The sequence below is a fragment of the Crassostrea angulata genome, chromosome 6 (genome assembly GCF_025612915.1).
Source record: "Crassostrea angulata isolate pt1a10 chromosome 6, ASM2561291v2, whole genome shotgun sequence".
Lineage (NCBI taxonomy): Eukaryota > Metazoa > Mollusca > Bivalvia > Ostreida > Ostreidae > Magallana > Magallana angulata.
In genome coordinates this window covers 44,564,081-44,708,259 of record NC_069116.1, presented here as the reverse complement: position 1 = coordinate 44,708,259, position 144,179 = coordinate 44,564,081, and the positions used below count along the sequence as shown (strand labels likewise).

Here is a 144,179-nt window from a genome sequence, read left to right as displayed (position 1 = left end):
TCTTTATAATTATTAAGACTTTGGCTCAAGGACAATTCTTCGGCCTCACAGGAAGGTTCAGGATTTGATGTAGCTTTATATCCCATGTATAAACAATTGTTAAGGATCTTTTTGAGAACTGCAATACTCAACATGTGATATGACTATAAAATCATTCTGTTAGAAAAGGGACTAATGATTATAAACATATAAGAATATCCAGGGGGAAAAATGGATTTTATTTATACAGGATCTACATGCGTTATTGTACATTATTCTATTGTTTCTCAGGTGAGCGATGTGGCCCATGGGCCTCTTGTTAAGTTCACCTGAGCTGAAAGCACAAGTGAGCTATTCTGATCACATTTTGTCTGTTGTCCGTCTGTCAGTACTTGTCCCATCAGGACAGTTCTAGTTCATATTTGGCTCTGCCCATGGTTCCCCCGCGGTGGTAGAGCCATGAATTTCACTACTTAGATTGTAGTTTTCAAAAAGTTAAAAATGTAAAATTGTTAATGCATGATGAAGACCAATTGCATTACGTTACCTGAGTGACTCAGGTGACCTGAAAAAGTCATGAAAAAACCAAGGCTCTAATTTGTGATAAATTGTTTCAACATTGTTCAAAATTGATCAGATGGTTAGCCCTAGGATAAAATTATAAGACCACTTTTTAAAGAGGGAATTGGTGGTTTGGATTTTATTTGATAAAATAAACTAGTTAGCTACCTGTGTCAAATTGGAAATATTATGTGGCCCATGGGCCTTTAAGAAATAAATGAAGAAAAAATATTAGTCAATTATATGGGCAAGTGCAATCTGTACAAAAAATCATTATTTTTTTTTTCAGTGAAAAGATGGACTAATACGTATGATTTTATGCCATGGGCCATTTTATTGGGATTTTTCCATCTATTTCCATATCGTCAAGATATAGCAAGACGCAGGCTGACTCAAATTAAGCTTAGCAATCCCCATCATTATGAATTCGATATTTTTGGAAACTATATCAAACCTTTGACTGGCATCAATTATAACTTTGATGATGATGTTTAAAGGAAATATTGGGGATCTTGACTGCTTTGTGGACAATAATTTGGCCAAAAAAAAGGCCAGTAAAGAAAATACCGTTCTTTTGTTTGAAAAAAAAAATATCTTGATTAAATAATCATAAAACAATATATGTATTGCTCTTTGTTTTTTTTTACAATAATACACAGCAGGTATATGATATACAAATTACATTGTATATAATCTAAGGCAAATATGGAACCTTTCGTCACTTTTTGTCTGTCGTCCGTCTGTCTGTTTATAAACCTTTCACATTTTTGACATCTTCACCAGAACCACTGGGCCAATTTCAACCAAACTTGGCACAAAGCACTCTTAGGCAAAGGGGATTCAAAGTTGTAAAAATTAAGGATCAAGTCCTTTAACAAAGGGAGATAATTAGAAATTATTGGAAATTTATGTGAAATCTTCAGTGATTGAGAAAAGCAATGAGCTAAATGTGACACATTTGTATGGATAAACTCACAAACGATATCACAAGTACGTGTAAATCTTCATTGAAAATTTGTCTTATATTCTGTTCATCAAAGGGATACGGGAGATAACTCTATTTCAGTGCATTTGATATGAAATATCCCGAGAGTTCCGAATGTCAAAATGGTGTGTAATTCGAAGCGAGTAAAAAATTTTGGTGAAATAGTGTTGAATTCATCATTAAAATGAATTAAATTTTTAGATGGAAATTTGACTGTTATTATCAATACAGCCTCATTAATTTTCTCCAAGATAGTTTCGAAGCGATTCTGCATTTTTTTTGCTACTTTACGGGCATATGGGAGGTATTTTAACTGTGGCGAAGGCCTGTTCCGAGACACAGTAAGATTATTCTAACTAAGCAGAGTGTAGTGAAATTTAAAGCATTATTGTCTTAAAGCTTGGTTATGTAAATGTCAACAATACGATGTTTTGATGTTCCTATTTCGTAAATGTCCGATGTCATATGCAATGTCAACCCGTGCACGCACGGGTCAAAGTCTAGTACATTTAATTAATATATTATAGAAATATTTGGTAATGTTTAATGTTACACAAATGACAATAATGAATCATTATCAATTCATATATGACAATAGATTTAACCATACCAGTCTCTTATATTTTGAATGAGCTTGTTTAAGAACACATTCTTCAGTGCAGAATAATTGGTGTTATCCACTGTGAACCTATGTCCATGATATTCAAAATGATCTCAAACCTTTTCCAATGTGTTTAATTCTTATGCACGATGAGAACTGAAAACCATATCACCAGATTTGTAGGATTCCAAGTCAGAAAGGCAAAGGTCAATAGAAATCTGCATTAGAAATATGAAAGTACGACATTCAAGGATCAACAAATTGATAAATTGTAGTGTGACTGTCGGCGTCTTTGAAAATAAATATACCAAAAACCCTCAGCATCAGCGAGCAGAGTATATGCAAATGTTGAAACAATTTACTAGATACGATCTCGCTACGAGTAACGAGTATGTCTTCCGTTCAATTTTTAAATGATACGATTAAAATATCAATGAAATTTCTGAATTCCTCTCAACCACTCCCTTTCAGATAATGTATACGATTGTCTATATCCTTTAAAATGCTCAACAAAGTGTTTTGCTTTTTCACATATAGCACTTTAAAGATTTAAGATTTTAGTCCCCTAAAATCCCTAATTACGCCATCAATGTGTGTGGCAATGAGTTTTACAAACTGATATTGTTACGATCAACAATTTTGTTTCTATATGTATAATCATTACAAAATCTTGATCGTTTTTAAGTTATCTGAAATAGAGTTTACAAATGTCTTTGCCCCTAATTTAAGGGGCAATCCCCTTTTACTTGAGTTCATTTGAAAGGTCTCACGAATACTAACATTTTCTGTTCTCACACCTATCATAAATTGTTGTTCATTTTTGAGATACAAATGATTGAATATATTTTAGGGGCCAACCCTCTAGATCCTTAATGGGGACAGACACTGGTGTTTTGACTAATGGGCTCGATTAAAATCATTAATGTAAACCTTTTCTTTTCTACAATGTTTCACAAAATATATCTCCTTCTCTAGATATACTGCGTCAAAGTTTAAGCACTTTGGCCCCTAAAAATCCCTAATTACGTAATAAATGGGCGTGGCAATGATTTTACCTGATAGATATTGTTACGATCAACCACTTTGTTTTTATACTGCATTACAAAATCTTTATCGTTTTTAAGTTATTTGTAATAGACTTTACGAGTCTATTGACCCTTTAAATAAAGGGGCCAGTCCCTTTTCCTTGATTTTGTTAGAAAAAAACTTTTCATATTCTACGTTTATTGTTATGTATGTTTTAACAAAATATCTAAAGCTAAAAAGATACCGACTGAAACGTTCAATTTTTTTTATTCAAAATTCATACCCAATTTTCGTGCCAAGCTGAGTTCCAAGAAATGGCGCCAATGGCGTTAAACAAAATAATAGTGCACAACTTCAAACTATGGTCTACCTATCCTGAAAATTTCAAAGTCATATCTCTGATAGTTTCTGAGATCAGCTCTGCATAAAATAGGTCGTAAAAATTACAAAATCGGCCGTAAATCAGGACCGGATGTGACGACAACAAAAATTTCAAAAACAGATAAAATTCAGATTGTGTCCCATCATCTGTGAAAAAATTGTTGAGATTGGTGGAATAGTTTTTGAGAAATCGCGTGCACAAAATTTGGGGGGAAGTAATAACTAGATTTCGTTACAGGTAACGAGTAGATCTTTCGTCCGATTTGTTTTTATATGATACGATGAAATTTCGATACTCTCTTCCAAATCTGAGATCCTGTTGAAACAAGGTTATTTTGTTTCGCGACCGGGAACGGACGAACGGAAGTGATTAATGACAATAAAAAGTGGTATTTCATGAACATTTGCCTAGTGTACATTATCGTTTTTTGGGTATGTAACACACCCAAGGAGTCTGTTAAACTTACCCTTCCGGTGAGTACCGGAAGTGACGGTTGACAAAATAAAACACGTTAAACACAACTTTAATCCAATGTCTATCATTCATAAAAGTTTCATGTATCAATCACTTACAGTGACGAAAATCTCGCGGGCACAAATTTGTAAAAAGGATAGCTATTTAAGATATTTGATATAACTCACCGGAAGTAGAATATGTTTGAAAAATTGAGAGAGAGAGAGAGAGAGAGAGAGAGAGAGAGAGAGAGAGAGAGAGAGTTTTATAGTGTTCATGAAATCAGTATATAAGCAACATATGTCAATAAACGCATGTATAAATTCATATGCATCTCTACTGCAGTCGTCCTGCAGGGGAACTTCAGGGGCACGTCTTTGATCTGTCGATGCGACAAGCGTTTGAATTTAGCGAACTGCTGACAGAAACGAGATATCTATTTGTACTAAAAGAAAGCTGCTACTATTTTCATTTATAATAAGAATAAAACGGAAAACATCAAAATACATCATTTTAAAGATAAGATCGTTAAACTAAACACAATTAAGGAAAAAACAATATTCAGTACTCGGGGACTGAACCCCGGTTGCCTGGGCACAAGTCCAACACTCTAACGACTGAGCTACTCAGACTCTCGCTTCAGGACTTTGAAGCCCAAAATCTCAAGAATGCGTGGATCGATTTTAAGACAAATTTCATATTCTGAAGTTATTTGAGCGTCTCTATCGAAAAGGAACATAAAATATTTAAAAAACAAAAAAATTGAAAAATTAAGGTTAAAGAGAGAGAGAGAGAGAGAGAGAGAGATATTTTAAAGCCATGAAGAATACTTAAAACATGTGTGCATTGCTAAATGTTGTGTGCATACAGTCATTGAGATGGCGGCATTTATTTGATGCCGGCAAAGCGACCCAGTGAACTCTACTGCGGCCGTATTGCAGGGGCACATCGGCGGACTATCTTTGATGCCGGCTATACGACAAGCGTCTGAATTAGAGATTTTATGAGGGCATATTTCCCCGAAATGACATATAGATAATATAAAGAAATCCAAAAGATATAACATTGCAAATGCCTTTCTAATTTTATCTCAAAATCAGCTGTTTAAAGTGGACACCCATATAAAAATCATTTAGACTCGTCCATACAGGTGAATAACACACTTGAGTGACCACCCATCAATGCTTTCAATTTTTGCCCTTATTTAAAAGGAGAACACTTACATGTATACACAAAATTCACTTTATAAGACATTATTTAATCAGGATAATATACATAAAACAGGATCCCGCAGAGACCAACTGGCATCATCCATCAGATTCTTCTACAAAAAAAAGAATATGCATCAATTACATGATTTGTATTTAAAATCAAATTTTTAATAACATCCCATAAAACTCCATTATATGGGAGGGATGTGGTGGGATTGCAATGTTATATCTTATGAGTTTTCTTTATATAATCTATATTTCATTTCGGGCAAATATGCCCTCATAAAATCTCTAAACATCATAAGATATAACATTGCAGGTTCAAAGCTACAAAAATTATTACATGTATACTAACCTAATTCCAACACTGCTCTAGAAAACTTATTTGTTCCATCTTTTAACATGCAATAAAATTGGAAAAATGTTCAAGCATTAGTCCAATCTGCCATTTTAATAACATCATCAACAGAAACACCACTTCTAAAGGCTTTACTTGTACTGGCCCCTCTTGCTAAATGCGCTTTAAATTTAGTGGTATCTATACCAGCGAGGGTCATCATATCTTTAATCCAATTTGAGACTGTATTGCTAGTTAAACCTTTGTGAGGTCTAATAATTGTTCTTAATAATGGATCAATCGAATGATCAGGATTTTTGAAAGCTTTAGTTCTCTCAAAATATTCCGTCAAACAATCAATAACACGATTTTTTATTTTCTTCATGCTTTGCATAAAAAACTTCACAAGACTTGCAGTCTTTTTGTGTTTTTGAAAGACCAGGTAAGTAGAATGTTATACCTTGTTGGGTCACCCTCATAAATTTCTACTCTAATTTAGCTATTTCTGAAACTCTTTTAGGAGTTGTAATGGCTAAAAGTGTAGCTAGCTTTTTAGAGAGTAGCTTTCGTGAAAGGTCTTTGTTATCTGGAAGAGAGATCAAGAACCTCAAAAGAATATGTCTCATGTGTCCTTGTATTTGGGTAAAGGGGGTTTCCCTCTAAGAATCCCTTTCATTAGCATCTTAACTAAATGGTGTTGACCTATAGGTTGATTATTGAAGTAGGAGAGAACAGAAGAGATAGCCGATCTATGTACATTAATTGTTCTATACTGAACACCTTCATAGAACAAGTAAGTCAAAAATTCTAAACCCGAGTTACAGGTGCTGAAAATGGATCAATTTCCCTTCTATCACACCAGCTACCCCACTTTTCCCAGGCTGAATTGTAAGAAGCTTTTGTGCCCTTCCCCCATGAGTTATAGATAAGGTCTTCAGCTTCTTCTGATAATTGCATTGTTTGTATGGATCTCCTGAGACAACCCAACCTACTAGTTGATGAGAATTGTTCATTGCTAGAGGGTGGGGATCCCCCTTGTCCGATAACAGAAGATGAGGACATGTTGGGAGGAGAATTGGATTCTGAATGCAGAGTTTCAGTATTGTTTCATACCAAGGCTGGGCTGGTCATGCTGGCGTTACAAGAAGGATAGTTGATTTCTCTTTCTGTACTTTTGCTAGACACTGGGATATTAAGCAAAATGGGGGAAATGCATAACCCTTTATTCCCTTCCATGGATGTAACAGGGCATTGTGAGCTATAGCTTCTGGGTCTGGGAGCCAACTGATGAATTGCTCCAGTTTTGTGTTTAACCTGTTTGCTAAAAGATCTACATTGCAATCTTTTGTTCTGTTCATTAAAATCTGAAATATGTATGGATCTAACCCCCAACTTGAGTCCTGGTAATGTCTGGACTCCCAATCCGCTAAAACATTTTCCCTTCCCGGAATAAATTCTGCCTTCACTAAAATCTCCTTTTTTATGCACAATTCCCATAGGTCTAACGCTAATTTACTGCAAAGACTGGACACTGTGCCCCCCCCCCCCCCATTTTGTTCACATAGGTCATTGCTGTTTTGTTGTCTGTTTGAATTAGCACAACTTGATTTGATATTTGTTTTAAAAATGAGTTCACTGCATGTGTTCTAGAATATTTATATGATACTGACTCACGTTCTCTGACCAAGTTCCTCCTATTCTTAGATCTTGACAAACTGCCCCCACCCTAATTTGCTGGCATAGGTTTGAATGATTATTGACTTCTGATCTATTAACTGAATTATATTCTTGCCATTGGACTCTTTCAGGTGGTTGGTCCACCATTTTAAATCTTCTTTCATTGCCCGAGATAGAAAGACTAGTGCATCGTAATTTTGGCCATTTGTAAATGGCGATAATGTAATGGGGCTTGGTGAACAGCTTGTAAACTTGCTATGACCTCTGACAGTTTTCTTACAGATACTCTGTCTGTCTTTAAGACCCCTTGACACATTTTTATGATCTTTTACATCTTTTCCTGTGGTAGATAGATTTTCATTGTCATAGAATCTATTTTGAATCCTAGAAATTCTATTACTTGAACAGGTGTGAATATTGATTTCTTGAAATTTATCATGAACCCCAAACTTTCCAGAATCTCTCTCACTTTTATGCCATTTAACACTGCATCTTCCCTTGTCTTATTCAATACTAGTATGTCGTCTAAGTAAATCACCATTCTTAACCCTAATCGGCGAAGATAGCTTATTGGGACCTTCATCAATTTTGTGAAAACCCAGGGAGCTACAGTTATTCCAAAGGGCAGACAGAGGAATTGGTAAATCTTTCACTCCCAGGGAAATCTCAGGTATTTTTGATCTGCTTTGTAAATTGGAATCGTAAAATAAGCATCTTTCAGATCTATTTTTATTAACCAGTCCCCCTGTTGGATTATGTCTTTTACCTGATTGATGCCCTCCATCTTGAAATGTCTGTAAACCATGAAACCGTTTAGATCCCTGAGATTTATGATAGGTCTGTGCCCCCTCCCTTTTTCTCTACCAAAAAAAAATGGGGCTTATGAAGCCGATTTCTGACTTTAGTTGGTTTACTTCGCAAATGGCTTTTTTCTCTAACATAGATTCTATCTCTTCTCTCACTATTTTGGATTATGTGGCAATTTTAAAATTTTGTTTGGACTGAGGGAATCTGAATGAATTCTAATTTAAGACCTTTTACTGTTTCTAATACCCACTGATCCTTTGATAACTTTTCCCAATTGTAAAGGAAATGTTTCATTCTTCCCCTACAGGAATATTCTCCTCTCTTGGTTTGTAAGACATTGAACTCAAAAAGTTTACCTGATTTACTGTTTCTCTGTTTTTCTTGTAATTGTTGCAGATCTGGGGGCTCCTCTGTAGCCCCTCCCTCTCTGGCTGAACTGCCCTCTGTAATTTTGGCCCCCAAACTGGAATCTGTTTTTCGAGGGCCCTGTCCGAAAAAAACTGCTGAGATTTGTCACCAGATCTGAAAAAGTCTTTCTTATCAGATGCATATTTGTCAGATGTAAAACGTTTTCTTGTTGGAAGAAGTTCGGACAATTCTCTGTTATCCTTGCTGTCCTTAGCGAGTAATTTTCTAAATTTATTTCCAAAGAGTTTGTCCTTTGATTTACGTAAGGCTTTTACCAGTACTGTCATCTATCAAATCAACTGATTCTGGGAGCAATTTGCTTAGTAAAGTCTTGCGACGATCTGACATATACATGTAATGGGCATTCCCTATTAACACTAATGCTCTTTGAACAATGTTTATAACATCATTTGGGTCAATGTCTTTATTCGCGGACTTGAGTTTTTCAGCTTCTTGCCAGAGAATAGCCAATGGACCAGTAGCATCTAGGATTCGATTCTGTGTGTTTATGATAACTTTCTCTTTCTTGTTTGACATTGGGGTATTAAACTTCTTTCTAAAGAGTTTTTTAAAGAATCGATCTGTTTTTTTTTATTTCAGTCATTTTGAGTTTGTTTTTGTAATTTCTTGTTTTGTTGTTTTAGAGATTCCACCGTTAGCAAATTTCTCTATGTACTTTGAAATTCTGCGATTAATTTTCTCACCTCCTTTGTTCTGTAAAACTTGAGAAGGATTAAACAATTCTGAGTCGGAGAGCTTCACCACTGTCTGAATCTGAACTAGAATCTGAATCTGAACTCTCGGTTTGTTTACGTTTCTTTTTACTTAAATTCTTTTTTTTTTTATAATTTTTTTTTTTTTGTTTTCCAATTTCACAATCATATATGATTTCATAAAGAAGGTAATATATATATAAGAATATTTTGGCATTCTCACTTTCACACTATTTCTCTCCCTTACATACTACATTCTCTTCAGAGCAAACATAAAGGATATATATATATATACACATGCATATACACACACATATATCAATAGAACAGTTGTTTTCCATGTTTAAAATTATATCTCAAATATGTTTTTCCAATTAACCCAGAGTTTATTAAATTATGTAATCATAATTTGATAGCTATATATATTTTTCAACTTTATATTTGAATGATAGATGATGTAACATTCCAACAATGTCAGGATTTTTTTCTTGTTTTTAACAATTAAAAATGTATTGCTTGGAGTACAGAATTATAAAATTAACTACTTTGTTGTTACCACTGAATAGTAGTTCACCAAATAGTACATTTTTAACATTAAAGCCAACTCTATTTAAAGTTTTTCTATAAATATACATACTAAGATTATTCCATATACATGTAGGTAGTATTTCTGAACATGTCATAGATACGTGCTGAATTGTTTCCACATTTTCCTTACAAAAAGCACATACATCATATGAAATAATATTAATCTTTTTTAAATAATAGTTTGTTGGAAAAATTCTGTGAAGAATTCTGTATTGTAGCCATTGTATTGAAGTATCAGTAGTTGTCTTAAAACAAATTAAAAAAAAATCTTTCACAGAATCATTTATATCTAAGTGAAGTGATAGTTCAGTGTTCCATTTTTGAAACGCCTTGGGAACAATATCTTTACTATTAATGAGTTGATACAAAACTTTGGAACATTTTTCATTCAACAGTATATATTCAAAGTAAAAAGGAATAAATGGTGAAAAATCTTAACTCACATCAAATCTATTAACTGACATGGTCTTGAACAACTTTGATATTGCACTGATAACACTATTAAATTGCATGGTACAAATATTTGTCAAGTTAAATTGCTTTTCATTGTGATAAAAAAAGTTCCATCATTATTCAATAAGTCACTAACTATTTTTACACCATGTTCATACCACAATTTGACATAAATTGTTTTATTACCAACACATATATTTGTATTGTACCAAACTGGCATAGAAAATAATTTTTGCTTAAATCTTATGTTATCCGAAATATTGTTAAGTATGACTGAAATACATCTTTCCAGAAAACATTACTATGTTTCATAATATTATGCATATATTTTTGTAACCTCATTGCCATGGATGTTTTAAAAAAGATGTCCATCCATGGTTTCTTATCTTTAAAAAGTCTCCTAATCCAGGAGCATTTTAATGACTTTTAAAAATTGTTAATTTCTAGCATTTTAAATCCCCCTTTTAATAATCTTGAGTGATAATTTGTCTCTTCATTTTGTCAATCTTTGAATTCCATACAAATTCATAGAAAAGATTACTAAAAAAAGATAAAGTTTCTTTATCCGGGTTTGGGAGAGAAATAAAAAGATGGTTAAGCTTTGGATAAAGTAATGTTTTGGCTACAGTGACTCGACCAATGGAAGTGAGTATTCTCCTGTTCCACTGTTGTATCATAGCTTTAATTATACCCCCGCTCCGAAGGAGAGGGGGTGTACTGTTTTACCCTTGTGTGTCTGCCTGTCCGTCTGTCCGTCCGTAACAAAATTTTCTGTCGCATTTATCTCAGCAACTATTTATCGCAGATGCTTGAAATTTTTACACAATATTTGTGTAGGCATGCCATATCTTAGGATATATTTTTGTACCAGTTAGACGTCAACTTCCTGTTAAATGACGACTTTGTTTATTTTTAGCAAAAATTTTCAAACAAATTTTTGTCAAAGAATTCTCAGCAACTGTTTATCGCAGATGCTTGAAATTTTTACACAGTATTTGTATAGGCATGCCATATCGTGGGATATATTTTTGTACCAATCGGACGTCAACTTCCTGTTAAATGACGACTTTGTTTATTTTTCGCCAAAATTTTCAAACAAATTTTTGTCAAAAAATTCTCAGCAACTGTTTACCACAGATGCTTGAAATTTTTACACAGTATTTGTATAGGCATGCTTTATCGTGGGATATATTTTTGTATCAATCGGACGTCAACGTTCTGTTAAATAATGACTTTGTTTATTTTTAGCCAAAATTTTGAAACAAATTGTCGTCAAAGATTTCTCAGCAGCTATTTATCGCAGATCCTTGAAATTTTTACACAGTGTTTATTAAGGCATGTCATATCGTGGGATATATTTTTGTACCAATCGGACGTCAACTTCCTGTTAAATGAGTACTTTGTTTTTTTTCAGCCAAAATTTTCAAACAAATTTTCCTCAAAGATTTCTTAGGAGCTATTAATCGCAGATGCTTAAAATTTTAACACACTATTTGCTTAGGTATGCCATATTGTGGGATATATTTCTGTACCAATCGGATACTAGCTTTCTGTTAAATGTCGACTTTGCTTATTTTGCATATTCACATCAGAGTGGGGGTATCACTAGTGAGCATTGGCTCACAGATATTTTGTTTTTGGTATTTGGATATCATAATTTAGGTTAACTATTTTTTTCCAAATCTACAGCAAATTCTATTCCCAATAAACTAAATGTTGTACATCCCCACACTAGTTTCCATCTAGTATGGTGATATACTTGCTTAGAATTTTTTTTAGCACCAATCCAAACAATTTTTGTTTTCGAGCTGTTGATCTTTAGTCCTGAGAAAGTAGAAACAATCTACAGTGTCTAGTGCAGCAAAAAGTGATTTTGGTGAATCATCAAGTACTAAAGTTGTGTCATCTGCATATTGGGTAATCTTTTGTTCCTTACTATTAACCACAACACCTTTGATAATTGTATTTTGTTTTATTAGAATTGCTAAAATTTCTGCACATAGAATAAATAAATATGGAGCAATAGGATCCCCCGTCTACATCCTCTATATATATATATATATATATATATATATATATATATATATATATATATATATATATATATATATATATATATATATCAGACTGTTCTGATAGGAAACCACACTGCAAGATTGATGCTTTGATCCGTGTATTTTTATCCATGTAATCATATTTTCCCTAAAACCCAAATATTCTAAACTCGAAACTCGTTCGTTGAGCCATTCTCTTTCCTCACCTTCCGAAGAAGACTCATTTTGACCCTGTACGCATGATACGCTTGGTCGTTTGTCTTTGCCCTCTCTTGGCATATCTTTTTTGCCCTGTAATGGCGTATTATTAGTGCCCTGAATTGGCGAGTGTGACTCTTCTTCCGAAGATAAGTCGGATATCCGTTCATTTTCTGACAAATTTACCTGAACATTCAGTCTATCTGAAGTAAGCGTATGTCTCCTGGTAGCTTCGGGAGTAAAAAGCTGACTTTGTGCCATAACTTACTCAGGAAAAGGACAGAGAACATGGAACACGTCCACGCACTCTGAGAGCTAAAATTGAAAAGCATTGATGGGTGGTCACTCAGGTGTGTTATTCACCTGTATGGACGGGTCTAAATTATTTTATAGGGGTTTCCACTTTAACAGCTGATTTTGAGCTAAAATTAGAAAGGCATTTGCAATGTTAATTATATCTTATGATGTTTTCTGAAATATAATTTAGCGAACTGCTGACAGAAACGAGCTATATATTTGTACAAGCTCACAATTGATACCCCCCGCTAAGATAAAAATCATAATGCGTGTATTTTTCCAATTATAGAAAATATTGGATGAATCTATTTCACCGTCCATTTTCTTTAAATAACAACTGCTCTATTTTTTTTAAACTGTTGATCATAAGCAATTTTTTTGTGAAGTAAGAACATTCAATGCTTCTCCATAAGAAAGATAATGACCGGACACCAGACACGAATTTTGCACTTTTTCTGTCAGTGACCTTGACCTTGCCCAAATGACCTTGGGTCATGGTCATGACACACGCTTTGGTCCTAAGCAATATTTGTGTGAAGTTAGAACATTCATTGCTTCTCCATAAGAAAGATAATGACCAGACAAAAATTTTGAACTATTTTTCCCAACGACCTTGACCTTGTCCAAATGTCCTTGGATCAAGGACATGACAAACCCTTAGGTCATAAGCAATCTTTGTGTGAATTAAGAACTTCCAATGTTTCTCCATTAGAAAAATATGGACCGGACACAAATTTTGCACTTTTTCTGCCAGTGACCTTGACCTTGCCCAAATGACCTTGGGTCAAGGTCATGCCACACCCTTAGGTCATAAGCAATCTTTGTGTGAAGTAAGAACTTCCAATAATTCTCCATAAGAAAGATATGGACCAGGCACGAATTTTGTATTTTTTCTGTCAGTGACATTGACCTTGCCCAAATGACATTGGGTCAAGGTCATGACACACCCTTAGGTCATAACCAATCTTTGTGTGAAGTAAGAACTTCCAATGTTTCTCCATAAGAAAGATATGGACCGGACACAATTGCACAGACAGACGGACGGACAGACGGACAAGGTGATTCCTATATACCCCCCAAACTTCGTTTGCGGGGGGTATAAAAAACGGAAACATTATTTTATTTTATATTATTTTAAAGATAAAATCGCTAAACAAAGCAGTTATATATTAAGGAAGAACATAATAATCGCCACTCAGGGACTGAACCCGGGTCGCCTTGGCACGAGTAACGAATAGATCTTCCGTCCGATTTGTTTTATATGAAACGATGAAATATCAATACTCTCTGCGAAATCTTAGATCTTGTTGAAACTAGTTTTTTTGTCTCGGTACTGGAAACTGATGAACGGAAGTGAATAATGAAAATAAAAGCTGGTAATTTTTGTACGTTTGCTTCGTGTACATCACTGTTTATCAGGATAGATAAAACGCCCAAGAAAGTCTGTTAAATCTGTTTAAATCATGAATTAATTGAAACCTTCCAATGAAAAGGTATGTGTAAGAGACTTACACCCCTAATTTAAGGAGCCAATCCCTTTTTTCTTGAGTTTATTTGAAAGGTTTTACATATATACTAACATTTTTTTGTTCTTACACCCATCTAAAATTGTTGTTCATGTTTTAAATACAAATGATTGAATATTTTAGGGGCCAGCCCTCTAAATCCTTAATGGGGACAGACATTGGTGTTTTGATTGGTGGAATCGATTAGTATGATCAATTACATTTCTCTTCTACAATGCTTAACAAAATATGTCTCCTTTTCTAGATATATTGCCTCAAAGTTTAAGTACTTTGGCCCCTAAAAATCCCTAATTACGTAATAAATGGGCGTGGCAATGATTTTTTGTAATAGATATTGTTACGATCAACAACTTTGCTTCTTTAATACATTACAAAATCTTTATCGTTTTTAAGTTATCTGAAATAGAGTTTACGAGTGTCTTGGCCCCAAATTAAAGGGACCAGCGTCTTTTTCTTGATTTCTTTAAAAATGTCTTAAGAATACTAACATTTTTTGTTCTTACACCCATCTAAAATTGTTGTTCATATTTTGGGATACAAATGATTGAATATTTTAGGGGCCAGCCCTCTAGATCCTTAATGGGGACAGATATTGGTCTTTTGATTAGTGGAATCGATTAGAATCATCAATGCAAACATTTTCTCTTCTACATTGCCTAACAAAATACGTCTCCTTCTCTAGATACATTGCGTCAAAGTTTAAGTACTTTGGCCCGTGGCAATAATTTTTTTCTGATAGATGTTGTTAGGATCAACAACTTTGCTTCTAAAATACATTACAAAATCTTTATTAAAAAAATCGGACAGTAAATGGAAAAGAAGTTTTCAATGTGCAATACAATATGTCATAAGATAGATGCATATTTTCCATTCACACACCAAATATGAAAGTTTAAGGAAAACACACAATTGAATTCTTGTTTTATGATTAAATTCAAGAAAAACTTCAGAAAATTTTAACTTTGAAAACAAACTAAATGCATGAACAATTAGATTTAATGAAATTTATGAATATTTCATAAAAAATATGAAAATAAACATAAATACAGTCGAATGTCTAGGAATTTACATAGGGCAAAATAAAATAGAGTGTAGTGAAAAAAATGGCTATGTAAGCTGAGAGAGTTCGAAAAAATATTGGACTCTTGGCGAACAAGATGCTAACTCTTTTCGCAAAATGCCAGATAATTAATTCTTTAATTGTTTCTAAGCTTCTTTATGTCGCAACAATACTTGAAAACCCCGATCAAACTATATTCAAACAAGTAAACAAAATTATTTTCTCGTTTCTATGGGGGAAAAGAGAAAGAATAAAGCGTTAAACTCTAATAAGACATATATCAGATGGAGGGATTGGTATTACTGATTTTGAAACTAATGTCAAAGATTTAAAGCATCGTGGGTTTCAAAAGTTATTCATTCTAACAATGATTTAAATCAACTCAGGAACGCTTGTAAAGAAAGATATAATTTAGATATCTCTTATCTACTAAACACTAATAATATAAACGCACAAAACCTAAATATCAAATACCTTCCAATTTTTATAAAGAAGAAATATGCGCTTTAAATAAGTGTAAAAACATTGATCGATTGTTTTTTTCCAAATTGGATTAAAAGCGGGTTTAAGTACGTGAGTGATTTATTCAATTCAAATGGATTCAAACCAATAAACGAAATCAAAGAGAGTCTGATATCTACAAACAATTACCTATTTGAATATATAAATCTAAAAAGTGCCCTTAGAAAATATGCCGCTAAAATAAACTTACAGATTATAACACATAAAAGAATTACAAAGTTGCTTTTCAATTTTCATGGCTATTTCGAACATGTCGAAGGAAAAAAATATAAATTATTTTACCATATCTTACTACAAAAAAACTCGAAAGAGCCTAGAATGGAAAATGTTTGGTCCAAACTTTTTTGTATTGATGATCGTCAATTATGGGGTATAATATCTACCAAGAAAAAGTGAAAAGGATGTTTGATAAAAATGTATCAGAATTTAATTACAAATTAATACACAATAATTTATCTTGTAATAAATGTGTAACAAAATGGAAAGAAAATTTAGACAAAAATTGTCTGAACTGTAATGTAGAAGAAGACATTAAACATCTAATTTTTTAATTTTGTATATCTAACCCCATTTGGAAGAAAGTATCTGATATCTTAAATATAAATGCGACATGGAAAGTTTTCCAGCATATTTCCCCATCACATATCTACCAGGGAAATATATTGCTGTTACATGTATTAGCTATATATATATTATGATGTTTTTTCTCTATTTTTACATCACCAGAAACAGCTTATAGTTGAAAATTTACTTGTAAATGAATGCCATTTTGTCTATAATATTTTATAACGGATAAATATAATTCTAAATGTGACCAGACCTTCAGATTATAAAACTGGTAGGGGATTCTCTGGACACTTATACTGTTATCCCCCCTACGCATCTAACAGAGAAATATACTGTTACATAAACCTGCTAAAAACTTATGTACAAATCAAAATATATGTATGATACCTATATATTGTAACAACCTGTTTATTTTATTTTCCTTCTATCTTTGCTGTATTAATGACATACTTAGCATTAACCATTGCATATGCTGAAATTTACTTGTAAATGAATATTTTTCTAATTTTTTTTTCCGTGCTAAACTGTAGTACAAAAAAGTTCCAAAATGTATGTTGCACTAAGCATATGTGCAGGCCCACTACCTTCTGTTTAGTTACATATATATGATTGAATAAATGTTTGAAAAATGAATTTTTCTTATGCGTTACACCAAAGACTGTTTTCTTTTCATGTGGTTGTAAATACCATATTTTTATAGATTTTCATTTATTGTACTGTTGGAAACTTTAACAATCAAGCAACTTGATATGCCCAACACAAAATATGATAAATCCATTCTGGTTGTAACTTGTAAGTACTTTATTTTTGATCAAGTGCTACTTGAGAAAATCCACCTTTTTTAGAATGTCCCTACTACTCGATTGAGAGGGAGTTTAAATCATACAGACGGCGTTTTATTTTTAAATCATTTGCGTTAATTGAAGTTTTTTGCTTTTTTTTTTTATTATTATGAAAAAATATATCTAATACCATTTTTATAATGACAACAATTACTAGTACATAATGTTCATTTTCTGTACACGCAATGTCGGATAAAGATAGCGCTTGCACAGATATGAGATCATGGTGTAATGTGTCGAGTGCATGGATTAGTGTATATTATTAATTTAACAGAAAATGATGTTCTATATAATACATGTACATGTACTGATGCACATTTTCATATGTAAAGATTTTTTATATGTTCATATACCATTTCAAAATCCTTGGTACGGGGAGATTTACCAGGCCTTGTACGCTCGTCCTTTAAAATCAAAATTATGAGGAGTAGGGTGGGGCCACATTGGGGATCCAGTTGTACAAAGGAAAACATTTTAATTACTCACAAAAATGGAAATGTTATCACATATGGTTTTACTTATGTGCAAGCATTTTGACATATTGCTCATCCCTTAAAATTGTTTAGATTCTGGCCCCTGGACGATTCTTGGGCCTCACGAGGGGCTCAGAGTACGATGTAGGTTTATATCCCATATATAAACAATTGTTTAGGATATTTTTTTTTAGAACTGCAATGCTCAACATGTGATATGACTAAAGTCATCATGTTAGAAAAGGGACTTATAAATAGGGTTTATAAATATAGGAATATTCGGGGGGAAATTAATTTTTATTTAATATACAGGATCGACATGTATCATACCGCATTGTCCAGATATTTATATTATGACTCCATGATTTTATCATGCTTATTGTTGCTCAGGTGAGCGATGTGGTCCATGGGCATCTTGTTTCTCTTTGCATTGCAAAAGGGTTTCCCTTTCATTCAAAGGTATCTCATCATCAATTACAGATTGCACTGTGTGACCAATGCTTCAACTTGATAAGCTCTGTAATCTTTGATATCCTGGTACAGCAAAACTCGATTATAACGAGTTTCAAGGGACCATTGACAAGTCTTCGTTATAGTCGTAATTTGCTGTGCGTTTATAACGAATTCGTAAGAAGTGTTAAAGCGAATTCGTTATTAAAAAATCAGCTGACGGTTTTCCAAACTATCGTTTGTTATAAAATCAGTATTACCATCATTTACAAAAAATATAAATATTATTATTATTTCACTTTATTTAAAAAAAAAAATCCAATGCTTTTTTAATTTGAGTATTTTATATATGCATCTTAAAATTGCATGTATTTTCAATAAAATTTGAAATGGAAAATATTTGTAATAAAAATGAGAAAATATGTTATAAGTTTGCCAGCGGGGTCTTGAAATTACTTCGTTATAGCCGTAAATTTGTTAGAGGCGTGTTCGTTATATACAGCAATTTTCTATAGGTTTATTTAAGATACATGTGTATTTGCCAGGACATAAATAAGAATTCTTTATCGCCGTAAATTCGCTATACACGTGTTCGTTTTATTCGAGTTTTGCTGTACCTGGTTAGTAATACAGAGCTCAGCTTATTTCATAGAATTCAATGAACTTTAAAGATCAATACCAAAAAATCACACAAACTTTTTTCAAGTTATTTCTTTATTCTGAAATACTTATTTTTAGCACTATTCACATACAATATTTCGTACATACAAAATGAATAAAAAATTTATGAGGACATTGTATATAGAAAAATGAGGAAAATGTTGAGATAAGGTTGGATCTAGAACTTTTTACTGTTCTGTTGAAGTTATTTTGGTAATCCATCCTTTGTTAATAGACCATTATCGCTTTCCTGGACACTTGGGCCTGGTCCAGGTTTTGTGTGGATGATGAATTTTAGAGCTCTAGGAATCACTTTTATGTCACTAAATGCAGTGTAATCCACCTGTCAATGAACAGATTTAGTACAAAGTTTTATATATTGGTACATGTATGTGTATTATCAGTGGATTTGGTCACAGGCTTTGACCTAAAAAAATATTACTTTTTATTGATAGATAGTTTCATGTACAGTAACTATAATAATAACAAGCTTCATCATAATCTCCATGAGATGGCGTTAATCACAAATTTTAAAGATTTATTGATAGGAGAAGCAATTGACATTATGATAATAATTCAGAGCATGTTTTTAATGAAAGAAACAGTTATATCGTAAATTCAAATGAATGACATAAACATAAACACACGTATCTGCATAAAAGTAGTAAGTAGTTACGATAGTAATGATAGTAAATGTAGGAAGTAGCGATTGGAGGGTAATTAACTATTAATTCCGCAAGAATTACGAACAGAAATTTTGGCAAATGAGTCAGTCTAAAAAATTCAAAAACCAAGACAAACCTTGTTAATATTATAGTAGCATTAAACTATCAAGACAACTTATAAAAAGATATTTTTAATGTCAACTGCCTGTGAATTGGGTTGGGTGGAGCATACATTCTTATGTAAGAAAAAAAGGCTTTTTGATATATTTTCATCAACTAGACTTTGACCCGTGCGTGCACGGATTGACATTGCATATTGTACATTTACGAAATTAATACATCGACATACCGCATTGTTGACATTTACATAACAAAGCTAAAGGCCTACACTTTCCTTTGTTAGGATAATCTATCTATGTCTCGGGAAAGGCTCTCACCATCGTTAAAGTGCCTCCCCCCTTTACCCGTAATGTAGCAGAAAATTGCAGAATCGCTCCGAAACGATTTTGGAGAAAAATTAATGAAGTTGCATTGAAAATAACAGTCAAATTAATCATAATAAACTTTTTTGAGACTGTAAATACCTTTCATCTAAAAATTTAATCCATATAATGGAAAAATTCAACACTTTTTCACCAATGTACACATATTTTCTTCACTCTTAAGAAATATAATGTGAATTTTTTGCATGGTTTTGCCATCACCAAGGCAAAAGTAAGTATTAAGTTGATATGTATATTTGTTATTTTAAAAGTTCTGTCATAAGATATGATAAATATATTATATGAACAGAGTATATAGATCAAATTTTCAATGAAATTTTACACGTATTTGTATTATCGTTTCTGAGTTTACTCATGAAAATATGATATTGTGGAAACATAAAGATCCCGTAAGCGAAAATGTATTGCGCACGCGAACGATTGTAAAAAAAAATCTAGATGATTTCCGTAATTTTTTCTTTAGGAGTTTTCGTTGATTATTAATTAGCGACGCTTGATTGAGAAAAAATAAAAACAAATTGGTAATCTTCAAGTACCAATGATGTTTTAAAAATATATAGAAAATAAAAGACAGTACTCTTCTGATTTATCGGTATTGAAAGCCAAAAATTCGAGTCTATTACTTTAATATAGTAGTATAGATATGGATATTTAAAATGTTGACCTGCTTTTTTTCTAAAGGTGTGGGAAATGGAAATAAACATGTTTAACATTTGAAATACCATTTTCCTGTTGTATGAAAGACACAGGATGGGGCTCGAAATGAGAGCAATAGTTTGAGCTAGACCTTGCCCAGTATATATCATAAAACAGCAATTTTAACGATCTCCGATTCTCAGCAATGTTCGATAACTCTAAATTATCCAGAATTTTTTAATTCGTACCATAAATCTGCCTCTTTTATAGACAAATTTAATAAGTCTTAGAATTGTTAATATGATGCTAAGCCATTCAACTGACAGTTGGCTTAGTAGCTCCAGAGACTTACTATGAGGAGGTAAAGGAGTTCACGCCACCGGTGCAACTTTTTTTTTCTAATTTGATCTCAACTTGTATACGTTATTTATTTTAATATATTCATCGTGGTCAAATATGCAATATTTTTGTATAATGCACAGATACCATCAAAACATTTCTTTTTATTTCATTTCATTTTTAAAGTTTGAAGGATAAATAACATTTTTAAAATGAAAAAAATACTTTGAGGCTGAGGTTCAGAGAACCTTAATAAAATGTAATACCAGCCGGTATACCAAAGAGCTAAGCATGTACATGTATGACCAACAAAGATGGGCTCATTGAAATTTAAACATTAGTAGGCAAATTTGGTTATGGATACAATATTTTAGAAATAAATTTGATTATTTCAAACATTTGAATATCTATTTCATTTTATCATCATGGTTTTTAAATATTCATATTAAATTTTACACTTGGAGCCAATATGCAACCCCCCCCCCCCCCCACCAAAAAAAAGAAAGATATTAAATATTTAAATATTAAAACAGCAGAAATATCAATGAGAGTTTGATGTAAGTGATTAGTAGGAAAGAAAAATTATAGATAGTAGCTACTGAGAACCTGATGAATTAATTTTTCAATGTTTAAAGCATGTCCAAATATTGTTCATCAGCCTAAACTGCAATTGTATAGATATTGAGGCAAAGTGTGATTTTTACAGAAATTCATCTTCAGGGTATACATGGGTTAGAGTTTAAAGTAACTTATCAAAACCTTTTTTTTTTAAATCCTTTTGCTTAAATGTCATACAAAAGAATGAAAATAGTTGAACATGACCTACATTGAACTATGAGGCATGTTTTTTGTGTTGTATATAACTCTAATATGTACGTCTGCCTCCCAAAACATGTATTTACTAAGATTTGAGAAAAAAAAAATTGATACATTATCTTTAAATCAAATGCTTAAAACTTACTTTGTGGATTAAAAAATTATCCTTATTCACAGAAAAACGAAACTCTTGCAAATATTCATATTGTCACCGATTGGCTATGGGGTGCATGTTGCTGAGAGCTGATCATGGTAATAAAAAAAATATCACAGATACTTTTTCTTTTTTTATGTCTGTCAAGTTCTAAGATATACATACATCATGAACAAGAGGCCCAGTGGCCACATTGCTCACCTGAGCAACAATAGCTCAAGTGAAGGACTACCTATATCACACTCTCCTAGCTGCAGAACTGTAGCTCCACAGGAAATTAAGGTTAAAGGACTATGGAAAACTTTTACTATAGATTTACCACTTTACTTCCTTTAAATGTTTTCCTAAACACCCTAACCAACCTTTAAAAGTAAATTTTTAAAATTTCAAATAGGGATCAAGAGTCACAAATTTTAACCAGAAGATTGCGTAATGGAAGTGTCAACAGTCAACCTGTCCCCTGAAAGTGTCAATTAACTGTCAACCATCGACCTGTCCCTGGTCAACATCAGAACATAAATGTGAAAATATCATCGATTATCAACCATATATCTGTATGTGATGAAGGAATACCTCAATACAATATTTATAAAAGAACTACTTTTTCCTTAGATTGGAGTTGAGCCTTATAACTAAACAAACCACACTTTCATTTCACAGGGCTTGTGAGGGTGTTTAAAAGATAATCAGAGGCAAGTAAAGTAATGACATCTGGCTCTGGGGCCATAAAACTTAGACGAACTTACTTTTGATCTAAGTCTCACTTTTACAAAAGGAACATAAAGTGGAAAAGTGAGACTGAGGTCAAAAGTAAGCTAAGTTTTATGGCCCCGGGGCCAGAAGTAAAATGTATCAAGAATTTTTTGGTATTAAAATTAGTTAAACTAGAAAACTGACCAGTCAGGAAGGGCCCCGCTATGACAATTAATACAGAGAAGTGAAAAAAATCTTTGAATTCCATCATCCTCTTTATATTAACAATGATGAAAAATAAATGCCCGGCAGAAGATGTAAAGAACTGGAATATATAGGATCTCGTGATTTGTAGTTGGATATGATTAAGTTCATCCAACAATTAAAGTGTTTTTTTTCTTGAGCATTAGTGAGGGGATAAAACACACAAGTTGGATAAAAATCATATTATACTACAAATCATATGAGATTCTATTTATCCCATGTTTTAAACACCACAATCAATGTTTACACTGTTTATAAAACTCCACATTATTTTACTTCATTATGCCTATGCAAATCCCATTGTAAAGTCACAACTGTGGGATATCAAAGAAATATCCAATGAGTCATATCCACGGGATAAAGGGGGTTAACATGGGATGAAATAAAATTTGTTATTAAAAAAACAAAGAATTGATACCAATGCAATGATACCTAGGCTTTGTCTCAACTTCAAACAAACATCACTTGCAGACACATGTGTACGGTAATACATATAACAGATAAAAGACAGACCTTAGATTTTCTGAAACAGACAAGATAATTAATCTCAGGGGATTAATTATCCTGCTCTCATCCATTTATTGAATTTAATCAGGGCTTACAGAAGGAACATTTTCAGGTACTATTCTTAAGTTTCCTTTAATATAAACATAGCAACCTAAAACAACAACACCACCAAAAGATCCATTAAAAAAGAAAAAAAAAATCAAAAAACTGATATCTAATAATTTTTTTCTAAATTTATTGTAATTCATAATTTTTTTTTTATTTTACAGAATATAAGTATTTGGACTAGAATGAAATATATTCTTTATCAAATACCATCCTTTAAACTGAGGGGTAAAAATATTAGGGTGCAGCTCATGGAATGAGAGTAAACAAACATCAGTGCAGACAAAGGTGTTCATTAATCTCTATATGACAGATAGAGATAAGCCTCTAAATTTTCTGCAGCAGGCAAGATAATTAATCCCAGGGGATTAATTGTTCTGCTCTCTCATCCTTTTTTCCTAAATTTACAATAAGATTTTTTTTCAGAAATGACAGAATGGGGTTATTATCTGATTACCTGTTAAAATTAACAGCATTAAGGCAGAAAAAAAATAAAATAAATAATTAAAAAATAAAATAGTGAAAAAGGATATCTTAATATATATCTTGATTTTAGAATTCAATAAAATTATCATAAATCATTGTGTACGGTATTTTAACCCAAATAAAATATGATTATTATTTTTTAAATCCATATTTCAAAGAATGTACACAATACTACACATCATTTAAAATTGACCCTAACTTCAAAACAAAGTTCATTTGCAGACACAGGCAGTGCAGTAATAAATCTCAATGTGACAAATAAAGATAAAGCTTAGGATTTTCTTCCTGTGGAAGGTTAATTAATCCCAAAGGACAAATATTGCACAGCCTTCCATGTATACAATGGTAACATTCTCAGCAGTTATCTCTCTTTGCCCATTCATTCTCAGCAGTTATCTCTCTTTGCCCATTCATTCTTATGCATAGTTAGGAATCTAACCCACCACCCCAGCTGCAAACCAGAAGACATAGAGAACCAAACTTAGCATCAAAATATGTATTTCTGCCTACTGAACTACCATACCAAATTTGAACTTGATTGGGCCACCATAAAAAAAGTTATTAGAAAAAATCAGGAAATTTGTGGACGGAAGAGTGACAGACGGATGGACAGAAGGACGGATGGACAGTGATTACTATAGGGCACCCGCAAATCCTTGCGGGGCCCTAATAATTCCAAAACCATGCACAACACTTTGTGTGCAATACTGTGGAATAATTTTTATTTGTGGGGGGTTAATGTTCATGGGCAGCAAAAATTTCCCCTAATAAGCTAAGAACATTTATCCCCCACCAACAATGATGATTCCACAGTAAATATACAGTTTTTTGTAGGAATGGAACCGTAGCTCCACGATTTGTCCATCTTGCTGAGCTATCGTTATGGGGGTAGCCCTGTCCTACTTACATGAGTGTCATGCTTCCCTGGCACATGAATCCCTCTGATGAAATGTGGGTCCGAGTTGGGATAGAAATAATGCAGAATATCAAGAACTGTGGGTACATCTTTTTCTTGCATAAACACAAAGGCGTTTGGTCCTGCATCAAAGCTGTAGGCAACCTATCAATGAAAAATGTCACAAAGAACTTTGTAAGCAAGTCTGTATTAAATTGAACAAAATTCTATGTACAACTAGAAATATTGATCGACGCATGTGTAAATCAGAAATTGTGTGTACACAATAGTTATTGTACCAATGTGTGATCTTGCTTCATATGGACAAAACCATAATAAAAATGTTAGCCACATCACTCAACTGGGCAACTGTGTCTTTTGATAGCTAGCAATATACATGTTTTGTAGTATTTTTATATAAGCAGGGTACAGTTTTTCCAACTCAAATTCAGTACTATTGAGGCTCTTGTTCAGTTTTGAAGTCTTCAACTTACCACATGTTTGTTTGACCTAAGTACATGTATACTAGTATATAATATCCATCCAATAAACGTACACGTAAATCTATGTGTCTTTATAATTCTTGCTTACAGAAAATAACTATCATATTCTGCAAAGATATTTTTCTACACAATTTACAGAAATTTTGGTCACAGTATCCTCCTCAGAAAATAACCTATACTACTATATTAAAATAATAGACTCGAATTTTTGGGCTTAAATACAGATAAATCGGACGAGCACTCATGTGACTGTCTTTTGTTTTCTATATTTTAAATACCATTGGTACTTGAAGATTACCAATTTTTAAAAAAATTTTCTCAATCAAGCGTCGCTAATTAATAATCAACAAAAATTCCTTTAAATAATCTGGAAATCATCTTGATTTTTTGGATTTTACAATCTTGCGCATGCACATTACATAGATGTTAAATCACGGGAGGCTCTTTAGTTTATGTTTCCACAATACATGTATTACATTTGCATGGATACACTCAGAAACAATAATACAAATACGTGTAAATTTTCATTGAAAATTTGCTATATATTCTGTTCATCAAAGAAAATACAGGAGATAACTGTACCTCAGTGCATTTAATATGAAAAATCCTGAGGTCAACATGGTGTGTAAATTTGAAGAGGGTAAAAAAAATTGGTGAAAAAGTGTTGAGTTCTTCATTAAAATGAGTTAAATTTTTAGATGAAAGGTATTTACAGCCTCAAGATGGTTTGTTATGAATAATTTGACTGTTATCTTCAATGCAGTTTCATTTATTTTCTCCAAAATTGTTTCGGAGCGATTCTGCAGATTTTTTTTGCTACATTACGGGTATATGAGAGGCATTTTAACTGTTGTGAAGGCCTGTTCGAGACACAGTAAGATTATTCTAATCTAAGCAGAGTGTAGTGAAATTAATAGCATTATTGTAAGCTTAAAGCTTGATTATGTAAATGTCAACACTACGGTGTGTCGATGTATCTATTTAGTGATCGGATATCATATGTAATATGTCAACCCGTGTACGCACGGGTCAAAGTCTAGTTCTTATAACGAAAACAAACTTGATTCTATACTATCCATGAAATTCCCTTTGTGTCCCCCAAAAATTCTGATCCTCAGTGCTCATAGTATATATATTCTATAACTTTAAATTTCTTTCTTAGCTTACCACCATATCAATTTTGGCAAATTACAGCCTCTCTTTGCTTCAACATTTTTTAATGAATATTTCTATATAATTCAATAGGAAGTACGTCATAATATATTTATTTATTCATTCAAAAATTCAACCTTGAGCAATACAGCCCATCAGTTTACAATATTTAATATACAGTTAGAAGCCATAATTGTGACCCTCTCTGCCCACAGATATTTTGATTCAGTTATAACAAAAAATCTTCATAATGGCTTAATGTTTCTACATTAGTTCTGTAAATTATAGCTTCCCTTCTCTGTACTAAATTTTTGTGTATTCAATAAACTGATTTCTTAACACAATTTCTACTATTGATAAACCCCTCCACAGTAAAAACTCTAAACCAAGTTATGATTACTTGCATTGAACATCTGCCTTTAACCCTTTAACCTTAATTAAGGGGGATGTGCGGCCATCTTTTACATTTAAAATGAAAAATGTAAACATTTCTTGAACTGGCTTGTTTCTGTCCAAAACTTACTAAAACTGTTGTCAAAAGATACAAAAGCAATAAATATGACATTAAACATGTTGTTTTGTAAACATATTATGCACGTAAGGACAGAACAATGCATTTCAAAAACACTTAGAACTGCTGAGCTACAGACTTAAATCAAAAGATTTAAAAATCTGAAAAATATAAAAGGAGGTCATTAGTGTCCACTCTTCAACGATTTGTTGAGAAACAGAGATGGGGTAATGGTAATTTGTAATGGTAATTGAGTGTAATTAATTACAAATTTTGATGTAATTGAAAGTAATGTGTAATTGACCTATTTTTCAATTACATGTCATGGTAATTTAATTAATTACTTTAAAAAAGGGCATGTAATTCAAATTACTTTTCAATTACTTTCAATTACACACTGATAATTGTATAAACAAATAAGAAAGCTGTCCACTATCCATTGAACCCCCTCCCCCACTTCTAATAGTACAAAATTATAAAACAATACAAGTACAAGATCAAGTTAGAAAAAGACTTAAAGCGCATTTAACTTTTACCAAATATATACATGCAGTTTTTTAAGTATATAAACATTTTCACTTATTCACTAATCATGAAGTTCCTAAATTTATGTTAAATATGAATACCAATGTTTCTAATATTTATCAGGGACCTAATAGTTTTGATGGCATGCTCAATCTCTTTTACCTAAAAATTAATTATTTCATTGATTGATGTATTAACTGAGTTTGAATACTTTTATTTTATTTTACAAATAAAATCAATGTTATAAATTTGAACTGTATAAACTATTAGGTCATGTTTTTAAATTTCCAGTTTGCCTAGAGCTATGGCTTCAGTAGAGTTTTTAAGTTTTTCTTGCCAAATCTTGGTGGGTTCCCTATAGTCTGTTTGTATTGTAATGTATTGTATGGATTGTTGTAAACTGATGGGCTGTATTGCCTAAGGTTAAATTTATGAATAAATAATAATATATAAATGATCAATAGACCATTAGGTGTGAATTTTGTTTTGATAACAATTATAAAGTCTCTACCCCAGATTTACCTAACCTGTATTTTTACAATTTATAAAGAACAATTCAGTAGTGATAAATGTTTATTTTCAGTATTCTAGAAAAGACAGGTAGACATGATAGATGTAGGTTAGGGAACATGGAAACTAAACAATTAATAATCATTAAAGGAAACTGTAAAAATTTGTATGTGCTGTTTCAATCATTAGTAAATTTTCATGTTAATTTGTACATGTCTTACTTGCTTTGATTCAATAATAAAATGTATAATTTGTAAATGTAATGTATAATTTAATTAATTACATTTGCAAAGTAATTGTACTTTAATTAATTACATTTTAAAATCTTTGTAATGGGAATGGTAATTTCATTGAAGGTTTTAAGCAAGTAATTGTAATTTAATTAATTACTTTTGAATGTAATTGACCCCATCTCTGTTGAGATGCTTATTTAAGTTGCAACTTTGTCTCAAGAGAGGGTACCCTATTCTTAAAATGAGTCTCAAAAACCATCAATTTGCACGAGATATTTTTGTCTGTGTCTATTGAGGTACATTGAAGTCATTTTTTTTTTCATTGAAAAATATTTGTATGTGTGTGGAAAATCATGACTACATCATCTATGAATGCATAAATGATCAGAAGGATTGGAATAATTTACCATGTTGGAGCTATTGTCTTGGTTGATGGCATGGACAAGCTGCATGATGTGATGGGAGGTGTCGGTGAGGTAGGAGATTGGAGGGTATGTGTCCAGACACACAGCATGGAGTTGATTACTGTCCTAAATGTGAAAAGAAAAATCACTTTGAGACAACTACCTGGTACATGTACTGTGGAATCATTTAAAGTCATGAGGGCCAATTACTGTTATCCTGTATTGAAATTTGTTCTTACATTTTCGTGGGGACATAATTTGTTGGATTCATTTTTTTTAATAGTAGATCAAGTAGATATACAATACTGTAAATTCCTTATATAACGCGAGTACTTAATTCTGCAATACCGCTGTTTTGAATCAAATCACGAGAATATAAAATCGCAAATGCGGAACTTTTATCCTCATTGCTAATAGTATTCAGCTCTCAGAAAATAATGGCGAAATTTTAAAATCCCTAAAAGGTGCTTCCTGCAATTTTACGCAAATATTAATTCCTTTCGTTTAATTAGGAATTTACAGTATCGATAACATTTCATAACTTGTTCAGGATGTATAATTGTGGCCTGGGTGATGTATACCCATGAAAATCAAGCCGCCATTAATGTATTGATTTTCAATTCATAAGTATCTTGTTTAATAGATAGACATTTTCAATGATCTAACATACCTTGACTTATGACAATACTAAAACTTCATAAAAGTCCCCAGCAAATGTTCGCTGCAATAGCAGGAAATGAAATGAAAGTTAAGTTATTCTTCCATGTTTGAACAGCATATACCGGTAGTACCTTCATAGTTATTTCAGCAAATGAATGAAAATCCTTTCTGAGAATGGCTTTCTTTATTCTCTCTATTCTTTTTGGCACCCCTTGTAGTCTCTGGTGAAGTAGATCAGAAGTTTCTACACTCGTCTGCATCCCTACTGTACTTGCTGTGTGTTTTGTCTGGTCTGAGACCTGAAAGAATCCAAATGATTTTAATATTTCATCATTAGGTCAGAAGGAGGGATAATTAATCTTTGCTTCTGTTTGTCATGATTTCAAGGCAATAAAAACTAACAACAAAATGAGTTAAAAGTTCAAACGTGTTCAAAGTTTCACAATCCCTGCATCAATTCTACTCTGTTATTCTGAACACACATATTGGACCCGGGTTTAATATTTCGCATTACCAAAATATTATATGACACCAGTACATCATAATATATACCGGTACAATATATGTGTGTTATATTATATGAATTATATGAATGTGCTTGATTCTTACCACAAGTATTAGAACACGGAGCTCTGGCCAGTGTGTTTCTGGAGCTATCTGTTCAGTCGATGAATCCTCCCCATCCTCTGCATCTCCTTTGTTCCAGATGACAAAACCCCCATGGATGCTTCGACAAGCACTGCCAGAGCCCAGTCTGAAAGCAGAGTATTACAAAATAAACAGTATTAGAAGTTTCTGGAAATCTTGATACAAGTGCTTACATAATCTATCACTGTAAAAGTGGTTATTTACGCATGAGGGAAATTTACACTAGTTACGTGGTACGCTGAAAACCGTGTAAAATACCCCTCAAGTAAGGTAAAAAAAATTTTTTAACTTTACAGTAGTAAATCACACATCTGCATATTTAACACCCATGCGTATTGTTTGTCTATAGAAAACACGTACGTAACCACCAGCGTAAATAACCACTTTTACAGTATAGATATTACTGCCAGCTAGTGCACATGATAACTGCAAATCATTTTGAAAATCTTACTGTCTAAGAGCTATACACTCGAAAATGCTGTTTGTTTTCTTATGATCCAATATATTGTTCAGCATAGTATTGTTTAGTATTGTATAGTACATGTACTTGTATTAGCATTGTTTGACTACCATGAATCCAACATGTCTCATCTTTATTAAGATACACAATACCCTATAACTCATAACCTGGCTATTTTGGAAATATCTCCTTCCACTCCATACAACTTTGACAGAGCATACACTGAAAAAGAAAAAAAAAACAATTTAAATTGCCATAATTCCTGGTTATCCCAATATATGTGTATCTGATAAAAAGCAATGTCATGGGAAGACAACTTTTACTGAACAAAGTTATTTGACCTTGACTTTAATAAAAGAATTCTTGTGTACTCTCAGGTAGTATCTATGCATGCAATCTTTGAACAAAGTCAATGAGCTTCATGTCCATTGCTGTTTTGAAGAGACAAAGGTACCTGATAGTTGACTGGTTTGTTGGTACTAAGACTGCTCATGACCTAAGTGAGTCCCATGACCTTGGCCTTAGCAATTTGATTCAATTTAAGCCACACACCCACATCCCACAATCTAGATACATGTATATAAGCAATCTTTATTTATTTACCAAGACAAGCATATCCAGCAGCAGAGGATGCCAGCCCAGCAGCTGTGGGAAAATTGTTTTCTGAGCAGATATGCAGTTTCCATTGAAGTTTCTCATTAGGTTGATCACCATCAATCTTGCGTTTCCTGCACAATCTTTTAACTAAATATATAATATAAAGTTGCACACTCAGAATGTTATTTCATTCCAAGCTACCTAAAACAAAGGATTATATAACATTTTTGATTAAGTTTTCTTGTTATTTCACAAATGGGATAATCTTATTACTTTGCCCTGAAAATTGCTGAATCGCACTGGAAATAGTTGTATTGCCCTCCCCAAAAAAGTATTTTACAGGAAATGGTAATATTGCCCTCCCGAAACTGTTATATCACCCATGTGTGCAATAACTCTGCATATTGATTACGTCGGGTTTGAAATTTAGCTAAGCAAACGTAAATAGTTCCTCACCGGTTCTTCGAAAGTAAAAAAATGTCAGGACAGTGTCTGCTATTCAGAGAAACTTATATTGTTTAATTTGAAAATTCATCTTCTTTTTGAAAGCACCGATCGACATTTTACCCAAAAATTGATTTGTAAGATATGAAGATGCATTAATAATTAAGATACACCTGTTTATGAGGTAAAAGTATTCTTAAACACATTTTTATTTTTAAAAATGTTATATAACATATATTACATGTCTTCTCGGGCAACAATACCAGAATATTTGTGCCTTCAGCATCGGGCGACATAACACTCCAGGGCTTTCCTATATATGTATAATGTTTTACAACTTTCTTGTATTATGATTTACAGTGTGGCATTGTATGGGAGTCATTAAGATTTATGTACTAAAGCCTTTACGAATTTACGAAATACAATTCATTGAAAGTGTTGGGTATATTATCTTGATGAAATTCCAGACCATCAACGTTTTCTTGACATTGTGGCAGTTCTATTGTTGACTGTTGGTCTGTATTTGCCATGTTTGTAAACAATGATCAAATGTTAAAAAAAAAATAAAATGTTTTTCCTACCCTCTGCCACATTTTAAAGATGGAATAGGAAACACACAGAATGTATTTAATATATTCATTTTACTAACACTCATTGGGAAAAGCAGAGATGTGTTTTGCACCAATTATGAACCAATTAAGTTGCGACTTATGTCAGTCGGGTCAAATCCAACACTTTTGTTTTGGGGTTCAATATATCATTTGCATTACCATGAACCAGTAAGAACAAGAAAGAGGATTCTACATTATGCAGAGGATTATACTCTGCCTGATGAAGTTCTGTGGTGTCATATATAATTGTGAACATCAATTTTCATAGATTATTGACAAGTAAATATCCCAGTTTCATTTCTGGCCTATGATCCTATCAATACATGATAAGATATAATTGCAAATTGTGGATCAAACTCAACGACAAATTCCATGAAAATTGGTAGTCAATGAATATGAATTAAACAACTGTACACTTACTTTGGGAGATCACGGATTGTAACCTTGCATTTTTCATTGACTGTTCCCTGTTAAAACAATTTCAGGAAAAACAATTTAGGTACATACTGCAGTATATGTTTGTATAAACAATAATGTCATTTTATATTAGATACATGCATCATGACATTGCATGAAATTATATCATTGAATCTCATTAACTTGAAGCTATAAAGGGCCATATCTTTGAAGAGTACCCCGGCACAATGTATATTCTTCCAATTTTTGAAAAGCTGATATTATTTGATATATTTGATAAATTTTAGATTTTTTATGCCTAATTGAGGCCAGACAAAATTATTCAAGAAAAGTAAAATTCTCTCCTTAGCTTGTACACCTGATGATCAATATTTTAGAAACAATTTGTGAAATTAACATTAAAAAAGACTATTTATTGTCCTCTATCAAGTCTTTATAACAATTTTTAATTGCACAAAACTTTAAAATCTTATCATAATTTGATTTTAAATTTTAAAGTCTCGCTTTTAATTTTCGGACATATGTAAATAACATGAAACTTTGATAAAAATTTGGTGTCTTCCCACTTAGCCAACATTTTGAAAAAATACAGGTAAAATACAGGTAGATCTGTGTTGGCTAAGTGGGAATGGGGTGTAGGTTGAGAACAAATGAATTTAATTACAGGTAAGCTATAGTTTGTTTTCACATAAAAAGGGAATCGGAGGAAAAAATAGGCTCGCCTTCAGAAGAATAAATATGATTTGAGCATCTGCCCCAGTATATTTTTTTATTTAATTTATTCCAATGAAAATGTTATTTTAAAATTATGATTTTTTAGTAATTAACTGTTACATATTTTCACTCACTGTATGCTTTAAATTGAGCTATATAATTATATAAATCTTGGATTGTCTATTAATTGTCATCATATTTTGAGTAAATTTTTTTAGTCGAGTTAAACTTAGCCTTAAAAATAATGTAATTATAAAAATACCGTTGGAAATTATAGCTATAAATCATATGGGTTTATAAAATTTCAATTTTTTTCTTCAATATTCTATGGCTTATAAAGTTATATTGAGTATTTCCAATCTACATGATAATAAAGGAATAAGGAATCATTCTTTGAGTATTATAAGGTGATAATTTTGGTCGGGACGTGATCACATCCAATAAAGCCCGAAGAAATTTGATCACTTCACATTTAATTGGATCGATTGTGTGATGATGAATACATAACTAGTTAAGAAGATAAAATTCTCCTCTGTCGTTCTGTAGAAAGTTGACTTGAACCTGAAGACAGGCCATTTTGATTTGATTTGATTTTTTAATATCTTTCAACTAACAGTCCATAAAACAGTTAAGATCTTATAATTCTGAGGCTTTTGATTCTGTAAACTAATTATCATAATTATGCTTACTTATTTAGTCTACATTCTTTAAAAACTGCTGATCGATCTCATTTATGTAATTATACATCCCAATTTAAACAGTTTATAATTATTTACTTAAATGTTTTAATCATACATGTATGTGTATTGGTTAATTCATACAACAGGTTTTATGTAATCATCTTGCAGAAGATTGCTTATCTATATTTTTTTTTTTTAAATATTCTATTGTTAATTTTATTTATTTTTTCTGATATAGGCAAAATAAATGTTTGTTTTTTTTAAATAAATAACATAACAGATTTAAAGAAGATTTATGTGTCATTTAATTGGTATTAAAAGTATATTATATATATTATATTTATTATTACCAGTATTTCTCTAAATAATTTATGCATCATATTATATTATTTTTAAAAATGTTATCGTTTATTTGTTTTCATCAAACTATTATTATGAAATTGATGACAAATACATTTGCATGTGAAAACAGACTATAGCCTCCTGATCACTCAGGTGTGAAAATCAAAATGTTGGCCAAGTGGGAATTGAGAATTTCAGAATGTTGGCCTTTCGGTATTTTATGTTCTCGCAATTTGATGGAAAACAGCTAAAATGCGGAATTAAGTACTCAAGTCAAATAAGGAATCTACAGTAGTTGAATACAAACTTTTGTTGTTGAGTTAATCAACTAAATTAAATACTCATTGATGTGCAATATCTTATAACTAATTGTATTCAAACTGATTAATTAATAATCCATTGAACTGTCAACAAAATTACATGTCCTTTGAATTGTAAATTTTCATTCAATCTACGAAAATTAATGCCCATCATGAGTGTTGATAGAACCATGCAGTATTATAGGCGAGTTTAGATGGTTGATTCGAGTTTTTTTTGGATTCTGACAAATTAAGGCATCTATTTTGCATTGAAAGACAATAAAAGATACAAAGGTTTTAAGTGGTTTAAGATTTTCACATTTTCTTTGTACATGAAATTGAAGACATCATGATTTTTTCTGTTGAAAATAAGTTTATATTTCATGTAGGCTTACTTTTCAACCATTTAAACTTAAACTGCTGAATTACTTTACCTGTTAATAACATGTTTATAAACAATTAAATGCTTTGTAAAATATTTCTTTTATGCATTTAATCGGTTTAAATGTGGTTGCAACAATGTTAAGTGTATGGAGAACTCAAAAGCTGATTCAGATATACAAAGTTTTGCTATTAGAATTACAAAGCTACAAACCTCCCATTCAACCACATTTTGTCTTCCTTAAAATTTCTACTGACAGCTACTGTAGCTCTGGCCCTTAACTGTCAATACAAGCAAAAAAGTTATCTTATGGGGTTTTTGTTTAACCAAATCACACTTATTATTGACTTTGCCCCATTATGAATTTGCCTATATGTACATGTAGGTGTGTGTTTAATTTATCATAATTGTACTGAAATTTGTTACTCTATTCATTTACCTTAAGTTTGATTAAAATATTTGAAATAAAAACTGGCATCCTTGGCCTTTGATTATTGAAATATATATGACTTAAACTATAAAACAGTGTGTTAATTTACAATAAATAACTTTATATAACTCTAAGATATCATGTTAATTTACCACACCTCCTCTTGGTTAAGTGTAACACTGACTGAAGAATTCAATGGCAAGATCAGCTTCTCATCTCTCTTTCCCCCTGTAAATGAATCATAAAATCTTTGAATAAAAAAAAAATTCTAAAGGTATTCGATATTCCACCCCATGAGACACTGTTGTGACCCAAAACATACCATGGGGAACAATTGTTTCACACTATTTATATGTTGTTTGATGGACACCCTAGACTTTTTATGCACAATGTTTCCTATTCATTATCTATGCTCTTGATTGTCTTAATTCAATTCCATTATATTTATAAGGTCCTTGTTCCTAATCTGAAAGGTACAATGTACCATTTTTCAGAAATATTTGAAAAAGAGAGTGCTAATTTTTATACTTCATTACTTGTCCTTATCCCTCAAATATTATGAAAAACATTTTATAAATTTTATATATAGGTGGATTGATCTATTTGATGTATGCATGATTCATAAACAATGCAATCTCATGTTTCTCCATCTTAGCATAAGAAACCAGAAATACAGTTTTAATTGATAAAAAAACACCATAAAACCAAAACACTGTTAAGATACCCAAAATTTAAAGTATTCATGATTTTCCCAATCAATATCAATCCCCTAACTCAGTAACTGCAAAATCAGCAACCTTCCTAAATTCAGTAACAGAAAAATCAGCCACTTTCCTAAATTTCAAAAGGCCTCTGTACTATAATGAATTTTATGAGTCATTATTTTAAATAAAATAGTTATGGTACACTAGTAGCAGCTGGCTTTTCCCACATTTCATCAAAATATTTCAGTGCAATAGTTAAAATATCACACAATTCTTCAAATATCATTATGTTTACCGACACTGTATGCTATAATAAAATTTTGGAAGGAAAAAACCCAAAACAAATATTTCAGAAACCGAAAGCCTTCCTAATGATATCAAAGCATGTGCATGTGCCATACACATTGTATATTTCGAGGAAATTCGAAAATTCTATTTTTTCTAAACTAAGAAGAAAATCAAACTATAATTATTGGCGTTTTGAGCCAAATACATACAATACTTAATGAGAGCAATATTCACAGGCGAATCACATGTCACCCACTCAACATCATCAGGAGCAAGCTCCATTTCGAATCAATCCTCAATCCGGAAATAATATTATTTCGGTTTTCGATGCTACAATTGTAAGTGTTAATGCGTTCGTATATCATTTCGTATGAAGAAAAAAAGCAAGCGATGCTTTTTTTTCCTTTTATATACATCGCACTGCACAGAAGTGCTGCATTACTTGCCTCCTTAGATATTAATTTCACAATAAACTACACTTTAAAATAGTGTTTTTCGGGTCATTTCCGGATATTTCGAATCAGTTTTGCTACCGAAAAGGTAGATTCTATGAATGCTGGAGAAAACGTACCCAGGAGAAAACGTACCCAATTTATAGGGTACGTTTTCTCCATGTTTTCTCCAAGAGAAAACGTACCCTATGGAGAAAATGTACCCTATGAAAATAATAAATAATGGTTTTCACAGATATTCTTAAATGAAACAAAATAAAATTCACCATGAACATTTGTATCATTTGTTGCTGTTAATTGTTCTTAAATGCATACAATAATTTGTAACATACACTTACACGAACATGGCCTGAGCATTTTAATTAGTCGACAATTAATCCACCATAAACGGAACCGTTAAATAATTAGTTTTTATTGCAATCTCATTTGGAGAACTAAATGATGAGTATCTGAAGAAGTCGATATCGCGTTTTTTAAAACATTTTTTTTTTTAAATTATCTATAAAACAAAGTTGCTTTAATAAAAACCAAGTCCAAGTCTTTTAAATATTTGTTTGATTCATATATATGGAAAGTACTACGAGATGTAACATTGAACAGTCAATTTGCTTCCGACGCCCGACTGACATGTATAATGTGTGGAGAGTGAATATTTTTACCTCATATATATGCACGGGGAGGCAATACATAATATTACATAATAATAACTGCTCAGGTATTTAATTGATTATCACTATAATTAAAATCAGGGGATCTTCAATTCTTTATTCGCTCAAGACCAGTTCACTGGTATTTGAGGTTCAAAATCAGTATATACAAATGTACACGAACACAGTCAAGGATCACATGTACAGTAGGAATAATAATGACAAAAAAAGTTTAAAATCACAATACAATAGGTCGTTAAAGTTGGTTTCTGGAAGAACAGACTTTGAAAATTTTCTTAATAAATATTGACAAGTATTTTAGTTTTTCTACATTAAAAGTATTCATGAGCTCGTTAAATTTTATAATATTTGGGTTTTCATAATATCTCTTGGGTAAAAACATTTTTCTGTCGTTTACAAAATGTGTACATTCTAAAATATAATGAAATTCATTCCCAATACTATTAGAATCACACATTGTACATCTCGCATAGAGACACTCAAATCGGTAAGGCTACCGATAAATGGATAATTAGAAGAAGTAGACTGATAATACTTTATGACAGGTCATTCGTACTAAAATAAAAGTTGCTACAATTATTATAAAGATATCATTCATAAAATGAATATATTTCTATACATATATGCATTGAAATATGCATAAAAGTAGCATTTGAAAATTATTTAAAAATATCAAAAACTATTAATTAGTATAATTATGATTTTCTTAGGGTACGTATTCTCTTGGAGAAAACGCACCCGGGTACGTTTTCTCCTGGAGAAAAAGCAGAAACTAGTATCCACATTGCGACCGATTTATTTGCTAAATAAGTTTCACATTTAACAAATAAAGGACCAGACTATTAATTTTCAAAATATTATCACTAGAAAACAATAAAAGATTAAGTTCTTCTCAAGGGTTAAAATGCCTGTAATAAAAAAACCTGATATCTATCTATCTATCTATCTATCTATCTATCTATCTATCTATCTATCTATCTATCTATCTATCTATCTATCTATCTATCTATCTATTAGTCGATTGATTACTTTAGAGCGATCGGCGACAGTAGCAACACCTTCTTTAAGAATGTGAACAAATGTTTATAATGTAGCTGTTCTTTTTTTATAGTTTCTTAAGTAGTTTAGTAGTAGCTTTAGATTTTGTTTTCTTTCTTTTGTACTCATGTAATTTATTTTTTGGTCCTGAAGAAGGGACTGGTTGTCCCGAAAATTTGACAATTTCTATTGTTCGTGTCGTTAGCCATTTTTAGTGCTTTTTATATTCAGTTTACTGGCTTAGTATCTATATATTAGATCCGACACTTTAAAGATGCCTAGTGTTGTTGATTCTATTCAGTGCTTTTTATATACACATACATGTATATACATGAATAGTTAATTTTTATACATGTATGTACTTATTTTTTTGAGAAATGCTGGCATATGACATTTGGACAAACACGCCATTTTATTTATTTGGGCTTCTTATTACCTATAAAACTTTTATCATCACACTTGCCCATGAAGAAGATTTAGATTGATAGCGTTAAATGTAAATAATAATTGTATACCCTCATATCAAATGTCTTTGCTAGCCAATTGTTTAAGATCCACACTGCTTCTGAGCATTGGACCGTAAACCCTTGGCTAGTGAGGATGTTTCTTTTAGTCCTTTTAATTTCATATGTGGAAAAATAAACCACCTATAGCTCTGAAACAAAGTGAAAGACGTGCTTGAAACATATTTACTACATGTGCATTTATAACTACATGTATAGTAACTTGCATATATTGTTCTCTATCATTGCAAGTCCAACGCTCCCTGTATTTTCTCACCCGTCTCTAACACCTCTGCATAATATTTTAATTCCGTCAAGCCAAAGGTAAATATACTTTTAATAATTCGGGGTTTTTCATTATCCTTCGGAAGAGAAAGTACATAGTTTTTCAAAAGTTTACAATTCTCATCCACAACTACCGGGTTTACATTCTCAGTGTAGTAAATTCTCTCCGAAACACTCATCTGAGTGTTTGTTATAGGTTCTGCGGTTCGTGAAATTTCCACACCAGAGGCGGATACTCTTGTTCCTTTAGCTATGAGAACTCGGAAGGCCCTCTTGCATCTGGACTCTCCATTATCATCGGAATATTTTCTTTCCTTTGGGTGCACCCCGTGTATGAATATGGAATCTGACGCAACCCCGTAGGAATACTTCATAATTCGAGAAGTTATTGAGAGAGGACTATGTCCATAAAGCACGGCGCCTTTCAGGACAGATAATCCGCACTCGTTTGGAATAACAAATGTTTTTCCCTTAATATTTTCCTTAAGTTTTTCTTGCAGTAGACGGGATTCGCTAAATCCACCGACCAGGATGATACTTTTTATTGCTTCGTGTTTGCGTAGTAAGTTTTGAATTTGCTCAAGTATACCACAGATTGGATGATTAAATAAACTTTTGATCAAACATGGAGAGAATTTGATTTTGTTGTCATGGAAGGAAATTGAGCCCTCCAAACCGCACCCATTCAGAACTTTGTTAATTTTCTTTGATTTCTTTTTCAACGTTTTAGAAAGCATCGTCGGCAGATTCACACTGACATTCTCCGAGAACTCTTCACAAACCAGTCTTTTCTTTGATTCAAAACTTCTTAAAATGGCCAAGTATTCCATCATGTCATTCTCTCTTAACTTTTCCATGGTTTTTTCTCCAAACACCGTTTGAAAGAGCTTAAGATACGCCTCGTCAACGCTTGTTCCTGCGTAAGGACCCCCAGTTGCCATGTGAACTTCACTTAGAGAACCATCTTCATTCAGCTCGTGAACACTAAAATCCGCTGTTCCACCTAAAAATGTTTTTTTAGTTGAATTTGCAAATGAACACTAGGATTAGGTATCAATAATCTTTCAAGTCAATATTGTTTTTGCAATGATAGGTCAAATCAAGTATACTGTTCTCGTAAGGCAATGCACATGTATATTATACGTACCTCCTATATCAGCTACTAGATATTGCACCCCTGGAGATCTTTTCAAATGGCTTGTTCCAAACGACAGATGGTCGTCAGGAACCTTCTGACAATAAAGCGAGGCTGCTTCCGGTTCAAGAGCTAATATCAGTTGCTCTGTGTGTATCCCAGCCTAGAAAAATATTCGTTAGACTACACAACGCAACACACAACACAAAATTTTACACAACGCATATGCAAATTTATTCATTGAAATACAAAACGCATTCAAATGAACAATCTATTATTTTTGTTCTTAATTACAACTTTTTTTTTAGATATATAATGATTTCAATGGTCAATGTAGTTTTTTCTCCGAAGAAAACTCAGCAGTTGTACTGGAATTTACGTGCTTTACTTATTCCATATTTTTTGTTCATCATCCAGTATAGATCCCTTCATGGTAACTTTGGTATTACTATTTTGCAGGACAAAATGACAAACTAGTAGTTTGGTGAAATATGACGTAACACTCAATGCTTCATTTAAGTCATTTAATAACCAGCTTACTAAAACTTCGGCAAAACATCATTTTGCCCCACAAAGAAAGCAGTACCGCAGTTATTGTACAGGGGTCTATTACTTCAAATATTACGAAAGATTAGAAATTTACCTTTACAGCTGCTTTCCGCATGAATAGTTTAGCAGACTCTGTCCATATAGCGGGCACAGTCAATACAAACATAATCTGACTGAGGTCTGCTAATGTTCCTCTTTCGTTCAGAGTCTGCACGAGGTGGTCCCTTAAGTACTGGATAGACATCGCAAACACGTCTATTGCTGGAAGACTTTTCCCAGAGATATCTTTTAACTCAGAATCATGTTGCATGTCCTATAATAAATACAGTAAAAAAAAGTGAAATATGAAGCAATTATGATATAATTTGGGGATATCCAACAAAAAGTGAGACAGAGTAAAAAAAAGCAACGACACTATTTGTTCATTCTGCATTACCTGGATGAAACTAGTTGCATGACAAAACATTTCATGGTGCACCATTAAAATTTTTAAAAATTTGAAAGGTATTTTTATTTATAAAACAGCATCACGTTTGGTTAAATAAGCACAGGTTATTATATAATTATGTGCCTCTGCCCTATCTCAAATGCAAGATATGTAATGTAATATCAGGAGCTCATGTATTTTATCTGTATAAATTTACTTCAAACCTCTCGTAAACACGACAAAAAGAAAGTGTGGCGAATCCTTTCAGCATGTTCAGACGAATGATATCTGAACGATGAAAATATATAGAGTACTAATCCACCTCGACAAAATATGAATAAAAGAAGGTAACGAACAACATTTTTATGTCACCAGTAGTTAATAACACTTTTAGAATATGTTTTAAAACATGAAATTTGCGAGTCATACTCCATTAATATTTTTCAAAGGTATTCGTTTTGGGAACTACAGATATCGATTTCGATATAAAACTAAAAAAAAACCAAACATATTCATTATACCTTCCAATGAAGATCCATTTTAAACCTTGAGAAAAAGAAGTAGTCCTGGTGTTTCCCCTCTGAAGCCAGATAAACATACTTATTTTCTGCTGTGTATCCGAACGAGTGAAACGATCGGTCCGGATTCAAAAGCAAACATGTCGGCGTCTTAAGCGAAGCGAGGTTGCCTTCACCAGCAAACCAAGTTTGAGGACAAAAGATTTTCAATGGATCCTGGTAAAAAGAATAGGCGTATCCACTGTAAGTTGTTCCAAAATCAAGCGCAGCAACTACTCGGAAATCAAATATTTCGTCATAAACGTCGGTGGACTCATCGGCCATTTTTTATTTTGAAGTTTTAGTGCCTTTTTCACGGTGAATCCTTTCAAGGACAAGTTATGTTACATTCACCATTGGCTATATAGCATTTCACTTCCTGAATATTTCTTAAGGAAAAAAGTATTTGTTAAAATGTACTCGAGTGGAAAAAATACCTAATTAACGAAGTTGTAAGCCGACTTTTTAAATTTACATTAAAAACCCTTTCTTATGAAAACCAAATTTGCAAATAAAGGTAACTGCATTCTAAACTGAAGTTTATTACAAAAAAAAGTCATGTATTTTACTTATTTACCCAGGTCAGCATCTCGAGTTTATCCATTACCTTTTAAGATTTTGATGATTGGCCCATCTTTCAATTGAGATTTTAGATACACCAGCTGTACACTGTTCAACATTTAATTAGGAAATATAAGGAATCATTCTTTGAGTATTATGAGGTGATCAAATACGATCGGGATAATCAAACCAAATAAAGCCCAAGGGGATATATTTGGTTATGCCCGACCGTATTTGATCACCCCGTAATTTTCAAAGAATGATTACTTATATCTATATCGTTTTCAGCAGTTTATAAACTTGTAAGGTTAAATACTGATATTAAAATAATCATTGATGAAATGTACTATATACCATACATTACAAAATCGATTCGTAGTGATATCACTGACAAAGACACTGTAAAATGTAAATATTGTACAATAATTTAAATTTTAATTCATTTTATCACGTTCACACAATAAAGCTCAAAGAATTACACTTAGGATAATGATGACGGGCTTATTTTGGACGGATTTTCTTTAATTCTAAAGATGGTTCATAATCCAACAAAAATAAACAATATATACAAGTATTACGAAACGTAAAATATATTGACTAAGACTTTCAATCGAAAAAATAGATTAATATGTACATTAATTGATTTTCTTCTGATATGCACTTTGACAAGATGGGTCACCTTGTTTACATAAGCAACATATAGCTGGTCAATGTTTATTCCAGCAACTTTCACCCACAGAACCTATCCGAGTATATTCGTGATGATATAATTTTTGACTTTTTTTGGCGATAACTTACTCATCGAAAAAGTACAGTTTGCAAAAATTGCATCAGGTTTTGCTGGCTATTAGAAACTTTTTAAATAGCAAAACAAAAAACAAAAAAACAATAGTAATAAAAAAAAACGCTTATAAATTTTGTTTGGCCATTTGCCATTCTAATTTTTAAGAAAAAAATCTAACTTTAGACCACAATTTCATTAAGAAAAGTTTGCCACGAACAATTGTATCTGACATAACATATTTCGATCCCTTAAGTTTCCCTGGACTACAAGTAGTCGAGATTTCTAAGCTCGACGTCTTAAGTCCCGTTAGAGTAAAAATTTATAATTTACATACAGAAGAACAAAGATATGGCACAATCACTATATTTTCACAGTATAGACGTAGACTAAGAGTAAGCGTTGTGGAATAAAGTTCAATTCCTTTAGAAGTTAACATCCTCATCTTTTGGTCTAAATCAATAACTTTATCTTTGACGTAGGAAATAAACCAAATCTGATGGAAAATGCTCAAAGCAACACAATATTAAAGGATATCATTGAAACAAACGGCAAAACCTGTTATAAAACCTATGACTGTTAATGCCCATCAGGTTTATTTTGTAAATCCTCTTAATATTTTTTTGATACCATTATGGGGTGCAAATATAAAAAAAAAATGCCACCACACTTTATTTGTGCTTCTTTTCAAACTTTACATAGCTGATAAGATAGATGATAAATAAAAGGTGTTTCCTGTAAGCCAAAAACACATCTTATGTGTGCGAGTCTTACGAATTTCAAAAACACTAAGTCATCTTTGAAAAAAATAAGGTTTACCGTCAAGATGAGACAAAAATCTCTGATAGATTTTAACAAGAAGAAAGTACGTTTAATATATACCTGTAATGTACATGTCTTTATAAATTTTGTTTGAGAGACAATGATAATTAATATATGGACAACCATGTTGAGTGAATAAGAATGTTTGCCGTTAATGGCTCACAACACTCTAGCCTTATTTATAATGTATACTTTAAAAAAGCAAAAAAAAAAAAAAATAAATAAAAACACCAACCCCCCCCCAAACATCAATCTTTTGAGAGGAAATATACTGTGGAACCATCATTGTTTGTGGGGGACCAATGTTCGTGGCTTTCTTAAGTAACCCTTGCCCACGAATTTACATACCCACGAACCTAATTAATATCTATGAAAATTATCCTGATTACTCTACCAACGAAATAACCTCCACAAGAACCCAGAAAATTTGGGCTACCTATGAACATTGACCCCCATGAACAAAAATGATTCCACAGTAATTGGTATTCATAAAAGAACAATTTTAATCCCGCACACTATTGTCTTTTACTGATTCACAATTCTAATTTTTCAATGAGTGTTGATTAATAAAAGACACTATTTATAGATTCTTAAAAACGATTGCATATGATTTGTTCACGTTTTGTTGTTTTTATTCTAGTGTCTCCACAACTGGTTTGAATATCGGTTTTATAAAACAAAGTTTATTTTTTTTTTACCTTTTTATGAAATGGTCAAATCTGATAAAAAATCAAAGGTCTGAGAGTACTGAAAGTCGGGGTCTTGAAAGTTTGAAGTTGTAATTGTCCTTGATTTTCTCGAATATGCTTCCAAAAATTATGAATTTTAATTGTTGTTTCAATCTACGTTAAATTGGCTTTTTGCAATTGTCTGATACTTTGTTTAAATTTTACTAAATCCCAACCTTCATAGTTGTAGAAATTTGACACAACGGTTTTTAATGTAAAATAAGACCCCATGGAATTTTTTTTTTAAAAATTACTACTAACCAGGAAAATCAAATCAACAAACAAACAAATCAGGGTAGATAATTTAAATCATTAGATTTATTCAATTTTTCGATCCAAGAGAAAATCCACAAGTCGGACGGTATCCGTTATACAAGGTTTATGAAAACTGAAAACTCTCAAACTGCTGAATTAATAAACAAAGTTAATATTTGTATACCGATAACAAAAATAAGCACCTGACGTTAGAAATATTTCTTTTTACAATAAGATTCCAAGTACTCTAACAGTAAAAAGGTTTGTCACGGTCGCCATTTTGATTTTTTTAGACCCACTTATCTGACAAGATTTTCTTATAGCGATTCATGCAAAATTAATAGGTAAAAATAAATCCGTTCGCCACTTAATACTTTTTTGTGTAAACTCGTGCATCAACTTCACGAATTACGATACAACCGTTCCGTTCATTAAAAATCATACTTCGAAAATCAGAGACATAAATAACAGAGATTGGCAACTCCGCCATTAGCTTGTAAATGTTACAGGACCAACCTTACTTTGAGAACTACAATTGCAACAGCAATCTTGTATAAGTCATTAAATTTGAACCTGATACTGAACACGAACCTGTAAATATGTTTAAGCATGTTTTATTTATAAAACATATGCAAAAAGTTTAACTCTTTATTTAGCTTTTAAATTACTTTTTTAAAACTTATTGACTTTTCATAAAGTAATGGTTATGCATTACTTTACTCATTTAATGGTAATGTAATGCATTACCTCAAGAAAATTAAGTAATGGTAATGGTAATTTAATGCCCTAATTCATGAACAAATGGTAATGTAATGCATTACTTTACAAATGTAATTCACTCCAAGTTTGATTACAACTAAGCCAGACAACATGAACATTAACATTTAACTTGGTTCTTCAATCGATAAGATTGTATATGTTATTTGATCTATTGGTCACACAAAATGTATAATCTTTATAGATTTTGCTTACAATGCATTGTTCAAAATTTTAATTCAGTTTATTTGATTAAAGAGCCAATGAACGAGAATGCAAATTCAGACTTGTTTTTATTTTCTATGTAGAAAATTCCTTTAGAGACGAACAGATGTCATACCACAGGTAGACTGGAAGCCAATGAAACATCTATTTAATATGTAAGACGTCTGTGTATAATCCGTCCTAATTTTAACTTCAGCTTGCGTATGAAGTTCGGTAGTATTCAGGTGAAAGATTGTCAAAATAAAACAAAAAAAGTCACAACTTTTCAAAAATGGTACATTGCGTTTGGGAACATTACATTCGATTCAACCTTCAACTTTTTCTATTGATTAATGAGCTCGAACACCAACTAAATCGTCAACGGCGCTGTGCATTCATGCAGTTACGTAACTCATTCCACATTTGATCCCGAGCAAGAATACTTGATCAATAAAACAATTTGTTTATTTTCTAAATAGAATTTAGTTTATATACAGAGGACTTAAAACGATTTAATGCGTAATATATATTGACTGATATGCTTGAAAACTTTCTGCACTATTTTCTTATGCGTAGACTCAATTCATGTGTTCTAAGCGTGCCTTCCGGTTTGAGACTTCGGCTGACAGTAAACTAATAGACGGGGTCACGTGACCCCGTTTAAAAATATAGATTTATTAGTAAATTTAATTGTTTTAAGAGAGACACCAGTCTATGAGCAACAAAGTAAGTGTAAAGAAAACAGCTAGTACGAAAAATTTCTGGTTCATCTAAACTATCACCAAAGAAGGGAACATACAAGAAACCTCTATAACGAAAACAGTTTGTCTTCGTCTAATAAACGTAAAAAAAGATATGTAAACTGAAATTAAATGTCCCTTTGGTGTATATAAATAATGAATCAATAACAAATTTTGATGATCACAAAACGGAATTCGTTTTTACAACCCTGAACAGTATTGGGGGCTATAGTCACTTATATCTTTGTACGGGTAAATTATGTTACTTCATTTTTATTCCTCTTTGGTTTTTTTTTTATTATTTCATGATCAAAAATCTGTCCTCTTTAATTGCTTCAAATTCAGATTTCTATGTGACTTCTGCATTGTTTAACTCCTTTTTTCATTTCTAATCAATGTCAATAAAATATTAAAGCTTTTTTTATCTTAACATCTTGTGCTATCAAATTTTTGACTGAAAGAATAAAACATTAGTTTGATTACATTTTCTGTCATTTAAAGATAGTTTAAAATTTTGTTAATTTTCATCATTATTTAGATTTTTATTTTTTTATTCATTTTTGGGAGATGATTATGATCAACTCTCCTATTACTTTGACAAAACGGAAGTGAAACAGTGTTTGGACCTAGGCACAAATCATCACCGCTGACAAGATTTAGTACTTGAAATATAATCGATAAATACGATGTTGTGTATTCAGATGTTTTTCAAGACAACTTATACCTTGAAAATTTTCAGGTTTTATTTAGTAGGAACAAGTTAGATATTCTTTACAGCACTATGCATAGCTAAGCGCCTTATTGTCTTCTACTTCTACTTCCGGTGCATCAAATAACCGCCCCCTATGAACAGAAATATACATCATTTAAACTAGTTAGGGAACCAGTTTCAGGGGTTTACGCACATAGTTGCACGAGCGATTGTGAATACAAGCTTATCTTTTAAAAAGATTGGTGGGCTAGCGTTATAACCATCATAAAACACAGAAGCAAATTTCTAAAACATTAGTTTATATTTCTGAATCGATTAATTAAATAGAAAGGCACAGTGGTGTACTGGAATTGTGCTGGAGCGGGGTCTCAGTTTAGAACTGTGAAATTAGAGGCATGGCATAGCTCATTGTCTGCGCCTTAATCATTATGTATCTACTGTAATTTCAATTTCGAGGTGAAAATTTTCAAGAACCATTGGTACTGTTTTGTAGCAATCATGCCTTCAGGGGCCTTTCCGGCTAGCTCGGAAAACATATCCGTAGTTGTTTTCCGAGCTTGAAGAAATTTAAGATCAAGCTAGCTGTTTATTATAATATTGAAAATAATAAGACCTACTTTGTTATTTTTGACATTTACAATAAAACACAAAACTTCATGTAAAATTGATAAAACGAAATTCAAATTGTACAGTTTATCTACAGTAGTACAGTATTCCAAGAATCCCCTACTATGGAGTCGAGCATGTGTATTCCAGTGAAAAAGACTAATGTAGTTGCTAGGGCTCGAGAGCGCTAGCAAAAAGTACCCGTGGCTATTGTGAATCTAAGGTGCGGGACTTACGTACATCATTGCTGGGGCTGCCACACGGTGATGAGAAAATATAGTGCCTAAACAGAAGCTAAAAATCAAATCTTTTTTTTTCTAACTAAGCTTACACAAAGTAACTTTCCTTTAGAACCAAGCTAGTCTAGCGCTTTTCAGTACTATCAGTACTTTGATTTTTTATATTTATAAAGCGCCATTACTACAGTAATAACGTTTGGAATAAAGACTATCCAATATTAAGATGGAATCAGTCCTGGCGTAGGCTAGACTGTAAATAAATTAAATTGCTTGGAGACAATTTTTCAGAAATATTTCGATTACTGATGCATAATGCATTGAAGAGTTTGATGGCCCCACTACTATTTTTAAATATTCTAGAACACGATCCATTTAAGTTTTTTCTGTCTATAGCTCGGAATTCTTGTAGGAAAAGATAAAAATAAAAATAAAAAAAGAAGAAAAAACTAGAGCAAAGCTCGTTGCAAAGCAACGAGTGGGTCTTCCGTTAATATCGGAAGTAAAGCTGGAAGTTCCTGTATGAAGCAGAGCCCTTAAACCAATAACAAGAGTAACTAAAATAAAAAGATGAAAAAAATCGAATTATTCCTGGTACGACTTAACAAAATACGAATAATTTTACGTACGACTTAACAAAAACCTTTCTGATTTCAAGAACGACTTAACAAAAAAATCCGAATGTGTTCAAGTACGACTTAGCGATTATTTTTGGTACGAGTTAATTTTACTTTGAACATTACGCTATTTTTTAAACCAAGGACGCGGAATCAAAATTTCCGGAAAAATCAATTTTTAACCCCCGATATCTCTGTAATGCATCGTCCGATTTTCAAACGGATTTCAGATTCGTGATCAACATAACAAACTCTACAAACCTCGTAAACATTTTAAATTAAAACGAAAAATTCGAAAATTCGAAAATTTTAAAACACTTCCGGTTTAGACCGGAAGTGACGGAAACTAATTTCCAGTCTTATGTCCAAATAAAAACGATCATTGCTTCAACACAGAAAATTCCAAGTCTTTATCTTGAACCGTTTTTGAAAAACGCCCTGGACAAAATTACTTTTTTAAAATTAAAAAATTGACGTAACGTAAAAACGGAAGTGACGTTGTAGTTGAAAATTTTAAAACTTTGAGGCACAATAATGCTTCATAATCCCTGAAAGTTTCATGTAAATCTGTTGAAAACTTTTTGAGATATTAAGCTTTGAAAAAGTCAGAAAAATAAAGAAAAAGAAAAATAATAATAATGAAAAAGAAACAATAGAATAACAAGAGGGTCTTCCGTTGAAAACGGAAGACCCTAATAAGCAATATTACTCATATACAGCTAAGAAATTACTTGCTATATATGGGAAATTACATAACATTAAAAGTAAGTGATAATCAATAAAATCAAAATTAAATCAACTCTCATTCAATCGTCAAGTACTTTGATAATTTAGTTAATCTTTTAAAGAAGTCATTTTTACTAGAACAACATTTACATAAATCTGCAGAAACATGATAAAATTGCATTTAACCTTAATATATTCTATTTAGAGACATAAGTTCCCCGATATGAACTGTTTCCTTGAATTGATATTCCTTAGACCTACAGAATTCGCAAACATTGTAATATCTTGACGGGTAATAATACTACTTAACTTGTATTTCACTATATATCTTTGTTTTCCCTTAGACTGAAATGTTACATTTTCATTGGTTTAAACATAGCACGTGATTGCCTCATATATCTCTATATTTGTTCTGTGAGAATAAATATTAGGCAATATGGCCGTCATTAGTCGACGCTTCGCTTACTCATTTCGATATTTCATAGTATTTTAAAAAAAGGTGAGATTGAAAATTTTGAAGAATTTAAATGGGATAAATTGGACGATATGTTAGACATCTTGTACATGGATTTACGTAGATCATCGCTATTTGTGAATAAATATGTCGCTTGATAAGCCCCGGGAAAACAAAACACTTATTAAAGTCTGTCCCAAGTTATTGCTTCCATCAAAATAAATTATCCCTTTTCACTCATAAAATTTCACAGGAACGAATTTTCTTACGGAGATTCGTAATGGGAAATGTTTACATCTTTTCTCCATTCGGAATACACTCGGAATACATCGCACAAATTTTTAACATGATCATCCGGGCTTTTTAATGGCTGATCCAATGCAAAATCTCCGTAGACTTTCAATTTTTGGATGTGTATTGAAACCTGAAGCGGTAGAGGGGGCGTTTCAAAACAGATAATCTGGACATTTTTCATATTAGTGGATGAACGTAGTTTGAGCACAAAGGTATTTACTATTATTGAAATATCAAGCAAAAAGTGGTGGAAGCAAAAACTCGGGACAGAGTATAGGTTAGTTACTGACTCACTACGGAAATATATTGGGTTGATCAATCTCACAGATGGCGAAGCCTCGCCATCTGTGAGATTGATCAACCCAATATATTTCCGTAGTGAGTCAGTAACTAACCTAATAAGTAATAATGTATTATCGCACAAAATATCATTAAATTGTAACAGTAATAGTGGCTGATCACCAGAAGCGGACTATGTATGGGTGACATACTTTTAGTACTAATTAGTACGAAGTTTAGACAAAACATAATATGGACCCAACCATAATCATCTATGGTCTAAATTTTTAACTTGAGTACAGTTACTTTTGACGAGGAAATAGTCCAAACATAATGCCTTTAGAGAAACAAACCAACGCATTTTTATAAAGTTATTCTTGAAATCATCGCCTATATCTGTTATAAAGCCTGAATTTAATTCCCTTCAGGATATTTTGTTAACCCTCTTAATATTTAATTCGATACACTGATAGGGTTAAAAAATAGGGATAAAAAAGGCTCACACTTCGGTGTGAAAAGGGTTTGGGATTAATCGTACTTACTTACAAATTTTACATAGATGATAAATAAAATAAAAGGTGTTTCCTTTATGTGTGCATTTTAATAGTCATGCAAATTTGAAATACAACGAGTCTTGTCTGGAAAAAACAAGGTTTACCTTTAAAGTGAGACGAAAAAGTTTAAGAGGTTTAAACGTTTTGAGAGATTTAAACGTTTTAACAAAAATTATTATACTTGTAATGTTCATGTGTTTATAAATCTTGTCAGAATGACAAGCAAAATGATTAAACTGATGCTAACCGTACTACCAGATCTGTCATGCAGTCGTCAGCCTTTTCACATCATTTTATCATTGTTTATACCGTTAAAACCTTTTGAAAGTAATAAACATTTTGAAAAAAAAAACCCCGTGATTTAGATCTAATCACACCTCTAACTGAATCAGAAGAACCAATCAACCTTATTCGTAAACATATTTAAGACATGCAAGTCATGAAGATCTCAAACTCTATGTCCATGGAAAAGATCTAAAAAACGAAGAGACAACTGAAGAAGTCCTAGAAAAGAAACTTTTAATCAACAACAAGTAAGTTATACTTTTAAATTTTTGTTTCTATTAATTATGTTAAATTATGTAATAAGATTAATTTGCTACCGATTTCATAATATGAATAATGTTATACATGTATAATAAACTTTGATGTACGAAATAAAACAGTTTTAAATAGTGAGTATGTAATAAAATAACAGTAATAAAAAATTTACATGTTATTGCATTGAAATTCGAATCATTCGTTGTATTTATTGGTTTAAATCATAAATTGACAAATTGAACCACATTCGTTTAATAATTTCTTGTCATGCAGTTTCGAATAAAGATTTTTGTAAAGTAAATTCTACAACATAAAAGTTTTGAGCCTTGATGAATTATCATAATTATATGCATTACAATTAACATAGTTAATGGCTAATATATAATCGATAATATTTGTTGGATTCCTATAGCAAAAGCATATTTATATATATATATATATATATATATATAATATGTAGATCTTGACTTAATCAATATGCACCCACTGATTAAACTCTTATACTTGTGCAAACATATTTCCAACATTTTAAATGGAAGTTGCATGTAATAAAAATAATATACATTTCAAAATTAAATTATACAAAGGATTCTTAAAGAACGGTTCAATGCTAACTAATCTAATCTACTAAGGCATTTTCTTAAGATTCTTTTCTCATGTCATAAGACAAATGGACATAACAATGGTGTGTGTGTGTGTGTATATATATATATATATATATATATATATATATATATATATATATATATATATATATATATATATATATATATATATATATATATATATATATATTTGTCCAATACCATCAACAAAGATCGACCCCTTATTACTGTACACATGGAAATATTTGCCCTATCGCCATCGTTGACGGAGGGAGAATTTAAGACTGGGCATATAACCGTGTCTCCATTTTATTTCTTCTAAAACATAAAGTGTTTTGGGTTGATTTGAGACGGATCAAAACCGTGTGCAATTGAAGAAGGGCGAAAATTAAACGGGATGAAAATAACACTTTATACCGTTAAAGTTTGCCAAATTTAACTTGAAAATGCCTAAAGATTACAGACGATATTTACTAGCAACAAGAGGCCCATAGGTCGGAATATTTTCCCTTTTTTATTTACAAATGGTACAGTATGATGCGTGTAAAACAATATCGCTTTTTAAACCTACAGTGAAGTGACAATTGGTATGAAAATGTTTGGCATAAGCAACTTGTAGGTTTCAAAGGCGTGTTAGTGTGCCCATCTATTCAAACAAACTTATCAGGAGTGAGTTTTAATGCACTTTTACTTGCATTGTGTGAAACTGCTAAGAAAATTATTGATCTGAACAGTATAATGCTTTCTCTACTGATTCATGCGAAAATAAGAGAATGAATTATAATTTTGACTTGAAGGCAAGTTGTAAACTTTAAATCGTAAATAAGAGCGCTATTATATAAATGCCCGAATCTGTGATATTTTACTGATCTTCAATTGCCATTTAAGAGGACAACATGGCTACATTGTGTAAAACAGGAAGCCCATGAGCCATATCGCTTACCTGAGCAACAGTTCCTTGTAACATTTTATTTTTGAATATGTACTATTTCTTTTTTAAACTTTGAACCCTTTCTAGGACCCCTAGTATTGGCTTTACCAATTTAGAATCTATACTATTTGCATGGGGCCCAAGTGTTAGTCTGGATGTCTCAGCTTTATTAATCTAGAATCTGCATTACTCAAAGATGTTTGCATTGTATTGCATTGCATTGTAATTCTCGAGGAGATTTTAAAACATTTTTTTTCTATATTTACGAGTTAAACATTGAACTCCTTCTGGATCACCAGTATTTGATTGAGGATCACGGCTTGAATAATTTGAAATCCTAATGTTGTAATCTGGCAAATTGAAGCATTATAGATCTCGAGAAGATTTATAAACACTTTCTATATGTATTTCTGTGTTAAACTTTTAACCCGGCCTGGGGCTCAACTTTGGGTCCGGGGGTCACGGCTTTTACAATTTGGAATCTTCACTACATATTCAAGCTTTTATGTAAATATTGGCATTTCTGGTGCAGTGGTTCTTGAAAAGAACATTTTTAAACATTTTGTAATCTATTTCTATTAAACTTTAAAAATCCGCCCGGGCCCCAGTTTTTGGTCCGGGGTCACAATTTTTACAATTTACAATGTTCGATATATATACAAGCGTTTGTGTAAATTGGCATTTCTGGTTCAGTGCTTCTTGAAAAGAAAATTTTTAAACATTTTTCTTACGTATTTCTTTGTTAAATTTTAAACCCCACATGGGGCCCTAGTTTTAATTCGGGGGTCACGGTTTTTACAATTTAGAATCTTCTTTATATATGCAAGCTTTTGTATAAGTATTGGTATTTTTGGTGCATTGGTTCTTTAGAAGAGGATTTTGAAAGTTTTCATATGTATTTCAATGTTCAACTTTGAACCACGCGTGGGGCCTCAGTTTTGGTCTAGGGTAGCGATTTTTACAATTTAGAATCTTCACTATACTATACAAGCGTTTATGTATATATTGGTATTTCTGGTGCAGTGGTTCTTGATAAGATTCAACCATTTTCCTGTGGATTTCAATGTTAAACTTTGAACCCTGTCCGAGGCTCCAGTTTTGCTCTGGGGGTCATGATTTTTACAATATAGAATCTTCATTGTAAATACCAGCTTTATTGTAAAAATTGGCACTTCTTGTGCAGTGGTTCTAAAGAAAAAGATTTTCAAACATTTTCCCTACTTATTTCTGTGTTAAACTGAACCCCGTCTGGGGCTAAAGTTTTGGTCGGGGTCACAATTTTAAAATACAATTTAGAATCTTCACTTAATATACTAGCTTTTGTATAAATATTGGCATTTCTGGTGCAATGGTTACGCTATTCTCACTGTTTCTTAATTATCTCCCTTTTAAAAAGGGTTTAGTCCTTTATTATAACAATTTAAAATCCCCTTTCAAAAAGTCAAAAGTCGAAAATGTGAAAATTTTTAGACGATCAGACGGACGAACGGACGGACGACGGACAATTGGTGATCAGGAAGGCTCACTTGAACCTTCGGTTCATTAGAGCTAAGCGATAACTCTTGAATATGTAGATAATATTTTTCCCACTTAAGTTAGAATTTTGTCAAAATCATCATTCGTCAATAGTCTCTACGTAAAAAACCGTCAATTTTTCACCAACATTTTTACAAGATTTACGTTTTGCATTGCGGTTTGATAATACCTATGAATCCGGTTTCCCTTTTTTTTTTAGAACAAAATGGTAACCTTCAATTAGGATCAACATGATGTTACCACCTCGACTGTTTATCATACTTATAAGCCTTTCAAATTGTATTATTGGACTCAACATTTCTCGGTTGATGAGTCTTTACATCGGCGCCTGTGGAGAAAAGCACATGTGTTATGACTGGCCTGATCTAACCTACTACACACCACACCCGACTCTTTCACGGTGCCCTCCATGTTTCTGCGACGAGTCTTGTTTTCGAAATCTCAACTGTTGTCCTGATAAGTTTTTTCAAAGACCGCTGGCTGTATTAGATTCTCCGCTCATTTTCATAGCTGACTATGAGAAAAACAATAACAAGATCTTCTTGATGAATTATGAAATTATTTCAACATGCCTTGATGCATCAGAGAAAGAAGATATAGAAAAGTGCGAAGAGCCCAAAGATAGTTTCCATTTTGACCGACCAGTTACCTCTCTAGCTACAAATTTCACTTACCGTAATATTTTTTGTGCAGTATGCCATGGAGAGAAAAATGAAGAAGATCTTATTTTTTGGGACATAGCTTTGAAAGAAACAGATATTAATTTCATAAATTTCATTGAATCAGAGAAACAACTCCAATTTTTTTCAAAAATATTCCAAATCACTCTTATATTTACTCCACCATTCATATTAAACGGAATTGTCAAACCACATCAGGTGCTAACCGACAAAGATTTCACTGATCCATGCACTGATGACAGAGATTTACAAATAGCATGCTCATCTTCATACCACAATAGGTTTCGACTCTATCAAAACATATTTTGTTATATGTGCATGATGAATAGCATCGACAAAAGCAATTCTATCATAGATACTTGTTCGAATCCTAGTAACAAAATCACGCAAAAATGTCTACTGCGGCCTAAATCAAGCATGACTTATCCCTATAAGAATTTCTATTGTTACCAATGCAACGTCCCTCTGCAAAACGAGATTACTAATGGCAATGATAACTGCAACACAGAAGAATGTAGGTATGATTATCATTTTACAGAGCTGTCCTTCAATATAACGGAACGTTTCAAGGGCCAAGATGTTAACCGATTTTATCTTAAAGTTGAGAACATGCATTTTAACACTGGATATCTCCTACGCTTCATTCGAGAAACAGTTACTGATTCGACAACATTTAGAAATGTAGAAAAGGTTGATGAGAGAAATTGGGAAGCTGTGTTGAAATCTTTTTCGACCGTATATCCAAATCGTATCTGTAGGCAAGACCTACTGCCTGAAGGTCTACAAAGAGAAAGACAATGTGATTGTTCATCCTCTTGTTTATTTGTCGGAAAGTGCACATGCTGTGTTGACACAGCAATATTGCATAAAGTTGAATGCATCGATGTAACTTTGCAATCTTATGGTACGGAACAAAATGGGGAGAAGTTTAAACTAGCTGTTATTTCAAACTGTTTCAAAAGAATGAGTTTTTCCAACGAATATGAAAAAATCAAGCATTTGTGTGAAACAAACCCTTCTCATTATGAGATTCCGATTTTTTCTGATAAAGTGACATATAAAAACATTTTCTGTTTTCTTTGTAATACTAACTTTACCACAGAAAATGATATTTTGAAACATAATTATTTTGAAGCACTGGATTTCACTGTTGTTTGTAATAATCAACTACGATTTGTTTATGCTTTAAATCTGGGTCAATTCCTGGAATTGGCAAAAGCACAAGGATGCCGTATAGTTTATGATACAAGCAATTCTATCCTTTGCGACTCAGAAGACACAACAACTGTCGAATCCCAGTGTCCAAATTTGTCGGCTAGTAATCCTTTCAAATGGCTTTGTGAGAACACAACTTCGAACTCATTTGTTTCTACTGACAAATATAAAAACGAGTTTTGTCAGATCTGTAATTTAAATGATGCAAAAGAACAACTTTCAATATCGAATCAATCCACTCACCTCACTTTCCCTTGTATTAATTGTGTTCACGACGAAAGGACACAATTATACAGGGACTTGACAGTTCACGATTGTGAGCCTTATACTGGAAACAAGTTTTATTTCCCGAGTTCTCTGATGCGTGATCTGTTCTCTCCCTCCAGGATAATCCAAGATTCGTTTCCAACGGAAAGAACTGTTCAGGTAATCTTTTACTTTTTATCGATTGGCCTAGAATTAATGATTTGGAAAGAATTCCTTAATTCACAAGTACATGTACTTGCTGTGTGCTATTATTCATGTTAAAATTTGCTGCATTCAATTGAATAACGATGCCATTCAGAGTGAAATTAACACAAAATAAAAACCAACAAAACAAGGTATCTTAAAGTGTCGAATCTAATACATAGATATATACTAAGCCAGCAAACAAATACATATAAAACACAGAAAAATGGCAAACGACACGTTCATAAAATTGTTATTGACCCGTTCAGACTTGTTGGAGTTGACTGTCGATTGATTACTACAATACGATCGGCCTCTTGGCCAACACCTTTCGAAACCTTGTGATTAAATCTGAACATGATTTATTAGCTGACATTTTTTCTATTCCATTTAAGGAGACCGATTTGGGTTTTTTTGCGGAAAAACTACAATAGCAATACTCTTTATTTTTTTTAACCATATGTCATTTAAACCAATTCTAGTTGATTTACAAAGTTTCAAGAAGATCGACCGTTTAGGTTCTTTTAGGGACCGTCTCAAAACAGAGGTACATTTATTCTAGGAATAAATAGGAAACTGTCATTTTGCGCACTTCGAAGCAGATTAAAAAAAATCTACGATAGTTTTTTTTCTCAAATTGTTAAATATGATTAGTCATATCATTTCCTACCTTTTATGTAAAAAATACTAGGTTCTACCGTCTGGTTTTTAATGGGGACTTTTTCAAAATATTAAAAGGCACCAAATTTTGCTATATATTTGGAGCAATAGGGATGAAGATAGGTAGAATGGATTCATTCAAAACATTAGGAAAATGCCCCCGAGGATAGCATAATTCTCTGTATAAAATTATAATGAAAAAAAAAAACAGGTATCGAATTTTCTGTAAATATGAAAATACGCTGACTTGTGGGATCGAGATACATGTATATTAAAATTTTTTTAAAAAACCCACCTAAAATCACTGACGTATTATAAGATATAACACGAGAACACAAATTTGCATAACATGGTCGTTACTATACATGTATTAATAACGGCTATGTTATGCAAATAAAAAATTACATATGCATTTTATGTCGTTATATCGCTAACTTAATTATAAATATGATAGCTTTTAGTTCGTTTCTTTATGTAACTATTACAAACATGATTATTTTTGTTCTTATCAATATGCAAATATATTGTAGAGCACGGGAGACTTTTGCTATCCTGGAAAAGTTCTAAGAAAAGGAAGATGTGTACCAGTAATTGCCAACACAAACAAAATTGAATATGCCTTGTTTATTTTTGTTCAGTTATCGATAACATCAAATTCAAATGATACGTCGCAATTGCTTCTGCTTGTGAAAGACTCTGTTCATCAGGAGTTAAAAGAAATATTTAATTATCGTCGAGTAGAATTGAAAAACTTTTATTTTTTACCCAAAAGACCCTCTATAGAAAAGTTCAAAAACGACATGTTTCACTTTTCTGTAAACGTTGATCTATATTTCCATGTCTCATACACTACTTATTTCAACAGAGAAGAAATAGAAAGAAAACTTTTGCAACTACCATTCACTATGTCCTTAAGAGGTTTCATAGATAATGATACCAATAATTTATATGAATCAAAAGGAATTAGGTTCTCTAATCTGAGTCAAATGCTACTATCAGAGGATTGTATTTTTAGAGAAGAAATGACTAAGTTTCGTATGTTTAAAAATAATGTTCTTGAACATAGTCCTCCATTACTGGTTTATGTGAGTCCTCTACTATTGTGTAGACAGAAAAAGATGCTGCAATCAGAGGTCATAATAGACTTGATCAATTATCGTATAATATCAAAGAAAACGAACGAAATGTTTCACATTGGTGACTTTGTTTTTGACTTAGAACTAGCATTTCGAGTTTGTTCATATGAAAGTCAGTTTGTGATTGATTCAGTAGACATGACAAATGTACTGGAAACCATAACAACCATTTTGAATATCATCAGCATCATTTCAATGGTAGCGCTTTTGATTCTTTACATGGTAGTTCCGGGGTTACGAACACTACCAGGTCTTAATATCATGAGCACAACATTTTCTCTTCTTTGCATGCAAATAACATATACCATTGCCAACGTTATGGAAAAGTCAACTCTCTTTTGTACGATAACAGGAATATTGTTGCATTATTTCTGGTTGGCCTTGTGTTGTTGTCTATTTACTTGTTCACTACACATGTGTCGGAGTTTTTCAGGTCAAAGAGGAAATATGCACAGGCATACAAAAATTTATACCATTTTCGGTCGCTATGTTATCATTTGTTACACCGCACCGATTTTTTTAATTACCACTAATATTATTCTCACTTATTACATACAGAACAAAATCGGGTACGGTACTACCTTGTGCTTTGTTGAGGATTTCGTTCAAAATATCGCCACTTTTATCGCACCTTTACTTATTACATGTGTTCTTAACATTGTCATGTTTACTATAACCGCCACAAACATCAAATATGTCAAACACATACAAAAGTCAAAAGAAGATAAATCCGAGATTGTTATTTTTCTCAAACTATTTAGCTTAACAGGAATTGTTTGGGTATTTCAAATTCTAGATGGCATATTAAACGTATCTGTCTTCTCGTTTGTCGTCATAATACTGACCTCTTCACAAGGTACCCTTATTTTTCTGAGCTTTGCATGTTCTTCAAGGATTCTTAACTATTTTAGATCAAAAAATGAAAATAAAACTAAAGGGGTTTTTATTGAAGGAAAGCAGATCAGAGATAATGTAAGCGATACATCCCAACAACACCACACAAAAAGTTCTACGTTCCACGATTCAAGTATCACAATATGATTCTGTTCTTTTCTACAATATTGAAGCTAATATCTAAAACTACGAAATCTCAATAGCGTATTTTAGCGTTTCATTTTAACACGGAAGCATTTATAAAATGTTTACGAATCCTTTTATACTCAAAGCTAACTATCATAAGTAAGAAAGAAAATCTAAAACATTGATTTGCATCTATTAAAAAATGATAATCGAATTTCCCTTGGGAATTTGTCATATGGTTGCCGTAATAAAAATCTAGAAAATATTGTATTGCTTTCGTTGTTTGGTCTTCTTGATACTTATTTTTTAAATGATTTACTGTCAATTCATGAACTATTAGTTTTGTATATTTATACTTAATGGATATTGCTTACAGTTGTTTTTAAAAAATCAAGTTTTTATAAAATATATATTCAGCTTTGCAGCATTTTGAATATATCTGCAGTGGTATAGCTCGTATTTTTCCGAGATATTTTTGGACCGGACCTCAACTAAAAAATAAGATTATTTATTAATATATAATCATTTTTGGCGCCGGTAAAGGAACCCATTTATTTCAAATACTAGTTATTAAGATAAATGATTCAACATAAAAAAATATATTATAAAGATTTTTAAGAATAATACAAGTCTACAGCTTTCATTGCCTAACAATTTACTATCAATTTCATAATTGCATAGAGAAGAACAGGGTCGTTTATCCTGTACCTTATACAGATGTATCTAAAAAAAACTGTTTTGAAGAGGCTTAATAGTCAGGGTTATTTTAGACTGAATTGATCTTTTTAGAAGAAGAGCTCTATATTAAAATATAGGAAAATACCCAATTTAAAAGGTAAATAAAACATGGATTTTTTCTTTACTCAAAATTAATTGATAGCTAAACAAATTATACCTTAAAATTTTCGGCAGATCTGATGGTTAAATTAAGCCATTAAGCCTCTTTAGGCTTTATGATCAAAATTTGTCTGTTGGCTGAAGTTAAATCAAAATTCAATTAAATCTTTATCAAACCATAACCATTCTGGGGTCATAGAGGAACAAAATAAAGGAGTTATCCATATTGAATATGTAATAGAAAACGGATCTCATAGGATCCTGCTCTTTAATGAAACAATTTAAAGGATTTAGCTCTGTTCTTAGCCTGTAACTCTAAAATTTTGTTCAAGATCATCATAAAATTTTTATACATCAATCCCTTTTTGGGGTGGTCTAACTGAGATAGGGTGAAATTGGAAAAATGAAGATTAAAAAAAAATTAACAGAAGTTTGCTAGGACCTGGCCTAAACTTGATTCATTTATTATTGCAAATCCTTACCTACCAGTAGTTTCAGGTACATGTAACAATTGAGGGGTCCAAGTACACAAAGAAAAGAAAAACAAAGAAAATAGATGTTTGATGATATGTTAGACGAACTTTACCGCATGACATATCTTGTAATTGATTTTAGAGGGGGTTATCATCCCAAAAGTATTGATACTGCACGTTGTAAGTCCTCTACCGGATAAACCAGGGGGGATTTCAGTCCTTATCACCGTCAATCATTCTGTTCCAACTTCGTTTTCCAGATAGTTTTGGTTTGGTGAATAGATTTGAAACTTGCTGTGTAGCTTCATAATGAAAATTAAGTCAAAATTGATCTACAGACGATGAACAAATTTACTCTCAACGACTAGTTTTTATTTATTGAGTTCGTCCTTCAGAAACATTTCACCAAATTTTCACGAAACCTATTTAACATATTTTAAGACAATGGTGGTGGTGAGCACATGTATTACTTGTTCAATACTCTATACTCTCAGAGTGATTAAGTGTCTCCTGCCAGTTTCACCGGAGGGGACTTAAGCTTTCTTCTGCGTCAGTCAGTCATCCGTCAGTACGTCTGTCTGTCCGTCCGTTCAACTTCAGCTTTTCACTCTTTTTTCTTTAAGCGTCTGGGAAATAATATGAACTTGCTGAACAGCTTCAAAACGTCAAACAACAGATCAAGTTTACCCTATCGTAGCGTCTTGTCGTTATATTTTTGAGAACATTTATTATTTACATTCCATTAACTTTTTTTTCATTTCTAACAAACAAATAAGTTCTGTAAAATAGTGTCAAGTTTTGTGTTGTACGTTTTAAGACTTTAAATTTCCCCTGTTCTTTTTTCTCTTATTGAAGTATAACATGTCAAATATTGTCATTAAACTGAACAGTGGAAAATCCCATAGAAAATATGTTACATGAAATTATCTAAATAGGTTTTTATGATTGTTTGCTGGTTGTTATAATTATTTTTTTTTATAATTTCATACTAAATGGATTCAAGAAGAAATTTCTTGAAATTTCTACATTTGTGGTGAGATAGATGTTTCATATACAGGGTCTTAAAATATTGGCATTCCCAATCAAAGGGGTTACCGGTAGGGGACGTGTCATGCTCTTAGAATGCTTGTTTTATCTAAATATACGAAATTTATTTACTGAATACGAAGTCGTGACAAAAGTGATAAAAAGAGTCCTTTGAAACACAATATACGAACGACAATGGAAGATGTTTTTCTCTATAACTGTAGGAAGTTTTTCATCAGAACCACAAGGAGGTATCATTATGTTATATCATACTTTCGATATTGTCAATTGATAGTAACAAATGCAACTGTATGTAAATTTAATCATTTTTTCCTTGAATATAAAGTTAACAATTAAAAAAATGTTTTGAAGATATATTAAATATCTTTTGTATTAATCGTTTTTCGTGTAATAATTAAGACAGACGGAAAAATATAATTAGTAAATATAATAAGTTACAAATAAAAAAAGATTGATCATAATTTGACTTAAATATGTATTATATGTATTAAATTAAATGTTTTCTTGGATTGATACTTATATTGTGCATGTCTGTAGCTGTAATAAATAAGTAATGAAAAGAATTGTTTTGTTACTCAATGACATTTCTTATATATATATATATATATATATATATATATATATATATATATATATATATATAGATATATATATATAGATATATATATATAGATATATATATATATAGATATATATATATATATATATATATATATATATATATATATATATATATATATATATATATATATATATATATATATATATATAACTGGCATGTTTCTGCCCGAAACTGGCCAAAACTATTGCCAAAAGATGTAAAAGCAGTAAGCAATTTTTTTATTTCTCTGACCCAGCACCGACAGGTTTTTCACTGGACTGATAAATTATATATTTCTTTGTTAACGTAAATAATCAAATGTTATCTGCATAGCATACTTTAGCTAATTTCTATCATATTTCCGTTACGATATATCGGTCATGCTTTATATATCAGTCTTACAAAATTGCAATCCTTGTGTTCTGCTTTTAACTTAATTCCATTTACCTTTTGATTTTTTTACCTTTATAGTGTACTTGACACCATTTTTTGTGGAAATCTCTTTCTACCAGCCCATATCTAACACCGAACCAAATATAATTTTTAAAAACATCTAGTTTACAAATTTAAAATAGAAATTAGCATCAAATAACCTTATCTTTATATACTCACAAGTATATTATTGACATAAAATTGTTTCAAAATTCAGTTCAAAATGCGTAATTTGTAGGACTGAAAGTAAAAAGCAGTAAAATAATTCAAAGACACTGATGTGAGAAAATCTTGAGATCCAACTCATGAGACGAACGCAAAGTGAGTATTTGTTATAGATATTCATTTTTTCGTAAGCATATTGTATTGCATGTGGCTTTACGTTACAATTTTAGGTGATTAGCACTTTATACTATTCTGTTTCAATAATTTTCATGATGTATCTTTTGAGAATATATCTTGTATTGAAGGACCGAACTGTAAAGTGTCATGGTCACGATTTTGGTAAAATTTTATTTTCCTAATTTTATTATTCACAATGCTTTAGTAATGTATTTTCAATGACCAACCAATATTTGAATCTCAGTCGTACTTATAAGCAAGATATAGAACTCACAATTCTTTACAGGAAAAAGTTTCTGCTATTTTATTTTGCTTATTTGTTTTGAACATAGATAAACAGTTCTAAGGTTTGGCACATTCATAAAGGCCTAAACATAATGAATAAATAATGTAAGCAAAAAGCATGAACTGGGCTTTGTTTGCATAACAAATAATTGTGAAGTCTGTGTTTAGCATCTAACTCGTCGACTGACTCTCAAGTTTTGGTTATAAGGAATGTCCAGCCATCTGCTACAGGTGTAGACCAACATGTAAGCATTTCTTAAACTGGTTTGCGTATGCCAAAATCTGACCAAAACCGCGTTTAGGTGTTGTTTTGTACGCAACTGCTTACACAAGTACAGAACAATGCCTTTGTTAAACACTTTAAACGTCGGGTGCTGTCCCTTGTTGCTTCTGTTTTATGGTACATATGTATTTAGGCTACGCTGACAATCAGCTACACACACTAGTTCCCCCTAAAATCAACAAATTCAAGATGCTGCAAGTACAATTGAGTATATCTTTCTAAACAAGGGACCGTATTCATGACTCCAAACTTTAAAGTGGTATGCTGTTTATCGTTTTCTTCAAAAACGCTGACATCTGAAAACCGAATCATGTATTTTTACAACAGCATTGCAATAACGTTATGTGCAGATGGTTCTATTCTATGTTTTAAACATAAAGGGATTTTATTCAAACGAAGAGAAACCAAAAACCAACCAAAAAGGGATATTCCAAATTGTAAACTGCTGCCCTTTCTTGAGGAGTTTGTAGAAAACTAGAAGCAGAATGTAGAGATATTTTAAATAATAGATGAGATCATATGCCTTTCTCGTGGAATCGGTAGTAAGCTAAGGTGTTTTGTAATCAATCGGACAGGGGCGATGAGCACCAAAAAAATTACAGCTTAGTTAAAAGCAAAAATCCAGACCGAATTGACAGTGTTCAATAAAACCCATATGGCCGCGATGGGTACTTTGTGTGTTTCTAAGTAAGGGTTATTATTTTTTTTGAGAAAATATATACCGTCAGAAGCATGTGAACAGAACAGGGGCCTTACCAATGACAACAAGCGATGCAATTTTTTTTAATGAAAAACTGATAATATTCTATAATCTGATCCTGTTTTCAAGCTGTAGGACCACATTTCAGTATCGACACAACTGCATCTCTTGCACCATTTTTCGAAATTAAATGTATCATCTCCAAAGAAATGAGTTGTAAAAGGACGTATATAGCACCTTCTTTACTGCAATGTTTACTTCCAAAAGTTTCATGCAATTGCAAGTTTTGAAAAAAATGTAAATTTTTGCGTTATCCTTTAACTTTAGGACCGCATAGAGTAAAACATCCGCACCAACGAGAGATATCAATATAAAAACATTGGTCGTCAATCGTTCAGAAATAAATAAGTTTTAAAATCTTGTAAAAACATTTCTTCTGATTAAAGCAAATGAATGTATTCTTCTTGTTGAGACGAATCTGTTTCATAAATTTTGTAAGGTCATGTTTAAAACTGAAGGAGATATAAGGAAAATAATTTCCCGATTTTAAAATCATTGCGGACACGGCATATACATGTATGAAAGTTTAATCATCATAATTATGATCCTTTAGAGGAATGAAGTAAAATGACACATTCCTTATTTATTTAAAGGATATTATGTAAATGTTTCCAATAGAATAAAAGAAAACTGCTACATAAAACGACATTTGAAATCGCGCCACACGAGACTTTTGATAGTTGCTAATATGTCATTGGTTGTAAATAAACGCATGAATGGTATTAAAGAATGTAAACTAAAAATGAAATTCAAACATAAAAAGTTAAAAAAAATAAAACGTTCATAAATCATACTAGTACTGCTCGAAGAACGACTTTCTATTTGAATTTTTATTTCAATCACAATGCAATTAAAGAACTAGCTCCTGAATTTTCTGTGTATAACCTTAAATCAAGAAGTGGAACTGATATCGATATGCTTTTTGCAAACACAGAAACCAATACCGATCAAATAGGTAAAAACTTTTGTTATATATAAGTGATCCTTTTGACCAAACTTTTAAATCATTTAATATAAATAGTCGATATTTTTGAAAGACAAAGTAGAAAAAATCCTTTAGTTTTACATAGAAAATTGTATATTGCTTGATATCTGCTGTAAATAAATCACTATACATAATATCATCTGAGAATATGGTGTGTATAAAAGTCGTGTAGACAACATTTTTTTGGCACTGCCAATCTTTTATTTATTATTTTCAGGCAGCAAATATAATCATTTGAAGTATACATGTAGTATCATAACGAGGCCGAGTTAAAGTTACCAAATGGTGAAATTCAAACAAGTGTTGACCTTTGGTCCAGGGATATATCGAATCAAAAATGCGTTTTATCAATGGCCCATCTCTCTTAATATAACTTGGCATATTGTGGTGTTTATTGTCTTTAAAAATTATTTTGTATAGAACCAAAACTATTTTAACTGCTTAATATATTTCAACAAATGTCAATAAATTCACAGTGAACAAATCCATAGCCGACTCAAAGAAATGAGCGAGTCCTACTTTTTACTTCGACATTGTACATAGTTTACAATACTAGAAAACGATGCTGTCGAAAGCACAATTTTAGATTTTACCCGATTAAGATCATATTTTACCGGATTAAGATCATAAATTCACAATTTCTTAAACGTTACGATAATGTTACTATCTAATTAAAAACTCAATGCCAAAAAAATTATCACTTTGCACCTACGATTTCCATGAAAATAAAAAGATTGGCGAAGTCATACACACTTGAACTGTACTCGGCCTCTTTAAGGTATAACACTCCATTAAGGGCTACAATATCCATGACACAACATCACAGTGGACGGAGATGAACGGATAAGAAATGTTGACATCTGTTGAAAATCTGTAAACATTATTCGTGTAACAGGAATATTAATCTTTCTTTTCTAGATATATATCAGGATTTATAAGATAGGCACATTAAGATCATGGCGGTGATTTGGTTTAACGTATTTTGCATATCATGCACCATTCCTCAAATTACTGGATTCAACCTTTCTCGGTTGATGAGTCTTTACATTGACGCCTGTGGAGAGAAGCACATGTGTTATGACTGGCCTAATCTAACCTACTACACACCACACCCGGCTCTTTCACGGTGTCCTCCATGTTTCTGCGATGATTCTTGTTTTCGGAACCTAAGCTGTTGTCCAGATAAGTTCTTTGAAAGACCGTTGGCAGTGTTAGCTTCTCCCAGTGTTTACTTGGCAGACAGTCCTGTCAGACTGAACCTTCCACACACACATCTGAAGAGTGTAGATCATTCTTTTATAAAATATGAAATCATAGAAACTTGTCCGGAATTCTCAAATTTGGAAGATAAACAAAGATGTGAAAAAAGCAGTATCGATTTGAGTTTTGATGCACCAGTTACATCTTTAGCTAACAACTTTTCTTATCGCAATATGTTCTGTGCATTTTGTCATGGAGAAAAAGAAACAAATTTAATAACTTGGAACTTGGCAGTGAAAGGAAATGTAGTAAGGTTCATAAATTTCGTCGAAACTGTCGAACAAATTTATATTTGTGCAAAAATGTTCGGAACTACTGTCATATATTCTCCACCACTCAGCTCAAATGATATAGTTATCGGGTATGATACACGCAGATACTACGATCTTTGTGAACCATGCGAAAATGACAAAGACCTGAGAGTAGCAAGTTTATCATCTTACTTATTACGATTTGGAGTTTATCAGAATATATTTTGCTATATGTGCATGATGAAAAATACTGAAAAACCTGGTTCTGTCATAGAGACTTGTTCAAGGTCGGTAAACATTACAAAACAAAAATGTTTGCAACATTCCAAATCAAGCATAACATATCCCTATATAAACTTTTACTGCTACCAGTGTAATGTTCCTATGCATATTAATCAGTCTTTCGAAGGAGATACACCAAACAGTTATCATCGTTGTTATTTCACAGAAATGTCGTCTTTGATAAAGGAAGAAATTTTTTTCATTTCCTGGGACGTTCCAGAATTTCGAATAAAATTTGTGAACCTTTCAATCAATACAGAGTTTCTTGTGCGATTTGTGAAAAAAACACGTGTTGTTGGCAAAAGACTTAAGGACAATAAACACAATGATTTTGAAGGTGTTTTGAAATCCTTGACGACCATAGCTCCATCTCGTATCTGTAGAGCAGATCTCCTGCCGGGCGGCGTTGCACCAGACAGACAATGTGATTGTTCTTATTCGTGTTTATTTGTTGGAAAATGCACGTGTTGTGTTGATACTGCGATAATGCACCCTATTGAATGCATCAGTGACACCAAGTTTGGTCACCCCCAGTCAGAAGATCTACATAAATTTGCGGTTGTTTCAAACTGTTACAACAACAAATATCTGCTAGAAATAAGTGATAAATTTGAATTTGAGACAGTTAAACACCTTTGTGAAACAAATCCCCCTAGCTTTGACATTCTGATCTGGTCCAAAAAAGTAACGTATAAAAACATATTTTGTTTTCTCTGTAATACTAATTATTCCATGGTAAATGATTCTCTTGAACATGAACAATTCGAAGCGTTGGAATTCACTGTCAAGTGTCCAAATCAACTTAATTTTATTTATGCTGTGAATTTTACTCAGCTTATGAATCTAGCAAAAACTCAAGGATGTCATGTGACATATGCAACTGATAAATGTATCTTGTGCGAAACTGAAGACAGGGAAGTCGAGTCACGGTGTCCAGCTCTCCCGCCTGAACACCCTGTAAAATGGCTATGCGAGAACACAAGCGTCAACTCCTTTGCATATGTCGACAAATACAAAAACGAGTTTTGTCAATTGTGCAATTCGAACAGAGCATACACAAAAACGGAGGGGGCAAATTCATGTTTAACGCCAAACGAGGAGCTGAATATCTGTCCTGAGTCAAACAATACATCAGGGGGCATACCTTTAAGTGATGAAGATGAAAAAACAACATTGTTAAAGAAATGGACAATTGATGATTGCAAGCCAACCTATGGTAACAAAGTTTACTCTGTGAGTCCATTACGCAGTCTATTTTCACCGGTAAGAATCATTAAGGACACAATACCACCAAAAAGGAATAACAAGGTAATGTAAATGTTTTATTTTTCTAATAGAATTTCGCCGAGTATGTGAAAACTTTTAGGTACATGTACAGGTGTATACACGTACATATCAGTAATAGTGATGCAAATTAGATTACTTTCGTTTTAACTGAAATATCAAGACAGTATTTCTAAAATGAAATGTATTATCTAAATATAAATACATTTAGAAGAATAACTTAAAGAAACATAGTACTGCCAACAATACAACAAATACAACAGAGTACATTTCGGTTTTGTATATCTCTATAAATGAAAACAATGTAAATTGACAAAAAAAAAACCCATCTAAATTCTTCTATCGATTTCTTTAAAAAATTCTTCAAACCAATACACTGTATTTCATTTCCCTATTCCCTAGTGATGTGGAATATTGGTATATAGGTTGAATACAAGGAGTGTGAATCATAGTACGTATGTGCTATATATGTGTATGTGGGATATTGTTAGGGAAGTATATATTATTACGAACGTTCCTAATATCACTTCCGTGCATAATGGGTTCAAAATATTATCAAGCAAATTGCTAAATCTTTGTATGCGACATACGGGACCTGCTATAAAAGTTCTCAATTTGAGATAATGGGAATTGACCCTTATGGTGTTTTCTTGATTTTGATTTTATTAATAACAAAATCCAAGAATTTAAAACGATTTGAGACGGACTTCAAATTTAAAGTACTGCAAACAGATATGAAGAACTCTCTTTAGACCTGACATATCAGCTATGAATCAAAGAGTAATGCAATAAAACGTTTTTTTGTATTGTAGAACATTGGTGAATTGTGCTATCCTGGAAAGATTCTAAGAAAAGGAAGCTGTGTTTCAATCATTGAATTTCCACAAAATATAAAGTACGGGTTGTTCATATTTTCCCATTTATTGGTTATATCAAATAGAAATGATACAGACACAACGTTGACGGTTGTCAAAGAGTATATGCATCAAATCTTAAAAGAAATGTTTGAAATTCCTAAGATTAAAGAGCTGACTAGATTTTTCTTTCTACCTAAACGTGTTTATCAAACAAAATTCAAGAATGGTTTGTTCCATAAATTTTTATATCTACAAATTTATTTTAACTTGATGTACTTCACCCAGTTTCACAGAGATGAAACAGAGAGGTTTCTCTTGAAATTACCAAATAATTTGTCAATCAGAAAAGTTATTGAAAAAACAAACTTCACAGAATTTGATTTGAAAGGCATACGGTTCACAAGTTTACGCCAACCATTGGTATCAACTGATTCTACTGAACTGGCGTCTTTCCTGTTATATAAGAAAAGGGATTTCCCTATGCCACCATCTACTGCTGTACACGTAAGCCCATTAATGTTTTGTAGACAGAAAATTATCGGACCAGGCATTGAAGTTGATCGAAACAATTTTCGAATAATAGACAACAACAATAATAAAACTTTTTACTTGGGCGAATTTGTTGTTGACTTTGATAGACAGTTTCGAGTTTGTGTCGAGGAAAAACAATTTGCAAGTGCCACATTTGACTACGGTTATGTATTGGAAATGTTTGCAACCATTTTAAATGTCATCAGCATCGTTTCTATGATGGTAATTTTGATTCTTTACATGGTTGTTCCCGGACTGAGAACACTTCCGGGCCTGAACACCATGAGTACAACATTTTCTCTCCTATGCATGCAACTCACCTATATGTTTGCTAATGCTGTCGAAAAATCATCTTTCTTTTGTACGGTAATAGGTATATTGTTGCATTATTTCTGGTTGTCCCTATGCTGTTGTCTCTTTACTTGTTCCTTACACATGTGTCGGAGTTTTTCGGATCGAAGAGGATATTCGCACATTCATACAAATATCAAGTTTATTTTTGGTCGCTATGTAATTTACTGTTACATTACGCCAATTTTTATAATTACCACTAATATCATTCTCACTTATTACATACAGAACAAAATCGGGTACGGTACAACTTTGTGCTTTGTTGAGGATTTCGTTCAAAATCTGGCCACTTTTATCGCACCTCTACTTATTACATGTGTGGTCAACATCGTCATGTTCACCATAACCGTCATCAACATTAACAGTGTAAAACACATAGAAAAGTCGAAGAAAGATAAATCCGAGCTCGTGATATTTCTGAAGTTGTTCAGTCTAACAGGGATCGTTTGGATATTTCAAATTGTAGATGGTGTTTTAAACATATCGGCCTTTTCGTTTGTTGCAACTTTACTAACCTCTTCACAGGGTACTATTATTTTCCTGAGTTTTGCGAGTTCTTCAAGGATATTAAAGTATCTTAGATCAAAGCGGAAAAACAAAGGTAAAAATGCAATCACTGACAGCAAGCAAACCACACGAAAAGGGAGTGGTACTTCTCCTCTAGACCTCACAAAAAGCACTCGGGCGCAAGGCTCAAGTATCACAATATGATACTAGTAAATAATTCCCTCGTAAGACTCACTGATTAAAAACGGAATTTACAAAAAGATGAAAGGTATGTAAATATAAAAAGGTCTATTTAAGGTAAAATATTTTCAAAAGCATGTTTTTACTTTATTTTTTTTGGTTGCGTAATTCGGTTAGTTGCTTTTCGAACATAAAATCAGTTCTGGCTAAATAATCGTAAATCTATATTGAAACAAAAACTGAACCGTTTATGCTCTTATTGTTGATGTCATTTTCTGTTGAATGTTCGTAAAATGTTGTATTGTTGTCGTCAAATTATCAAACAATAGAATGCATCTGTTGGACGTCGTTTGTTCGTCGGATAGTTTGATTTTGAAGTTAAGACTTCATGCCCATCTCGGGAACGACAAAGCAAATTTCAATAACGATTTATAGGCGAAGAATGATTTAATAACTGAGGAGTCCTTTTATTTAAAGGAAATATTTGTGTGAAAAGTGAAATGGGATTTTTAAAATTCCCAGTAATACCAACGGATTTACCTCAAACTCTTTATTTGTTATGATCAAATCAAAATATTCACCACCTCCCTTGGGTACGAAGTTTTTTAAAATCCTCATACAAAAAAAAAAACCTTACAAAAAAAATCAACCAAAAACCCTGTAATTTCTGAAATCATTGTATTGCAATTTACACGTGAAGTTCTATTTGTTTTTTTTAAGCATGGATGGCTCTAAAAGGTAACAAGAGTGATCACTTAAGGGGGGGGGGGGGGTGCACTAAGTGAGAAATATTTAAAAGAGGTTTTATGTTATAATGTGATGTAGCACAGGACTGATCAATTTTCTAGTTAATTCACAACGCATCCTTCGGGGCGTAGAATAAGAGGGCAAAACATCAGTGGAAGTTGAAAAAAAGTACAGAAAATGGAGAATATACTTCGTAAACATTCTTTTATATGAAAAGGCATTGGAATTCATTTAGAATTTAATAACTTCCACAAGTGTGTTTATAAAAGAGTGTCCAAAAACTCGGGCGTAATCAAATCTATGATTAAGTACTTCGGAATTTATTAGATTAGACAACCCCCGATCGTATTTGATTACTTCATAATAATAAAAGAATGATTCCTTAATTATTTCTTAAATAAAACCTACATGTATATATGTAAAAGCAGATCATGAATTTCAGAACATATTTGTTTGCTATTTTTGTAATTGTATATAATTTGTGTTTGTACAATGTAGAAGTAAATTGGTAGGCCTGTACTGTGAAGAATTTTACCGCAATACAGGGATATCGGAGATGGTCACCACGTTGCAGTTGAATTGAAAGCAAATGCCAATGTATGTGCTTATCGCAAAACTTAAATACATTTGCCTGTGTAAATTGTAAAACTTGATTTGATGTACGTGTTTTAGAAATATTTCAAAGATATGTATATATTAATTTTGACTGCAGAAGCATTTTGTAATTTTTTACCATTTTCTTTTTTTATCTGTAAATCAACTGTAAGTGTATTTGATGTTAATATTTTTTTTTGAAAAAAAAATTCAAACAAAACCAAATCGTAAACTTTATGAACGTTGAAAAAAAAAATGTAGACAGTCAAATATTGGGAATATTATGCTGTATTTTCTGTGTCTAACTCAAAATAATTTCAAAACCGACTTGATTATACCAATGAGTGAAAATGAGAAAATAAGTTTTATTACTCACTTATTACCATATATATCTTAATTTTTTTTAAATAATAAGCATATATCTAATTCTCATAAATTAGGTTTTTTGTATTCATTTTTGTGTGTGATTTTGAATAAATGTGAAATCGCCTTGTTCTTGATTAATTGTGCCTATCAAAAAATACTAATAGTAAAACGAAGTTACAACTTATTTGGGTTGAACAAATGAACCACCAGTTCCACGTGCACTTGTAGAAAAATAGCATCTCTCTCGCTCTTTATAAGCTATGATTATCTATATAAAAGTAATTAAACAGAAAACAGCGAGTAGTAGTATGTCTTTAATTCATATATTGGCGTTTCGGTTTCGGCGTTACAAAATCATTACAAAAGCAGGGCAGGCCTAATGTAAGCACAAGAATGTCTTTTACTAATTACCATTTTTTAATTTAAGTTTTACAACACATGTACATGTAATCATGCTTTATCATAAACACCAAAGCGGAAATTATGATAGAACCATTTTAACAAGAGCTTGGACTTTGGGTAGTTGTGTCAATCAGCATTATGACGTAGGCCTGTCTATTTCATTGTTGGCCACTCAGCCATGGCTCTCTGAAATCAACAAGATTTGTCTGGCTTTTGAGCTAAGACTACGCAATCGATGCATATTTCGCTCGAATCCAGCGTCATATTTAACTAATTTTGACGCAATAAATGGATAGTAACGCCCTACTGAAAGTCCAACGTCTTGTTAAAATTGTTCTAATATTATATTGAATGGTTGTGATAGAAAAATAGAAGAAAATTTGATCATGGAGAAATCCTGGCCTAATATATATTTGATAACTAACTTGTAAGACGTAACTACTTTCAAATTTTGTTTTGATATATCAGAAATCACGAACCGGTAGAATATTAGGAAACGTGGACATGAACAAAATTATTAACGTATGCAATGCTAAGGTCAAAAAGATTTTCTCTATTTATTGGCTGTGAACTTTATCTGTTCAGAGAGTATTTAATGTTTGATATTTAACCTTTATCCTGGCAGCATTATGAATCATATTTCATGGTGTTTTTTTTTTTGGGGGGGGGGGGGGGGGAGTTGTGTGGTTTTTTTTTTCAAACGTTGGTGAGTTTAATGCAAATCTTCTTCAGGAAAACAAGAACGAGTTGTTTGAAACACGAACAAGAAACAGGATTAGTTCACGTTTACGTGTTGCTTACGTACTTGACGCGTCCACGACTAGATGGTGTTGTAATCCCTAAAGAAAGCATGGGGGCTATTGCAGAAACAGAAAACCATATAGAGTTATTCATTTTTTTTTTTTAAATTGGAGGTGATCTGGCAAAATTGATTATGTGATTCACTTCTTTTTTTCATATTTTGAGTTGAAATGTTGGAATTTATGTGTAATAAATGAAACACTGCATAGAAATATTACCTACTTTCTATCACCTGTAGTAGTATTGTAAATAATATTGTATCTATTTAAATCTATAGTGGGATACACTAGTGTTAAATGCATGCATAACACCAAAAATGGAGAATGCCATTAAAAGACCTTTACTATGTGTGCAAAGCTTTTACTTTCAAATAACCCCTCATGTAAAAAAAAAAAACCCACAGAATTCATAGATAAAAAGGTTGAAACTGAAAGTTTCCTAATAAAAATTACTCGAATATCGATTATGTAAACGTGTTTTTGCAACACATTGTCATCCCCATATTTACTGAATTTTATATGTATAAAGAATGATCAACTGTGAGAAAAGGTAAATAAAATATTTTTGCGAGATTGCGCCCTATTCAAGACTATATATGATATTAACACAACCGTTTACTGGCTATGACGACAATAGCAAGTTTATTGTTCCCCAGACAGTCGAGAAAAATAGTTGCTTTGGAAGGCGACAATAAACGTGTTATTGGCCTCTGTGGGTGGCGGAAATTGTAAAAAAAAAATTAAAAAAAATATGTTTTTAAAAATCAGTTGTTCGTTTTGCCCAAACGTTTTCTTTACCCTTTCCGCGGTCCAAAGGCCTCAAAGCCGATGCATATAAAAAGGTAGTGTTTTTTGAAATCTGTTTTCGGAGATACAGAGTCCGTTATTGGTAAACAAATTCGAGTTATCGGACTTTGATTTCATATATATATATATATATATATATATATATATATATATATATATATATATATATATATATATATATATATATATATATATGCTGCAATAACACCGGCTAAACGAGAAGAAAATACATTAAAAGAAACCGGTGAACATTTTCTATGAATATCCACTAGGGATAAATAGCACGGAAATTATTTCACGTAAGCATGAACTTAATGAAATAGCAGGTTTATTCGTCCTAATTTTACATCGAGGTGTGTAAGAAAAGTTTATGTCGTTTAACGGTATTTGGACGTCTTGTAAAATGAAACTAAATGACTATACATTATTCTCATCTAAACTGAAAATGATATTACAATCGGCTCTTTTTCTTAATCAATACTAACTAATTACCGGTAAAACAAAATCAGGGTATACAGATACGATGACGGAAATAATTTCTTCACGATAATTTTCAGTGTCCTTTATATGATTCATTTCAGACGTCTCAAAAATATTTGATGTCATACATGTACTATACTATTCGTTCAACGGTATGTTTATCTTCAAAAGTTTATTCATAACTTAAAATTTTATTTTTAAATGAACAGATGTGGAAAAACAATTATAGTTTAGCAACAATGCTTTTGTCGTAGGAGGTCCATCACCGGCCTCTGTCCCTTACCCCCCCCCCCCCCCCCCGCCACACACACACAAAGTATTCGATCGAGTTTTAAACTTATTGACAAGCAAGCAAATGCTTTGATATCACCTATAAATAAAATAATACTTATACACACCTCTTCGGAAAACATTACTCTTTTGAAAAACTTAAACCCTTAAATCATTGAGAGAGAGAGAGAGAGAGAGAGAGAGAGAGAGGGGTATTTTCAAATTAAACGTCGTCACTAGACCCTACACACATTACAAATGCGTAGCAGGAAGGGGGTCCAATGACCGTCCGGGTCATTCTATCCCTTGTAACATCTCGGAAAAATTAACCTACATTGACTATCTCGGTAGATTTCAACTGATTATCGTCTATGGATGAAAAAGACAAATTGCTTTTTAAATACGGTAAAGATAGATATTTCCTTGTGACTTCAGCACATCTTTCTATATATCGCGTCACAAAAAAAAAAACCTTACACTGTAATTAGCTGCGGGGACACTTCGTTAGAAAATGTACAGATGCTAGGGGGACACTGTACCAATACCGGTATATGGATCGAGCCTTATTTTTGCCGGGAAGATGCTGGCGTTGATACGCGGAATATACGCCACGCTTGACTGCTCGCCAATCAGATGATGAGTTTTTGCCTTCAGCGTGTCTCGGCGATGACATGCATTTGATATGTCACTAGAGTATAGTATAAAACATAGGAGCGGATGGTCACACAATCCGAAATTTGTATGGTGCATCTCTGGAAATGGATAAAGGCAATTCTCGTAAGTTACTTGATTAATATATTTTTACAATCACACTGAAGAGATCAATCATGCACGGAATTTCCTGACAAGTGTGTTGATGAGAGTATATTCTAGGTATCCTATTTACATGTGTGTACAGTACTGTACATGAACGTATACACCTAAAGGACAAAAATATTTCGCGCTTTATTATATTATTGATGTTATCCTTTCAAGTTTGTCAGCAATTCTGACTGAGAAATTCAATACTTGGGTTTAAGAAGATTTTTAAGTTTGTGCGCGCGCGTGCTCTCTCTCTCTCTCTCTCTCTCTCTCTCTCTCTCTCTCCGCAAATATCAATAGATATGAATCATAACACCTAAGATATAGCAACTTAGCGCGGTAAGCACTTGTTTATTCATTACCGTAGGGTACCTACATAATGTACATATATAATCTTTATATATGTGGATTTTTGTAAAGCGCCTTCGACACGGTCAGAGGGTGCACTTGCTGTATACACATCATATCGCAAACGTTGATTAAAAACATTACATTGCACGAATTCATTAGCTCATTCTTTGCATAGCATGCATCGATGCAATGAATTATTATATATCTGATGTTGTGAATCAAAGTTTAATTAGATAATGTAGAAGGGTATGAAAATATGTCCTCGCTGATATTTGAGGTAGGTTTAAAAAATCCTGGTAAGAAAAATTTCCTTATATATTCCCTCTTCCGTGTATTCATTATACGTTTAATAAATGATCATCCATTGTTCGCGAGGGTATTCGTGGAAATTTAATACTGTCAGGCTCTTTTTGAGTTTGCCTTTTGATGTGAAATCATTAACAGTAGTTATTAATTTCCCAAATGTCAGTCTCATCATTTTGTGTTTCCATGTCAACTCGTATTCCGATTATCGATCAAACACATCTGGGGGTAACGCCAGGCGATGCTACCCGAGCTTCTATATTATATTGCTTGATGACTGGTCTCTCCATCTAGCTTCTTTCTCTTTTTAGACTCCCGTATTTTTTCTTTTCTCACATTCTCTCTATTTTTTCATGGTATATCTATTTCGTTTCCATACTCTCTCTCTCTCTCTCTCTCTCTCTCTCTCTCTCTCTCTCTCTCTCTCTCTCTCTCTCTCTCTCAGAGTGTATCAATGAATCCTTGTACATGATGATCAAAAGGCATCGATCTCGATCTAGTCAAGAAAACAAATAAATAATACACACTCGCACGCGTGTATTTCTCTTAAGAAAATCGTTGTACAGCAACATCTGTTCCTAGAATCGATGGATAAGTGTGATGGTATTATTTCCGCGGAATTAGCCTTTATGTATATATGGGCTCATTGGTCACAGTTATGTAAACTGTGAATATAACTGTAATCTGGGTGTGGGAATGTTATTGGATAGGTTGGATTAGTATTTACACGAGCTAAACCTCGCGTGGCACGGTATTGGCTTTAATTTGGTTTGGGATGTAAGGGGTGGCGGGTGGGGGGGGGATGTTAAATGTTAAAGAGAGATATAAATATATTAAAGTCGGATATATTAATTGAAAATTGATTGAATTAAAATTATCTTAAAGAAAAACTCGCTTATTCATTACTATCATCTTTAGCAAAAGAAAAACGATTAAAAAACAGCAATCCCCCCATTGTATTTATTTGTATATGATAATAAATTATATAAAATAAACCGCTTGTATTATTTTGCAAAAACATTCATGCGAGTCCATAAAGTCGTAAAAATGTCACAATGTTTTACAACAGTAAAACGACCCAGGTAAAACTCATTGTATTATTATCTCCCTCTCCCCCGCAAGCACGTGTATTCCAACAGTTAACGAACCGTGATGGAACGGCACAGGTATGCAATTAGCCGAGACAAATCGACAAATTACATCGTAATGTTCGTTTTATTGAAAGTTGATTCCCATAAATAGGTGCTGAATCAAATTCATGAACAAGCATTATTCAAAGAGGGGAGGTGTCTCAGCTGAGTGTGGCAAGCCACGCATTTCCTGGCTAATAAAATTGTTTGCTTTAGAAGATACGTCTTAAAAGGAAATAAACAGATCAAATAGGATTAAACCTCGGGTAGATACATGATTGTAAAATTAACCAACGGAACCCCTTTTTCATGAAGAGGTTTAGTACTAGCGGAAGTGGTTTTGAGGCAATTTGGTTGTGTATTTATGTATAAAAAAATAAGAATTCAATTTCTTTTCATCATTAAACATGAAACGTGTAAATAAATATACTTTTTTTCGTGAAGTAAATGAAACACAGTTTCAGTTGTAAAAGGTACCGCTTAAAAATTGGACAGATAAACGAATGTTTTCCACATCCATGAGAGATTTAGAACGAATTAGGGTTTAAAACAAATGGTTCATTTTTTCTACATGAGTGAAAGATTGCCATAGGGGTTAACTTAAAACAAACTTCAGCAATTTTCCCGACAGAAGGACGGTTACTCATGCATGATTCAGACCAAGAAACAAAAGAAGAGAAACTTTTGAACTTTTCACTTAATTTTCATATCAAAAGGGGACTAAATTGTTAAATAAAATTATACGCCTTAATATTGATTCCAAGCGAAAAAATAATCGTTGTCGTTTACACGCTTTTGTCTGGGTGTCAAAGATGAAGTGCATCTCTGGGAAACCAAAGCGTTCTCCCGCATCTGGCGAAAAATCTGCTGTCAGCAATTAAATCCTTTTCCATTGTTTACCGCAAACGAAAACCGTTCATTACAAGACATGTGCGCGTGCCCCGACAAAAGGGCAACTTGAAATCAAATTATTTTCCCCCACCCGAAAATAAATTACTAAACTTGTCTATATATACATTTGCCGCGCGTGTCCACGCATCAACCAATAATTAAGAAGCCCAGATGTCCGATCCAAACTGTAGGCTAAACATTCGTTCTTTGGGGGGTCCCTTATGCTTATGCAGTAGATATAAACTTCTCATTATACAAGAATCGATAAAAGACAGACTCTGTAAACATATAAACAATGGCCTCTGACACACGGCCTATCTCTTTCTCAGTTTCCTCCTTATCTTCACGACTCCTGCTGGTTCCTCCGCCAAGGGAGATAAGCAGGGGGTCCTAATAAGAGACGACTTCCTTCTTGAGCTCCTCTAGCGCTGTGACTGCAGGGCGGATGCTGCGAGTGGTCCTAATACAGCGCATCCCCGCGATGACGAATAATGGCAAATTAAGGCCTCTTAAAACTCGCCCTTTTATATGGAAATTTGAAGTGTCAGTTTTTGTTAAGCAGATGTGCATTATACTGAGATAGAGCTAGTAAGAGAAAGTTAATCATTAGATGGGATGCCATGGAGGGTCTAGGTCACAACAGTAAGTGTAATGTAACATATTTTAGTTATTTAAACAAAAAAAAATGTGCTATTATTTTGTTTATTTGAAAATGGCAATTCAGGTTTTTAAATTAGTGTGTTGTGTGAGGATCATAGGTACATCGCATGCATCCGTTTTAACTTAGATGTGTTTGCCCAATCCATCAAAAGGCAAATGGGTGAATAAGATAAATAAGTTTATAAATAAACGAATGTGTCTTCCTAGTTATAATCGACTCAAGTCTAATTCATTATCAAACGTATATGAATACAAACAGTAATACTATTTGTTTTTTTAAAAAAGTTTCAGATAAATTGTTTTTAGATAAATCCGATCTTCATATGTTTACACTAAGTCACAACGTGCAAAACAAACCTATCAATTCAAAGGATGCGCAAATAAATATTATAACATAATGACAACAAACATAATGACAACAAAAACAGCCAAAAACAACCTTAAGCTAGATTTCCAACTAATGAAAGTTCGGGTTAAACAAGTAAAACAACATCTTTTTCAGACAATTCAAAAGTTTCGTCCCGCCTTTAACACATAGTCATGTACACGCACTTATCAAAAAACAACAAAACCTTTCCCTCCAAAACTGGGTTTAAAACAATAGCACGAAAACTATGTCGAACACCCCCCGGAAACAATTTTATCCAAATGTTGTGTATCTGTTATTTTACATTACCGTGTAATACCTCTATCATTAGGATCTGCAGACCCCTTTTTACCCGACAGTTACATGTGGTGTGCCTGCGTGCGATGTGTTTGGATGAACATCCTGGTTTTCTAGTCTGATCTACTCTGATATAGCGAATATATCACGTGCCCGAGGTATTTTGACCTGATGAAGAGACCCGATAAGTATCAGATCCAGATTTTCGATAGGTGACGAAAAAGTATTTTCGGGTTTTTTTTTTTTTTTTTAGCTCTCATGGATATAGAATTTTAAATTTAAACATTTTTTGTGTGTCACACACACTCAAGGGAATTTAGTATAAAGTCATCTAAATTTACACTGTGGTTACCTTCGGGTTATTTTAAAGAGGAATTAAATGGCGAAAAGCTATGAAAATAATCACTAAATTAAATTTTAGCGATTGAAACAATGATTAATTGGAAGAAAGAGGTGTAAAACGCAGTATGTATTTGTTTGTTTTAAAGACAACTCAAGAAACGTAAAATGTTTCACAGTCTAAAAACTAGTGATCATTTCCGCGTCATTTAACATCAAACAAAACTTTATAAAGGTAAATTTAATTGTGATTTGAAATGAAAATTGACGTTTCCCTGTCTCCTGACATCATAAAACTTCCGCTAACAAGAAAACCAGGCCTGATGAGAAACATTAATTTACATTAAGAAGAAAAGGCGATATCTTCCTTAACCCCGCGGGGCAGAGGTAGACAGAAAATTAAACTTATGTTTCACACCCATCTTATCCTCTAAGAACAAAGAAATAAATTTAAGGTCATCGAATTGACTTCAGTGCAGACTTGGTACTATTTCCTGGTGTTCTTCTATGGAACAGTATTCCTGGGCATTGAATGAATAGATCTCGAAACACTAAGTCAACACAGGGACTGATAATCGTATGTGTCCAAATAAATAAAGGGATTAAATTATTTACAACCACCTCATAATCGTTTAGACAAATTTGATGGAGTGCAAATGTCCACCTGCGATGAGATATGAATTTGATAAAGATCTCGCCGCTTACCCCAGGGTGTGTTGTGGCTCGTGAGTTGGGCTTGATGGATGGTAAGACCCCGGGGACCAAAAGTCCGCCCGTTCGCTGACCACCGTGTTGGGGCCCCCAGTATCCGTGATAATTTTGGATTCCTAGCAGTGAAGCGGGCATACACTTGAATCGGGTTCATCGACTTTCTTTGTTACACTTACATACATACCTTGGGACTGCGGGCGTATTTAGAATTGTTGGTGCACGCGTTATATATAAACAATTTATTGTGTTACCTATATATTTATTTGCGAAAGCATCATGCCTGTAACTTGGAATAGACTTCTTTTTTCCGGTAAGTAAATAGGAAGTAACTTGATTTTAAACAAACCTAAGTTCTTTTTACCGATTTTCTATCTATTATGAATGACAGGAACTAAAGAATTTAATGAAGATTTTTTTTTCATTTTTAATGAAAAATTTATTTTATATTTTAAAAGATGTACTTAGAAGATCGCAACATCGTAAAATACCTATAAAGCAGATCGCTTGTGTAGTGAACAGGCACGTTAGCATGTATGGCTTCGATGATTCGGCTCTTTGATCTGAAAGTATTGATCTATCTTATTATCAAAGTCAAGACATTGCATATAAATACAAACAAAAAAGACCGCTACATGGGTCCTGCATGTTAACAGTCCTTAAGTCTTGACTAGTTTACGATGTCCGAGGCTTGTTTAATTAGCTGTACGCTTGCTGGTACAACACATGCAGTTTACGGCCGTTTATGGAATATTTATGAGGGGGCATTTGTATATTCTGCAGTTATTATATAGTCTATAAAATAAACCGATGTCAGCGCGTCTCGGTTCGCGGGGGATCCAACATACCTGTAATGTGTGAGGAACTGTAGTTTTTATCATACACTGAAGAATTATATGGCTTTGTCCGCGCATACGGACGGATCCAAGAAACACGTTCCCAAGAGATAACATTGCTCGGACTGAGCATGAATGAATTAGGGACCATATCTCTAAGAGACTCTAACATTGTGTAAGAAGGGTTCATTGGTACGGAGGGCTTATCCTTAATTATGGATGATGCATTTGTTTCAGATGTGTCGGATACTGCGGCAAAAAATGGCACCAACATTATCGTGCGGGATGAGGTGAAAATCGAGACGGTCATCATCATTCTGTGGGTGGCTGGAGGGGTGTTGCTTCTGACCCTGCTGATTCTGCTAGTCTGTATCCTAAGGAACAACAAAAAGACTGGGGCACAGTGTGGGACTGGGTAGGTGTTCTTACCTATGTATAGCGCTTCTTTCAATTTTTGATCTAAATAGCAAATATACTTATCACAAATGTTATCCATATGACGGTAATCTTATGAAATATATATCAGCAAGAAAGCGTAAGAATTGTGCTAAAAGTGATATCTTTGCAGTTCTTATACTAATGAATAACGATAAGAGTTTATCAAGAAATCCTCATTTGTATGAACAGGTCACACATGTTACGGATAGATCCAAGGCGTGCCAATCCTAGGGACGGGCGATTGAATCATGGGTATTCCAACTACGACGAGATTTGGACGTGGATACCCATAATCCGCGGAACGGAAGGCGATTGCTCGAGGTCAACCGTGTACGCTACCCCCTCCAGTAACGATCTCCAGCCTCCGTCCTACAACGAGGTCGTAGGGTCGTCTGCTCCTCGTCCAGCGGCAGCTAGTTCACAGTCTGTTGTGAGGCAACCAGGAATGACAGCGACGCATCCTCATAACCCGGTTAGTATTTCTATTTCTGCGACATTACCCCCTGTCCCAACCGCTTCTACAAGAGAGGTAGTTGTAGGTCAAACTCAAGAAGAGCCAAGTTTGCAGAATACATGTCATTCTGTTACTGTAAGAAATCCTCAGGCTGCTGTGCGCGGTGCTGACTCAGATCAAAATGCCGCATCCAGCAGCACTGAACATCGTCGCAACACTGATAATCGAAATCAAATACAACAGGACTCACAATCTGTAAGAGGTCGTCTGCAAGACAACGATTTTGACAGAAACAATACGACACGGCAAAACGTTCGAGCCAGAAACTATAATTCCCCATACTTGGCACGTGCAAGGAATCAAACTGGAACAAACGCCAGTGCTTCACGTGCGACCGACATCGAAGATGATTATCGTGATGTGATTTATCATCCAGATCAAGGACTTTACTCTTTTACTACGAGTGAAGGCGGACGGAGAGCCTGGTGTGATATTCCACCTAGCCTCCTTAACGAGGACGGACCCCCGCCTTACACCCCAGCACCCGACTACCCTGGCAGACACCATAACACAAGACGAACCTCGTACAGAGCGGCGGTGAACGAGGTCTCTCCCCGATATTCCAGGAGGAGTCATAGACGCCCCAACGACAGATCAGAAATCCCTCCAGCGGATTATCCAATATCGGATCAAGATTGTTCTAACCGTCAAACTGAACAAGTCTGGGGCAATATTTCTGCTCCTATTGTGAGGTATCCTTGCACGTGCACGCTGCATTCGTTCGTTTGCCGTCTGCTTCTGCATTCTTGTCAGTGTTCCTCTCTCGAATGAATCGACCATTCATCTTTTCCCCCATTATTACTCTTTCTACGTACATGTCTATATTGTTTTACTGCCCAGCCATGTCTTACTTTACAACAGAAATTTAACATTTGTTTCTAGCTTTTAATGCATTTTACGTTCAATAGCATGGATATGTTGTGATGCATGCTAAGATGTTTATATCTTTATATTAAACAACTATATAAAGCAAATTTTTAACAGAATATTTTAATTTCTCAATTCAATATGTATTGACAATTGGACAAGTATTGACTAGTTCTTATTTTCTTTTATTTCAGGTGTGACTATGATTATTTCTAACTTCAACATTCACCAAAACGATGTGATTGACGTGCCAAATCCCACCAAGCGTTAGCCTTGAGGCAAGGACCTTCACAAAAACAGTCCGAAAGCGATGTGTTACTATATTTAGTGCTGAAATAGGTGCGCTATGTTCGATTTGATTTTCCAGATCTAATTCAGTGCGCACGAAACGTCTATTTCAAAACACTGCTCCGCCATTGCGATGTGAAATCTAGTCAGTATTATGTATCATCAGTATTCATTGTATGTAATAGTGAACTGTAATCAGTATTTATGATGTATATAGATATAACTAATCAGTATTTATTGCAATTCAAATACATGTACATGATGCGATTAATATATATATTTTTATACCACGCCGCAAGTCGGGTGATTTGGGTAGCTTTGCCATATTTACCCGAGTCTCTAAAGACACAAACAAGTTTGTAAATGACGCCATTTAACCGTGTCTTGTTGGCTGTTTGTGAGATAATGTAGATTAAGTGTATTTTCTTCAAAAGAGATGATCGATTCATACTGTATAAAAGTTACGCTCAGAAAAAAATATTTGTAATCATAATCTTTTCATACTAATAATCTTTTAATGATTGTGTAATGTGACATTTTTTTTTATAGTTTGCCTGTATAATTACATGTACAATTATGTGTTCAAAGGACAAGTTTAACTACACATTAAAATCTCAAAGCCGGTATCTTGCAAAGGAAAAAAAAACCCGTCTTCCAATATGTGTGAATATAACAATTAAATCAAATGTTCAAATTTTGATATGAAGTTGTTTTTCTACGGACCTTGAAGCCGTGTGTAGCCTTCGAGGAAGCATTTCCTAAAGCCTTCCGATGATCTAAGCGGGCATTCACGTACAGTACATGTATACGTGCAGCGACCGATGTCCTCAGATAGCCACAGGTTGTAATTAGACATTACGCCGTATTAAAATGTTTTTTCCCTTCTACATGTATCTGTCCTATTGAAGTAGGATGTTGACATAACAAAATATAGTAGGATTTCATTTTTTTTTCGAGGCATAAAACTTTGAATATGTACTCGAACTAGATTAAAGTATTTACATGTACAATATGCCCTATAGAGATATCTTTTTTAAACAGATATAGGTATACACGTGTCGTATGTACTAAACAGATGCACTTCACCACATATAATCCTGTCCAGAACTTTTTTGTATAAATAGTATTAGCGCTGTTCACATTGGTCTACAATGACCCTCTGAAGAATAATTTTTTAAAAGAAAAAAAAAGAAAAGTATTTGTACAAATCCCTCGCTGTTGTATGGTAAACTTTCTCTGTATTAGGGCTAGTTGCGTAGTGATCCGTCTCTCGGGGAAGTTTCATCTTCAAGCGGGGGGGGGGGGGGGGGGGGGCACGGGCACGTACATGTAGATTCCGTATTTTACGCGAGTACTTAATTCCGCGATGCAACCGTTTTCCTTCAAATACCGAGATCATAAATTTGCGAATGCGACTTTTTATCATAAATTCATGTAGTTTACATACGTCCAAAAAATAAAAGCAAAATTTTAACATTCGCGAGATGTACTTCTCATTTACGCAGCTTTTTATTCCTTTTGTTTAATAAGGAATCTACAATATAGTCTTTTTCTAAGTATGGACGATTTTACGCAGATTTTTATTCCTTTTGTTTAATAAGGAATCTACAATATAGTCTTTTTCTAAGTATGGACTTTACAGTGGTGAGGGCAAACAATATTAGTGAGGACGAATGTACACTATATTCAAAATAAATTCGACGCTTTAAAAAAAAATTAAAATTGATCTGAGGAAAAATTGTTAATAAAAGTCCTGGCGGGTATCGAACCCATGACTTCCAATGCAATGGCTTGCATGTAGGCTTGTTCTGCTTTAAAATACTTCCGAACCATTTACTGCAATCATGTGTTTAAATAAGAAACGCTTACTAGTATTATCTTACTTTATACGTTTAGTTGTTATTACACGGGGTCACTTTAGTCCCCTTTTGAGTTGTTCCTAATTCATTCCTGTTTCCGGCGTTTGAATTAAAAACGGGCTTATTTAAAATGACAAGAAATATCTGTTATAGAAATATATGATTGTTAGGACGATACACAATTAGCGCAAAATACAAGGACGAAAAGACTCTATACAAACAAATTAACACTATGTGTTTTCCTTTTATGTATTATCTAAAAATATGAAAGATGGTGATAAACAATAATTCACAACGCTCTGATCTGGTATTAAAACTACCGAAGCAGTAAAGCTTTTACAACTTAAAACGTGAACAGTAAAATAAAGAGACATGATTGAAACTATTGCACAAACTTGTGACGGAAAAAAAAAAGAAATAATGACTTGAATCTGAAATACTGACAACCTTTTTCAAATCTTACAGCACCCTGTCTATAAAAAATCAGGAAAATCAACACCAAGTATTATCTTAGAAAATAAAAACAATGTATAGTTATTAAGAAGATAAAATCACGTGTAAATTATCCAAATAAAACAGATTTAAACGATTAAAGCAAAAAACCTCACAACCAATTATGACCCAAAACAATCATATGTAATACAGCAAAAACATTTATACAGCTGGCAAAATACTGGCATATACACAAAATTGCACCTACTCAGGATAATTAAAGCACCTTGCAATAAAGTGACATATTCAAGCACAGATAGAAATAGTCACATCTTCATTGACAGAAGAATTCACTTGGTGTGAATATTGCAGCAACACAGCGGAGAAAGAGAGTTATCTTCCGACATGTTTCTCCATACATTGTCATGCACAACAAACAACATTGATAATTTGTAAAAATACACCACATTTACAAGATAAAACTCTTACACTACATGGGAACAGCAATACAATTTAGAACACCAACATACTTCACGCTAAACTTGACTCACAAAATGACCACATTATGACTGTTAAAACTCTAAATGCAACAATCGTGTTTAAACTCTTACTAAAATATCTCAAATATGATTAATATTTAATATGGCGATGATGATAAGTCTGCTCAAACATTTAAAACAGAAATGATAAATATCTCCTTGTCTTTTTGTCATAAAACTGCTAACTCTCAAAATGACAGTGATAAACGTTCAGTTGCATGCAGAGAAATTTGCAAAATATCAGAATGTTCAATGTCTTCAACTCTAGCAGAAATTTGGCTTTTCTATCAGTTTGAAAACTTTTCTTCCATATATCCCAGCAACAATAAATCTACTAATACACTGTATATCAATATTACATCTGAACATTTATAGGATGATAAATTGTTCTTGAAACACTTCATGATTGTAAATCTGTTCTATTAACAATATACTCAGATGGCAGTGTGTATCTATCCACTGAAACTTTATTGCCTATGGTGGTCAATAAGACGTTGAGGTCATTTTGTGTTTAAGTTGCCAAGTTTTCCCCACTTCAACCTGATTTTTGTCCTTCACAATCAGACACACTAACATCTAGGAATGATAATAATGATAAATGATGATGCTAATGCAAATACAAACACAAGTAAGGGCAATTACATTTCAGCATTTCAAAATACATTTATGGTAGGTGAGTACAGAAAAAGAGATGCAAAGATTCATCTCTAACATTAGCAGTACAACATTATTGTCATGAAGTAAAGCAAAGTGCAAAATACAGACACACCATGAATGAAAAATGACTCAATACAATATGTTTCGATAAATAACAGCGAGTTATTATAATGGGACAGTAGTGGAATGTTTCCAATAATCTGACCTGATGATCTCAAGTCTTTCAGATCATTTCTTACATAAAATTTGTTCACATTGGCTATAAAGTTACTGCAGACATGACTTTGGCACTATAGTTTCGTGGGATAACAGGTCCATGATTGGGGGGGCTATTACTTGCGTAGTACAGTAAACAAACAAATTCATTGTTCACAACCTTATAACAGACTAGTGCGAAAATAGACTATTCAATTCTTAATGCTGTAGTATTATGTATTATGCAGTGGGAACCATGATAATAGAATATGATTATAAGAGGGTAAAAAAGAGTACTGTTTACAGTTAGACAAGTACTGTTAACAGTCAGACAATAAGTACAGTTTACAGTTAGACAAGTACTGTTAACAGTCAGAAAATAAGTACTGTTTACAGTCAGACATTTAAGATGATTGACAAAATCCCATTGCATATACTACTTGATTAACAACGTTGCAAATTTTGACTTAAACCCTATTCTTAAAAAAATGTCACATATATAAGGATTAGAGACAACAACAAAAAAACAGAATTGTGTCCCTTGACTAGTGCACACATGCAACACATCTTTGGTTCATTTAAAAAAGTTTTAAAACTATTAATGATGTAGCCTAGTAGAGCTGTCCTTAATCCTCTTCCTCTGCTCTGTACATGACGGCAAGTGATGAGAACTTTGGTCCCCAGTCATGAAGGTAATCATAGTCTTGATCGTTGTCACTGCTGTTCGTGTTCAAAGAACTGAGAGATCCTGCAGTACTGCTTCCTCCTTCGTACGAGAACACCATCACATTGTCATGAGGAAGAGTAATCGGATCTTCATTCAAATCCTGGATTCGGTCAGCTATGAAAGCATTGACCTCGGGACTATCCAGGGGTAGACCTACCAAATAAAAAGGTAGCTTATGGAAATACATACATGTATATTATACAGAATGTTTAGAGCATAATAACATCTGCTGATTCAGTTAGTCAGCTAATTTTTTCTAGCAAACTATGAAAAATGTATTTCATTTCAAGCTACCTTTCTGATATTTTGTTGACAATGAAGAGTAGTAGTATCCTCTATCAAATGTAGAATCTGGTTTCCTTAGTCTGCTTATGTCATAACAGGTTTGATCTTCTTCACCTGAAAGGTTCATGTACATGCATTTGAAATAACTATAAACTTTCTGTAAACATTACATTTGTTTGTGTATACATTTAGCGTTTTAAGAAGAGAGTCTTTATCTAAATAATGTAAATTTTTACTCAATGTACATTTAGAAATGTACTTAATCAAATCGATGCTAAGTTGTTGAAAATCAAGTTTGCAAAATATTGCACATGCTAAATATATCATGTTTTCAGTATCGATACCTAGAAAGTATTTGTGGAAAAGGTTTGCTTTGCCATTATCAATCTCTTTCCGTTGACTTACCTGCCCCTTCCTCATCATGGTTGACCACATTCTCCCTGATGTCATCATACTGGTCATCATAAAGGAAGGACTTCCGCTTGTCTTGTTTACTGAGAGATCGCCAGAGGAGGAACACCAAGAAAGCAATAACTGAAATTAGAAGTAACAAAAATTACACATTTATGAATCAATTTTTCAAAAATATTAAATAAATTTAGGCCAAACAAGAATTTTTATCTTCTTAAGCCAGCATTTTATTTTTTAAATATGTAATGTGGCAGGCAAATAACTAATTTTCATTGGAAGATTTGAAAAGAAGAAATCAAATTGATTCATATCAAATTCCCTTTTTCAAAAAAAGATAAAAGTAATAAAATTTTAACAGAGTCTGAGAAAGCAATCATAAATAAATACAATATTTAAGAAGTCGTCGACTATTGTTTTCCCCTTCCAACTACAACTGTCCTAATGGGACTAATACCCCCGCTAGGCTAATTTCAAATGGGACAAATAATTGAATTGAATAATAAAGGTTTGGAACACATACAAAAAAAATTTCTAGAATTGTAAAAAAAAAAAATTAGTAAACAAAGAAAAATTAAAATCACAATTGTCAGAATTTCACTGTAAAAACATATCTATAACAGTAATACATTTACAAATGTATGTATTTGATGGTATATTTTTTTAATTTAATTGATTTAAAGAAAAACCAACAAAATGACAATAACCCCTCCCTTTGCAGTGAATAGAAATACCCGTTGCCAAGCAATGCTCTTCTGTTGATAAAAATTTCAATATCTTTCTAATAAGAGTCTTGACAGATGCAATTAGTTGTTTCAAATTTTCCTCACTTTCTCCAATGGCACAATGGAACTCCATATCAGAAAATTGATCCCATAGGACTATGATTTTCTTTGATGAACTTGTTAAATTTAATAAACTCCCAAAACATTACCATAATTACCATACTATGTAAAAATATGTAAAAAAGAAAATTTAAAGTTACAAACAATTTTAAAATTGCCAAAACACTACAATCATATCAGTAATTTTGAATTTCATTTAAATTAATGCCCAATAGGGTCACTTCATCAATTTACTTGACAAATGAATTTAAACAACCTCTAAAAATAGTTTAACTTCTTTATTAATAATTATATTATTTATTTCCTTATAATGAAAGACCTTTTGGTTTACATGAAACAGTTTTAAAATAGCCCCAATTCAAACCATCACCCATTTTACAGATTATCAATTTCCCCTTAACACATGCTCCATCTGAACCATGGCTCAGATAATGGCTCCCTTGGGACAAATGAATTCAGCCACACTTGTCTTTGATGTTCTTATTAGCTCCTAAGAATTTATCATTGAAAACAAAAACTTTGCATTGTCAGTTGATAGAATACTTATAAAAAATAATTTTTTTTTATTAATTAAGACATAAAGACAAAAAACTCCATCTGGATGTATTTATATAAATATATTTTAGAGTGTTTTCTATTAATTAATAAAATCTGTAAGGATTACCTCCCTTACTTTTCAACATTAGCGTACAATATATAGAATAAGGAAAATGAAAACTGTCATAAAATCATTAAATTTTGTCTGATCTTAAAAAAAATTGCAGGTGCACACCTTCAGATGGTGTTCAACATATGTACAAATTTTCAAACTGTTCCATGCAGTAATAAAAAATTCTATAGGGGGGACAAAGTTGCGTCTACAGACAGACGGACAGACAGACAGGGTGAAACCAATATACCCCCCTAAACTTCGTTTGCGGGGGTATAATGAAGAAAAGAGCTTACAGGTGACAGCCACCAGGCTGACGATGATGATCACAAGGACCTCCATCTTTATTCCGCCTGCTGTCACCACTTCTTCCACGGTGCTGGCTTGCTGGTTACAAGTAGGGCCTGTCCATCCCTTGGGGCACAGACATCGGAAGGTTCCAGGGAAGGGAAGGTTTATACAAATACCCCCAGCTTTGCATGGGTTGATTCCCATGCAGTGGTCTATTTGGAGGCAGCTGTTGCCTACCCCAGGCTTACTACCAGGGGGACATCTAAACATGATGTAAATTTACATGAGTATACATATTGTTAATTTAACATATTCTACTTGTACAATAAAATTCCTGATGATAAAAACACTTTCCTTATCGCTTATTCAGAACAAATTGTGCTAGCAAATGGGACCTACCTGCAGTCATGAGTTCCCCAGAGCGGGACACAGATTTGTTTGATGGCTTGCCCCAGGTCATGGCAGCGGGCATGGGCACAATCATCGCGGACACAGCCCATCTTGACCTGGGATATCAAGTCCACCTCTGCTGCTTCACTGTGGGCGTTCTCTTCCATCATCATGGGGAACCACTCATTGTTAATCCTGATGTCTGTTACACAGGCTGTAGAGATGGATGTAAAAATTTAATGTATTTCTATTCCAAATTCAAATTCAATCAATCTGTACTCACTGTCAAGATTTATTTTTTCATGATTAGTTAAGAAATCTGTAAGAACATCTTTTGAATGCATGTTACTCTAATGAAAGTTTCCACAGTTTGCCTGCATGTTGCTCATTCAAAAATGAAAATTCATACAAGGCCTTAAAAAAATAATCTTTAGTTTTTAAGGCTAAAAATTAGAAAAAAAAATTAAAAAATTTCAGCTTGAAATTGAACAAAAAATTGATTTATTCCCCTTTACAATAAAGCAATAAAATGAACTGATGCTGCAATTTTAGAGCTGATGGAGAGGTGCCAGAGAAACCAAACAATGGCTTCATTTTGGTCGAAATCATACAATATTTTGATGAGAACTGTCACTTACTATCTCTCAGGTCTTTGCCATGGAAGTTAGCATTTGGGCGGAACTTGACCAGAGACCCCGACACAATCTGATCCCTTTTCAGGTTGAAAAACTGACTATCATGCAGAGAACCCCATGTCTCATTGTAGTATCTACCCTCTCCACTATCCATTTTTAGCTGAAACCATCTACCAATCCTTTTCATGGAGAGACTATGCCATTGACCATTGGCTGCTGGGGCCGAAGACAGGGATATTACGTTTTCCATCATGGAATTGTCATAATCTTTCAGATTGTATATCACAGCTACATGTCCATTGATAATCTGAAAAAAATAATAACCCAATACATTTTAATTCAGACATCCTGCACTAAATATTTAATAAGGTTGAATACAATGACTCATGTTTGATGAGACCAATGAATTGTCAATATAAATATCTGACCTGCAATGAGATGAATTCATAGGAGTTTGAAGGCAAGTGGAGAAGTACCCCTCCATCAGGATCTCTGGTCCTGAATTTTATATGCACATCTAATGTAGTTTTCTTTAGCATGTTGAAGAAGTTGTCTTTTAGCATCCATGTCATGTAGGCTTTCTTGGTGAAATCCACAACAGTCGTCTCTAAAATAATAAAAGAAAAGCATACAATGTATAATGTAGAGATGTACAGAAATTAAAAGTAAAGAAATTTTTTTACTTTAGTGTAATGTATGCTATTCTTAAAAAGGTATATTAATTATTTAAGCAGAGAATTTTCATATATTTGAAAGGAACTTTGAAAGAAGTTTTAAATTCTTATAAAATCTGAGATAATCATGAATCACTATCTGCTTGGTTCTTACAAATAGCCATATTTCAAAGATTTCATATAAAATCAGTGGTGCGGGATACTGTGTACATATTTTATTGAACACATGTGATATTTGACAGAAAATGATTTTTCAACAGGTTGGCATGGATTTGATTTAGCACATTTCTTGATGTACCTCTTTATCTACACATTTGACATTTGGGAATGAAATGAATTAGGTGGAAGCCGCTTTCCATCAAAAACACTAAACAAAATACACATCCAGAAGTAAAGTGTTTACAGTATGCAGACCTGTATCACACTTTGATGAGCCGGGTCTTGAGGGGCGGTATCCAGGCTTACACACACACTCCACCTCCGACTGCCCGAGGGTCACCATCTGACAGACCCCAAAGTCCCCACACTTTCTACCACTAATGCTGCTACAGGCAGATTCTTCTGCAGGACACCCATTAGCATGGTTCACTCCAGGGTGGTTAAAACTGGTGTACAAGTCATACAGCTGAAAACGCATCAATACACATATAGATATATGCAATGACTATAACACAAATATCTGTAAAGAAAATCTTGCATTGACAAAAGATCAAGGAAAATAATTACTTCAAAATGTAATCACTTATTTGATTTGTAAAGTTTATACATAAAGGTAAATTAAAAACAATACCACATATTAACTTTGTAAAGCTTATAAAAATGTATGCACACAAATAAATCATAATAAATTGTGAGTTAATTTCCTACCTCTCCATTGTGATACAAGTTCCTTATGCAGCCTTCAAATCTTTCTGTGGTGATGTCTTTGGGGAAGTCAGGAGTGGAGTACCTCCCACCCATCTGCATCATTTGATTGACATTGAGGTACTTATTTTGACCCGATGTTGACCCTGTAGCTTCGCAAGGTCTCCGATCTTCCTGATTTTCACTGCGAACGTGAAACTCTGCATTTCTACAGTGGTCAACAGTCAAGGTAACTTCCTACAAAACACAGGTAAATTCAAACAATATACAGTGTTCAAGTTCCATCTTTATTGATCAATGGACAATCGTGTAAATTGACATTGGACATTATGACTAAGATAACATACCCTTCCTTTCCTTATGATGTGGAGATGATGCCAGTTTCCGTCATTCAAGACAGGCATTCTGGTAATGCCTCCCTTATCTTTTCCCATGACCCTAAGGGTCAATGGTCCTGTTCCATGGTTTACAATTAGTTCAGGATAGCCTTGAATTAGTGATAATGAAATGAAATCCTGTGGGTCGCCTTTCTTCATCTTGTCCACAGGGCCATTGTAGAAAATAAGTCCGCTCTCCTTCAGTGTAGCAAACTCTATGCTTGTAATGCTCTCCTCACACTGAGCCAGGGGAGGGTAGAGGGTGTATCCTCCCGAGAAACTGTGCGTTGTCTGCTGGCAACGAGGCCCATCAAACATTGGGTGACACTCGCACCTATGGAAAATACAAGTTCCAACACATCCAAAATCTACTAACATGTGTACTTATTGGTACATGTGCAGATACTTTTAATCTTTTCTAAAAAATAATTATTTAACTTTCAGATTCTAAATTATGCCAGACTTACTTAACATCTCCCCAGTTGTCCTTGACACAAGTTCCTCCATTAAAACAAAAGTCAGGGGCACACTTCAGGGGCCTCGCAAAATCTCTGGCTTTACACTGGCACTCTGCCACTATCTTGGTGCCCAGCCCCACGAAGGACTTTGTTTTGGTGTTTACAACACTCGGTTTCCTCTCATCCACATAGAGGATGTTTGAGCAGCCCCCACTCTCACAGATCTCCTTCTGGCACTCATCGATGTTGACCATCACAATCTGACCTCCAGTCACTGCAGCAAACTACACACAAAGAAATGGATGTAAATAAAACATGTTTCCTCTACTTCTCTTGCTTAAGATAAAAGTGTCATATATCATTTTTAAAATTTATGCGTTTCGCTCTAAAATATCAGTAAGTGAACAATTTCAGCCCTTCTTAAATACAGGTTATACTAATATCAAAGTTCCTTGATTTCTTTTTTATGCTTTTCATTTTCAAACATAGCATATCTAAATATGCTTTAATTATTGATGATGCATTACCTCGTCTTTGTTCAGTGCTATGACTCCATCCAGTTTGCTAGCCGGGTACCAAGGGGAACCGTGAGCAGCATACCTTACATCAGTGTAGGGACCGTTCTTCATCACGCTGAAAATCTCCACAAATGACACTTCTACCCTCAACTTATCAGCTAGAAGTCTGCGGAATTTGTCATAATGACTCTGACCCGATATGTCACTGGAGGTCTCCACAAATTCTTCTGCTGTTATTCCTGTTGAATAATTAAGGCTAATGTTAGTTAAACATGAAAAAAAGCTCTAGAATTGATGGTATTTTAGACAACTTAAACAAGACTGATAAGAAAATAAAATGTCCTCATCGATAATCACATTCTTCCTACCTGATAATCTGACTGAGCCGGACCTGAACACGGCTTCATCAGAGATTTCTGTCACCTTTACCCTGATCGTGGCAGTGGCATTTTTCTCAGTGAACACCTTAAAGTCATGAACTTCCACCTTGAATTCAAATGTTCCGGTTGGTACTCCTCTCTTCATGGTGATGGTGCCATTGATTTTACTCACACTGAATGTCAAAAAGTTCATGGGAGTTTAGATAAACATGAAAAATGCATGCAATACATTGGGATATTTAGTAGGTTTGTTAAAATTCATTTTAAGGATGTGTTAGCTTACTTGAAAAATTGATCCATCCCATTTGGATTGATCATGGTGTAGTGTTTATCGATGTAATCCCAGTCATCCGGATCATTAGCATTGGCTCGGCCGATCTCAATGTCTCCAAACATGCCTTGAAGAATCAAAGTACTGAAGAACTGACGGGAGTTGATTTTGTCGATGTTTATTTATTTTAAAATCAATGGTATGTTATTTTGCATGACAAGTACATGTATTTTCTAATTTGAATTATGCACATTTTAATAATATAAATTTTTGGACTTTTTCGACAAGAATGTCGAGGAACCCCCATATGAATAATGTTAAATAATTTTAAAGATAAAATTAATTCAATCAAACTATGTATCAGTGATAGAAATATTTCTCGAAAATTGTATGGATCCAAGCAATATTGAACTCTAATCTCGTTCAACCAAACGCTCGGCTGACATCGTAAATCTCCGACAAGGATTTACGGAGACAGGCGAGCGTTGAGTTGAACGAGACTATATTGAACTCTGGCATAGGAATACACATGACTACAAAAAATATTTAAATTGTTCGTACCATTTAAAATCTGACTATTTTCAAGGTATTTATAAATAAGTTTCCTTGAAAAACAATGCTTTAGCATACATTACATCGAATTCATCAATTATTTTCAAGAACTAAGTCTTGTCAGCAGCGATGATTTGTGCTGAGGTCCAAACACTGTTTCACTTTAAGTTTGTCTGAGTAACTGCATAGGAGAGTTGATTAAAATCAACTCCCAAAAATCGTATCAAAAGATTGTACAATCACACTCTAGTCAATGACTACACATTGTGTATACAGTTGTTCATATGCAAAGCATGAAAACGTTTAACAAGTTGTTTTCTACTGGTACAGTTCTCTATTGGTACATGCATCTGTTTTCTATACCTTTGTAGTTGTAAACAAAGATCTCCTTGTATCCATCAGTGTGCTGATTGTTGTTTTTGTCTCCGATTTCAATGGTCAAAGTGCTGGTCCCACTCATGTGGTTGCTCCTTCCTCCTGTGTCTCTCATAATGACCGGTAGGTAGTAAAACTTCTGTTGTTCTCTCAGAAACATTTTGTTTGCCAACACAGTGCAGGTTCCATTTCCTTTTGCACCATCTGTATTAGTAATTCAAACATACATGTAGAAATTTAATGGTACCTCAGGGCTTTTAACACCAATCAATTGCAAGTTCAATGAAAGGATTCATTAAAACAAAACTTTATCATGAGAATGAAGGCAGCACATGTAGTAGTATCAATCTTTTCTACACTGAGATTCAGATGGGAATACATAATTGTACCTGGGTCAAATATGAGAGAAAAGGTCTCATCTCCGTTGTGGCATGTGGGATTCTCCTTACAAGGTGGAAGCTCAAACACAAATGGCGGACCATGAATGAGAGTATCTGGGTCCATGGCACTGAAGGTTCCCACTGTTACGATAGGAGCCGTCTCCTCCATTACGATGGGTCGGTAATTCTCTGCAAACGTTGGGGGATTGTCATTGATGTCCAACACTTTTATCCTCAATGTGGCAGTACCTGTTTGTGCTGGAATGCCTAGAAAAAAGAAACAAATGATTCATACATTGCTTTGAAATAAACCATATTTTACAGGGTTATAAAGTAATACAATGTACTATGGAATTATGATATTTCATGGGGGCCATTTTTTGCAGATTTACTTGCATCTTTAATGAAATAATACAGAGTGTTATAATTCATCAAGAATGTAAATTCATTAGAGAGGTGGACCCACAAAATCCTTGAATATAAAGCCACTAAAATTCTAATAATTCAACAGTATAAGAGTTACTTACCTTTATCAATAGCCAAGACCTGTATGCTATAGTAGTCATTTGTCTCTCTGTCTAATGTCTGTCCATCTAAACCAGCCTGAATCTTAACATGAGCTTGATTTCCTTCCTGCTCCACATAGAATCTGTCAGAGTGCTCCCGAATTTGGAAACTGAATTAAAAATATACATTGACAATTCAGTAACATTCTGAATAAGCATTCTTTTCAAACTAATTCTCACCAAGGATATATTCAAATTAAAAAATTCTTTATCTTGTTGTGTTTTTTTTTTCAAGGTTACAACTTACTAGAACTCATTATTGGGATAGCTGTCTTTATCATATGCTGTGAATGTGTGGAGCAGAAACTTTTCTGGGATGTTCTCAGGAAATGTATCAGTCTTGACTGGCTCTGTAAACTTAGGTGCCTCATCATTAGCATCAGTGACAGTAATTTCAATGTAGGCCTCATCATAATGGAGGGGGTTGTTGTCTCTAGCTCTCACTGTTAGGTTGAAAAACCTTTGATTGGGGTCCTCATAATCTACAGGCTAGAAATATACAACAAACAAAATTAATGAACCATTTTAAAATGTCATCCATAAATTGTAATAATTTAAGGTATTTGAACATAGATGCATATACAAACTAACTATTTACATACAAAAGCTTTATATGAAAGAACATGTATTTCTGTAAAAAAAATTTTAATCTGCAATTCTAAAGCTTATCAAGAGACATCATTACTGTTCGTTCCCTAGACAAATTAAAATCAATCTTGATAACCCCTCAGTCTACTTACCTTATAGACATTGAGGGCACCTTTATTGGAAGGCAAACTGCTGATGGAGAAGAAATTGAGATCACTTTTCAGTGAATATGCGATTTTAGAATTGTTTCCAATGTCATCGTCAGTGGCCGCTACTGTGATGATCAGTCCTGATTTCTGGCTTTCTGGCAGTGTGGCCCTGTAGATCTTTTTATTGAACCTTGGTCTCTCATCATTTTTGTCGGTCACTTGGATGGTAAGAGTGGCGGTACTACTTAAGGGAACTTTTCCCCCGTCTGTGGCTACAACAGGCAGCAGGTACTGATCGACTTTCTCCCTGTCCAGTGTTCTCGTGTTAGAGATGACCAGGCCAGTTTTACCGTCAATCACAAACAAGCTGTCTCCCGTCTGTGGATCAGCGGGTCGATTGTTCCCGAGTGTGTAATATACGGTACCATTTTCTCCCAAGTCATAATCAACAGCTCTCACTGTCATGACAATTTTGCCTACGAAGAAAATTTAATAAATTCTATATTGTCACATTTTAAAGACATCATTTTTAAACACTTAATGAAATCAATTAAAAAACATTTTCCAAAATGCTATAAATTATTATACCTTTCTCCGAGTTTTCTGGAACAAAACCAGTAAGCGCCTGAGTAAACTCTGGAGTCTTGTCGTTGATGTCCTGGGGTTTGACCTTGACATATGCATATCCAACCAAGGCACCTTCTGTGCCTGGCTCGTCAACAACCAGCACATTAAACTGGTACTCAGCATGGCCGTATGGTAGATCTCGGTCCAATGACTTGTGAAGAGTTATCACCCCTGTTCTTGAGTTGATTTGAAAGGTATCACCATACTCTGTATTCAGACTGTATCTGAAGAAGGTTTGCCTGGATGTGTCCTTGTCTGTAGCACTAACCTGTGTAAAAAAAATTTCAAAGCATGAAGTTCCACTAGAATGTTCTTTTTTTTAATTTCATCTCGTCTTTGACATCCAACATACATACATGTATACAGCTGTAGTTGTGATTATTTCAGGGCTGTATTATGTAAATGAGACTGTGATAAAATTCGACAAAAATCAAAATTACTGCAAGCATTTCATCTCAATTATTATATGTTATTATAGGGTTAAGTATAAAAGACTATAGAGATTTAGTTTGACCAACATCATATATTTAATTCAGGTTGAAAGATATAACAACGTTTTATCGAGCACGTGGTTTGCTATTTATAGTTTGTTTACTAGGGGTGGTTTACGCGTAGTAATACTGGTTAGACCAGTTATTAGGGCATGACTGGTATGCTTTGTGATTTTAAGTTATTCGAGCTCAAGACTTAGCGCTGTTTACACGCTTTGCACCCACCCGCCCACCCACTTATACATAATCATTCATGTATTGGGTTTGATTGCACAAAATATTAATAAAATGCATAATGCTATATATATTTCTGTTGCAGATAATGAGTTTTGTCCCAAGAATTCGACATATATTAACGCGGTATCTATGTATTTTATTGAATAAATGCGCTAGTCTTGGAGCACTTACCCATAATCAGTGTTGTTATGATTGAATAAGGTTGTAAATATTTTATGTTCGTTTGAGATAGTTCGAATTAGAACATAATTATAAAATCACAGTACGCATTTGATCTGAATTATTTAATGATTATTATGGGCATAATATATAAAGAACTACAGAGATTTAATTTAACCAACAACTAAATTATTGTAAGCATTTGACCTGAATCAGGAACAGCCCTCCAGGAGGGGGTTGATATTCCTCGACTATGCTGGTGACAATGTACTCAGACTGGGAAAACTCGGGGGTGTTGTCATTGATGTCTCTCACCCTGATCTTGACTTCTGTGTAGTTGCTGTGGTAGCCATCATTGACAGTAATATTCAGCTTGTACAGCTATCAAAATGATAATATTAAACATTTCATTTCAATCACAGAGAACACATCATTATCCATGAACAGTAATATATGTATAACCATTATGCCAATAATTTTGTATGAATGTAATTATGATGGAACCAAAAATAAATTTGCCTTTGGAATTCATTTCGCTTTTACTAAAATACACAGGTTTTAAGATTGAAAATGAAAAGAGATCTTACATTTGGTGGAGTCTCAAAATCCAAATCCTTCGCTACATAGATGTCCCCTGTTTTTGACTTGATGCCAAAGACATTGCCTGTGTTTCCACTAGTTATTGTGTAGGTGAGAGTGTCAGCTACAAAACAACAACCAAACACATTCAACAAAATGTTTAAAGTACAGCCTAACCGTGGTAAATGACAACAAGCTCATGTTCCAAATTTTTTAATAGAAATTTTAGGCTAATTTGATGTTATGATTAAGAATGTTTACTTTTTTACTGTAATATTTTCTATGTTGTACCGCTATATCGCAACCAAAGAGATAATAAACTGTTCAGTAATAACAGACAAATGTTCATAAAGTGTTGGGTTTCAATATCTTTAAATGTCAATCTTTTATTTTCATCATGATGGTTTTTCTAATAAGAAGGATTATCGATCAAAAGAAAGTTAATTAAAGGCAGTTACAAACAAAAGATTCTAGAGAGCAGGAATGTACAAAAAAAGTTTAAAAAGTAAAGAGAAATCTTCTTCTCTGTTCAAGAAGATAGAAATCTCCTTCTCTATCAGAGCTTACCATCATCGATATCCCTGGCCTTGACTGTAAGAATAGATTTACTGCTGTCTGCTGGCTGTTCATCTACTTCCTTCTCATACAGTAACTTCTCAAAGTAGGGAGTATTGTCGTTCTTGTCAGCAATGGTCACCATTACCTGTGTAGTGGCTGAAAAAAATCCAAAAATCATGACAACATTCTAAATGGACTGAATATTCAGATCATTTTACTCATACTGCTACATCATCACAGCTGGAGAAAGGTCTACATAATGGGAGGAACTGTTCATCATTTAGTGCCACTAAACAAACTTATCTTTACTGTTCCAACTTTAATTTGGTTTGAGTAAACTAAAAGACACAGCTTTGCAAATTTATGAGTAAACTAAAAGACAACGGTGTGCAAATGCTCATCAGCGCAAATGGCCTTTACTGAGAACTACTTTTTGTGCCAATAATTAAAGACATACCACTGTTGGGTGTTCCCGGAGGCTCGTGATAAGGAGTGTCTGAAGCCCTTCCGTCCTGGGCCATTACGGTGATGTAATACACTTTGAGGGTTTCTCTGTCAAATGTGTAGTTGGTGGAGATCAATCCTCTCTGGGGGTCGATTTGAAACTTTTGGTAGGCGCCATACTTATCAGGGACCAGACTGTAGCTTACCTAAACATCCATGAAATGATATGTAAAATTTTAGTCTCAATACCAATAGAGAATAGATAGCCAAACTTAATTCAAATACATGTACAAATTAACTAGGCTTTAAATATTTTGAAAACCAATTACATTTTTTAAAACTGAAAATTTATGTCATTTCTTACCACATTGTTTGGTTCCTGGAGATCGGGATCCACAGCTTTGACTGTTATAACAGACTGGCCAGCATCTTCATTCTCTGGAACACTGCCTCTGTAGGAGTTACTCAGAGTGGGGTCCAATCCTTCAAACTGTGGCTGCTTGTTATTCATGTCCAGAACTTTAACAGTGATCCGGATCTCATTTGACAGAGGAGTCAGTCCCTGATTCTAAAATTATAAATTTATTTCTGCATCAAAAATACCAAAATTGTGTACTCGGCCCTAAATTTATCAAAATTCTTTGGTACTGTATTTCTGACAAAAAATCAAGTTCAAATTAAGATTAGAAAATGAATATATTTTTTAAAATACCTATAAATTGGCATTTCCATAAAGCCAAAAAAAAACCCTTAAGTAGGCAAATTGCTTACTGTGACTCTCAGCCTGAGTGTATAAAGGCTCTTCACACTGACATCCAGTTGGTTGGCCACCTTCAACTTCATGGTCCTGTCTTGGGAATCTACCCTGAAATCTTCAACCATCTGCTGGGAATTGCCATTGGAATCAACTAGGGCAAAGCTAACTCCATCCAAAGGAGGGTCAACATGGGATGTGGCGCTAAACGTAGCTATAGGGTAACCAATAGGGGACGTCTCATTGACCAGGTAGGTTTGACCTTCGTAGTTCTCATTCCAAGTGGGAGGGTTTTGATTTCCAGTTGTCAAGGTAATTGTTATGGTGGCATTTGAGGAGAGAGGAGGAGTTCCTTTATCTTTGGCCATTACTCGAAGCATGATTTTCTCTTGGTAATGCTGGGGAAAAATGTCAATTCTATTATCATTTGTAAGAAACAAAATTTCCTTTGCTTCAAAAACAAGACTGAATGTAAAAATGAAAATGATACTGGCTAAACATCAGGAAATGCAAATGTGCATTGAGAAATATATTATCCCATATCATTTTTGCTACAAATACATTTATCATACATGTTATTAAATTGTCTTACCGGCACAGTTGAGAGAGATTTTTGAAGATAAAGCCCTCCAGTGTCTGTATCCACTCTGAAATATTCCCCAGGGTTATCTACCAGCGAGTACTGCACTTCAGCATTTATTTCTTTGTCCTTGTCAACAGCTAGAACTCCCATAATTCTCTTGTTGACACTCGTGCTCCTCAAAACTGTCTGCATGTATGACTCTGTATCAAACAATGGGGGATTGTCATTCAAATCTTTAATCTTAACCCAAAATGTGCACAGTGTGTTCAGTTGCTGAGATTCCCCATGATCCTCTGCTTTTATAGTGACCGAGTAACCACGCAGACCAGCCTCACTTTCACGGTCAAACATCTTTTTGGTATAGACAGTGCCATTCTCTGCGTTCACCTGGAAGTTTTGTTCTTGGTTGTTGGGTGTCACTACAGAGTAGGTGATTTTACCATTTTCTCCTCTGTCTGGATCTGTGGCTGTAACCTTCATTAAACAAATGTATAAGAATAAACACATAATGAATCTTCCCCTAAATTTTGAATGCATCAAATGAGAAAGTAACATAAGAACATCATCTCGGACAGTCCTTTTTCTCTGATCAAATATATACTTACATCAACAACTCTGGTTCCAGGTGGTTGGTTCTCTAACACAGATGGAGCATAGGTACAACTAGGGAAAGTGGGGTTGTTATTGTTGATATCCATAATCATGATGATGACAAAGGAGCTGCTGCTGAGACGAGGGTAGCCCCCACAACAACTCCCGTCATCATACGCCGTAATATTCAGGACATAACTTGGGATGCTGGGAGGAATAGCATTGGTCAAAGTTATTATTCCTGAATTCGGCTCAATCTGGAACAAATTTTCTGCATTCTGGTGTTTGGCTGAAAAAAAAACATACAAAACTAGAGGTACTGTGAGCAAGCTCACAATTGATACCCCCCGCTAAGAAAAATCATAACTCATGTATTTTTTCTATTATAGAAAATATTGAATGAATCTTTTTCATCGTCCATTTTCTATAAATAACAACTGCTCTATTTTTTAAAACTGTTAATGCTTATATGAGTACACAAACCAATTTCTATTCTTTAAATTCCATTTTAGTTCAAAATTAACTGTTAATGCATGAGGACATTTGCATCCTTATGTTAACAAACATGACTCGAATCAAACGAAATTCCAATTTTGAATTATTGGTATACTGAGCCCGATTTTTTTTTAACAACGACCTTGAACTTCCTCAATTGACCTTTGGTTATAAGCATTCTAGATGTGAATTAAGAACTTCCAAAATTTGTCCATTAGAAAGATATGGACTGGACACGAGTTTTATACTTTTCTGCAAGTGACCTTGGCCTTGCCCAAATGACCTTGGGTCAAGGTCATGACAAACCCATATCTTATAAGCAATCTTTGTGTGAACTGAGAACTTCCAATGTTTCTCCAGAAGAAAGATATGGACCGGACAAGAATTTTGCTTTTTTTTCTGCCATTGACCTTGACCTTGTCCAAATGACCTTGGGTCAAGGTCATGACACACCCTTTGGTCATAAGCAATCTTTGTGTGAAGTAAGAACTTCCAATGTTTCTCCATTAAAAAGATATGGACCGGACACGAATTTGGCAATTTTTCTGTCAGTGACCTTGACCTTGCCCGTATGACCTTGGGTTAAGGTCATGACACACCCTTACGTCATTAGCAATCTTTGTGTGAAGTTAAAACTTCCAATGTTTCTCCATAAGAAAGATATGGACCGGACACAAATTTTGCACTTATTCTGTTGGTGACCTTGACCTTGCCCGAATGACCTTGGTTCAAGGTCATGACACACCCTTAGGTCATAGGCATTCTTGGTGTGAAGTAAGTACTTCTAATGTTTCTCCATAAGAAAGATATGGACCGGCACGAATTTTGCACTTTTTCTGCCAGTGACCTTGACCTTGCCCGAATGACCTTGGTTCAAGGTCATGACACACCCTTAGGTCATAAGCAATCTTTGTGTGAAGTTAGAACTTCTAATGTTTCTCCATAAGAAAGATATGGACCGGACACGAATTTTGCACTTTTTCTGCTAGTGACCTTGACCTTGCCCGAATGACCTTGGTTCAAGGTCATGACACACCCTTACGTCATAAGCAATCTTTGTGTGAAGTTAGAACTTTTAATGTTTCTCCATAAGAAAGATATGGACCGGACACGAATTTTGCACTTTTTCTGCCAGTGACCTTGACCTTGCCTGAATGACCTTGGTTCAAGGTCATGACACATCTTACGTCATAAGCAATCTTTGTGTGAAGTAAGAACTTCTAATGTTTCTCCATAAGAAAGATATGGACCGGACACGAATCGAACAGACAGACGGACAGACGGACGGACGGACGGACGGACAAGGTGATTCCTATATACCCCCCCAAACTTCGTTTGCGGGGGGTATAATAATTATACACATTAGTTACTATGGTAGTATTCACAATTACTAGATTTCAGTCTTCCTTTACATTATTAACTACCATTTTAGTTCACTTACGAGAGAAGTAGTACTTGATATTGTCTCCATCTGGGTCCACTGCCTGTACTGTGGTCACGTAGCTCCCAGCTCTCTGATCTTCTCGTATTTTAGCCACAATGTCATCCTTTTCCTCACTGAAGACTGGGGCCTCATCATTAATGTTGGTGACATACAAGACGACACTGGCCTGTCCAGAGAAGGATTTGTTACCATGGTCTGTGGCCCTGACATCAAATTTGTACTGACGGTCTGCTCTGCTGTCGTAATCCAGTTTCCTAAAAACAAATATTAATGGGATTTTCCAAAAGCACATAATTATAGTGAAGTCTGATTTAATGATTTGTTTTCAATCAAAAAAATTCACTTACTTTGCTACCCTTAAATCCCCAATGTACTTTCCAGTGATATTGTCTCTCCTGGTTTCAATGACAAAATTATCATTGCTAACAGTATATGTCAACTCAGCATTGGACCCAGAATCCTTGTCTGTTGCAGTCACTATGATTATCAAAAAGACGCCATGTGAGAAATAGTCATTTTTCCATCAGAAAATGAGAAATGCAATAACGAGTGACTTGTCCAACAAGTCTTACCTGAAAACAGGAGGGAGTTAACAGGTGTGCCTTCACTTGTGACATTGGTGTAGGTAGAGAGTTCAAAGACTGGAGCATTGTCATTATCATCTTCAAGGTAAACAATCAGCTGCAACATAGAATAAATAAGTTACTGGGCAATTGACATTTTCCATATATGTATCAAAATCCAAAGATGATAGAATAGATCTAAAATCAATTAATATCAAAAACAGAATTTTGTTTACAATAAAACACATTTATAAAAAAGTGCCAGCAATATTCAATATTGATTTGTTATAACTGTAACTCTTTACATCCAATTTGTTTTTTAATACAATTTTAAGAATAGGGCATTGAGACTGCCATTGCTATAACCCTGAATTCATCATAAGCTATAATTATGTTTTACTGAATATAAGTTATACCTGAGAGGAACTACTAAGCCCTGTAGATTTTTCTGTCCCCACAAGCTTGAGTGAATAAGAGTGAGGAGAGGTTTCATAGTCCAGACTCTGTAGAGCTTCGATCTCGCCGTCCGAGTTGATTGAGAACACGGAGCTGATGTAGCCACTACTGTCTGTGAGCTGGTAATCCACCACTCCTTTCTCAGACTTGGACTGGAAAGCTTTGGCTTGGACGATGAGAGTTGTGCCTTCAGACTGCAATCTGTTTTACAAACAACAAAATTGTTGAAAAAATATATAGAAATATAAATCTAATGCTATCATCACACCCTGTTTGAACCACTACCAAAAGCTTTTTAAATTATAATTTAAGTACCATAATCAGCATTCATTAACTTGACCAATTTGATTATCAATAAACTTTAACAGGCTTTTATTTTTTTAACCAGAAATAGCACCAGCATCACAGATTTCTTCCCTCATTTCTGCATTAACTTTTCAGACGGCAGGGCAGAACATTTATAATAACACAATATATGTGTAAAATAGATGAGCTCAAATTCCATATACACCCAACAAACAAGTGCTCTAAATTAATTAGATGAATCTTTTGCAGAACAAATAAAGCTATAATTGGTATATAAAATCTAACATGACTAGAAAAATCTATAATGTAGCTTCCAGTTATTTTCAATTCCCCTGTATTGGGGGATGGGATTTATGGAGCAATGAGTTTTTTTCCATAACACAATTTACAGTAAGTGCAGCTGTATTTTACCACGATACCATCATCTGCTATAGCACTGTTGAAATCTACCAGGCTTTACAAATCCATGATAATGTAAACAAATTGCTCACACTCAATACATAGAGAGGGTTGAGTTTCTTTTAGAATTTTGCAATCACTCTACAAAATCCTCATAAGAAAAGCATCATGCTTGCAAATTGCTGTGGAGTTGAGGTGTTACATTTACAGAAAGAGATAAACTTGATAGCTAGAGCAGATCTAATGTTCTACATCAGTGTACTAGAAATGAAGGATGCATACAATTGAAAACTGCGTGATTTTCCCTTCAACTAAGATTCTAATTTTAGACACTGAGGTGTTAACTTTCTTTCTAAACGCGAACTTGCTCTTTGTTCTTAGACAACAAATAAAATCCTTATTTCTTCGATATCAGTTTTTTTAGTTTTGCAGATTGAAATTACAATAATAATTCTATTACCGTGCTCTTCCTAGAACTTTGTACTATCTGAGAGAGTCACTGCATTTCATTAATATAGCAAAATTTTCTGTAAATTGATTTAATATCATATATTTTGAGGAGAGCAGCCAAAAGCACAGCTTGTGTGTTTCTTATCTAAAGCGAAAAGGTACTTCTCCTGGAGAAAAGAACCACATGGAAGGAAATGAAAGTTATCTAAGTATTTATAGTCACAAGACCACATACCACTGTATCATTAAAAAAAGCACCAGCCTGACCTAACCCAAACTGATAAGGGTGTGACAGTTACCCATAAAACACATCACAAAAACTGCTAAACGGCAACTCCTATTTTCTAATTGCTGACTCAGTTAATAGAATTTGGCCTGTATGTATATGTATGAGAGTTTAAACAGTGCCAAATCTAAAAATGCTCTTTTTAATCTTCATTGCTAAAAACAAATTATTTGGCCGATATATATTTTACATTGTATAACAAATTTCTAGTCCTGCACAACCAGCTATTCAATACATACAAACACAAGAATCTTCTAACTATTTGCATATATACATTCTATCCAACAGCAAACACGTGCATTAAAGACTGGTGCTGCAAAAAAATGAAAAACCACCAAAAACTCAACAGTTAAAAGAACACTAGAAGAACACCAAAAGATGCAAGTACCAGTGTATTAAAGTGTAAACCAGTTATTGTGATGTCTTTGTTTTGGGATAAACCAGAGATAAACTAGCTCCCAGTGATATACACAGTTTTCACAACCGAGCATATGTACAAAATTGTCCATGCATTTGATACATGTTAATTTGCAGTGAGAAATAATCGTGAGGTTATAAATATCTCAAAAACCTTGCAGAGTATTGTAACATGCAAATAAGATTGGTTTACTTTGAGTAAACTATGTTTGTCATGACATTTACTATATGCTCGTTTCCTTACTTATATCCCGGCTGGTTGTTTTCCGCGATAAAAGCTACATATTGCTCTCGGTAAAACTGTGGCGGCCTTGATCCAACCAGCACACTGACCACCATGAAGTTGGACTTCTGGACCCCGGGGGCGGCAACGTCCTGAGCCGACACCACAAGGTCGTAGATCTGACCGGGCTCGAACTGTCCATTTCCGCTGACTGTTGTTACAATTCGACCGAGGCGACCAAAGTCTCCTTCTATGTGCTCTATGGTAAACTTTCCTTCACCAGCTACAGAGTAAATTAAACTTTATTGGTAAAAGAACAAAATACAGAGACATGCATTGTTTAGTTATGTACATGTATAATTAAATTATCCTTAATTTGCTTAGAACTATAAACAAAAGTGATGGAATCAAACAGGTTTTCTTTAAAAAAAAAATGTTTTGGCAAAGAAGCCTCTAGACAGTTTTGAAAGATATTATTAATGTTGAGGAATATTATATCTATCATCTTTATATCATTACCAGACTCAAGGTTGTAATGGATGTCTGAGTTTGTGTCAGGATCTGTTGCCAGGAGCTCATACACGAGTTGCCCGACTCTCGGATTGACAGGCACTGTGGCCAAGAAAGGGCGGGGCTGATTCACAAATCTGGGTTTCTCATCGTTTACATCTGTTACATTCAAATGCACAGTCCATATCTGGACATCTAAAAATTTAAGGAGATTTTTTCATCAAACAAGATGATAAAATACTGAAATAGAATATTCTTACACTTCATTTATAAATATATTATATTACATGCATAATTTAAAGCAATCACGATTCATTATATCGCTCAGAATTTGTCACTTGTTTATAACAACCCTGTTAACAGTATCACAAACAATTAAGGTAAATACATCGTACTGCATCAATTCTGTTCTGTTAGACATAAAGGCAATCCTACACGATAGTTGTATTTATGTGTATGGCTTAATACTGACACAAAGAGTATCAATAATACCCTTGCAGAAGTTTCATCAACACAGCATAATAGCTCATAAAATGAGCCTGTTCAATCAACAGATCTGGAAATTTTCAATTACTTTACGCCAACATGTTTCAAGGCATCCAACACTTCCATTTCAATATTGCATCATCATAGTTGGACTTGATCAGTGTGCATTATTGATGTCTGTGATATAATTGCTTTCATTATTTGGGTGCATTAGAATGTGTCTGACTGTAGCAGAATGCTTTGTTTCTAGACTCTCTGGGTTTGATCAATACATCAAGAGATGATACTAGTGGTGCTGGACCATCAATCCTTGCAAGCCTCCTCCTGGTCGATACAAAAGCAGAACAGAGTGCTAGCATTCAAATTCTGAGCAGAGTTTTTTGCAGACTTGCAAAATTGGCACTTGATGCAGCAGAACTGAACCATAAAGCTCTATTGCTTAACGAAATTCTCATCAATATTTTGATAAATAATTTAGAGTTTGTAGTGATACTAAAACATAAATGAAAAATTTGAAAAACACATTTTCTGCCTATAAATCAATTAAGGATTGCTCAATAAGACTATAAGGCTCATATTTCCAAGAATCTTACCAATTTCATTTTGTTTTTCTTTTAAATATACGGATCACAATAAAGAGACTTAAGCAAAGGAGGAGGTTCCGGGATAGAAATAATAATTAGAACCATTTTAACAAGATCGAGCTTGGACTTTGGGTAGTTGTGTCAAACAGCAATGTGACATAGGCCTGTCTATTTCATTGCTGGCCACGGTTCTTTGAAATCAACAAGATTTGTCTAGCTTTTGAGCTAAGACTGCGCAATCGGTGCATATTTCGCTTTTAAAAAACTGTGACATTTTTATTAATAAGTTGTTTTGACACAAGAAATAGATAGCTACGTCCAACCAAAAGTCCAAGGTCTTGTTAAAATGGTTCTAATACAAATGCATTCTTCTCTATACACAAAGATCATCTCACACTTCAGTGATCTTTAATTAGTTCCTGAGTCTGTAAGAGAAATGTGCATGTTATTATTGATTGGTGACCCTCCTCAAGAGTTCCACATGCCTGCGTGTGATGGCCACTGAGTTTATTTTCTTCTGTCACATCCAGATCAATTTATACTCTTCTTGACTCGCACACAATCGATCAAGACATTCTTTACTATGGGGAGAATGTTTTCTATCATGTATGAGACCTATTTTCTTTTCATTAAAAGGAAGAAAATTAATTATTCAGTTTTCCATCTTAAATACTTTTTTTCATCAATACCTGGTACATGTATTTCTGAAATATTGCCTTTAGATACCTGTAAATCTAGATCATACATTTATTTTACACACAACTTAGAAAAAACAGGCCTTAATTTTCATGTATAAATTAATATTGCAATAATCTTAGACTAGCATCACATAAATGTATGATGTAAATATTATTTTGGAGAAAAAGATGGATTTCATGCCTGTATTTTATAAAGGGAAGAAAAAAAACATCTTTACACTTGACTAGTATTGTTTGTACCCTGTAGCAAGTTCTTGGTTTATTGCCTTAAAACAACATGTGAAAGTTATTGATTTTATAATCAAAATTGTGAGTAAATTTTCTCCACGCAAGTCTTGTGGGCACATTTAAGTAATTTGATTTATTGGACATCATAGTTGCAGAAAGTTAAGATTGAAAATCATCTTCGAATCTTGCAAGATTTTACGTAACATTTTCCCCCACAAGTGTTCAGAGTGAGATCGGGTGACATGAAGAATGTGATTGATGGCCAAAGACCTGTTCTAGTCAGGGGTCTCCTGTGCAGCATGCAGACCTCAAAATCTAATTACCATGGTAATTAGGACTCCATCATAAGGGTTCCCATTACAATACATCAAATCAATTATCAGAGCATGCTGGAGAATAATCTTGAGCTCTGAGCAGACTGGATGAAACAAGGGGCAAATCTAAAGAACACAGGGATGACTGTGGAATACAACTTCTTTGATCTATGATTCATCTTCAGCTCAATACTACTTGGTGTCATCTCTCGTTCTAATGGGAAGATTAACAGCGTTAGAAATGGATTTATTTCTGCAATATAAGTCCATTGATTAACAATGTTTTCAACATTGTAAGATCTATAACTTTCAATCTTGCTCAGAAACAAGAAACAAGGTTAATTGGGCATTTACAGTTGGACATGAATGAAGTTTTTACAGAGATTTTACCACCACCTACAATATAAAAGTCAAAGTACACATATCTACATTGTCCTGAGTCATTTACAAGGGCAATATACATGTTTTGACACTAACACAGTATACTAGATGAAAACCAGAGAGTATTTCTTGTGACAGACACAAGGAGATACCAATGTTGGTTGTTACATATGTTCTTTACTGGCACACTCTGGCACAACGTACAGTCAATTTAACAGTTAGATCACGTAAAAGTATTATAAAGTTCGAACTTCACTCCTTTGCAAAAACACCAAAGTTTAAACAGTACCTTTAACCAAATTTGCAAAGAGTGATATGAAATAATGCAAGAAGACTGGGCATTGACTTCCCTTGTGTTTACACCTGGATTTGGTCAAGCTGACACATGCAAAGTGGCCTTACAACAAAACGCTTTCTACCTAATAATTAAAGCAGTTATAAATGTGTCAGGTGCAAGCACACATTCTTGGATGGTCATAGAAATCCTCATTTCCATCATCAACAATGAAAGGAGGGTGAATTTCACAGCTCATAAATTACTGGAGTGTTTATGGCACATGGCACTAGTACCCTGACAATTCTGACCCCTATCTAACAGCTGTAATTGCTCTCTGTAACCCTGAGTGACCCCGAGCTGTTGTTTATACTCTTTTCTGTCTAGACTTTGCACCGTTTATTAAACCACTGTATAATCTCTTCAGTCACTGGTAAATTTCTAATGCATTTAAAATTAGTCCCCCCATCCCTCCTTCAAAAAAGTCCTTTCCCAAACAAATTATTTTTAAAAATTCCTACCACTTTATCAAATTTATTCTCACTTACATTCATTAAGGCAATTAATTCTCTTTTGTCTTAACATGTTATCTTGTTAGTCTTCTCATTATTGTAATGAGTAAATTGAAATACCCTCAACAAGAGATACTGGAGTATGACTCAGGGAAATGTTATGCAACACAAAAATTAGCATGCCACATGTCTGATTTAGAGATAAACCCTAAATAAACTCCTATGCAATAAAAATGCAGGCTAACTTCACATAATATCTAAATGCCCAAACTGTCAAACACATTAAAAAAATTCATGACATATTTCTTTAATATAGAATTTTATAACAGATTGAAATTTCTAAATAAAACAGATGCCGCGGTATTTCTGGTGTCCATCATTTGTAACTCTTGATGTTGAAAGACCTGTTTTATAGTGACAATTACAAAGACTGTCAATCTAACACAAACTATAAAAGACAGAGAGGTGGGTAATTATAGGCCTGTGTCGACCCTAGGGCTCTGAGCTACTTCTATCTGCTTTGTAAAGGCCCTGTAGGAGGTCTAGATAATCCAATTCTAGAAACCTGGCTTTCCCCGTTTCAAAGAAAGATTGGAAGACTCATTACTAGCAGAGACCGACTGATGTGATGTGTTAAAAGGATTACTCACTCCCACCTTCTCTCTCTCTCTTCCCCTTTCTTTCTCTCATTACAAGATGGTTACCATATAATTTATAAAGACTTGTAAATATGCAGAAAAAGAGTGTATAACAACTGAAAAGTAATTAAGTACATTTTATAAGCCCTTTATGCATGGTTTGTATAAAATTGATACTACATGTACCGTAATTATTTCACATCCAGCAACTCGGTGAAAGATGCTTGTCAGTGATCAATATTAAAATTGCACACATGCATTAAATAGCAGCTACTAGCAATTAACTCACACAGCATACATTAATTTCTACTCCTGTTTGAATATTGTAAATTTGAAATGGTAAATTGTTATAAATAATTTGAAACAGTAATCAATAAAATGGATACATTTTTTTCCAATTATCGATGTCATATGTTCAACTTCCCAAAAGTTGATTAATTGTTAATAATGAAGAGGAAGAAAATTAGGCCTATCTATCATACAGAAATAAAATTTTAGGTCAGTTGTTTCAAACCCCACTGACCATAAGCATATTACAAACCTCTGTTTCTGTGAGGTAAAATTCTGGATTTCAGAAATGTTTCAAATTGAAAGATTGCACATGAGCATACATACATAAGGCAAAATTCAACAAAAAATGGATTCTATAGAATGTTGTATAGATCTAAGAATAAAATGGTATCTATCTAAGCATTTCTTAAAATATATGCATCATAATTAAAAGATGGTTATCTATTAGACATGGTTATAATATATTAGAATTATAGACATTCCTATCACGTCTATATTTCCATATCTTTCAATTATTTCAAAGAACTCGTTATACCTTGAGATAGCGATGAAGTGATCTTGAAGCGTATGGTGACATTTCTATGTCGTGGGTTCTCATAGTTAAGGGTCAGGCCATTTTTTAGGTAGACATTTCCCCTTGTATCCACTTGAAATGATTCAATAGAGTCGTAGAGAATGGAGTAAAATTCAGTTCCTGGGGGTGGGGGAGGTTTCGAGGCAACACCGAAGACAACTGTTCCGGCGGTTTGATTTTCGAGAACCACATACGTTTTTTCTACTGTCATGATCTTTGTTTGTCGTTTTGAAATCTGATGGAATGGTCTAAACTTGAGGGTACTAGAGAGGACATGAACAGAAACATACGCAGAACACTGATTTCCATTGGTATCTGTTGCAAACACTTTTAATTTATGAAATCCGGGATGTACTTCTTTTAAGAACAAAAGGCCAGAATTTGGAGTTATGTAAAAACTTGAGGAGTCATCTAAACTGTAAATTATCTTATCATTATTTTGATCAGTAGTTGACACTTTCAAAATGCTATTACGAGGTGCATGTGTGATGTCTCCTCCAACTGTAGCGTGATAAACCTTTTTTGAAAATTTTGGAATGCAGTCGTTGGCATCTATAACTTTGATTTTTAAAATAGTTGATGTGAAATCTATATGATTTATCCAAGCTTTTAAAATAAAAACATGTTCCCTATCACTGGCATGAACTGTTTCACTTGTAGTCACAACTTTCACTTGAGATCCAGCTGAGGAGTCTGTTGATTTTAATACTTTTAATCTAAAATGTTTCGATGTGGGTTCCAAAGTGAATTTTGCTGCATCAAAATGGATTGATATGTTTTCATTCCATCTCACTTCTGAATCAAGTGGCAAATTCTCTCGAATCATTCCATGAAATGTTTGACTTGTAAATGATTTCAAATTCCATGAGGTACTGATTTTTAGATGGATTGTGTCAAAGAATGGATCTTCTAGATTATCATTTGATTGACTCAATGTGAAAGATCTTCCAGCATGTGAAATAAGTTCCTTTTTCGTTGTTAAACTTCCATCCTTAGAAATGTCAAACAGAGAATTTGCTAGCTTGTCATTGATGCTGAATTCTGCATGGCTGGTGGAAAGTTTTGTAATAAAAGAATTCACTGGGATGATAAAAGGAATCACTAATGAATTGGTTTCTCCAAAAGCATTGTTGATACAGCAAAAATGAATTATTGTCAGATAACATATCACATACGCACTGGGCCCATTCCATCCCATTGATTTCATGATGTTTCTTTAACCTTTCTTACATCTGCAATAAAAAAATCAAAAATTAAATGTGTTAAAGCAGAAAAGCAAATATTTTGCATCGTTCAATTTCACCCACACATATTATAAGAAGCCCCAGTCAGTAAATTGGGGAAAAAGTCAATCTGCATATAGATCTAAATGTAACCTTCATATGTCAATTAATCAGCATTAAGAACACTACTGCAGTAACGTTAACATTCAACTTAATAATATGAATAAAACGAAATCCGATTTGATGAAGATGAAAGTTTGTTTTGCATCTTCTCTCTGTGCAACAGAAACTTGTGCAGCTCTATCTTGTCCAAGTATCTCAATAACTGAATAACAGACGATGGATTTCCGAAATGTCGGCTTAGCGAAATCTCACAACATTATTCTAAGAGAAGCACATCGTTAAAGCGATAATTATGTTTCTCACATCTTTATACTGACCTTTAATCTCAATTCACATACACATTTTAAATCCATTTTGGCTTCGTATCCTAATACCCTTTTAAAAACATGCTCAGGTGTCAAATGAGTTTGGCTATTCCATCAAACTCGTTTGGAGGCGCATTTCCTGAAATACCATGGGCATGCAGTAACCATATTACAATACCTTACTTGTTTGTTTGTTTTAATTATTAAAGTTATTTTCAATTTTGATCACTTATGAATTTAAAAGCCAATTATTTAAATCCATTCCGATCATACATTGCTAAGTTAAAATCAAAATGGAACAGCCAATGGGCGGGATCATGTGCACAATGAAGCGAAACGATATTAAAGGTGCGTTTAGTTTTAAGATAGATTATAAACAAATCTTGTAGATGTATTTCGATTGGTTCTCAAACTCTGTATTTTTTCGATACTGTTATATTTACCTTAATTTTTATTAAATTGCTTATTTTTTTCAATAAGTAATAATGCGATTACATATCTAACATATCTTACAGCATGCTTAAATAGCTATGATAGCAAAATATACAATCAAACGTGCCTTTTTTTAACACCCAGAATCATTCGGCGCACCTCGGCCGATTCCGGTATCCTACATGAGGTACGAATCTGCCGAGGTGTGCCGAATGACCCAGAATGCATCGCGTGCAGAATTCCCAAAAATAAACAACATTACGATTCTTGCGTCAGCCCACGGTTAGGGAAGAAGACTTAAAACTACGATGTTTGTCAAAGTAGGGTTTGGGCCGCTGGTCCAAACCCTCAAGTACCCGTGTGGTAATTTTCTAACAAACAACCCATCGACAAAAAAGTGGTTTTTGAAAGGAAAGCTATTTTTGGAAAATTTAATCAAGAGAAGAGTTCAAGATGGAAAGCTCATTCAAAACGCAGTCGAAATCAACAAGAATGCCTTGGTCCCAGCAAGTAAATCGCCATCAACAATCAGCAGATTTGCAAGCCGATATGCAGTTGCAACTGTCGCACGTGAACTTAGAAATCGTGCTGGTATGAAACATTTCTTCTTCATTACTTGATAATTAATAATTTGTAAAAAAAAAAAATAAAAAAAAAAAATTCTGCAATATTTTAACTATGCATTAGAACCATTTTAACAAGACTTTGGACTTTGGATAGTTGTGTTAAGCAGCAAAGTGACGTTGACCAGTCTATTTCATTGCTATTAAGCCACACAGATATGGCTCTTTGAAATCAACAAGATTTGTCTGGCTTTTGAGCTAAGACTACGCAATCGGTGTAAATTTCACTTGAACCAGCTCATTTTTCACTTGTTTGACCCAAGAAATAGATAATAACGCCCTACTGAAAGTCCAAGGTCTTGTCAAAATGGTTTTAAAACCCACAATAATTTAGAATTCTTCTCTTTTTCTATCAACAGCTTTGGAATTTTCACGAAATAGACGACCAATCTTCTCGTTTGTTGCTGTGATGTTGTCATCTGCTGCTGCAGAGGAAGACGATGAAGTGTCTGGCACAATTCGAAATGCTTATGCCATGAAAGTGAAACAAACATTTATCAATAGTTACAACTTTTCTGCTGCAACTTTCTCTGATTTCAAAATTGGACAGATGATTGGCCAGGGTTGCAACTCTGCTGTTTATGAGGCTAAACTAATTTCAAATGAAGTAGAAAACATGCATGAAACAAATGTAGACTTGCATTCTCCAACAGAAGAGCTTTCAGATGTGGATTCAAACGAAAGTTTTGAAGTTATAATGGAGTCAGATTACGATGTTGAATCAGAATTTAGCAACAACATACTGACTACAAATGATGTCCAAGCTGAATTTTTCAATGCAGATCTACCATTTTTCCAAAATCAAGAGAAATATGATCTGGCTATCAAAATGATGTTCAATTATGATTTTGAATCCAATGCTGACACAATTTTCCAAGGAATGATAAAGGAAATAACACCTGCAAGATTCTCCCCAGAAATGGAAGAAGAGTCCTTGTGGTTGGTAAAACATCGTGTAAAACTTAAAACTTTACCACCGCATTCAAATATTGTGGACATGCAAGGCATCTTTGTTGATCATGTTCCAAAAATCGACAACGATGAGCACAGATACCCAGCTGCCCTTCCAACCAGATTAAATCCAGAGAATGGACTTGGGAGAAATAAGACTTTGTTTTTGGTGATGAAGAAGTATGATATGACATTGAAGAGTTTTGTTTCTCAAACTGATGTAAATCTAAATACAAGATGCTCTCTTGTAGCTCAGTTGATGGAAGGCATTGCTCACATGACTGAACATGGAGTTGCACACAGAGACTTGAAAAGCGATAACATTTTGGTTGATTTGTCCAATGGAGAACCAAAGCTGGTAATAAGTGACTTTGGTTGTTGCCTAGCAGAACCCGAATATGGGCTGATGATTCCATACAACACAAGCAATGTTGATAAAGGGGGAAATGCTGCATTAATGCCTCCTGAAATTGCACTAGCTGAGCCTGGAAGAAATGCATGGCTAGATTATAGAAAGTCAGATATTTGGACTGCTGGAACCTTGGTGTATGAAATATTTGGAGAGGAAAATCCCTTCTACAAAGGCCCTTTGAATAGCAGAACCTATGATGAAAAGGACCTTTCACCTCTTCCTAGTCGAGTTCCATATGCTTTACAAAAGTTAACAAAGCTGTTACTGAAAAAAGATCCTTCATCTAGACCTAACCCAAGAGTTGCAGCAGATATTGCACTAATGGTTACTTTATTTCCAAAGTGGGTAGATACTTGTGAAGAATGTCCATCAGCGGAGATGATTAGAAAGAGCATTGTTTTACTAGCTGCATCCAACTTGCTCCAACCAAATGCCAAGAAAGATAACTCTTTGGCAAGTTTTCTTCAGAGAGTTGAGATTTCTTCCCTTTCGAAGTCGCTTGCTTGGTTTCGAAATAACTGATATAGACTGAGGATTTACAATACAAATAACTTTCGACCATTAAAGAAAATTTTATAAAGACTGAAGTGCTAATAAAAATTGTTATAAAAATTAAGATAATAAAATTGTTTTTCCATTATTACTGTACTGATACACTGTACTTCATGCTAATTTAAGGTGGTATGGGACACTTCCATGTTCTGACATATTGTTTATCGAAATAAACATTAAAATGAAGTGTAATTATATAAGTAGTTTTTTTCTGTTATTATCGCCTAACAGTGTAGCACAGTGGGTTAGAGGGTTGAATACGAATCTGTAGATCATGAGTAAAATCCCACTGGGGATTTTACAATTTTTACCTCTCCAAATATTTTTAAAAGCTATTTTTGGTTAAATATTGTAAAATTTTGAAATTCTAGACTGGTGAAAGTCTTTAATTTATAATGTACTTGATGTATAGTTGTCCCATACTACCTTAAATAAGTGACAAAATATTAAGGATTTGAACAAGAGACTCAGGAGCCACATTGCTCACCTGAACTAAGATTTATTACTTGCAAGAATTATTCATAAACATGTATAGGTAAGTGCATGGGTTTTACTTTATATTCTTTATTTTATGTAATTTGGTTTAATTAATGTAAGTGTTACTTGGGGCTCTTCAATGTAAATATGACTAAAAATATGACTTTTCAGTTCTCAAACGGATGATTTTCCAAAATTTTCAAAGTTGTTTTTGTTGTTGTTGTTAAAGTTGTTTTTTATTGTAACGCTGTTCTACCCACTGGAGTCATCTTCTGAGCTAAGTTGAATCTTAATACTTCCTGAATATGGTTTTATACTTGCTCATATGACTAATCATAGCATTGCTCTTCATGGGCTGAGAATTTTATTATCATGCATCTATTTATCTCCAATTATGATTGCAACCTACCTTGAGGTAATGATTTGAACTTCAATCTATACTATCTGAGTATGCTTCCATACAATTGATATAAACCCCAAAATGCTTTCTTTTTTTTGGTGGGTTCTGCCGCATTTGCATTATTATTCATTGAGACTTATTTTGCTCAGTCATGGGGAACATAAGTTGATAATGGGCCTTGACCGTTCTTGTAAATATGGCACAGGGTCTTGAAAGAAAAAGAAAGATGGTGACTTAAGATTAAGAAAGAGATTGGGTTTTGAGTTACAATATCATCCTTTGAATATAGGGGCATTTTTCATATGTACGTGTATTTTATTACACGAAATACTCATACCTCATTTGATGACCAGGCTTGGTACCAAACACTCTTTTCTTATATTAGGTCGACAATCTTCCCTCTCAGGTGTATTTAAAAGATTATAAAAAAGAATTAATGGTAGAATTAGATGTTTAGGTTCATCAAGCATTGAATTTTAAAGATTTGAATGACAAACTTAATGAATTACAGGCACGTAGCATCGTTTTTGAAAGCTGGGGGGGGGGGGGGGCAGACTCATCCAAAAAATCTTGACAAGCCAAAAAAAAAACCCTATTTCCAAAATCCTGATGAAAATCCTAATCCGGGGTGGGTGTGTGTGTGTGTGGGGGGGGGGGGGGGTATTCCTTTAACTTCAATTTCACTGTAAAAGTGGGGGGGGGGGGGCAACTCCATGCTAATTCAAATTTTTGTATGTAAATTTTAAAAAAATCTTCCCTGTGCAAAAAAAAGTCGGAACGAAGCGGCAACCCCCCCCCCCCCCCCCAAAAAAAAACACCATTAAGTTAAGCTCCACATCAGAAGATATGATACTAGTAGTTAAAAAAAATGCAAGGTCGAAAGCAAACGCCAAGCTACCCCCCCCCCCCAACCCAATCATAAAGAGCGGTCTATAAATAAAACGTTCTTCATTTGTCAAACCATACTCCTTATTACATTTCGAGTTATGTAAGAGACCTTCTTCTGTCCAATGATTGAGTATTTAATTGTAAATGTACACGTGTGACGTATCGTCATTTTGTATAGCACGTGTGTCTGTTCTGAGTAATTAATTATCTATTAATTTTATATGCCAGCATCTGTTACCCCAATGTCTAAACCCTAAGTCAGTGTTCGTGATCTATGTATAGCTATCGTTACGAAAATACAACGTCATTATTATCTAATACATCTTTATATAAAGTCTAACTTGTTAACTAAAGTCTATTATCTTGGCTTCAAGAATCAGTGTCATGCGTCACAGAGGCGGATCCAGCAATTTGAAAAGGGGGGGGGGGGGTTCCATATGATGAAAACCAATATGTGCAAAATTCATCATTTGTCAACAAACAAGGACTTTTTGAACGTTTTCCGTGCGTATACAACTGTATTTAATAAACATTTATCTCATCACTATTTATTTCACATCTATTTCAACAGCAGAGTGCACTGCATTATTGAGCGTTTTGCCGTTTTGGTTTAGGTAAGGAAGATTTGCATAATATCTAACCTCAAGAAACTCAAGTCTCCAGCAATGACAAAGTGCGTCTATGCTTGATAGAAAAGAAACACTAACTTAAGCAACAAAAAATAACTCAGACTAATTACAACAAACTATTATAAAAATGGATATTTTGGTATTTTTTTTCTATATCTTTGATGTTTTTAAATTCTGAACTATTTATCGATTTTGATTTTTTAAATAAAGGTCTAGATGATAGGATATGACAAAAGAACGGGAATAATTTATCTGCTGAATAAATGGTACGTGTGTAATACAATGTTAAAAGCAATTGTCGTCCCAGGGAACTTGATGTGACCTCTGTAATGGGTGCGCTACATCATCTGGCACTAGTACAAATGCGATCATATTTAGAAAAGTTTTGAAAAGTTGGGCATTTTCATATAAAGCCTTACACGGTATTTTTGTAACAGAATTTCTGATTCTTGGAAACAAAACAAAAAAAAAACTTTCTTTTGTGTTTCATGTGGGGATGAAGGTAGCTAGCAATCCAGAAAAATAGCATGACCCGCATAAGCGGGTCATGTAATTTTCTTTGTATTTTTCGTATGAAACGAAGTAAAACTCATCTATAATAATTACTTTAGTTAATTAACTAAACAATACATTTGAAATCGGCTTTTTAAAGCAAAACGAATGCGTGTACTCGTACTTGAACGTCGTTTTACTCGATGGCTTGACAGTTCAAAACTGTATATGAACTATAATCAATTTTTTTTTAAAGAAATAGAGTAGAAAATACATTGTGGATGTTATTATAAATCTGTGTTTTTAGCGGTACTGCTTAATTTTATGTATTTTTTTTGCTTTAATTTTCCACATGTTTACTCAGTGTAGTAAACACCAGATGCTGAAGGGGAGTACAATGTACTTTATTTCAATAAAAAATCGATTAGTTTTTTTCATGTAAGAACAAAATTATGGGACGCAGTACGAAATTCTTTAAATAAGCAATTTTAAAAGCATTTATTTGAGATAATTACAGTATTTCTTTTATAAATGGGAAAAATTGCCTTTAAGTAGGCATTAAACGTTTTCAAAAAAAATTCATATGTCCCTGAGAAAGCGGGGGTTCCGACCTCCGTAACCCCACCCCCCTCTGGATCCGCCAATGCGTGTCATACGCCGTGTTGAAGAAATGGGGATTATTTTTGCATACAGTTCTCTCCTAATTTTCAGACGGGGTTTTTCTTTTTTTTATTGGGGGGGGGGGGGGTACTTGTCACATGTCTAGATCCATTAAAACATTAATCAAAAAATTGCAAAATATAACAAGTTGTCTCTCTTAGGGAAAAAAAGTTTTACTTGCATGGTTTAATCATAATGAACGTATTGGTAATTGACGAAGTTTATATACACACCAAAATGCAACTCTTTGCTTCTGGGTATTTTTACTTGCCGACGCTTACGTCAACTTTCTATTCTTTTTGGGTGGTGGATGGATGAGTGTACATGTACACTAGACTATGAAAAACTGTTAACTAAGTGTACTTGAGCATGTATATGAACAATTAGGTTGTATAACGATTTTATTTTATTTTAGATCTAAAAACAAAAATAAATTGACGGGAGGGGAGTGTTGCATCGTTATATAAATATATATGCATTAAAATAAAACGTCTTGTTTAGGTAAAGTAAAACTCGGTTACAGCAACGTCCTCGGACCCAGTGGATATACTTTCGCTGAGTACCTTAAATAATCGAATGAGAAACCGAAGAATTAATGTGAAAATAAATTATTCCAAACAACTGTGGCAATTGGTATTATTTAAGTTTTCAAATAATAAATCAATTCGCAGTTAGCTTAAAGGTGTAAAGTTCGATATTTTTCATTTCTACAGGACTCAAAATCAGTTCGCTATATCTGTAATTTCGTTATATTAATCAAGTTCATTGAAGCCGTAAAAAATGTTAGGATTTGTTAAGAATCTTGCCAGAGATTCCATAACACTTTGCTATATATATCCGAGATTCGACTAAACGGGTTTTTAAAGTTTGTTTTTCCGCTAGCCCTATTCATTCTTTTATTTTATAATATTTTGATGTTGTTCAGTTTTATGAGCTTGTGGTTATGAACAATATCTTTTTTTTTTAACAACTGTTTTTATTACCCCAGAACATGTAGAAGTATTCTTATAGCCGAGGTTGGGGAGCCTTGGAATCTATAAGTTGACATTATATATACTGAAAATTTTTTGATACAGGGTGTTTTTACAAATAGCATCATTCATACACCCACTCATTCAGTTGCATGCATATGCACATTACTCTACATCATAATCAAGTACAAAAAATCAGCATTTTACAATGGAACAAAAATAAAGTACTCTGTAATATCTCAGATCATAGGGGCAAAAGGCTTGAAATCAACAATCATTATTAAAGGACAGCCTCGCCCATCTTACATGAAATTTCTCTAATTCACAATTTTTCGTGTAAATAATTTTTTCACATTTGTAATAATAAAGTATTTCACGTTTGATTCCAGTAAAGGAGGGTAATTCTTTTCTACTCCTTTTTCTATATATATGTCTCTTTACAATATTATTATATTGAAAATGGTATAGTATTTGAAGTATCTACCAAATATAACATCAATTTTGTTCAGTGGTATATATAATTCAAATTCTTCCTTCATCCAAACTAGTAAATTATCCCAGATTTCACTTACATATTCACATTCCCAAAAAAGATGACAAAGAGTTTCTGCATTACATCTACAAAATGTACATAACTCTGATTCAACTATTCCTATCTTAAGTAAATAAGTATTAGTCGCAATAATTCGATGTACAATCCTGTATTGAAACCATCTTAATTGTACGTCGTTAGTTATTTTGAAAAATAATAAATTTTGTCTTTTCCACCATATGTTATTTACATTCATGTCTAGTTCCTTTTCCCATTTCAATTCTGATTTTAGTTTTTTCCATTTCTCTCCAAGAAAAATGTCATAAAAGTCTCTTGAGCCTTGTTTATTTTTCCTAATTATCCGTAAATATTCTGGATAATATGGAATATTTTGAAGAATAATTTCTGTATCATAGTTTAACCGTAACTTTTTAATACAATCTGCAATTCCTAAAAAATGTGTAAACGGAGGTTTAATACCATATTGGTTACAGAATTGTTCGTATTTCATTATTGTACCATCATTGTTGAAAAAATGTAGTATTTGATGCACACCTTTTAAAAACCATTGCTTATAAAATACATATTTGTTATTAATACATATAGACTCATTACACCATATCGGGCTTAAAAGAGACAATTCGTTGTCAGTACATTTTCTAAGCTCAAAGAATTACAAAAAAACATCTTTCCAAATTAGATTTTTACAAGTTTTTGACAGTTGATATAGTATTTGTCTTCCAACAATTGTCAAATTTAAAATATTTGGAAAAGTACTTATTATCAAGTCTTTCCAACTTGACTGACAAGCATCATTAAAAAATCTACGTATCCAAGTGATTTTCAAGCTTTTTCAAAAAGAGTCAAGACATATCATTCTTAGCCCACCCTTTTCATAACTTTGAATAATGCTACTTTTGGCTACTCTTGATGTTTTTGAATTCCATATGTATTATAAAAAATTGTTTCAATTTCCTTTATATGTTTTCTTGGAGGATTAGGAAGACTTATTAAGAGATGCGTAATTTTTGGAAGAATCAAATTTTTAATTACTGTGATACATCCTGCTGTAGATAGCATTCTTCTAGACCATGCGCTTATTGATAGTTTCATTTCATTGATTTTTGGTTTAAAGTTTAACTCGAACATATATGTATTATCTAAGTTTACACAATAAGTAATGCCTAAAACTGTAAATGGTTCCTGAGACCAGTTAACTTTTTCAAAATCCTTGAAATATTCATTTGATTTGTTTGATAAGGGTCCTATTTTTACACACTTAGTTTTATCATAGTTCGGTTTTAGTCCTGAGTATTTGCATATTAATTAACCAAAGAAAGTGCTGACTTAATTGAATTTTTCGAACCTTTTAATAATAACACTGTGTCATCTGCGTATTGTAGTAATTTATATTAAAAATATATGGTGAGATAGGGTCCCATTGTCTACATCCCCTGCCCATATTAAAAAATTCTGAAAATATACCATTTTGTATCACACAAAGTTTTGCATTATTAAATAAAGTTCTTATTGCATTTTGGAAATTCTCACCAAAATTAAAAAATGTTAAAACTTTAAAAATAAATTTCCATGAGACTGACTCAAATGCCTTTTCAAAATCAAGTAAGAGAATTAGACCTGGGGTATTAGTTTCTTTGCAGTATTGTATAATATCATAAAGTAGTCTGGAATTCTCCCCGATATATCTCCCTGCTAAAACACCATTTTGATTTTCGTGGATTATATCAACAAGAATGGGCTTCATACGGCTAGCCAGGACACTTGATAATAACTTATAGGTTACATTAAGAAGTGAAATTGGCCTCCAATTTTTAAGATATTCTCTGGGTTTTTGTCCTTTTGGTAGGATTGAAATGATTCCATGTGTTTGTGAGTGAGAAAGGATACCAGAATCGAGACTACATTTAAAGGAATTAAATATATAAGATCCAATATCAGACCAAAAAAATTTAAAAAATTCTGCTGTAAAACCATCTGTTCATGGTGATTTATCATTTTTAAATAGTTTTAATGCCTCTAATATTTCCTTTTTAGTTATTTCTAATTCTAATTGATTTCTCATACTTTCTGTAACTTTTTTTACATCCTTTTCCATTATTACTTCTTGAAGATTAACCTCATCAAGTAAATGATCTTTATTCTCATACAATGACTTATAAAATTTTTTTACTTCATGTAAGATTTCATTTTGATTATTGATCTCTACTCCCTGGTCATTTATTAGCCTAGATATGTTTTTATTTATATGGTTTCTTTTTTCAAGTGCAGCAAAATATTTAGTAGGTTTTTCTCCTTCCTCTATCCATTTGCAATGACTTCTTATAAGTAGTCCATTAAGTTCATATTTTCTTATATCTTCCAACTCTGTTTGAAGTTCATTTAATAAATCTGAATAAAGTTGTGAAGGACACGTGTCATACATTTCTTGTAGAGTTTTAATCTGAATGATAAAATCTTTTTTCTTATCTTTTCTTTCTTTAGCTTTAAGTGATGAGTAATATATGGATAAGCTTCTGATTTTCATTAGCAATACATCTAAGAATAAATCCTTACGGATATATAATTCCGCATCAGGCCCTGGCACGTATGGAGGCCTTGTATATTAAAAAACTGTGTCATTAATAATTTCTTTGGTTTTCAATATATATTATTTGTCTCTTAACAAAGAGTTATTAAATCTCCAGAATCCTCTACCTCGTTCGAAATCATTAATCTTAAATTCAATATTAATTATTGAGTGATCTGTTCTATAACCTGGAATAATCTTAACATTTCCTAAAATTGACATTAACTCTTCAGATATGAGAAAATAGTCTAATCGAGCTTTTTTGTGGGATTTCGACGAGTCCAGGTAAATTATTTTGAAGTTGGGTTATTTACTCTCCAGGGGTCTACCAGATTGAATTTATTTTTAAGATTTTGTATTTCTATCCTATTTTTGGGGTTGTTTTCTTTGACATAATTATGGCAATCTAGATTAAAACCTTGGACTACATTCCAGTCTCCACATCAAATAACAAATTCGTTACCAATGAACAATATCTTATTATTATTTATAATTTCCAAGTAAATTATTGACCGGTGTTCATTAAAATGTACATGTAAATAAGAGTATCTACAATTTATCAAATCTCTTTGGTTACGTTGTTATTGACAACATATATAGAAATAGTACAGTTTCATGTTTCAAATAACGATTTGTTTATTGTCTGCGTTGTGGCAACGCACTTTGAAAAAATTACGCACTTTGAAACAATTTTTTGAAAGAGCGTTAAATTCGGGAAAAAATTAACACACTTTGAAATTTTTTTCAGTTAACTTTTGGCCCAAATCAACGCACTTTGAAATATTTTCTCAATGTGCGTTATGAGTGTAGACCAACATTTTTTTTTACATCATGACATTTAACGCACTTTGAAAAAATAAATTCTTAATTCTTTTTAAACATTTAGATGTATATTTGTGTTTATATATGAAATATTAACTGTTATTTCGTGTTTGATGAAGCGATACAGCGATCCATTCTTTCAGCAAGGAAGATAATAGCGTCAGATGGTATTGACAAGGACGTTCCACTTTGAAAAAATTCGCACTTTGAATTTTTTTTTTAAAGGGACAATGTTAACGCACTTTGAAAAAAAATAATTTTTTTTCAAAGTGCGTAAATATCGACGATATCAACGCACTTTGAAAAAAAATCGTCGATTTCTTGAACTTTCTGATAAAATTGGTAGTAAAATTAATATTTAGACTGTTTCCCTGGCCTACCCATAATGCCCTGCAACAGTAGCATTTTGGGTCAGCCAGGAAACAGGCTACGCAGCACTGTTAAGGTATCAGCGGATTTAAACGCTCATAAAACGATGCATCTGTTATAACAAAATATTTATGTTAAGTTATTTTATCATAATGTAAATGTAATATAAAATGAAACAGTATAGTAAATGCTACTTTGTATGACACTTAGTATGGTCCCCTAAATTGATAGTCACGTGACATATGTTGATAATTCTCCCGCATGGAGGTCATAAACAAATTTCAATATTACAAAGGCATACCCTTATTTGAATTAAAAATTGAAATGATAATTAATTCTACTTTTCTGGTATATTCTGAAAAGTGCTGCTGCTTTGAATATAGTTCTTCTTTTATTAGAATAAATATCAAAGAAATGAGCTCCGGTAAGACTTTATTTTTATCGTTGTTGGACTTATTTGTCTACAAAGTTGCACGCATAGGTAATTTTGAATGTAGTTAAATGTTTTCGTACCCATAAAAATAAGTAATTACTATATTTATTAGCATTTTTGACGACTTGTTGTTTTGTGTGATGTCATAGTTAACATTTCCCGTTCTTTCTGGTAGGCGCGACCACAAAGTAAACCTTAACAGTGCTGCGTAGTAAAACTAGTTCATGTTATAATTTGAAAAATGTTGTATCGCTACTTAAACTGTGTGTAAATATTACAGTAATGATAACAGTAATATTACAGTAATGAGGCAACATTTTAAAATCAAAGTACTGAAAGCACTGACTAGAGTTTATATGAGTTAATACTTTCTGGTCCAAGGATTGCATATTTGCCATTTACCTACTGTGAAGATAATGTGACTAAGTATTTAAGTATAAACATTTTAAAGCAGTAATTCTAAAGTAATTCTCAAATTAATTCCTTTAAATTTCAACTAGGACATAATTGTCAATAAGGCATCTCCTTCTTCGTTATTTTTTTTCAATTGTGTATAAAGAATAGCTTTTTTAAAAAACAAATAGCCCTAGCTCATATTACATATTATAGATCCATATTTCAAAATCCTTGTCTACGCGAGTTCATATTTTTCTTTTCGAATCGAAGGGCTAATTAACAGAAGTAGCCGTTAGATATTAAATTCTATGTTTATAACGCAATTAGCTGAAAAGTACATTCAGTATGAAGAATATTAAAATAGGATTTCAAAAATGAATAAATTCAGTTTACAGTTGAGCTTTGTTTGCATAACAATTTGATTTGACAGACATATGATATATTTGATTAATTATTCATTAACACGAGAAGAATGTGTGCGACATTTTATGCTTATCAAAATACTTACTTAATTTTCAAACACCAGAGAAACAAGACGTTATTATATACAATTTGAAGACAAAATGGTTGCAGATAAAATTTGTTTATCTTGAGTTGTTTTTGTTAGGGAAAAAACAAAACAATTACTTATCATCAATTAAAAGCACATGTATAAAATATATATAAAGGCGGTAAATATATTTCTTTGTGTCTTAAATACAAAATACTAATTGCTTTGGTTTATTTCGATCCATCTATGATCAAATAAATACTAGTAAAACTTTTAAATCCCGTTGATTTTTATATAGCCGTTTGGGAGGGTAACAGTTGAAATTGACACCCCTCAAAAACCATTGTCAACCTCCGCTTCGCGTCGGTTGACAATGGTTTTCGAGGGGTGTCGATTTCAACTGTTATCCTCCCAAACAGGCACTATTTATTTTGTAATACCGAATGTCTTAATTTTTAAGAAAATTTTACTGCTTTTATATAGGAATAACGTGAATTCTACAGCGAACCGTACGCGCATAATTTTCGCGCATGTAACAATTTTTAATGTTACCCGTTGCTTAGTGTGTTGCTAACGCTGAGGGTAATAGAACGGATTATGAACTGCGTCTTAACCAATCAGATTTCAGTATTTAACATGAAAGTATAACAAAAGCAGATGTTACTTTTGGATATGTTTCACTTTTTTTCAAGCATATACTCATAGTGGGTAATACGTTCGGCGATAAATTATAGTCCATACTTTACTTCTCTTACTGAAAGAAACAACACAACAATATATGCATAATAGCGCACTGTAGTTATGTTTTATTTCGTTGTCACAGAAAACAGAGCGTTATATATAACATTAGCTTATTATATATAACATTAATTTAACACAACTACGCTTCCCTTGTCGCCCAGGAAAACCCATTGGTTAATCCTCACAATGCATGCTACAATGTAAGTGTGTAAAAACTATAGAAACCTGTAAGTCCACAGCAGTTGTGAGGTAAAGAAAATGAATGGCAAATTTATTCTCACAAGCATAATCGTTATAATATGCAAGTTATAAAGAAAGTTGACAATAATTTAATCATGGCTTGCACCGGTAGAGCTTGCGCCAGAAACTGTCTGAACTTCAAAATTCTAAGAATACTTTTCAAACACGTCATATCAAAAACTCATTGAATATTACTACAAACAAAAAAATGACCTTCAGTTTCGGCTAACACAAAGTTTTTACATGTCCTTAGGACTACAATTTCTCGCTATATTATCGTAACCCAAGAATACATTTTCAATATCGTACACGGAAATTCTTAAATGCCTATTTGCTTCATAAAAGAGCTGCAAATATGTAGCAGAACATTAGGGTGGGAGTTATAGTTATGCCCAAACAAAGAACTTATGACGCACAAAAAAGAAAGATGTTAAAAATAATCCAGATCAAAGAAAGTAAATATGTGCTTTAAAAAGAAATATGTCAAGTGTACATTTTTTGTATGGGAGAAACTGTAGTTCTGTAGTCTGTCGGCCCGAATTCACTCCGTAAAGTGAAGATATGCAAACATAGTTACCTAATCAAATGAGAGATAAACGACCGAGTTTGAAATACATTATCTATGGTACTAGTATAAGGTACTAATCTTCTTTGAAAATAATTTTAAATATCATACATGTATTACATTGTCATAATGACGTCAGCATATAACAATAAACAATGCGATTCTTGAAAAGATTTTTTTTATTGACGATAAGATATGACAACTTTTCCTTACTTTCATAAAATTTTCAAATAAATGATATAAGTTGATCGGTCATCCACCTTGCGACAGTCCTCAAAACATCAATGTGATGTAATGATAAATTAATATTTAAAATCAAACAAATAAAATTAGTTCTTGTGTGACGTATTTTAATGTCTAGCAACTAGCTCGAATGCTGATTAAACTTACGTAAGAATATCCCTCTCACCGATCAGATTCCACTGCTAAAAATAGTACCCACTAAAGATTGATCTTTATTCCGCTGCCTGTCATTTTCATAATTTTTTTCTCTTGTTTTTCATTTTGTCTTATTTTTATACCATAAACTAACATGCCAACATCGTCGAAATCTTGTTAACGATTTAGAATAATTTTTCGACATCACATGACGATGAATATTTTAAACCGGGGCGTTTACTGTACGTCTCGGCAAGTTACAACAATTTGTTGATACTTTAAAATTTGTTCGAATCAAAATATATTATTTGAAGAAAGATCTTAACTTAAATGGAGCTTTAGTGAAAAAAATCTCACACGAACACTTTATTAAAATGTTAATCAACATAGATAGCTTTTATATTGGTAATTATACATCATTCAAAGTCAATTGAATAACCACAAAGTTTTTACGTGTTTGTAAAATGATTTATTCAACAACAGGCAAGAATCCTCAAAAAAGTTAAACAATCTGACATAAATAAATGAAAAAAAATTATTGTGCAAGTACTGGATTACTAGATCGTATTCAAACGAACTCTAAATGGTTCGTCTCTTTCATCTTCTACTGGTGAAGACACGCTTTTGCTGTGTGTTTTTCTTCTCGTTTGAATGTCAGTTCTGTTGTGCTTAAAGTTTTGCAGATAGTTGTTGAAAAGAATGATGAATGGACATCCAATATTTACACAGAGTTTAGCACTTGTCTCGGAAAACAGCTTTGTACGATTACTGTCCGCTAGGGCTTCGGCTGTGGATACTCTTCTTTTTGACCCAGTGTCTATTTTATTGCCCACTAGAACGATGTTTGTGAACAAGTCTCCTGCAAGAAAAGAAAGGTTTTAGAAATCAAAAAGTGGTATTTTTTAAAAGTGATTTGAAACAGTTTGAAATAAGACTTTTAAAAATATTCACAATACCTTTGATGCTGTATATTTCATCGCAAAGGGACTTGGCAAATTCATAAGACCGTTTATCATCAATTGCATAAACAATCACAAAAGCATTCCCAGTTTCAATGTACACCCTCTTCATGGCTGGAAATTCGTGAAGATCCGAAGTGTCAACAAAGTCCACCCGACGATGAATACCATCTACAAAAGAAAGCCAAATTAGTCAAAGCACTTACAAAACTTCCACAGAAATGATGGATAGGGATTAGAACTCCTAAAAAGTGATGAAATCTGCGACGGATACGATTAAAGAGAATCAAATTATGTTTTAACCAAAATACAAAATAAATTGTTACCTGGAAAGCGAATTGTTTTCCCATTTACATTATATACGTCTTTTGAGGAGCTGCAATCTGATCTCTTTTGCACTGGGTCGTCAGCTTTCAAAAATTGGTCCAATAATAAACTTTTGCCAACCTTTTCTGCACCTAGAATTACCACTTTTAGTACTTTCATCGTCATTTTTTGCTCGAACAGAATCTTTCATTTCTTGCATTTTCATTTTTATCCCTCCTTATATAGCAGTGTTTTGGGCGACACACACAATAAGTTTATGAAGTGCTAATTAATTGTTAGAACTTGTTTATTATGCAACAAATGAGAAGCTGGATTATAAAGAGATGGGTTGAATTCTGAAGGGAGACAAAACAAATCAAAGTACTGAAGAACTGGCGGGAGTTGATTTTGTCGATGTTTATTTATTTTAAAATCAATGATATGTTATTTTGCATGACAAGTACATGTATACGTAGTTTCTAATTTGAATTACGCATATTTTTATAATATGAATTTTTGAACTTTTTCGACTAGAATGTCGAGAAACCTCCATATGAATCATGTTAAATAATATTTAAAGATATTAATTCAATCAAACTATGTATCAGTGGTAGAAATATTTCTCGAAAATTGTATGGATCCAAGCAATATTGAGCTCTTGTCTCGTTCAACCAATTGCAAACGCTCGGCTGACACCGTAAATCTCCGACAAGGGTTTACGGAGACAGCCGAGCGTCGAGTTGAACGAGACTATATTGAACTCTGGCGTAGGAATTCATACGACTACAAAAAATATTTAAATTGTTCGTCCAATTCAAAATCTGACTATTTTTAAGGTATTTGTAAATAAGTTTCCTTGAAAAACAATGCTTTAGCATACATTACATCGAATTCATCAATCATTTTCAAGAACTAAGTCTTGTCAGGAGCAATGATTTGTGCTGAGGTCCAAACACTGTTTCACTTTCGGTTTGTCCGCGTGACTGCATAGGAGAGTTGATTTAAAATCAACTCCCAAAAAGAAACCCACCGACAAAATAAGTATGACTGATATTTAAAATATTTATCTATAAATGGAAGTAAAGAAAAATTGTAATGTAACAAATATTTTATATGTCAAACTGTCTGTATCAACAAAACTATGTTTTCGTTGGATTTAAAACCCTGTGTGAATTAAAGAATTTTTCTCTATCAAAAATAAACCCATATATAACCTTCTTTTCATTCCTAATAAAATTACTACATTGTGCTTTATGTTTTCAATTCTCTTTGGCGTTTTTACACCCTGTACAAGTTCACAATCTACCCATGTCACAACGAAACAGTTTCTATACTATTATTGTATTGTTCATCATAAACACCTTTAAGTTAATGCTACTTGAATACTAGTAAACAAGCTTGTTCATCATTATGGGGCAGTTACTGTTCTTTAAAAGAGAATGGGCGAATATGATTCTGCAAATACAAAATAGAAATAGAAAACAAATTTTTGCAGTTTTGTTTTAACATTTATTGCTTAACATGACATAAAAACATAGGCCAAATATTGTTTACACAATATTATAAAAAATTTTTCCTGACGATTTTTATCCATGCATCATTGCCAATTAAAAAGTTCATGAAAAATTTCTTTGCCATATATGTATCATTTATTGGGAAGTGTTACAGTATATAAATAGTGCCTGTTTGGGAGGGTAACGGTTGAAATTGACACCCCGAGACAACCATTGTCAACCGACACAAAGCGGAAATTGACAATGGTTTTCGAGGGGTGTCAATTTCATCAGTTACCCTCCCAAACAGGCACTATTTATTTTATTATACTGAATGTCTTAATTTTAAAGAAACTTTTACTGCTTTTATATAGAAATGAAGTTAATTCTACGGCGAACCGTACGCGCATAATTTACGCGCATGTGACAATTCGTTGTGTTACCCGTTGCCAGGTGTGTTGCTAACGCTGAGGGTAATAGAACGGATTACCAAATGTGTCTAAACCAATCAGATTTCAGTATCTAACATGAAAGTATAATAAAATTATTTATTTGAGATGTGGTTGCGACACTCTCTAACTATCTCTCTCTCTATATATTTATATATTAGTTACAGTAACATTTATTGTGATGTGTAGGACTTGATGCACTTTTGATTATACATTCAATAGTGTTTGATGGTCATGGCCATTCGAAAGCTGTATCATTCTCTCTTTATAACGATATATAGAAAATGATACAGATTTCTAAGCAACAATAAATGGACTTTTCTTTACTAAATTGTAGTTAATGGTTAAAACTATCATATCTAAAATCTTAAGGCAGATCTAGTGGGTAGTTGTTTTTTTTTACTATTTAGCCTCCTTAAGTCCAAGTAAAGGTATTGTTAAGAGTTACCAGTATGAAGATTCCTCATATTAAACATGCATGTTCTCTATATAACAGAAGGAAAAAAAATTAATTTATTATATATGACCCAAATCAAGCCGAGGACATTTGCTAGTAATATGTTCATGAAGCAGCAGTATCTACGGTAATCATGAAACAATACATACTGAGATGAATACAATGAATATGATCCAATGTTATTGATAAAGAAAATGTAAGATAAATAATTAAATGCAATGAATATGATACAATGGTATTGTTAAAAAAAATGTAATATAAATAATTAATTGCAATGAATATGATCCAATGGTATTGTTAAAGAAAATGTAATATAAATAATTAATTGCAATGAATATGATCCAATGGTATTAATATTGATAAAGAAAATATATAATAATATTAATAATTAGAGAAATTAAATAATTAAAAAAAAAAAAAAACCAGTCGGGTTCAAACTGAAGTTGTCTCAACAAAAAGCGCTTTGCTGTTTACTAGACATAAGTGCTGATGATGAGCTCAGATGTAAATTAGCAAACTTTAAAGCACATGATGGTGAAGACACGTGTTATTTCTTGCCAGACATATATATAACAGAATTAAAATTAAAAGATGCGAATTAAGTTGACATATCTTGATATAAAAAGCACTAAATGTTATTTTTTAACAAAAGGTTTTGAACATTGATCTGTTCTATTTTGAAATTAAAATCAGCTCATCATTGGATACGTTGTTTTTGCAAAATAACATTATTGGAATTAATAATAATCCCAAGTTATTTCATTTTATAAATAAAAATAAACTTTGACACATTTCAATGAGTGGACTCATCCATTTTAGCTGTTGCAGACTAACGTCGAATCTATCGGCTAAAAAAAGCACAGAGATGAAACTTCTATAACAATTGATCCCATATCATATTTTTCACAATTATATCTAATATTTTGTTTTTTTCTGAAATCAAGATTAAATTCTTATTAAGGTCATTTTTGACTCATTAGGGTCATGACATTTGCATGACGAATATGATTACCGGTATTTTTCTTGTATCCTTTTGAAATTAGAAAAGAAAAGAAAAATAAAGTCAGTGATAGCCTACTTATACACATGTTCATGAAGCAAATAAGAATGTTATACGTCCTGTTATGTTTTACTGTTGTTCACAAGACAAAGTTGAAGACATTTTCATAGTTTAATGGCATATTGAGTAACATAAATTAACATCAAATAAACAACAGTAAAGACATTTGGTAAAAAAAAATTCCATATTTGCTATCTATCTGATATGGCATTGAAAATATAACTTTCTTCTGTCTCAGAATTATCTGCTCGTAACATATCTGCATAGCTACTATGACACGGTCAATTTTATTTACTAGTATTCATTAGCTCTCCAAAATTATGACTTAACAAAAAGCATGACGCCAAATTAAATGGGCATAGACACGGTTTGATCTCAAAGTATTTAAATTTTGTATCGTCCGCTTCAATACATTGATAGAACGTTAACTTTGACATTTCTCCTATATCGAAGTTGCATTAGACAGTGTGTTTGCTATCCAGATGTGTTTTAAATTTGTCACAAAGTTTGTGCTCTGACACGACCGCAAAGTCAGATAAAGTATCATCTAAAATTTAACAAATACTAGTAGTCTTTGTTTATGAGATAATATCCAAACCGGTCCATAGCAAAATAGAAACAAACCTTCTAATCTATGTTAAACATGTTTATTGAGTTGTTTTGCTAAACAGTTTGAACTCGGAGTCAAATCCTGTAAGACTAAGCAACGCATAGAACTTCTTCAGCTATTGATCCTATACTTTACATGTATTTCACAACTAACTGTTTTTGACAAAACTCTTTATCCCTATTTTGAAATAAACAAATATTTATTTTGGCGAATCATCTTCTTTATATTGTATTTAACAAGGTAAGACCTTTTCTTAGTTTAATGACAGATTCAGCTATGAAAATAATATCAAATAAATATCAGTATTAAAGTTTAGTTCCATCAACTTTCATATTTGCTATTTATCTGATATTGTATTACAAAATACATTCTTTCGACTCCGAATCATCGGCTCGCAACATCTGCTAAATTATCATTCTTTTTATTTATGAGTTGACCAGAAAAATAAATGAATAAAAAACGCGCGGAAAAAAGGTCTTAAGGTACCCCACTACACCAAGTTTAGTTCTGTTTTATGACAATACGTCACAACTCCCGAGATTTAAATGTTTGTTAATCAATCGTTCGGTTAAGTCCAGTGGTTAAAATAGGGCTTGTGAACAACATATTACGAATTCGAATCCGCCTACGATTTTTGTTCATTTTTACTGAATTTTGGGGGGAAATCATAATTTTTTATGCAAAATTACATATTTTTCGCCTGTTTTTTAAAAACTTCTTATACAGTACCGATCAGACCCAACCTAACACCAGAGTAAACCCCAACTAAACCCCGGGTTTACTTTTGGGGTTTACTTTGGGTTTACTCTGGGTTTACTTTTTGAAAATTTGGGTCCACTCGGGGTTTACTTTGGGCTTACTTTGGGTTTACTTGGATATTGCTTTTGAGGTCAACTGTACGCACTGAAGTGTGATGCAGACCTGTCTTTTAACTTAGTATCCTATACTGCCTGTTATTCCTGTCCCTTGTATATTCCGAATACACAGTTAGCGTCTGTTTTCAGGGGTATACCTCTTACTGCGTTTACTCTCTGTGTCCACTCTGGGTTTACTTTGGGTTTACTCTGGTTCAACTCTAGTAAACCCAGAGTAAACCCAGAAAGTAAACCCAGGGTTAAGTTGGGGTTTACTTTCTGTTAGGTTTGGTCTGATCGGTACTGTACATCATGCTATCTTTCAAAATCAAGTAAATGTCTGCTGATTTGAGAAACTTTTTAAAGGTGTAATAGGCCATCTTTAAGGGCATAGACAAGATGTTAAAATTCATATTTTACATTTTAATGCTTCGAATGGATAACTTGTACAATTCTAATACTTCACCAAAATATGAAGGTGGCAAAGTAACAGACAAATTTACAGAGTTCGGAAATCTTAACTTTGTAAACAAAGCTCGATCCTTGTTTTTGTTTACGTTGAAGTAATACTGGTTAAATTTTCACTGCAGTTTTGTTTTAAGAGTTTAAAAAGGCATTGTTCTGCACTTGTTTGCATTCAAAACAACATGTAAAACCTGATAATTATTGCTCTTCTTTATCATAACTACGTCGGTTCATGAAATATTTACAAGTTTTAGTTATATATATAATGAATAAGGATGCAACGATCATCGCTCACAAATGCAGACCATCGACTATTATTGTTTCCTTGGTCATAGGTACTTGTTATATGGTTAATCGAATTAGAACATCGGAATTATCTCTCAAGGTATTTGCTACAAACGAACCCATCGATATATGTAGATGTACAGAAAACTTGATTATGATGCTTACCAAAAAATAAAAATCTATTGAGATTCTTAATAACAATTATATTTAATAACAAGAGGCCAATAGGCCTTAACGGTCACCTGAGTAGCATATGACCCATACACAAACTTGTTGAGGAGTCTCATATATTCATTTAATTGGGTTTCATTCTGGAGTAGAAAAATTATAAATTTGTAATGACGACCACCTCCCTGCCTGAAATCTTTCAAAAAGAACTATGAAACCTATAATTTTGGAGAAAACTTAAAGATCTGGTCTACAAAATAATGAATTCAGTTTTCCTTTCAGGTGTGTGGGAGTAAAGAAGATAATTTTTAAACATTATATGCATTAACACCTATACATCTATTTTGGCCCTCAAAACCCATACTCCAGGGGACATGAAATTTAAGACTTCCTGGTAAACATAATTATGAAGTCAGTTTTTCATACAGATGTATGAGAATAGAAAAGATTTTGAAACATTATATGCATTAACACTATATTGCCATATTGCCCCCCCCCCCCCATGTCCTGAACCCCTGACCCAGAGGCCATGAATTTCACAATTTAGGTAGAGGATTATTGGACATCATAACCATGTATTCAGTTTTTTGCCCACATGTTTGGGAGTAAAGAAGAAGATTTTTTAAGACTTAATACATTTTTATTATATGGCCATATTGGCCCCACCCTAGAGCCTGAACCCCTGACACAGGGGTCATGAATTTCACAATTTTGGTAGAGGGCTTCATGGACATCATAATCATGCATTTAGTTTTTAACAAATATACATGGGAGTAGAGAAGAAGGTTTTCTAAGATTTAATACATTTGTACTTTATGGCCATATTGGCCCCACCCTAGAGCCAGAACCCCTGATCCAAGGGGCCATGAATTTCACAATTTTGGTAGAGGGCTTCATGGATATCATAACCATGCAACCAGTTTTTTCCTCAAATGTGTGGGAGTAGAGCAGAAGATTTTTGAAAATTTGGCTTTTTTTTGCATATTTGGTCCCACTTATGGTGCCCCCGGGGTGGTAAAGCCACGAATTTCACAATTTAGATTCCTCTTACCATAGAGATGCCCACACCAAAGATAGTAACAATTAGCCTTGTAGCTTTTAAGAAGAAGTCAAAAATGTAAATTTGTTTACGCACGACGGACGACGGACGACGAAGGACGAAAACGGATAGCAATAGGTCACCTGAGTTTACTCAGGTGACCTAAAAATCATCTTTGTTTACACTTAGTATGAAAAAACGAAGAATGGTATAATCGTTGGGTAATTGTACAAATGAAAAATGCTGTATTTGATGATACTTACATTTATTAAATCATCAATATCATCAGATGACTCACACGTACACAATTTTCTTGACAGGAATTTTTTTTTTATTTAAAGAATTGCAACAAAAGGTCCATGTGTCAAAATGCTTATCTAAACATCTGTATTGTATCTGTTTTAAAATATTCTAAAACTCGCGAAATGTCTTACTTACTTATCAGTTCTTAAGAAGAAGCTTTATGTTAAACCTAAGGCCTTAATTTTGGCATAGGGGTTACAGTTTTAACAATTAAGAATCTTCACTATACATGAATATACCAGCTTAATGTAAATATTTCTATTTCTGGTGCAATGGTTCATGAGAAAAAGATTTGTAAGACTTTCAAGCTATTTTCACTATTTTGTGATTACCTCCCTTTTCAAAGGGATTTAGTCCTTTATTTAACGATTTAGAATCCCCTTCTCTTTAGTACTGAACCAAGTTCTGTTGGCCCAGTGGTTCAAGAGAAGTCAAAAATGTTTACAGACGGACGGACAACAGGTGATCAGAAAAGTTCACTTGAACCTTCGGTTCAGTTGAGTTAATAACACTCTTATTATGAGATTTATAGATAGCTATGGTCCTGCGTGCAATGAACTTTAATTTCGTTGCCTTGTATAAAGAAGCTGTTAAAGCCAAAGTACTTGCTATCCATGTACATGTATACACAAATCATGTTTTAAAGTAGTCACAGTGTTTGGACCTTGATGTGGCTGCAACGTAAGGTCAAGTTGTTGATCAGATTACATCTGTAACGTTCCAGGCGGCCAAAATTTGGAGCATGGATTATTAATATAAGTAAAACCTTTTGCTTCACAGTTTTAATTTGGGGGGAAAATCTTGTTTAGAATTGTGTTGATCTTTATTCCACTTCCGTATATTCCGTATATTGCCCATTTTCCGCCAACGGAGCCTTGGCATTTACTGGATCGACGTATTAGGATGAAGTTATGATCCAATAATTTATTTCACAGCAATATTGGATAAATGCCTTTCTCCTTATTTAAAATAAACAAGTCTCTGATTCAAAGGAGCCAGGATATTTACTGTACATGATTTGTTAACGTTATTTACATGTATATGGCAATGACATTTTACATGGCGCATCATTAAGACATGATTTTGCAAATAAACAACAAAACACCTGCACTAAGGCCAGATTAGCTGGTTTCAAGTGTGGTATGAACATCTGAGATGATGTCCGTAAGCTACAATTCAATTTCAACTAATAAGTAATTATTGTGAAATTAATCAAAAGCCTACTTTCATTTTCGATAAACAATTGCCCGGAATAGCAAAAAATGAGAGTAAGGTGGTTGATACGCTATGGTGGATCCAAGTCAGTGGGAGTTTGCATAAAAATAATATACTAGCACTAAAATAATAATGAATGATTACATTAAGAGTGAATCGAATATATTTACTGGGAACTTATTTAGGGTATACATAGAAATTAAGATTTGGAAATAGTTGAATAAATAAAATCTTTAATGGGCGAATTTAGTTTGAAGGAAAGACCCTTTAGAAGCACGACGTCTGGTAAGAAAATCGGGTAGTAATTTTTCAGAACGAGATAAACAAGGACGCGGGTTGACACGCACCACCGGATAATTGCCTTGAATCGGCAATCTTTGTTTAATGTTAAAAAAAAACTTTTTTAAATTTGGCTAATTTGATACGGTTTTAGTTAAGGACGAGTTAACAATTGGGCAGATACTGTACTTTACATTCGACAGCTTTGGTTTAAAATATGCAAATAAATATGTACACTGTATACACTAGCACAGAATAGCAGTAAACCTTAAACAGCAAGGTTGGGAACAACCCTCCCTTTGGTGGTTTGAGTAATCCGCGATAAACGAAATATGAGTCGCATTTGGTAGGTAAAACAAGCATACCATTTGGGCATTTAACCATCAAATGGAACTAACACCACCAAACGGGGGGTTGTGTCCAACCTGTTAAACATTAATTTGTAATCAATTAACATAATTTGTGTTCTACGTCTATATTATTAAATGATGGATGCATACGTCGTGGAAGTTGAATGGGGAAGGACAATTGTATTTCTTCAAAACAGTCTTTTATCTGAAATTCTTATTTGGAACAGTGAAAAAAAATTACGGTGAAATTTGAGCTTTAAAAACACAAAAATTGGGAATATGACGGAGTAAATACACTCAATGGTTTGGAATTAAATTAAAAACGTCGCTATTTTTTTCCGGTTATCTGGGCTGCGTTCTAGATCGAAGCTGCTACGTAGGCCTAAGTGATTGGACTGTTAGCTAGCCTAGCCGCTACGTAGATATTCGTAGCCTAAATATTTTATGCTAAGCATCATATTCAAGATAGCCACATTGGTTACCACTTTGTGATAAACATGAAATCTATTTACTTTGTGATATTTTGTTCGTCTTTGTAGTTAACATGATGTCGATGTAATTAGTCTTTAGTTGAATATCATTTTCCAAATTCGAATCAGAGATCTAGCGGCTAACCTAGTGGAACGTTCAAAAGACCTAGATATCTACGACCTAGCGGCTAGGCTAGCTGATCTTGAACGCAGCCCAGCACAAAACGTGCATGTATATATCATCCATTTTAGTTTATATTTTTCATCCCTGCCTGCTCCTCTTAATATCCAGCAATTCTGTTTTTTATTTCAATTTTAAAGAATACGTTAAAAAAAAATAAGAAAAAATTAGACAGAGTATATATACCAAAATGTATGGTTCTACATATTGAGCATTGTATCATTGAAATGTGTTATTGTTAATTCACCTGCACTTGTGCAGGCAATCACCCAGTTATGTTTATATTTTGTGCATCCTGTTAAAACGATTAAGAATGCTATACATAACATCCTATTATGCTTTATATTTTTAACAAGACAGAGTTGAAGACATTTTCATATTTTAATGACATATTCAGTAACATAAATTAACAAGACGGAGTTGAAATTAACATCAAATAAATAACAGTAAAGAAATTTGGTCAAAATGACTTCCCTGTTTGCTATCTGTCTGATATGGCATTAAAAATATCACTTTCTTCCGACTCCGAATCATCTGCTCGTAACATCTGCATGGCTTCTTCATTTTGCACTAACATTCCATTCTTTTTTTCTTCATGAGCTGTCAAAAGAAATTTAAAAATAAATAAAAAACATGAAGACAAAATGTATTATGGGTGTATATACATTATTTAAGCTGAGAATATTTATATTTTTAAAAATTTTAATACCTAGAATGGTTAACTTGGACATTTCGAAACGATTTATTAAGAAATGAAGGTAACCAATCGAGAACAATTCTTTGCTTTGTAAGCAAACGTCAATCCCTGTGGTTGTTTAGTTTTGTGTAATATTGGCAGAACCATTTTAACAAGAGCTTGGACTTTAGGTAGTTGTGTCGAACAGAAATGTGACGTATATAGGCCTGTCTATTTCATGGCTGGGCACTTAGCCATGGCTCTTTGAAATCAACAAGATTTGTCTGGCTTTTAAGCTAAGACTACGCAATCGGTGTATATTTCGCTTGAAACCACGTCATTTTTAACTTGTTTTGACGCAAGAAATAGATAGGTAAGTCCAACCGAAAGTCCAAGGTCTTGTTAAAATGGTTCTAATTTTTATTCAATTCCTCTTATGCACCCACATACATATTAAAATAAAACAGTCTTAATTATAAGTACTGGTACTTCTGTAAAGATTTCCATGAGACAATAATAACTAAAAATAATTTTTTTAAAAAGACACTGGATATTCTACTTGTTAAAAAATTGTTCATGTAATTAAGTTTCAATCATTATGTAATCCATACGTATAGTCAATTAACCTCTAAAGTGTATGATTTCATCATGCACACTTTGTTTATCGTGCATTTTACTAAATGTTGAGACTTATTGAACCAAGCACTGCTAAAAAAAATGCATCCAAAGGTTGTTTTTAAAAGTTTGAATATTATTATAGTAGTTGTTTGAACCAAAGAGATTACTTAAAAAAAATATGGGAAAACATTCTCAGCAGATGTAAACATAACATCTATACAATATCATTAATTGTGATATTGTAATTTTTAGAAATAAGCTTTTTAAAAACAATTTTTCAATATTTTCCCTTCATGAACTCTGCATATTCCTTGGGGTGAGTGAATTTTTCTGTGCTTTATATATCTTATTTTTGGGAGTTGATTTTCAATCAACTCTCATATGCAGTTACTCTGGCAAACCGAAACTGAAACAGTGTTTGGACCTAAGCACAAATCATCACCGCTGACAAGATTTAGTTCTTGAAAATAATCCATAAATTCGATGTAATGTATCTTGAAACATTGTGTTTTAAGAAACTTATTTATGAACACCTTGAAAATAGTCAGATGTTAAATAGTACGAACAATTTAGATATTTTTTGCAGTCGTATGTATTCATATGCCAGAGTTCAATATAGTCTCGTTCAACCATCGGCTGTCTCCGTAAATCTCCGACAAGCAGAGAGTCATTCTACATTTAGAGGTCGCGTCATCAAGCTATCACGTGACCT

At 33.2% G+C, this 144,179-nt stretch overlaps 9 protein-coding genes across 9 annotated transcripts in view; 5 read left to right on the top strand and 4 right to left on the bottom strand.

The window, feature by feature from the left end:
* LOC128189806 (uncharacterized) overlaps positions 1-1,160 on the top strand; it is a 14,044-nt gene extending 12,884 nt beyond the window's left edge. Inside the window, exon 4 of the mRNA XM_052861571.1 lies at positions 830-1,160. Coding sequence (XP_052717531.1) covers positions 830-1,035 — 206 coding nt within the window. The 3' untranslated portion in view covers positions 1,036-1,160. The remainder of the gene's footprint in view (positions 1-829) is intronic.
* Positions 1,161-5,242: 4,082 nt separating this feature from the next.
* Positions 5,243-8,714, bottom strand: LOC128187537 (uncharacterized). Its single transcript, XM_052857957.1, has 2 exons — positions 8,376-8,714; positions 5,243-5,311 (listed from the first exon to the last, which is right to left on the bottom strand). Exons 1-2 carry the CDS (start codon positions 8,712-8,714, stop codon positions 5,249-5,251), a joined length of 402 nt encoding a protein of 133 aa, XP_052713917.1. The 3' UTR covers positions 5,243-5,248.
* Positions 8,715-18,863: 10,149 nt separating this feature from the next.
* On the bottom strand, positions 18,864-42,376 carry LOC128189390 (heat shock 70 kDa protein 12A-like). Its single transcript, XM_052860987.1, has 14 exons — positions 41,986-42,376; positions 41,132-41,350; positions 40,501-40,651; positions 39,346-40,356; positions 35,573-35,643; positions 35,199-35,266; positions 32,572-32,618; positions 31,103-31,243; positions 30,667-30,721; positions 30,001-30,145; positions 29,523-29,690; positions 28,735-28,857; positions 24,906-25,058; positions 18,864-19,173 (listed from the first exon to the last, which is right to left on the bottom strand). The coding sequence occupies exons 1-14, from the start codon at positions 42,304-42,306 to the stop codon at positions 19,036-19,038; spliced, it is 2,811 nt and encodes a 936-aa protein (XP_052716947.1). The 5' UTR covers positions 42,307-42,376; the 3' UTR covers positions 18,864-19,035.
* A 16,164-nt stretch (positions 42,377-58,540) lies between these two features.
* Positions 58,541-60,359, top strand: LOC128187536 (latrophilin receptor-like protein A). Its single transcript, XM_052857955.1, has 2 exons — positions 58,541-58,550; positions 58,657-60,359. Exons 1-2 carry the CDS (start codon positions 58,541-58,543, stop codon positions 60,138-60,140), a joined length of 1,494 nt encoding a protein of 497 aa, XP_052713915.1. The 3' UTR covers positions 60,141-60,359.
* Positions 60,360-70,221: 9,862 nt separating this feature from the next.
* LOC128186513 (probable G-protein coupled receptor Mth-like 3) lies at positions 70,222-72,227 on the top strand. The gene has a single exon (XM_052856303.1). The coding sequence runs from the start codon at positions 70,222-70,224 to the stop codon at positions 71,689-71,691; it is 1,470 nt and encodes a 489-aa protein (XP_052712263.1). The 3' UTR covers positions 71,692-72,227.
* A 7,765-nt stretch (positions 72,228-79,992) lies between these two features.
* Positions 79,993-85,621, top strand: LOC128190756 (uncharacterized). Its single transcript, XM_052862935.1, has 4 exons — positions 79,993-80,251; positions 83,054-83,231; positions 83,444-84,460; positions 84,830-85,621. Exons 1-4 carry the CDS (start codon positions 80,230-80,232, stop codon positions 84,849-84,851), a joined length of 1,239 nt encoding a protein of 412 aa, XP_052718895.1. The 5' UTR covers positions 79,993-80,229; the 3' UTR covers positions 84,852-85,621.
* Positions 85,622-87,017: 1,396 nt separating this feature from the next.
* On the bottom strand, positions 87,018-116,462 carry LOC128187836 (neural-cadherin-like). Its single transcript, XM_052858460.1, has 36 exons — positions 116,203-116,462; positions 114,501-115,771; positions 109,569-109,754; positions 109,071-109,332; positions 106,929-107,169; positions 106,522-106,630; positions 106,297-106,426; positions 105,947-106,203; positions 104,025-104,299; positions 103,429-103,893; positions 102,854-103,234; positions 102,447-102,650; positions 102,096-102,288; positions 101,648-101,794; positions 101,089-101,204; positions 100,709-100,882; positions 99,576-99,882; positions 98,991-99,463; positions 98,498-98,739; positions 98,212-98,360; positions 97,694-97,951; positions 97,293-97,508; positions 96,390-96,504; positions 96,095-96,279; positions 95,736-95,965; positions 95,218-95,492; positions 94,721-95,084; positions 94,377-94,610; positions 93,924-94,134; positions 93,264-93,442; positions 92,839-93,142; positions 92,210-92,414; positions 91,816-92,072; positions 90,023-90,151; positions 89,627-89,731; positions 87,018-89,485 (listed from the first exon to the last, which is right to left on the bottom strand). The coding sequence occupies exons 2-36, from the start codon at positions 115,744-115,746 to the stop codon at positions 89,232-89,234; spliced, it is 9,078 nt and encodes a 3,025-aa protein (XP_052714420.1). The 5' UTR covers positions 115,747-115,771; positions 116,203-116,462; the 3' UTR covers positions 87,018-89,231.
* Positions 116,463-116,849: 387 nt separating this feature from the next.
* LOC128189715 (serine/threonine-protein kinase Pink1, mitochondrial-like) lies at positions 116,850-119,248 on the top strand. The gene is made up of 2 exons (XM_052861447.1): positions 116,850-117,213; positions 117,605-119,248. Exons 1-2 carry the CDS (start codon positions 116,931-116,933, stop codon positions 119,128-119,130), a joined length of 1,809 nt encoding a protein of 602 aa, XP_052717407.1. The 5' UTR covers positions 116,850-116,930; the 3' UTR covers positions 119,131-119,248.
* A 12,440-nt stretch (positions 119,249-131,688) lies between these two features.
* On the bottom strand, positions 131,689-132,692 carry LOC128190760 (GTP-binding protein Di-Ras2-like). Its single transcript, XM_052862937.1, has 3 exons — positions 132,516-132,692; positions 132,187-132,360; positions 131,689-132,089 (listed from the first exon to the last, which is right to left on the bottom strand). Exons 1-3 carry the CDS (start codon positions 132,679-132,681, stop codon positions 131,788-131,790), a joined length of 642 nt encoding a protein of 213 aa, XP_052718897.1. The 5' UTR covers positions 132,682-132,692; the 3' UTR covers positions 131,689-131,787.
* Positions 132,693-144,179: the final 11,487 nt, after the last annotated feature.

What these genes read in the sequence shown, in the direction of transcription:
- LOC128187836 (XM_052858460.1), bottom strand. Translation starts at nt 115,746, where the DNA reads ATGAAATCAATGGGATGGAATGGGCCCAGTGCGTATGTGATATGTTAT. An exon ending in GAGGGCTGTTCCTGATTCAG is followed by an intron (nt 99,883 to 100,708) that starts GTCAAATGCTTA and finishes TTTTTTACACAG; the next exon opens with GTTAGTGCTACAGACAAGGA. An exon ending in GTCAACAAAATATCAGAAAG is followed by an intron (nt 89,486 to 89,626) that starts GTAGCTTGAAAT and finishes TTTATTTGGTAG; the next exon opens with GTCTACCCCTGGATAGTCCC.
- LOC128189390 (XM_052860987.1), bottom strand. Translation starts at nt 42,306, where the DNA reads ATGGCCGATGAGTCCACCGACGTTTATGACGAAATATTTGATTTCCGA. An exon ending in AAAATGTGGTTGAATGGGAG is followed by an intron (nt 32,619 to 35,198) that starts GTTTGTAGCTTT and finishes TTGTTTTAACAG; the next exon opens with GGAACAGTCAATGAAAAATG. An exon ending in AAGACAATAGCTCCAACATG is followed by an intron (nt 25,059 to 28,734) that starts GTAAATTATTCC and finishes TTTCATTGATAG; the next exon opens with GTTGCCTACAGCTTTGATGC.
- LOC128187537 (XM_052857957.1), bottom strand. Translation starts at nt 8,714, where the DNA reads ATGACAGTACTGGTAAAAGCCTTACGTAAATCAAAGGACAAACTCTTT. An exon ending in ACAGAGAAACAGTAAATCAG is followed by an intron (nt 5,312 to 8,375) that starts GTAAACTTTTTG and finishes TTTTTTTTGTAG; the next exon opens with AAGAATCTGATGGATGATGC.
- LOC128189715 (XM_052861447.1), top strand. Translation starts at nt 116,931, where the DNA reads ATGTTTGTCAAAGTAGGGTTTGGGCCGCTGGTCCAAACCCTCAAGTAC. An exon ending in TGAACTTAGAAATCGTGCTG is followed by an intron (nt 117,214 to 117,604) that starts GTATGAAACATT and finishes TTCTATCAACAG; the next exon opens with CTTTGGAATTTTCACGAAAT.
- LOC128186513 (XM_052856303.1), top strand. Translation starts at nt 70,222, where the DNA reads ATGCATCAAATCTTAAAAGAAATGTTTGAAATTCCTAAGATTAAAGAG.
- LOC128190760 (XM_052862937.1), bottom strand. Translation starts at nt 132,681, where the DNA reads ATGACGATGAAAGTACTAAAAGTGGTAATTCTAGGTGCAGAAAAGGTT. An exon ending in GAAAACAATTCGCTTTCCAG is followed by an intron (nt 132,361 to 132,515) that starts GTAACAATTTAT and finishes TTTCTTTTGTAG; the next exon opens with ATGGTATTCATCGTCGGGTG. An exon ending in TGAAATATACAGCATCAAAG is followed by an intron (nt 132,090 to 132,186) that starts GTATTGTGAATA and finishes CTTTTCTTGCAG; the next exon opens with GAGACTTGTTCACAAACATC.
- LOC128190756 (XM_052862935.1), top strand. Translation starts at nt 80,230, where the DNA reads ATGGAGGGTCTAGGTCACAACA. An exon ending in GGAGGGTCTAGGTCACAACA is followed by an intron (nt 80,252 to 83,053) that starts GTAAGTGTAATG and finishes CATTTGTTTCAG; the next exon opens with ATGTGTCGGATACTGCGGCA. An exon ending in ATTTCTGCTCCTATTGTGAG is followed by an intron (nt 84,461 to 84,829) that starts GTATCCTTGCAC and finishes CTTTTATTTCAG; the next exon opens with GTGTGACTATGATTATTTCT.